Below are 128,242 nucleotides of genomic sequence, written 5' to 3' on the forward strand. Positions count from 1 at the left end.
CTTACTTTGTCAAAAAATAAATCATAGATCTTTGCTGCACAGAACAGAACAGAACAGTTTGTTTCTGCGGGAGTCGCAGTTCTAACCTAACCTAACCTACATTTCTGGCAACAGTTTGTTTCCGCAGGGGTCGCAGTTCTAACCTAACCTGACCTATTTTTCTGGCAACAGTTTTTTTCTGCGGTGGTCGCAGTTCTAACCTAACCTAACCTACTTTTCTGGCAGCAGTTCGTTTCCGCAGGGGTCGCAGTTCTAACCTAACCTAACCTACTTTTCTGGCAACAGTTTGTTTCCGCAGGGGTCGCAGTTCTAACCTAACCTAACCTACTTTTCTGGCAACACTTTTTTCTGCGGTGGTTGCAGTTCTAACCTAACCTAACCTACTTTTCTGGCAACAGTTTTTTTCTGCGGGGGTCGCAGTTCTAACCTAACCTACTTTTCAGGCAACAGTTTGTTTCTGCGGAGGTCGCAGTTCTAATATTACAATTCTTTGCATTGAGTTCCTTTTCAATAAATTTAAATGGAGTGCATAAGTTCTGGAATAATAATATTTGAAAAGAAAATACTCTAACTAAATATTATATTAAACAATTCCTATGAAACAACAATCTATGAAATCTGTGTCTACGAAACAAGAATACACGAAACATAATTCTACTGTTTGATACGTTTCTAAATTTAAAAAGTTTGATAGTAATATACATTCAACTGAATTTCTGTGAAATATGTTTCAACCAAGTAAATAGTCTATGAAACAATAATATTGGAACTGAAAGTATATGATCCAAATAATATATGAAATAATTTCTGAGAAACGACATTCTATGAAATTTCTGTCTGTGAAATAGGGTGACACCCTGTTTAAAAAGTAAGGTGCCCAAATTACTTATTCCACGCAGACGAAGTCGCGGGCAAAAGCTAGTAAATAAATAAATAAATATGCAAGAATTGCTCGTTTAAAGTTAAAGGTATTAGATTTCAAATTTTAAACATTATTGCACAAAATTATAAAATAATGTAGGTAAAGTAAATGCCTAAAGGCGTTCTCTACCAGCTAAAGTCAGCTAAACTAAACAGAGACGAATAAAAGCGATACAAGGAGAAAAGTAAAAATATAATTTATTAGGCTATTACCACCGTAGCGATCAAAAACTGCATAAATCACAAAACTCGCACTAGAATCCAAGCCTTTTTTAAATAAGCCCGTCATGAACGTATACTAAGTATATAAACTATGAGATGGATTTTTTCTCGTGTCTGTAGTTGGCGTGGAGTGCAGTACAGTACCAACATTGAAATAGTTGACTCACCAACTGTGATACTTATTACAACGAGGTAAGGTCTACTGGTCAGCTAAATGTGTTACTGTGAGAGTGCACGGTGGATGCACCGTCGCGCGCAGCCCGCGATGCGCCGCGTGGGAAACTTTCTCTGCTGCGCACGCGCACGCGCCCAAGGGCAACAGGTGCAGGAACACCGCAGACGGCGTGGCCTTTTATATCTGTGCTATAATATACGCTACGCTATATATATATATGTCGGAGCGAGACACCAGAAAGACGTATTGCAGCATTACAGTTCATAGTTAGACGCCTGTAAAAGTCGATTAGCAATGTTTGGCTATGTATTATTTGCTTGTAACGAAATAATGAAGCTGCGTAGTGAGTAACGCCACCATCTATTGGCGTATCGATGAACTAAAATGACAGGTAGAAGGCTTTGGAACGTCAAGAGGAGTATCTTGAGTGAACGTAGGCACGAGCAGGCATTTTTGTCGTTATGTTGGTAGACTGGTCAGGCAGGTTTACCAACTTGAATTGGAGGCGGGAGCGGTTGGCTCCGCCGCTGGGACTGGCTTCCTTCTTCTTGATCGGACCGCGCTAGAGATCGGACGTTAGCCAAGCTCGTGCCTAATTCGCTACGTTCCTGAAGGCTTACACCTGAAGGATTATTCTGAAAGCTTATAGATTCTTACGTTCTTTAACCGTTTAGCTAAGTGTTTTATTCCAAGTGTTATTTTGATTTCTCATGTGCCATTATAAGCTTACTTTTGTAAAATAAAGAAACTATGTGTTGTTTTGAAAAGATGTGTCCCGCCGAGTTTGTTGCCGGGTTAAATCTTCTCGAGTCAGAGGTGTAGGGTTGGAGCCGGTGTAGTTTCACTTGAATAAAGATTTGAACGGATTTATGCGATCTTTTTTTATTTTCAAATCACACCTTTTAAAACTAAATAGCAATTAGTTATTTTTATCGCTTAGTCCTAAAATATGGTAGGCACTAGTATGGTTAACAAGTCCGAATGTTTATTTCATGCGTTTGTAGCATACCTACTATTTTGGCTGTGAAGTAATACATCTAGGTACTCCCCCCACGCGCCCACCGCCATTAGGACCATCCGTCGCCGACATATATATGCTACGTATGAAATACACTAACGCCTTAGCCACGAAACGCCTGCTGCGACTGCAAGAATTGCCTCTATTTTCTAGACGTGAAAGTGTGCATGATTCGATATTTTTGAGCAATTTGGCGGCTCCGATATGTCTGTTTTGCCGGTTTTGCGACTGTACACTGCCGATGCTGCCATACATTTGTTTTATTCTGTGGCCCTCGGGTAAATCGAAGTTAAAAAATAAATTAGCTTAAGGTCAAAGTACCTACCTACCTAGCTAGATTAACCTCTAGCCGCCCATACGTCAAACCTTGCCAAGCAAAATGAAATTTTATTTTGTCAACACAAAGTTCAAATTAGAATGGAAGGAGACCTTTTTATAGGTCTCTGGGCGGCTAGAGGTTAATTTAACACAGTGATTTTGCCAAGCTTTTTTAACGGAGGGCTTTTTTCAGACTAGATTGTGACTTGTTTGACCTTTGGCTCTTCTGCTTCCTTCCTGAGGGCCAAAAATAAAAACCCGTAGTTTACTGAGTTACCTACTCCCGATTTAAGAACACATATTTCGTAGGTACTCGTAAAGCAAGAAATGGATTCTTTTTCAAATATCAAGGTCAAATACCTAATACTCATTGGGCTCATGTACCTACGCAAAGTACCTAGATAGGTTTTGTCTTAGTTATACGATCTCACAGTACAGGATAAACCTATAATATTTATTATCATGGGTATATTAATAGGTAGCATAATAATAGCTAGTTAATCATAATCCAACACGTCAGGAGCACCCGGTGCGATGATCCATGAACATGATCACTACACAGAGATGTGACTTATTTGAAATACTTGTATTTAAAATGCAAATACTAAATGCAAAATACCTATTTTGTATTTTGTATTTAAATACCTTTTGAAGAAAACTATTTTGTATTTTATTTGAAATAGTTTTTGGGACCTATTTTCTATTTTCAAAATACAAAATACTTTATAGTAGGTGATGTAGGTAGGAGTTACAATCTCTTCTGATGTTACAATCCTGGCAACTCTCTCATACTGTTGAATCTGTTTAGTAACGTCGCACATGACCACAAGCGTAGCGAGTGGTTAAAAAAGTGGAATCTTGAGTGTTGCGAGGGTTTCAAGGTACGAGAGGAGAACAAACTTTACTGCCCTGATGAAACTTTTCTGCACAAACGAGACGTTTTCATCACATTAACGAGAGGCATTATACTAGCTGTAAAACATTACAAATCTAAATTAATGCTTTTAAAAATTGTCCGTTATAAACCATCATCCATCCATCCCTCCGGTTAATATGAGCAACAACTAGAAATTTGCACTTTAGATAGAGGACTGATTGACACACTGTTTTCAAAGAATGAAGAGAGTCTTTTCAATTCGGATATTCTGAGTAATACTTTTTAATTCAGACTAGGTATTCACTATGCAGAGTACCTTTTATCGCAAAGTATTTGTATTTTTAAAAAGTATTTTGAAAATACCTATTTTGTATTTTGTATTTTAAATACAAATTCAAAAACTATTTTGTATTTTGCATTTGAAATAGTATATCAAGGAAGTATTTGTATTTTGTATTTAAATACTTTTTATAAAGTATTTTTCACATCTCTGTCACTACATTACTAACAGTTACCCAAGTGAATGCCGTTGCCGCCTCCAACAATAATCAGTTGCTAACAGTGAACGGTGGCCGCCCCTCGCTTGCCGGCGACGCGCGACGCCGCGGGCCACTAATATAGTAATCACTACTTTGATAAGTTAATAGTTGCTGCACTGTTTTGTAAGTTATGATAAGTTCTTTGTTTGAAACTTTAACGTCGTTTTTCTCGAAATGGCCATTTCAAAGATACGTGAGTTTGACTTGACACGGCAGTGCTCAGTCTATTAACACTTTTAACAAAGATACTGGAGAATATTTCGGTGTTGCGCTTGTAAATTCCAGAAAGGAAACCCATATGTAAAGTTTTCAGCCAGCCTATTATGGATAGCTTTATCCATCTTTATCCACGTGATAAAATAACTGTCACTGTTTAACACCGTGGGAAAGAAAGTGACGGACACCGTTTTATCACGCTGTCACGTAGACAAGAACGACCATCATATCCGTACAGGATTTCATTTCGGTTTTCAAAAATGACGCACATGTGAACAAGCGGAACGATGTGACAAATGTCACTTCTTTTTTTGATGATACAAAGAACCTAGCGTCTGTTACTTTATCATATAAATGCCTAGTATCTATTATGTCTTCTCTTCTGGCTGATGGGACATATTTAACACATACATAATTTTTTTTTTATAGATCCACCAATTTGCTGTTCTAAAGGGTAGGTAAAGCACCGCCAAATTGTCTTTAAAGACAGGTACTTTCTCTTCCCAATTGGCCAATATTCGTTGTCTCATTACAGATCATCACGTCCATTATATCCATTATGACCAATATGTATGAAACAACGAGTGTCATTACACACCTACGCCACGCCATAATCAATAACCATTCTCTAATCGCGACATGTCCGCCGGCGCCGACCATGTGATTAGCTGTCGCTGATGTACTTATTCACAAATCGCTTATTATTACTCGTCTGTTGGACTTGTCGGTGTCACTGTGTTCATTGTGCGTGTCAACAAATGCGTACGTTCGTGACTAAATAGGTAACTGTTAGCGCACGGTTGTTTTATGCGATAAACGCAGCGTTGAACGCATACGTTAACGGAATGTATGAAAAATGCCAACTCGCGCGGCTATAAACCTTTATAGACGACGGTGAGAGCTCCGTGCCGATCAGCTGTATCGGCGCTCACGACTCGTCATTTCTAATGGCATGTAAAGACGTCCCTATCGGAACATCTCTTCGCTTTCTAAGCTGCCAATCACTGCCGTAGCGAAAGAATTTTGATAATAACTAATTGAGTACCTATCGATCCAGAGGCCGTGAGTTCAAGTCTCACCCATGACAGTAATTTTTCCACTTTTAAATTTATTCTAAGCTTAATAGCATCGATCGCAGACGTTTCTGCAGTTTCTGCTAGTTAAAAAAATTAAAAAAAAAAAAAAAACTAATTATTTTCAATTGCTTCGGCCTCTACCTGTAGCGTGAGTGCGTCACGACAGTATCTCGCACAATAAAGGTCCGATCGCCCACACCACTGCTTAAAAACGGTGCGGAATCGCAGTGACGCGTCATAAATGGTACGATTTCATCGCATGCCCTCCTAGAAAAGCCAAGTTTACTACACGTCACTGCGATTCCGCACGTATTTTGAGCAGCGGTGTGACTGAACCTTTTAATTACTCGTATTAAACCCGTCTCTTCCAAATGAATCTACGAGGGGCGTTCAAAATATTCTCGGTATTGATATCTTACGACCTCTTCTAAAATTTCTTTCGTTACTGGCCGCTAAGGTTTATTCATTGACATTAAAAAAAAGTATAATTCGAACCGAGATGGTATTTTGTTTTTCTGCAATTGCTGAACAAACATGAACATCATGTGCGAATTGACAATGTTAACTAAATTAGAACATCGATGCGTGATAAAATTCTTGACAAAACAGGGTAAAAATCAAAAAACCATAAAAGAGGAAATGGATTGTGTTTACCGTGAGTCTGCTCCTTCTTTATCTACCATTCAAAAGTGGTCAAGCGAGTTTAAACGCGGAAGGGAGAGTATTGAAGATGACCCTAGACCTGGCCGGCCTGTAGTAGCTACTTCACAAGAAAATATTGATAAAGTGGAAAAACTTATATTGGAAGATGGTCGAGTGAAGGTAAAATCTATAGCACAAGTAACCAATCTCTCTATTGGTACCGTACATGATATTATACATGACCATCTTAATATGTCAAAAGTAAGTGCAAGATGGGTTCCGCGAATGCTGACTCGGCTTCAAAAAGACATGCGTGTAGCTTGTTGTTCCGATTTTATTGACCTGTGCGGTGAAAATCCTGATGAGGTGCTGCAAAGAATAGTTACTGGAGATGAAACCTGGGTTCATCATTATGACCCAGAGAGTAAACAAGAGTCCATGCAGTGGCACATTAAGGGTTCAGCTCATCCCAAGAAGTTCAAGGTCATCCCTTCAGCTGGCAAGGTCATGGCCACGATATTTTGGGATTGTGAAGGAGTATTACTAATCGATTATAAAGAAAAAGGTGTAAATATCACAGGACAGTACTACGCTAACATTCTACGTCAATTAAAGGATGTAATTAAGGAAAAGAGGCGAGGAAAGTTAACCAAAGGTATTCTGCTTCTGCATGACAACGCCCCCGTCCATACTGCTCATATTGCCAAGGCAGCTATTGTTGAATGTGGGTTTAAAACTGTTACTCACCCACCGTATAGTCCGGACTTAGCCCTCAGCGACTTCTTTTTGCTCCCCAATCTTAAAAAGGATCTGCGTGGAAATAAATTTTCTGACGATGAAGCATTGAAGGCGGCAGTGGAGGAGCATTTTTACACGAAAGATAAAAAATATTTTTACGAGGGATTAAAAAAAATAATTGATCGATCTTTTAAGTGTATGAACATAGGGGGGGAGTATATTGAAAAATAAAAATATCAAACTTTTCGTACTTGTTTGTTTTCATTCTCATACCGAGAATATTTTGAATACCCCTCGTATCTAATCAGAAAAACTAATATACTATGTTACGTGCGAGGTATTGTCGCGGCACACTCATGCTAGAGATGATGACGTCGTTTTTAGGGTTCCGTAGCCAAATGGCAAAAAACGGAACCCTTATAGATTCGTCATGTCTGTCTGTCCGTCTGTCTGTCCGTCTGTCTGTCCGTCCGTATGTCACAGCCACTTTTCTCCGAAACTATAAGAACTATACTGTTGAAACTTGGTAAGTAGATGTATTCTGTGAACCGCATTAAGATTTTCACACAAAAATAGAAAAAAAACAATAAATTTTTGGGGTTCCCCATACTTCGAACTGAAACTCAAAATTTTTTTTTTCATCAAACCCATACGTGTGGGGTATCTATGGATAGGTCTTCAAAAATGATATTGAGGTTCCTAATAACATTTTTTTCTAAACTGAATAGTTTGCGCGAGAGACACTTCCAAAGTGGTAAAATGTGTGTCCTCCCCCCCCCCTAACTTCTAAAATAAGAGAATGATAAAACTAAAAAAAATATATGATGTACATTACCATGTAAACTTCCACCGAAAATTGGTTTGAACGAGATCTAGCAAGTAGTTTTTTTTTAATACGTCATAAATCGCCTAATTACGGAACCCTTCATGGGCGAGTCCGACTCGCACTTGGCCGCTTTTGCTTAATAGTAATGATGACGTCTCCTTCATCGTTTACCGATGTTGTCCCTCGGCGCACTCTTCGCTTTCTGCAAACTGGGTATCTCAGCTACCCTCACTAATTATTATGTATTTCCTACTCCTAGTCCAGGACTCCGGGCACTGTGGTCGCGGCGGTCGCCACGCCGGATGTCGGTGTCCGTAACTCCCAGACCGCATCCTCTCGGAGAAACTTAATTTATTGGTTTAGTTGAATGTCGTAATGCTTCCGGTCTGAGACGACAGTCGACACACAGTAGGACACACCCGTTTAGTGTTAGCTTACAGCTCTAACAAGTTACGTTGTTCCGCCCACACGTTTACGTTCATTTTATGTAACGAAAAAGTAATCACAAGCGCTCAAAGGTGACATGACAAGATAGTAATTCCAATACCATCTGACAGAGAGAGTCAGGCGCGCAGACCCTAGACCCTTCCGGGAAGCCTTGTGTGTGGTCTCGGGGCGCCGATATTGATTGATAACCCCATTGTCTCAGCCGCCGCGCCGCGCAGACGGAGTTCATAAAAGGTTCACTTTCGCCCGCTGCACCAACGTGCATGCACTTTCGCTGCGCCTGCGCTGAGGGCATACGTGTTGCAATGGTGCGATTATACGCGTATAGCTTGCACATACTCAAATCATAAATTTAAGTGTATATATATCATGCAGAAAGAGATGATCAATGCAGTGTTTGCAGTGGCTTTGGATTGGAAGTCGTATTAAACATGGCACGGAGATAAATTTCCGATCGTGATTGAATTTTATTTTTAATAATTGAATGCAGTTTTTATTTTGTCTAAAAATCGCACTTAATGCTTACAAACATTTATTTTATTTATTTATTTATTTAATAAATCTTACAGCTATCTTAACAGTTTCCCAATGCGATAGTGTAGGCAGGCTATTAACATTAAGAGCTAATTACTTATAAACTAGGTATATACTATAAGTACTATAACTAAGAATAACACAACACAAACAATGTAACCTTTACAAATTCACTTTCAGAACAATAAAATACGTCAGTTCGATTGGCAACTTGGTTAAATGTGCGCAGGGCTCTCGTCCAAGGGGCCGTGCGCATCAATCCGGTATACATACGGTAACATATTATTACTAGCTGTGCTGCACATATCTTTTGGACTAAGTACATGTGGCTAATAATATAAACGTTTCTCGCTTGCCACGGCCGTTCTCCAACCGCGCCAAGACAAGATAGTTACCTATAGCTTATCATGATTTATTAGCTAGGAGCTCATCGGATGAGCCAATCTTAATTATCTCAAAATACATATATACCTAACAAACAATATTAATATATAATAAACAATATTTCCAAAAAAGAAACGTTGAAAGAAACTTTGATAGCACGCCTCGGTCTCTTCGCATCAATTAAAGTCATTAATAAGTAATCGTGTTGAGTCGTGAAACGTGCGCTCTCCGTTCCCACGGTGCACGGTGCGGCCATCTTGCCATGGATCGGGATAGTATTTGATGCCGTTGACAGGTATACTTATTAACTTTTTTGTTGATTGACCAGTATTATAATTATGGTAGATCTAGTGATAGACTCCCTATCTCAGACCGCCTCTGCAGTCTCTGCACAGGTTTTTTATTATTATTTACTTATTTATTTATTAATACACAGTACAGAGCTTAAAGCTAGACAAATCCCTGCAAAATTGTATTTACAGTTTGCCTGCAGGTAAGAGTCTCTACTTACACATATTTTTTTTAAGTAGGTACATATTATATATTATAATTACTATTTAATTTAACCTGTATATATACGTAGGTATTAATCCAGTTTTAAATTTGTCGAATTTTGTAACGTGGCTCTTCTGCGTCAAATCCGATAGTTCTGATTTTTTCCATACTTATTTATGATATTGGCGCAATTAATAATCCAAGTTTCAAGTCAAGTGACCTCGAGCGCCGAACGCAACTTTGTCAAAAATCGAAAAAACCGCGAAAATTTCGGTTTTCTTTTAGATTTGGGCGATTATAACCCTAAAAGACTAGTTTTTAGGGTTCCGTAGCCAAATGGCAAAAAACGGAACCCTTATAGATTCGTCATGTCTGTCTGTCCGTCTGTCTGTCCGTCTGTCTGTCCGTCCGTATGTCACAGCCACTTTTCTCCGAAACTATAAGAACTATACTGTTGAAACTTGGTAAGTAGATGTATTCTGTGAACCGCATTAAGATTTTCACACAAAAATAGAAAAAAAAACAATAAATTTTTGGGGTTCCCCATACTTCGACCTGAAACTCAAAATTTTTTTTTTCATCAAACCCATACGTGTGAGGTATCTATGGATAGGTCTTCAAAAATGATATTGAGGTTCCTAATAACATTTTTTTCTAAACTGAATAGTTTGCGCGAGAGACACTTCCAAAGTGGTAAAATGTGTGTCCCCCCCCCCCCCCTAACTTCTAAAATAAGAGAATGATAAAACTAAAAAAAATATATGATGTACATTACCATGTAAACTTCCACCGAAAATTGGTTTGAACGAGATCTAGCAAGTAGTTTTTTTTTAATACGTCATAAATCGCCTAATTACGGAACCCTTCATGGGCGAGTCCGACTCGCACTTGGCCGCTTTTGATAGTACCTTTTCAGAGCGTTTTTAAAGAAGACTAAATTTTCTACAATACGACACTAGAATTATCTCTGTAGATTGAATAATTTCCGAGATAAAGCCTTTCAAACACACGAAACACACGACAGGTGCGCCGGCGCAGAGGCAGCCAATAAAAGTTTTATTACTGACCCTGCGCGACGCAGTGAAAGTGCAGGCACAGGGCATAAGTGCTAGCGGGGGCAGGGGCGGGCGGAGCCCGTTGAGGCAAGGGATTCCAAGGAGGATTTGAATTTGAGAATTTAGAATGTTAAACGCCAGAAATAGTATGAAGGTCATAGAAGGTAGGATCCTATAGAAGTGGTATACGCGTGCCTCCGTGAGGGACAAAACATACGCAATGCGACACTATTATTGGTCGAATTTATTTATTGCCCACCATAATCCATACTATAATTTACGGTGTGAGACTGTGGCATTAAAAATGTGAGACTGTGGCAAGGACAAACAATAATAGCGCTGTCGCTGCTACTCCTGCTGAAAGATATATAAGATTATCCCGTTCAGTCATTTCCCCCCACCCATGCCCGATCCAGTTAAAATACGAAAGATTCATGATGAAAGTCGATAGTGTAACGCTCCGTAACACGCCTCGTTATAGATAGAATAGGTACTTACTTACTCTTCATTGCACACCTCAGTAGAAGATCCCGCTTTATTGAAATAATGGGATGTTGCTGAATTTGCTTCTATATATTACAATGATGATAATTCTACAACAGTCATGAACTCGTGTGTTATTAGAATTGCAGTAGGCATAGATAGAGCCCGCGCCCGCTTCCGCTTATGAACGGGGCCACCGCGGAACTGCGAGCGGCAATGGACCGCTCCATTTCAATCGAACATCGATTTTTAAACTTTACTATTTACACATGATAAATGATATCATATTTATTCGAAAGCGATTGTAATTATAACATAGCCATATGGATGTCTATCTGACAAGTAGGTACACATGTAGACGATGTGAGGAAGTAATATGTAGGTACATAACTCGATATTTAAAGTACCTATGCCAAATACAAACGGATAACAGCGTGAAGTACCTTCTCTGTCGAATGTAGCTCTAAAATAATAGCTTTTATTCATATAGGTACTATTTAAATATATTAAGGTTAAGGGTATTACTTTCATACTTTTATTTAGTTACTTCGGGGCTATTCATGAATTACGTCATTACAAATTACGACTCGATGCCCAGACTCCAGGTCCTAATTAGCTAATTTATTTATTTTTTAACGGCTAGTATCAACAGTCCCCATCAGATACAATATATCGGTTGGAGCGGCCAAGGATGCTTACAAATATCTGTACAATTTATATCTCAGATGGGCAAGGGCAAAAGGGGAAATAAAACACCGATTCTCTTATAATTAATTTATTAACTAGTTTAACAATAGCACCTGTTCCTTTTTGCACTGAATTATGCTGAAACAGACGACGAACTTATCTAATTATAATATATCAAGTTTATTGCGAAGGTTGTGTTTGTATGCTAGGTTTGGTTGGATGAGGGGCCGGCGCGGTACGGCGTGCGCGCTTAACACGCAGCGCCGCGCGCAGCGGGCCTTGCACCGCGGGCACCACCGGTACACGTTGGGTACACCACCGGCACACGTTGGGTACACCACCGGCACACGGTGGCTACACCATCTGTACACGCGGAGTACACACAAGCGATACACGACTCGCCGCGGGCCTGCGCACCGGCACCGTGACACCAACGAGATTTCAAGAATTTAATAAGTACATGGTTGGAAAACGGTTGTATGGCCGTACCTTCCTTAATACTATGAACCCAAAATAAGTTTAGCGTAGGTATTAAAATTTACTATATTTAACATAGACCGATGTTTGATGTGATAAATTATCTTTGTGTTGTTGTTGTCAATCCAGGTGAGTTGCAGTAGAACGCCGAGAACCGATTCGAGCGCAGCACGGCGGCGCGCGGCGCATCGCACCGTATGTAACGTCCACACTGCACTGTATCGTTCGAAACTTGGCACAGAACCCACACCTTTGCACGTGACTAGAGAGTAGAGCGCATGTCAAAACCAACATAACATACGAAATTAATTCAGTCACTTTGCGCAAGAGATGTGTTCTCGGCGTGCCCCGCTGGAGGCAGTTTACTCGGAGACGGTGATGGTGAGCTGCTTGCCGCGGCTGGACTCGAATCGGTCCATGGTGCGGATGTCTAGGATCAAACACACCGACCCGCCCAGCGCCAGCAGCATTATCGCCGTTACCATCAGCCCCGACCTGCGAATACAAGTCGCGGGTCAAACTTATCCAACTATAGAATAGCTGGATACCTTGGTAAGAAGCATTAAGAAGGTACCAATGCTGGTGCTACTTACCAGATGGGGGCGGTGGTGAAGCCTATGCAGTCGAAGGCGTCTGCAAACTCCTCCGTGCTGTCCATATAGGGCTGCATCTAAAACCATACCAAAGACCAAACTGTCAACTCAACCAAGATTTTTCAAATTTGATCAAAGAAGGCTTTTCAACCGTCAAACTTAGCCTCCTAACCTAACTCTCATATAGAGTTTTAGGTCATGTTGGATATAGAGAATACATTAGTTCAAACGGGAATGAGCAATTGAAAGTTGTTTTCGTACCAGTATGTCCGGGAAAGTGAGCGTAGCGCCGTCGTCGCCGCGGTAGACCAGCGGCAGACCGCAGCGGTACGCGTTGCCGAGCACGGCGGCGGGCGCGTCGGGCGCCGCGGGCGCCAGCAGGTGGAACTGCTTGTTCTGGCGCGTCACCTCGGCGCCCACCGCCGCCCACCAGCCCGCGGCTTGCTTGAACGTCAGCTCCAGCATTATCTGCGCAGACGTCACACATCCTGGCTCGTCATGGATCACGCGTGGACTGGAGGGGAAGCCCAGTCGACGCGATCCAAGGGCAAGCTGGGTCTTTTACTCCAAGGAGAACGCAAATTGGAGGTTAGAGTTTACTCTTTGACTTCTTCGACGGCGATATCACAAGCAATTTGATTGGCATTAAGTCATAGAATTAAATGATGGCAAATTACTTTCACTCGTAGCTACACCTAGTTTACTGAAGGATATTAAAAAAGTCGAAGAGCACTCCTACTTATAATTATTATTTATCATTCGCTGAGCAGATTTACAAAAATACTTCGCAGCTTAGGGGCTATCCATAAATTACATCATTTCAAATTAGGGGGCGGGGGGGGTCTGGACATCGGATAATGGTAGCATGACGTAGGAGGAAACGGGGTAATTCGAAGCATGATTTTTGGATGATTTTAGAGGGGCGGGGGGTCAAAAATCGTCAAAAATAGATGACGTAATTTATGGACAGCCCCTTATTGAGAAAAGTTTTTATATACAGACATTGTATTTACTTCTTTCTTGATATGTCGTATTATAAAAACTAAGGAAACTTCTCGCTAGTGAGTTGACAAATCGTCTGGTCTGTGGTCAGTTATACCTTGCGTAGTGGGTTGACGTCGTCGGCGAAGTTGACGACGAGCGAGGTGTAGAGCCGGGAGGTCTTCAGCGTCTGGTCACCCACCGGCGCGTCGAGCCGCACGAGCGTGCCGTCCGCCAAAGAGAGCTCCGGCCAGCCCGACGAGCGCACCAGCGCGCCCGCGCCTTTGCCTGCTTGTCCTGACAACGACAAAGACACTATTTGCTTCCTCTTTCCTTAATGCGCACTGCCAAGGAATGGAATTCCTTGCCGGCGTCTATATTTCCGAGCTCATATAACCCGGCAACCTTCAAATCAAGGGTGAACAGGCACCTTCTGGGCAGACTCGCTCCATCGTAAGCCACGTCTTCGCCTCGGCTAGTCTGTGGCCATGAGTATAAGCCCATTTAAAAAAAAAAAAAAAAAACTGATATCGTGAGACCAGAATTCTTCGGTGAGAAAGGTCTGAGAAGTTGGTAGAGTCAGCAACAAATCGATAAGCAATAGCTTGAGCAGGCCCCATGTTAGCGAAGATGTCAGTATACATGGAAGGAGACGATAGTTAAAAATTATTTATAGTGCTTCTGGGCATTTTCCGCAAATCGACAACCATTGTGCCTAATATTTTGCGTAAAACGAGGTAGCGCTACTCTAACCACCCCAGCTCCTCCATGAAGCCTAGCAAATGTTTTCAGGTTCCTAACTGTCTCTTTTAGAGGAGACGATAAGTCCAGCGTTAAAATACGTTATTCATGTAAGAAATGCAAGGGATATTTCTGTGTCACAAACCGGACGCATTGAACAGCGCTGCGGACAGCATAGCTCGCGGCGGACGCTCATCGTCGGGCGTCGGCGAAGAGCTGGGCTCTTCGGCCGCGCGCTTGGCTCGCCACTCCTCGCCGTAGTCGGACGGACCGCTCTGGGAGACAGAGTTGCCTGAAACAAATCACATCGTTACCGACATTAACTACATTAAGTCTAAGAAAATGAAAAATTCGATATTGGAACAGGGTTTTTCATCATAAACATAAGTACTTATGTATTAGTAATTTCCTCGTGTCGGAATATCGAGACAAAGCAATTAATTTCAAAACGGTTCACAAATGGCACGGTAAAATCTGGCATTTGTTCATAAATGCGATAACGGAAATTTAAGTAAAAAATATAAAACGTATTATATTTAAGCAATACTGTAAGCGTCCTGAATAAATTTATTTTCTTTATTTCTAAATCCAGTCCAGAGAAATAAAAAAAAAGAAAAAAAAGAAGAGAAATGAATTAAATAGGTACTCTCGAACCAGTGAAGAGTCAAAGAAAAATTGAAGCTTGGAGGTACACACCAAGGATTCCAAGAACTTGCCCATCTCCGTAGATATCCTGAAGACGGGCGAAGGTCTCCGTCATCTGCGCGTCACGCTCCGACCACGGTCCCTGGAGCGTAAGGACCTGCACACAAAATACAAGTCGCACAAAGCACAAACAAACAACACACAAAAAGCTATTGTCTTAGGACCAAGGACTGACCATGGCATGGCCAGACGAAGATCCAGAGTTGTTAAACGGATCATACTCGACTGACAGGGATGCGAGCTAGCGGATGCAATTTATATCCTAGATCCTCCTTCCCCCTACCCTAGGGCTGGAGTCAGGAGCTCCTAGGAATCGTGTGGGAGTGATATCGGCTGCATCGATCGGCGCATTCAACAGGTCGGCTGTGCAGTGAGAGGAGGGGTGGGGTGGGGGGGTTTCACCCACCGATGTATTCAACAAGTCGGCGTTGCAGTGGAAAAGGGAAAGGGGGAGGTTGCAATCGATCGGCGTCCAACAGGTCGGCGGTGCAGCGGGGGTGTGCAATCCTAAATATAGCTTCTGGGATTTCGGCTGGACTGACTGGGCTGGGGTAACTGAATGTTAGACCTCGGCGCGATGTCTTATCTGATTGGAATATCGAGCATCTGGCGGTTGCCATATTTAAAATTTGACGATTGGTTTTATGGTGTTTTACAAATATTTTTTCAACAAAATTATTTCGTCGTTTTTGCTGAACGTTTGATAAATTTTATACAAAATGGTTTTGCACAACCACTTCGTACGTTTTTTTCGTCTATCTATTTGCAATAATAGCTGGAATATGCAAGATTCAGTAATACAGCAGCAGACAACAAGATTTCGAATTTCGGTCTCAGGTGCTCAACCTGATTGTTTTGTTAAAATACAGAATGTTTAGATACCTATCTGAAATAATAGCTGTATTGCATACCATATTCTTTTTGTATATGTCGTGTCTGTTTGTGTGATTGTTTGTTGCTTGTATAAAGAACAGCGTTTTATTAGAGTTCCGTAGTCACCTAGGAACCCTTATAGTTTCGCCATGTCCGTCTGTTTGTCTGTTTGTCCGAGACTTTGCTCCCTGATCGTTAGTGCTAGAAAGCTAAAGTTTGGCATGGATATATAAATCAATCAATCTGACAGTGGTAATAATAGGTACATTTAAAAATAATATCCGCTTTATAACCGTATGGTGAGTGGTGATTTTGGACAGGTCTTTCAAAACGAATATCTTCAACATTTTGATAAATATATTCGGATTTCGGAAGTAATCGCTCCGAAAGAAAATAGTTATTTTCGATTCAAGTGCGAAAAAGAGGAAATTCGAAACGAGTGGCGATAAATTAAAACACGACCGAAGGGAGTGTTTTAAATTGACATGAGTTGCGAATTACCTATTCGCACGTGTATCGAACAACGTTTTACAGTACATATGGCACTTTAAAGTTTCGACATATGCACGAAAAGTGCTATTTTACGCACTAGTGCGGAAAAGTAGCCCCATATGTACTGTAAAATAATTGTTAGTTGCCTAAATAGCTATGAAACATCAACATTTATTCAGCAAATAGGCCACAAGGGCACTTTTACACGTCAATATGGAATTTTCATACAAAAAAAACCGGCCAAGTGCGAGTCGGACTCGCGCACGGAGGGTTCCGTACCATTACGCAGGCAACAGAAATACATCATCTGTGAAAATTTCAACTGCGGTTTACGATTTATGACGTATTAAAAAATACTACTTACTAGATCTCGTTCAAACCAATTTTCGGTGGAAGTTTGCATGGTAATGTACATCATATATTTATATATTTTTTTTTATATTTATCATTCTCTTATTTTAGAAGTTACAGGGGGGGGGACACATTTTACCAACACTTTGGTTTGGAAGTGTCTCTCGCGCAAACTATTCAGTTTAGAAAAAACCGGCCAAGTGCGAGTCGGACTCGCGCACGGAGGGTTCCGCACCATCAACAAAAAATAGAGCAAAACAAGCAAAAAAAACAAGCAAAAAAACGGTCACCCATCCAAGTACTGACCCGCCCGACGTTGCTTAACTTCGGTCAAAAATCACGTTTGTTGTATGGGAGCCCCACTTAAATCTTTATTTTATTCTGTTTTTAGTATTTGTTGTTATAGCGGTAACAGAAATACATCATCTGTGAAAGTTTCAACTGTCTAGCTATCACGGTTCGTGAGATACAGCCTGGTGACAGACGGACGGACGGACACCGGAGTCTTAGTAATAGGGTCCCGTTTTTACCCCTTGGGTACGGAACCCTAAAAAATGATATTAGAAACCTCAATATCATTTTTGAAGACCTATCCAAAGATACCCCACACGTATGGGTTTAATGAAAAAAAAAATGAGTTTCAGTTCTAAGTATGGGGAACCCCCAAAATTTATTGTTTTTTTTTGTCTATTTTTGTGTGAAAATGTTACTTAATGCGGTTCACAGAATACGTCTACTTACCAAGTTTCAACAGTATAGTTCTTATAGTTTCGGAAAAAAGTGGCTGTGACATACGGACGGACAGACAGACAGACATGACGAATCCATAAGGGTTCCGTCTTTTGCCATTTGGCTACGGAACCCTAAAAACACATCAATAATTATAAAATACATCTAACCGCAAATATCAATACAAAATAAAGTCTCACAATTACATAAAAGACATGTAAAAAAAACTATAGGTATAATAATAATATTAAAAAACCACAAACATACATAAACAAAAATCCAAAATTATTTAGAGGTGTAAATGTCTCTAAGTGTCAGAACTAAAAGATTTTAATGATATATAGTTAATCAAATTATTAAAATAATAGGGTCTCCAAGAATCAAAAACATGTATACCTAATATACATACCTACTTAAAACTCTCATTAAGACAAAAAAATAACACATGAGAACCGAATGAGGTGTCTCAATGTAATTACCTACACTCAAAAATAAAATTACTAAATATAATAGCTTCGTGTTAGCCTAAAGTTTAACACCAAATGAAATGCTTTTACTGCGCCTTTACCAAACGGCTATACAACCATCATACAAGTCATAAACCTACTTACAGCATGTATGTAATGTAGTCTCGCGTACTGCTGAGCCCATCCAAATAATGGCTCCAATTTTAACAACCACATGTTTGCGGAATATCTTATTACTATATGCTACAGTTAAAAGTATCTTATATAAAAAATGTTTCATCACATAATTTAGAAAGATTACCGAATTATCTAATTATCTTTCTATTAATGAAAGTTGCTCTAATTTTCCTATTAGAGTAAATGAATATGAGTAAGAGCTACTAAAAACATCGACTGTTATAGTGTTGAGTCGCTCACTCGTGAGGCACCTCATTTGTACCACTCATTTTTAGGGTTCCGTAGCCAAATGGCAAAAAACGGAACCCTTATAGATTCGTCATGTCTGTCTGTCTGTCTGTCTGTCTGTCTGTCCGTCTGTCCGTCCGTATGTCACAGTCACTTTTCTCCGAAACTATAAGAACTATACTGTTGAAACTTGGTAAGTAGATGTATTCTGTGAACCGCATTAAGATTTTCACACAAAAATAGAAAAAAAAAAACAAAAAATTTTTGGGGTTCCCCATACTTAGAACTGAAACTCAATTTTTTTTTTTTCATCAAACCCATACGTGTGGGGTATCTATGGATAGGTCTTCAAAAATGATATTGAGGTTTCTAATATCATTTTTTTCTAAACTGAATAGTTTGCGCGAGAGACACTTCCAAAGTGGTAAAATGTGTGTGTCCCCCCCCCCCCCCCCTGTAACTTCTAAAATAACAGAATGATAAAACAAAAAAAAAATATATGATGTACATTACCATGTAAACTTCCACCAAAAATTGGTTTGAACGAGATCTAGTAAATAGTTTTTTTTTAATACGTCATAAATCGCCTAAATACGGAACCCTTCATGGGCGAGTCCGACTCGCACTTGGCCGCTTTTTGTTAATTTGTCGCAGTACTTCGTACCGCAAAAATGTCTTACTTCACTCCTCTATTCATTTTACTTGATTCTAAAATTATCTTTCTCCTAAAAGTTCTATTCTTAACCTCCAGAATTGCACTCCAATTAAATGTTACTATTTATTTATTTATAAAGGAAGCGATGAATACAATAAATATGTATATATATTAAATATTTTTGTCGCCGTTGGAATTAATGGAATAGTCGACGCTGAAAATATGCTAGTACCTCACCTCATTTGAAGTAAGACATTGTAACACCTCATTTTAGAAAATGAGGTACCTACTCATACAAACTCATTTTAAATTGATGTCCTACCCATCACTAGACTGTTACGGTTAGAGTGTTAGAGTATACTGTGCGGAAAGAGAAGAGTCGTGGAATGTATGGAGCCCAATTAGGCTTGCCAACCGTACTATATTATATAGTATTGTACTATATTTTGGCTCTCTGTACTATATACTTTTGGAAAAATATATAGTACGCTAAAATACAATTTTTCCGATTAAACGTATATTACACTTATGTTTAGTATTTTATCCAAAAGTACTATATTTTTTTGAAATGTATTATATATTTGATGCCTTATTATGGAAAATACTGTATTCCACCAAAAAATAGTTGGCAACCGTAAGCCCAATACATTCCACGACTCTTCTCTTTCCGAACAGACTCTATGGTGTTTGTTTACAAACAACTTTATGACAGCGCTAAAGCGCTATATTAACTGTCAAACTGACAGCTAGAATATAGGCCGGTGTTACATAACAAGTTTAAGGTCACCGTCACACTGAGGAAGATCAATGAGGAACGACTAAAGCAAATTATTTACACTTATAGGTAGCAATGGAAGATAAAAGGAATATGCAACTTACATGTTGCGCGATAGGAAGCCTTAATATTGTAGGTATGACTGCTATCGTACTGTACCTGGGTTTCGTTGCTGACATAGTCGGGATGCACGTCAAGGAAGGCCTGCGGCAGCGCCAGCACGGGGCGGTGCCTCAGCGCAGTCCTCAGTCTCGGCAGCTCGGCCCTCGCGCCGCCGCCGTCCTGGCTGTTGAACACCACCACGCACGGCTGCTGGGCGTACAGGCGAGTCAACTCGTCTTGGGTGAGCGCTTCAAGCGCTGGCCGGCGGTACTGCTCTAAAGACTGTGGCCCGAAGAAAAGAAAAGGACCTTCGAGATTAGCCAGGCTGTGCCCGGCTAGGGATATCACGAGCGCTAAGCTCCACATCGCGTTCAAGTTCACTTGGCTGGGTACTCTCTGGGCGAGTCGCGCGCGATTAAGCGCGATCGATCGTCGCGCCTCCAACGCGCATGCGTCGCGCCGCTGCCATCTTGTGGGGTCACAATCACAACCATAGATAAGGAATTAAGAATGTTTTTAATCAGAAGTTATTTTAAAACTAATTACGACAATACAATATTAACTAGTGTACATTTTTAATCAACAGTAAGTAGTCCCGTGTCAATTAAACACAACAGTAGCAACAGGTGGCATGCCATGCGTGTCAGAGTAAGAGGGCCAATCGCATCACCGACGTTCGCAATTTGCGGGAATCTTTCTCTGTCACTCTAATTGGAGTAAAGGGAAAGATTGCCCGCATATTGCGAACTTCAGTATTCGCGGTACGGTAGGCCCCCTGCATTGTTTGTTTTGGTTTAATTGGTTTACGTAACCTTTTGAGTCCTTATAATGAATATCATCATCATCATCATCATCATATCAGCCTTTTATCGCCCACTGCTGAGCATAGGCCTCTCTTCGAGTACGCCACTTATCCCGGTCCTGAGCCAATCTCATCCAGAAGTGACCCGCAATCTTCCGAATATCGTCTACCCAACGACCCAACGGACGCCAGGCACTCCTTTTGTCTGTAAGCGGCCACCACTCCGTTAACATTTTGGCCCACCTGCCATCACTCTGCCTGGCAACATGTCCCGCCCAGCTCCATTTAAGTTTGGTAATGATGTATCCGACGTCTTGCACCTTGGTGCGTCGTCGGATCTCGACATTCCTCACTCGGTCTTGCAGTTTGATGCCGAGCATGGCGCGCTCCATGGCTCTCTGTGCCACTCGGATTTTATGCACAGCATCCTTAGTGAGCGTCCATGTCTCGGCACCGTAGGTCATGGTGGGCAGGACACATTGGTTAAAGAGGCGAGTTTTCAGGCATTGTGGAATGTTAACGGGTTTGAGGATGTCCGCTAGTTTATTGAATGCCGCCCAACCCAGCTGGATTCTCCTGGAGATCTCCTTCTTCTGATGTGTTTTGTCAAATGATAGAATATGTCCAAGATACAAGTACTGCTCAACCACCAATGCTCAATGAATATATAATAACTTAATTAAGTTAAATGAAATTTTCTTGGGAATTAATAAACAATCGCATTTTGTATTGCTTTATCGTTCATTATATATATCAGATAATAGATAGAGCCACACAATCAATAATGGAATATTCAGCGTATTCAGCGTATTGAAGTTTGGTAACTGAAGCTGTAAGTTGTTATTTGTTTGAATAAAAAATAGGTAACAATTATATAAAATTTTTAAATCAATTGTTTAATACGGTTTAAGCTTAAGTACATGTCACAAACATATATACAACAAAAAAAACACACACACACCTAAAACTAACTAATCCTAAACTACAACTGTGTAGTTTAGGATTAATTAGTGAATTAAAAGAAAAATGAAAAAACATTACACAATACATATTAATAACTGCAAAATAAATTCTTAAAATAATTATATAAGTAATTAATGTCCGTACAATTCATTAACACTATATAATACCTTATCAATTAAATATTTTTTCTGCTGCCAGTATCTTTGACACTAATATGCCAGGTATATCTAAAAGATATAGATTTTTAGTTTTTTAGGTATTAGAGTTTTAGTTTCGTAGGCAGTTCTAATCTTAGGGTTCTTTTTATTGTGTGTTGAATTAATAAAATTATTTACATGTCTCTCTCACGGTTTTTTTTTTGAGTTTATTGACAAACATCTCATAAGAAATTGCCATTTCTTTTTACACCAACTACCTACCCTGAAATCCCTCAATAAGTTGGATGATTTCGCTAATCGCGCAAATACCGCTTTTACATCTCTTATACCTACACTACACATTATACCTACTTACCTTCACAAGCTTAGTGACTTAGAAATCAGGGCTTAAAGGAGTAGGTATAGGTACTTTCTAAGTATACTCGTACCTACCTACTCTAATTTCTCTACAAGTACTACTTAGAGAACTACTTAAGTACTACTTAGAGAAATTCGAAGGTCGAGGGAAGGTAGCGCTATTCCGTAACTTGTAAGTACCTAACTACCCGGAACAGGGCTAGATGCAACCAATAAATCAATGCACATGCGTGATGTGTACATGTGCTCTGCAAGCCACCCCCTTGATCACCCTGCACCCCTTTCGCCGAGTTGCTCCGGTTGCTATTCCCCCGCCCCTGCGACCCTTGCCCCGCGGTCGCCTGCGCTGTTACTGGGCATCGAGATATATTTTAGGATACAGGAGCAGTCATGTCATAGTTTATACACATGGCAGTAAACTTTGGCCGCCTATATAAGTTTTTAGGGTTCCGTAGCCAAATGGCAAAAAACGGAACCCTTATAGATTCGTCATGTCTGTCTGTCTGTCTGTCCGTCTGTCTGTCCGTCCGTATGTCACAGCCACTTTTCTCCGAAACTATAAGAACTATACTGTTGAAACTTGGTAAGTAGATGTATTCTGTGAACCGCATTAAGATTTTCACACAAAAATAGAAAAAAAACAATAAATTTTTGGGGTTCCCCATACTTCGAGCTGAAACTCAAATTTTTTTTTTTCATCAAACCCATACGTGTGGGGTATCTATGGATAGGTCTTCAAAAATGATATTGAGGTTTCTAATATCATTTTTTTCTAAACTGAATAGTTTGCGCGAGAGACACTTCCAAAGTGGTAAAATGTGTGTCCCCCCCCCTGTAACTTCTAAAATAAGAGAATGATAAAACTAAAAAAAATATATGATGTACATTACCATGTAAACTTCCACCAAAAATTGGTTTGAACGAGATCTAGCAAGTAGTTTTTTTTTTAACACGTCATAAATCGCCTAAATACGGAACCCTTCATGGGCGAGTCCGACTCGCACTTGGCCGCTTTTTTAAACATAAGTAAGTGGTAATTATTATGATCTACATTTCTAAAAGGCTTTTGCTATGGATACGGCGCAAATTGTTACTTCATGGATCATGATACTCGTAGTTCACGCCGAACCGCGATACCTAGGCTAGGCTAGGGGAGACCGGGGACAAAAGTAACATCGGTTAGAAATCTAGGCTGCGACGCATGATGTTGTTTGAGAAACGCACTGTTATTTGCGTTTGTTGAATTCATAGCAATTTTTTTTTTAATTTTAACAAGCAGAAACGTCTGCGTTCGATGCTATTAAGCTTAGAATAAATTTAAAAGTGGAAAAAAAACTTATGCAGGCTTTTGTGGGCTTTTGCTGGCTATGGATGATGTCTTGGTGGCTCAGATGGCAAAGCGCTGGAGTATCGATCCAAAGACCGTGAGTTCAAGTCTCACCCAAGACAGTAATTTTTCCACTTTTAAATTTATTCTAAGCTTAATAGCATCGATCGCAGACGTTTCTGCTTGTTAAAAGGAACTTGGGATTGGGATTCGTTTTGCGGCAGTGTCACGGGTTTTCCAACATAAGAGCTATACGCGCACTGTACGAAGCCCTTGTCAGAAGCCACATGGAGAGCAGTTCTTGTGTATGGAGCCCAAATGAGGCGAAATACAAGTTTATGTTGGAACGAATCCAAAACAAGTTCATCAGGTTCTTGTACCTAAAGTTGTATGGAGTGTACCCCTTCTATCCTCGAATGTACCCAACCCTGTTTGTGCTCGGAATGGTGGGATATAACCAGCTAGAGGTTAGAAGGGAATTGGCACTAGCCTCTTATATATTTCAGTTAGTGCGAGGAAAGATCAGTAACCCAGAGTTACTAGAGACAATAGGTGTTTATGCGCCGCCACGGTACGTGTGGCGGAGGCGCAGACCGCCTCTGCTGGCCGAGCCGCACGCGCGCACCGGATTGATGCGCACGGCCCCTTGGACGAGAGCCCTGCGCACATTTAACCAAGTTGCCAATCGAACTGTCGTATTTTATTGTTCTGAAAGTGAATTTGTAAAGGTTACATTGTTTGTGTTGTGTTATTCTTAGTTATAGTACTTATAGTATTATATACCTAGTTTATAAGTAATTAGCTCTTAATATTAATAGCCTGCCTACACTATCGCATTGGGAAACTGTTAAGATAGCTGTAAGATTTATTACTTAAATAAAAAATAAATAAAATATTTAAAATAGTATGGGTAGCGCATCGTAACTGGTGAATTTCCAATATGACTTATTGGAACTCCGGTAGCCGTTCAAGAAGTGTAACGCTCTTACGGTAGATGTCGCTCGGGTCCCCTTGAACCATATGGTGGAAAAATTTGCTGGCTATGGATGAGGTCTTGGTGGCTCAGATGGCAGAGCGCTGGAGTATCGATCAAGAGGCTGTGAATTCAAGTCGCACCCAAGACAGTAATTTTTCCACTTTTAAATTTATTCTAAGCTTCATAGCAAAATTGACCAATTAACCTCTGCAGGTCACACGACAGGGTATTTATTGTGCAAGGTACGTACGATTAAACATTGATGGAATCACGATTGCATTAACAAAGCTTATGTTTGAGTTAAATCAGAGTAATAATAAGTACAGTGTATTCGTACTAGGGGCTATTCATAAATTACGTCATTTCAAATGGGGGGGGGGGGGTCTGGACATCGGATGATGGTAGCAAGACGTAGAGGAAACGGGGTCATTCGAAGCATGATTTCTGGATGATTTTAGGGGTGGGGTATTAAAATCGTCAAAAATAGATGACGTAATTTATGGACAGCCCCCTAGCAGCTAGTACAATGATAACAAATGTACGATAACTGGCAAGTTTAAACTGTGACGGCACCCTGCGGCAGTGATTCCCGGAATTCAAACTGCAGGGCGGGCGGCGCGAGGCGAAGGGCGGGCGGGAAGCTGGGGGTGTGTTGCGCACGGGGCCCGTGCCTCGGGGTGCACGCCACCCTGATCGAGGACCCGTCGTCCCACGCACGTACACCCACACCTGATAATATTTGTTGGCATAATATTTCAGTACGGCGCCCTGCGGCACTAATTCCCGGAATTTCTAAGAAACCTTTTTACATCTACATGTATCATCATTGTTTCGTGGTGTGGCATTATAGTTAATATAGGTAAGAGAGCATAAGAGGGGACAGTAGTGGTTGCAATGTTTTTGTATTTATTTATTAGAAATACCTAATAGTTAAGCATTTGACCACAATCTCACCTAATGGCAATTAAGTGCCGATGCAGTCTAGGATGGAACATAGATGTCTATTCTATCGATTTATAAAGATCCAAGTTAATAGTGGACTGGGAATAGATTTGCAGGAAGTGAATTCCACTCCTTAGCCGTTCGCTTAATAAAGCTGGATGCATAGCGTTTATAGTACGAATCAGTGGCAGAGTAACGACGTAAGGGTGAAACCCAAGTCCGCGTCTAGTCCCACGGTGGCAGAACGGAGATGGGGAGATGGTTTAATTCGTGTTCGTGCTAAGAAAAGAGGTGCGGTTACGGGTTAACGATAACGATGTTTACCCAAAGTCGCGGCCAGAGCTGGTCCAAAATAAAACAACTAATATTAGTGTATAAAAGTATAATTAAATAAATAAGTTAATCAACAACAGCACGGAGCAGACGGCGAGCGCGGGCGGTGACGTCACGTGCGCTCGCGACGGGCGCGGCGCGAACAGCGGCCTCTCTGGATCTGGAACAACCACCAAGTACTTGAATCTTACGACTTGTCATCAGGATGTAGCATTCGTTTAACTTTTGAAGATGTTAATATTGTGTGCACGATTCAAATAGCCATAACATGGCCAATTGGCCACGATCGATACAAGATACAAGATATTTATTCATAAACAATGTCAATTGTGTTTGAATTTAATTTCGACTGTAATCATCAGTGCACCGTTTTGTGAGCCGATATTAGACAGTAGGACAGAATGCTTGCACGTACGTTTGTCGCTAGGATCAGCGACGCCGCACTGTCTGTAAGACGTGGTCCGTTTCCTCTTGGAGTCCACGTGCCCCGGGATGAAGATGCTGGGCGAGTCCAGGCGACCCGTCGCTAGTAACCTGCACAATGCAAATAGTACTTATAACACTAAGACTTTTTACAATTAATCCCCCGAGCTTCAGTTAGATCCCTCTTGTGAAAAGAATTATACCTGGAAGATTAGGAGCTCATTATACATGTAGGTTAATTGTCCCTGAGACAAGCAATATGAGTTTATGTTATGGTAAACCAGAGTACCGGTAAACACTGAAAGTGGCTAATTGCCATATTACATTAAATTCAGGAGTACAATGTGATTCAGATAAAGCATGTTCTATCAGAAGTTATATAAGTACTTTGTAGTGCAATACAGATTTGTGCAACGTCATCACCATCTGCTTGGCGTTGAGCTTCGTATCGCACGTAACTCTTCAACATGTTAAGGCAGCGTTACCTGGCGAAGTCCTGCTCGAGGCGCGCTGCATTAGGCCCTGAGAAGTGCAGCAGCAGCTGGAGACAAGCTCCACTGTGCAGGGGCTTGGACCGACGCGCCTCCGCCCACAGCAGCCACGCGGGCACTCCCATCACGCGACGCACCTCCGCCAGGAACTGGCCTCTGAAAGACACAGGTTGGTGTAAGTATGGCATTGGTGATGTAAGTACATCATAAAAATCGTTGCGGGCATACGGTTCTAGATCTAGAATTATATATGCCGTTCTCGAAAAAGTTTTATAAGTTTTTTTATAGGTAACGAAGTAAACGGAGAGTATTCCCCATAATAACTACGTTCTCGAGAACGGCACAACTCTACTTTGAACTCACATGGCGAATCGCGGCGGTTTCAGGATGTTGACGTATTTGACGATGTCGTGGTCTTCCTCGATGTTGGCGCAGGCGAGCCGGTCGCTCCCGCCCCCCGCCGCGAACACCACCAGCGACCGACCCAGCGCCCGCGCTGTGCCCTCTAGCGGGAGATTTGCGTCTGTCACCACCTGCCGTCCTGCTCCCACACCTGCAATAAGTAGAGTGTTAGATAGAGTCAACACCACCAGCGAGGGGCCTAACGCCGTTAGTAGTCCTAGTGGAAGGTTGGCGTCCGTCACAGATGCCATCCTGCTCCGACGTCTCGTAAAGAATGTGAGGTTAAAGGAGTAAAGCGAACAGCCCACAGTACGCATATCCGCTTTGGTTTCTGCCTTGTTGTTTTAGCATCAATGAAAAAATTAGCGTTACAGATAATGCATGAATACTAACCATATTTAGTCTTTGTTTTATTACGAACGTGCAGCTTGGAACCTTTGCTTAGCGCTTTAAAGCCCATCACATCACAATTTGTCTTAGAAAGTATGGAATAGCTAACCTGATATAAAAATTTGAGGTACCGTAAAATGGGGTGAGTAGGGTCAAAACTGAAATTCAAACCTCGATAACATTTTATTTTTACATATGGAAACTGAATGGTGTATATAATAAGTGTTCCGGACGTTTGTATTTTAGTTTTTATTTTATTTTGGATAGTTCCATTTCATAACTTTGACGATAAAGAGGAAAACCCACCTCACCCCGTAGTGCCTCGTATTTGGGGTGAGAGGGGTTTTCATACAAAGGTGATTTTGGAAGATTGTTGGATCGATTTTTTTTAATTATGCGTATTACTATAGCTCCATTTTAAATTGGAATACATTATTTTTGTAGCAGTAGCCTTAAAATCCCTTCTCACCCCCCTCTCAAACCTTCTCACCCCATTCATAACCCACCTCTCCCCGTGAAACCTACTTACCCCGTTTTACGGTAGGTACTTTAGAGTCTGCGAAAAGAGAAAAGTCGTGGAACAATACATTCCACGACTCTTCTCTTTCCGAACAGACTCTAGTATAGCCTAAACTTGTCTTACTGATAGTGCCAAGACGCGAAGTAAGATCTCCCGCGTCGCAACGCAGCGGGTTGTCTGCGCCGCATTCTTCGTTGTACAACTCGTGCTGCAGAAACAAGCGTTATCATCAATTCTACAAAATATAATAGTTTGTTAAAATGCCGCGTGTCCCGGCAAGCTCAAGTGACTTCTCTACATCATTCAAAGTAGAAGTCTATCCTGCTAAAACAAACCTTTGTATGAGCTGGTACCTAATAGTTACCAGACGTCCCATAAAAAATCATGTTGCACCGAACGAAGGGCATGACACAAAACTACTATAAGTACATATATTTAATAACAACTTATGTACTTTTAAGATAAGATAGAGGATACTGGTAGTTAAAGGGATAACGGATCATCAGCAAACTACACGAAAGAGGGGTTTCGCCAAAAGCTACCCATCCTGACAACAATATTTCCTGACTTTTGGCAAGAGAAACTGATACTTACGTTAAGAGGGTCAGCCAGTTGAGTGAAGTAGGGGTTCCACCGATACCCTCCAGCCACGCAGCGCACTCCGGCCACCGCCACCGCAGCGTCCACGCCCACCGGGTTCACCCACACCTCCCAGCGGTGACCGTGTGTCTGCAATACAACAAGACACAATCTTGAAACTTGCATTGCATTATTATAGGTGTTACAGTAAGGTGGTTAATACCTTGATGATCTATCAGGTGCAACACGTATGAAGTGTAAAATAATGTAGTTAAAGAAGTGTAGTAGCGCCACAAGAAACAATTAACATATTCATTCTCATAGAAATTTGATGTTTATGATGCTTTGTCCATGCAAAGTCCGTGCAGAATTAGCTAGGTCCTACTATCTAAGGAAGTGTTTAAGAGTTGGGTCATTTGCCCGTAGCCTCACATATGCTATGCCACCAGGATGGTAGAAGGGTGATATTGCCCTCAGCAGTTCCGACGAACTGTAGCAGCGATGTTCTTCTTATAGCAGTTTTGAAAGTGTGTTCACCATACAACGGTCCTTGTCACCTGGGTACCGCAGTTTGAGCTTGAACACAATTTCACTCACTGCTTCCTTCATCGCTGATGACGAACTTGAAGGACCTTAGCAGCAAAGTACATCTCATAATCGTTTGGAAGGAAAGCGTGCTTAGTGCTTACCATGTTCCGGTCCTTGTCGCCCGGGTACCGCAGTTTGAGCTCGAGCACGGTGTCGCTGGTGCCTCCATCGCTGCTGACAAGTTGCGTCATCCGCACGTAGCCCCATGCGAAGCCGCCGGGATGGTGGAAGGAGGCTATGGCCCTCAGTTCCCGGGCTTCTGAAGGACTGTAACCACGCTGGAGAGTACCACATGCCCACCTGAAACAGTTTAGCTACAACTTAGCACGCCACGAAGCCTATTCTATTTCGAGCTGAATAGGAAGAAATCGAAATCGAATTCGAATTTGATAAACATATAAACAACCTTTAAAGACAATTGGAGGAATTTATATTGTGGGTTTTCCCGGCGTCGAAAAAAATGTGTTGGAGCAGGATAGACAATTTTTAACAGACTTTGGAAGATAAGTTGGGACTTGACTGCCTGCTATGCTTCTGGAACAGAACCAATAGATATTAGGGAATAAGAGTTCTTGAGCGTTAAAATCTTTAAGTGTCGACATACCTTCTCGTGCCCTTAGCGCGCGCGAGCAGCAGCGAGCGCCCCAGCACGCTCTGTTCGCCGAACAGCGACAACACCGTGTCGTTGTTGGCGCTGTGCGTGCGTCGCTGGCGCTCCAGCAGACCGAACTTGTCTCCTAACGCGCCGACGGCGTACTCATCCACCGTGCCTGTTACCAAGATAACCACTATGTTTTATTTTGACACGAAAAATAACAAAATAGCTGCTACTTGTAACAAGGTTCTAAAAATAGCTGTGGATTCTGCGGTGAACCTATGAAGTTTTTCTTTCTTATACCTAAATACATATACTTAGACAAGAACACTCCTGTTTGACTCGACCATTTTAAACGAATGCTAAAAAATATGCTAGAAGAATATTAGCGGCGCATCGTAAAACGGGCCACTCAAATACCTGACATACCTACTTATAGCCTGACCAGTAATATATGATAATTGTCAAGAGGGCGCTGTTATTCTCATGTATAGGGTGACAATTCAGTGTAGTATGAAAAAATTAGTTCCAGTGAAATTCCGCAACATGGCGCACCCTCAATAGATCCTGGTTCACCTATAATTGCCCCGATCCACGATCATTCTGTAAAAAGGTTACCGAGAGAGAGAAGAAGAAGATTCATTCATGATTCATAATGATGATCGATGAGTTGTGAGTGTGACACATATATTACCATTGAACATATATTACCTCACATTTTTAGACCCGTCTATAAATGTGAGTTAATTAATACTTACATTACGGCAGTTAAATAATTACCTTTTGTGGGCTGTGGGCTCGAGGACTTGCTGACGTTGTAGGGGTTGTAGACTTCGAGCAGCGTGCTGGTCTCGCAGGGGAATTCCAGCTCCTTCTCTACCGGGGCCTGCAACCACGACAAAACAAAATAACGCTAGGCAAAGATAAAGCCAGTAATTCTCTCTGTGTGTTTTTAAAAATTGTATTTGCATGTATTTCTATGTGTTTTTATGAAGATAATTGATTGAATATGAATATGAATGAAGTACCTAGGAATTGAGTAAATCTATAGATAGTACAGGTTCGTTTAATAAAATGCTCAAACCGTACGAATAGCTGGGCGAATAGTGACTTTAAAAATGATTTCCATTTCTATTTCTGGCTCGGTCTAACCCTCTTTTTAGGAGCCCAATTATCACTAGACCCTTTTCGCAAATAAGTACCTCTAATTCTTTGAGAAACGGGGAATTTTCATAGGTATTAAGCAGACTGCTGTGTGATTTCCAATTTTCCCTGCAGCCCCGCAACCCTGAACCTGGATGGTGTACCTCATGTATCTGGTAGTCCCGCACGTCCTCCAGATTATCTAGCTTGAGCTGTAGATTGGCGATGTCATAAGCAGACTGCTGGGTGATTTCCAATTTTCCCTGCAACCCCGCTCCCGCGCCCTCGCCGAACCAGTCGTGGACTACCGCCTTCCGTCGCGCTGATCCCACGATACTGCACACAATTATAAACAATTACTTAATAATTTATGTTGTACCCTTTGGTTGGGGCAAGACTCTGTCAGTAGAAACTACTTCAGTGACACCACTCTTTAGAAACTGCGACTAAAACAAATAAACATCGACCCCAACCAACAATTTATGACAAAATCGACACCACGATGTACAATGTGGTAAAAAATAAGACAGGTTGGATATAATTTGGTCATCAGATAACGGCAGTGGATTTAAGCGTTAGAGAGAGAGAGAATTATCATTAGAGATTTTAGAGAAAGACGAATAGTTACACGGAGCAGGCCATCCGCTCCCCGCGTGCGACGGGTCCATGGTCATCAAGTATGATGAGCGAGCGCTTTAGCGCAGAGTATCGACCAGACAGAGACAGCACCGGATCAGAGAACAGCCGCCGCGTCAGCTTTGTCGCTGCACGCTTTCGTCCCGCCACTGACACCATGCCGTGCCTGCAATCGAACATACAATAGTCACAAACCATACAGTTCGGAGCACAGGTTTTCTAGAATGTATAGAGAAAATGGTTATGGCTTCTTATACTTTCTTTCATCCTTTCCGATTAAAAAGTGAATGAGATGAAGACATTCCACATTACAGCGATCACTACTACCTTTCTAATTGGAATAGCTGTCTCACTTCAGCATTACCTGGTCGTGAGATCTCCGAGTCGGCAAAGCGGCGCATGTCCACAATAGAGGTCCGGTTGGCGTGGGTCGACCTGAAGTCCGCGGGGCTCCCACTCGTCCCCGGCGCTCTCGCAACGCCTCGACCAGTTGTACCAGTCGGCGCCCGGAGCGCGCTCGTGGAGCGCCCAGCGGTGACCAAACGTGTCGTTCACGTTAGCGCCGTCCGCGTGGATCTGATGACAGAGAAGGTGAATTGTTGGTAAAGTCAGTCAACAGGAAATATTCGCTAATTAACTGACCAGTTGCTGTGCAGCAGCAAATACTGTTTACTGACCAGGCTCTCGATGATGATGGTAGTGTCCTCCCAGGGCCGGTCTTGTGGCTGTCTGAATAGGACTCGGCCGACCAGCGGGTATCGGAACACAGCTTCAGCCGTTGTCATGGGCGTTTGGTACCCAGTGTCCGACTCGTAAGGGACTACTGAGCCACACACAGAAGGATAAGGAGCCCGTCTGGAACACGATGTAAAACGGGATTATTAAAACGCATTAAACTGCATCTCGCCAAAGAAGAAATGCTTATCCTCCCTTCCTAGATATGTGGCACAACAAAAAGAAACGGGCATCGCGGTCGATTTTGTCTAGAGCGTGCGTGCTGAAGAATGAGACCCTCTTGAGATGTTTCCCTTGCGCTTTTAGAATAGAATAGAATAGAATAGAATAGAAATCATTTATTCAGACAACACATCAATACAAACAAAACACATATTGCAGATACAAGGCAAAGATAAACAAATCAGCGGATATAGTATAGAGATGTGAAGCCGAAATGGTCTCCACTCAGCAATGCAGCTGGCACGACTAGCGTGGCCAACGGCGCTGGTTTTCTGTGGAGCCAGCGGAGTGTGCGGGACAGCATGCAGTGCAGGACACGTTGTGGACGACGGGAACAAATAATATTTAATACTATTATAAATAAATATATATCAAAATTATATTATATATAAATATACATAACCTAACTGGTGAGTAACTAAAGTACAATATAGGCAATAATCTGTATTTTTAAATATAGGGGTTCAGGCAGCAAAACTTTGTTGGTCCATTAGGTACGCTTTTAGTTTCGATTTAAAGGAACCAATGGTACTGCTCTGTCGAATTGGTGGCGGAATATTATTCCAGCACTTCGTGGCAGCATAACGAAAGCTGCCACGGAATGCAGCGGTTCTGTGTCTTGGGCAAAGTAGTCTGATAGTAGGTAGGTAGTAGGCTTTTGATGTTAATTATGACCATGCTCGACGATGATTGCAGCTTTTTATAATCAAGCGCGATAAACCAGTTATGCGTTGCCGACCTTTGAGAACCTAAATACTCGCTTCATCGAGAACCTAATATGTCTTAGCGCAAAAGAAACACGTCAGCTGTAGCTTGCACATCTTGCATGGCTGATCGTAAGGCGTGTGGCTTCGATGGCGTGTGGTAGAGGAGGTGAGCGCCCAACAGCTTCCCTAGTAGGTGGCGTCGCCCACCGGGTACAAAGTGTATTGTTACCTCTCAACAAGAAGCGCGCGGTGCCGCACGGACGCGGCGCCCCGTAGTGGCAGGAACACGTCCCAGTACATCCCGGCGAGCTCTGGTGCCAGCCCCGGCAGTAAGTAGGCGTGTGGCAGCCGAGGCGAGCGCCCTAATAGCTTCCCTAGGAGGTCGCCCACCGCGTACTGGTCCTGTGTGCCCATGCCTGTAAAGCACAATGGAAGCAGTGGAGCTAACTTAAACTGTGAACTTAAATTTCACTTGCACACAAATTACATATTGAAGTGAACTAAGTAGTCTAAGTACCTACTTGGGAATTTAGGACATTTCAAATTTCAAGTTTAATTCAAAATTGCATTTTACCCAAAGTATGTTTGCCAGTCGCAAAACTAGAATACCTAATAGGTACGAGTACACATTCACTACGTAGCCAAAACAAGTGTGTCCTGAATTCTCTAACATCAACAGATGTGCAGCAAACAATAGACAATGGCCTGCGGAGGCTGCGGCATTCCTCTCAGAAATGTTGACCACGCTGACAACTAAGCACGCGACCAAGTTGACATTTTAACTCACAACAAACCATTGTATTTCTCTTTGGCGGCTTTGTACAGAGATATGTAGTAGGTATGTATATGTGTAAACCATATAAGTACACGAACTAAATAAACTTTGTGCCAACATACCATCTTTACCAAATTATTATTATTTTATTACGTAACAAGTCCATCACGTATGAGATAGTAACTTTATGATTCTCATTCTCTTAAAAAAGTGGTCAGCTTACCTGCTGGAGGGACAGTCCCAAGGTCGACATTAGACGGATTGAACACTCCCCCCGTGGTGTTGCAGCGACGCTCCGGCGCCACGGCGGGATTAGGCGGCAGCTCCCGCACCGTGTACCGCACTACAGACCCGGCTAATCTCAAGCTGGCTTCATAGTCCCCTGCAGCAGGACTGAGCTCGAAGGTGGCCCACGTGGGAGACCAGGGCGCAGGCTGCAGGAGAGATATTGTGCCCTTCACGCCCGCCATGTTTATCAGTACCCTGTATGCAAGCACAGAGATTACTAAAATTCTACACGTATGTAGCGACACTATAGCGACACCCTATAGAGAGCGTGTGTGTTTGTGTGTGTGTGTGTGTATGTGTTAATATATATTAAGTTTCAGTTTTGTATTACTAAGGCCACAAGGTGAATCGAATTTTCAAAACGCACAGTCCCTTTCTGCTGATCGTCGTCGGTATGAGCCGTCGGCATCAGTCATGTACTGATCCATCCATCCATCTGGATATCAGGCGTCCTCTCATTGCACGAGAATGTTAGGCTACGGTCGTTTCGCTAGCCCGCACTATTGAAGATTTACATGTAATTTTTGTGTAAATTGACACTGTATGAGTAGGGCAAATTTATGTTGGTAAGTACAATTGTCACGAAAATGAGCAGGCTGAGCATGACGCAGGTCAAGAAGCTGTCCTTCTTCTGATGGTTATACATGACCTCGCGGAGGTTCCGCCTGGTCGCCGGTCGCATCCATGCATGTCATTTAGATACGTACCTAGCGGTCTGCGGCGGCATCAACCTCAGCTTGGCACACGCCAGGAAGCTATCTTCATGCTGGTGATCGTACACGACCACATAGAGGCTCCGTCGTGTCGCGTCCATGTCGGCGCGCAGCGCGCGCAGGACGTCGTGCTTGTATGTTGCACGCGCAGACACCCGTCCGTCGCGTGCGACGCGCGCCAAGCCCATGCGCGCGTCTAGGTCGCCCACGCTGACCCCATCGCCACCTGCAATCAGGGAGGAATTCGATACATATTGATAAATTTTTGATAGACGTCGTACGCTAAGTAACCTATAGGATCAGGTTTTATGGTAATGTTGCTGCCTTATACAAAATGTAAAGCTGAACGGCGTACATGATTAAAAGGTACATTAAGTGTAGGCAGCATATGGCCTGAAACAAAGACGAGCTTTACAATAAGTACAACTATCTAAAATCAGAAATACAAAATAAACTAGAAATTACCGTGGCAAAAGTCTATCGCACATTGACTTCCAAAAAGCTGATCCGATTCCGAGTATTCCGCATGCTTTTTATGTGTAGGTATTACCTAGTACCTACATGAAATAAGAAAGTAAGTTCCTTTAGAAATACCCAATTCCTGTGACGTGTGACGTGTGCTTCAAACAGGGTACATTCAGGTTTTCCGTCAATTCCTTATGAATTTTCATAAGAATTAAAAACGCACCCGTAGCCGGGTCGAACACGGCCTGGAGCACGTCGCAGCTGTCGTCGTGGCTCCTCGACGTATCGAAGATGTCGGTGACGAACAGCTTCCACTTGTGCTGCGTGTAGTCCTCGGAGCCGCGGACTGCCCGCATGTGATACAGGTCTGTTGTGACGTCCGCGTCTGGTTCGGAAGCGTCTCGTGGTATGAGCCACCTGGAAAAGAAAGCTTCGACATAAAGTTCAACTAGTCATCAACGACATGTCATTTAAAACCTCACGAAGCCAGAAGAGAAGCCCTTTTTAAAATGGAGAAAATTAACTTATCGAAGTCAATATCGAAGTATTCTTGCGGGCTGAACTTTGGATTCTGTCCTTGAATTAAAAGGACACTTATTCGGCTTCACTGTTAGACACTTCAACGGTCTAAAGGGGATAGTGCCACGGGAATCTGTTCCCGTGGCACTATCCCCTTTAGACCCTTTAGAGCTACAAGTTAAGACAAAGGGGCTACTAATAGGTCCTACATACCTAAAAGTGAACTGTTACTAGTGCGCTGAACCGCGCCCGCCTCCGCGTAGGAGTCAGCCTCCTCGTCCACGGCAAGGATGGATGTGCACATGACCCGCCCCTCAACGGACTCCAGGCGGAGACTTCGGCCCCACAGGCTATTAGAAGGCCGGTTAAAGGAACTTTAATTGGTCTCGAACTGGCGTTGCCGTTGTTACCTGAACGTGACAGTGCCAGCCACAGGTGAGCTGAACCGCGCTTCTGCGTAGGTCTCAGCCTCCTCGTCCACGGCGAGGATGGAGGCGCACATGACCCGCCCCTCGGCGGACTCCAGGCGGAGACTCCGGCCCCACAGACCGGTTGGGCCGGTTAGGGGAACTTTGGTCTCGAACTCTGCATTGTCCTATAATCAAAATAAACTTCTATAAAACACATTGACTGAATACAACCCTTATTATTCTGTTACATGCAAATGTGTCGTGTCTATTTTATTATTTTTTCTTAACTTATTACTTTACTCCCATCATAATCCGTCATCATCAGGTTTCAAAACCTGGTATAAGGGCATTTATTCGTGTGATGAACACACGGATATTTGTTCCTGAGTCATAGGTGTTTTCGATGTATTTAATATATTATATATATGTACCCGTATATCGTTGTCTAAGTACTCACAACGCAAACCTTATTAGCTAACCGTTACCGTCCGCCACGGTAACCGCCACGGTAAGCTAGCTAACCTAGCTTACCGTGGAATTTTGTTAATTTGTGTAATACCTATAATGTCTTATAACTTATAATATTTATTTTATATGTAAACGCAGGAGATGCTCAATGTCAGGTAGGTACTGTAAGAGTGATAGCTACTATTTCAGTACTACTAGCTCATCATTATGGTCTTGCAAAACGGTTCCGAACAGCGATTACCTTCACGATGGTTAATCGGGAATGTATGGACAGCCCTGCGTACTTGGCTTCAAGGCTAGAAATAGTCGGCCACTACAATTACACCTGCGTCTGTCACATCACAATGTCAACCGGGAATATACAAACCACCGCTCGCAGGGCTTATTCCTGGATTAGAGCAAGTGGCTATAAAAGAAGTTAATACCTTGCCAGGAACTAGAAGGTAGCCCAGCTCATCAGTTAGATCATGTAGCACGGCGCCCAATCTCGAGCACCTTGCGTCCGTCACATCACGATGGTCGACCGGGAAGGTATGTACGGCCCAGCGGAGGGCATGCTCAGGATGCTCCAGGGTCGGTGTGAGGGCTGTTCTGACGGCCACGACGCCCTCGGCCTTGCGGGAGAACTCCACCTCGCCGTGGAGACCATGTTGAGATATAAGCGCGCGCAGAACTAGGCCTGAACACGCATCTGTAAACACCAAGTTTCAAACCGTCGGTAGGTATTCATATTGTACATACTGCGGCTCTACCGAGAACATCGAAAATCAAAATTTTGTTATCTCTCTCTTTATCGCATTGAAAATTTAAAGACAAAGAGACGCATATATCGAAATTTAAATTTTCGATATAGGTACCTAGCAGTGTAAGGTCCACAGCCCCTCCGTTTCTGTTATTTTTAGTTAAATCTTTGATTGAAACTGCCAATGAGTTGGTCATGCATACAAACATGTCATGCATGCATACAAACAATATTCTAGTGAAATGCAGTTAACACTTAACCGATGATAATATATATCCCAGTGTTACCAGTGTAGTGCCAACAAAAAATACTGGCCTGACTGACACTATTTGTCTGTTTTGTTGTTAGTAGGTAGAGTAGAGTTAGAGATACTAAGAGATACCTATATTGTTCTAAGTTCTAACTCTGTAATTGACTTAAAAATGAATTAATTACCATCGGTAGTTATTTTTATTTGGTTATACCAATTTTACTAATTTCTTGGGTGTTTCGTGCTCGTCATAAAATATTCACTGTTTTAGAAAGCTAGAAAGAAAAATAATTTTGGCAACTACTTTCAGTTACTTCAACCAGCTTCGTTCTTCGTTCTTCAATCCAGTAGATTGACTGCACCATAGATTTCGATCAATATTAGGAATGTCATTAATTTTGTCTATAACTGATGCACTGAATTAGTATTTTAGTAATTAGGATTTTCCCAGTTCATGTAGAGGTCATAAAAATATATAGATACTTCCGTTTAGTATGATACAAAGAAATAACGGAAATAAAAAGTTTAAATTTCTAAACACTTAACGAGTACCTACAACAATAATTACCTACTTATCACAATAATTATGATTGCAATTAAATGACAAGACCTCGAAAGAAATCGAACAATATTGCTCAACAAACTCGACAAAAGTGAAAAACTCTCTAGGCAGTTTAGTTAGACCACTCACCTGAGAATAATAACACTAAGTAACCTAACAACACCTTTGGTACCGCATGACTAACTCCGTTCATCTTCAATCTCACTGTTTACATGTTATCACTAAATTAAAGTTTTAATACAGTAACTCGCGTACGCGCATGGTTCTCGTACGGTAGGTATGACTGGCCCCGCGAAGTGAAAGGCGCGACTGGACAGTCAAGTTCAACTTAGCTGAGACGGGGATAGTGGAAGATGAGATGGGTATAGATGTGACGTCATTGTGTTAATAGTTAAGACATGCGCGTGCGGAAATGCAGTAAACGTCATCGACCTAGCAGTAGCAGCGTGAGCGCTGGTCGATGGCTGGTAGCCTAGTGGTCCGGCTTCCAAACAGGCGGACGTGAGTTTGAAACCCTACTCGTATAGTCAGCTTCATATAAAATAAATAGATAATACCTAATAGTGACGGCCAAAGTGGCCAGATACATCGGTACACATTCTTATTTCTATGGTAAAACAAAGGTGTACTACATATCCCGCACTCAGCATACGTACAATAATAAAAATATATGAAAACGCATTTCCTTTAGGTATCTCAAGGAGCATAATCGAATGTATGAATTCCTAATGTTAGATATTACCTAGTTTCTACAAAGAGCGGTGACCGTCAATACCGACAGCCGCAGCAGTGTGTGTGCTGCAACTGCTGCATAATAAAACAAGCGCCTCGCACCTTCATAAAAGGAAACTGAAGAGGTAAACAACAGCCGTCTTATGGCTAAAAAGCGATATCTTGCATACAACATTTAGCCGCCTCTTTATAGTTATCGCGTCCAATTATGACAGAGATTTGGACACACAAATTTCAGTTTTTGACATTTTAGAAAGATTGTAGTAAATTGTAGCGCTCGTCACACTATATCATATCAATTTGGCGAGCCAAATAGAGCAGCCCTAGTAGCACGGTCGCGTTTTTATCATTTATCACCATGCCTGTCACGTTCTAACAAGTATGTAAGTGCGAAAGTGACGGGCTTAGTGATAGTGGATAAAAATGGATCCGTGCTGAGCCCGCTGGACCGCGAAAACTGGCGCATACTCCACCGACAAGAGCCACGCTCTTAAATTATGATGATGATGATGAAATAGAGCAGCTTTCCATGAATTACCGTAATTAAAACGATTGATGTGATAGTTGGGTGGCCAGTAATCGCTATCAATTTTTTATATGTTGATCGGTCCTTGTCCTTTTGCAAAAAGTTCTACTCGAACTTTTGCAAAAAATGTTTACTTAGATATTTTCATTTCTAGTGCATGAATCATCAACTTATAGGTACAACTCTATTGATCTAGAGTAGGTACAGCGAGCACAAAACGTCATCATCATGTCAATGACGTAGGTATCTGGACTACTGGAGTCGCAAGTCCAAGCAAATGTATATCTTCTATTTAGAAAGCAGTACGGATATGATGGTCGTTCTTGTCTACGTGACAGCGTGATAAAACGGTGTCCGTCACTTTCTTTCCCACGGTGTTAAACAGTGACAGTTATTTTATCACGTGGATAAAGATGGATAAAGCTATCCATAATAGGCTGGCAGGAAAGCATATTGTTGCTCCGTGTCGCCCCCGTACTCCCCGTGGCCTGTAGTTAGTATTAGTACCTATTTTCAATTTTGTTACAAATAGGTATATTTTGATTTATCTTTCAATCAAATCTATTTACCTATTCGATGTGTGTTTTTAATTCTCGTGGCCTTGATCATTGGATCAACGCATTGGCGTTTTACATATTAATTTTATGTTGTATTCATTGGTTATGTTTTAACTTTCAATGCAGAAGTCGCGGGTTCAAACCCCGACTCGTACCAATGTGTTTTTCGGAACTTTGTACGGAATATGAAGAAAGGAAAACATATTGAAAACATCGTGAGGAAACCGGACTAATCCCAATAAGGCATAGTTTCCCCTCTGGGTTGGAAGGCCAGATGGCAGTCGCTTTCGTAAAAACGAATGCCTACGTAGGTACGTAAATTTTTGGGATTAGTTGTCAAGCGGACTCCAGGTTCCCATGAGCCGAGGCAAAATGCCGGAATAACGCGAGGAAGAAGATGTATTTATTGGTTATGGGCCCAGAACATTTCCTTCCGCTGGACTTTTGTGTTTTATCACGAATATTTGTTTCTTAGTTATGGATGTCTTCTTTTTATAAGTATGTAAGTACCTATAAGTATATTTTTTTTATGTAACAAATATCGCTTACATACCCATAGTGCATGATTTGCTTATTTTGGGGTTGGGTGGGTCGTGTAAGATTGTCTCCAAAATATTTATTTATTACTAAACCCTAAGTCAATTCTTGAAGTTAGGTTGCCAATCGTACCCCAGGTTCCTTTCAGGGCACAACCAGGAAAACGCTAAGATAGTAATATATTGTAGTTAAACAAAAATGTTGTATTGTGTGGGCGCCGCCCATCTATTCCCAGCCGAGCGCCTGAGTCACACAATTGACCTACTCGATCCCTTCTGCCGCTTAGCGTTCTACTCAGTCCTCGGGGATCATTCTTACACTGGTCCGACAGATGTGAAGATTCGCCTGCGTTCAGTAAGCGATTGTAATATATTTAAGATGAGTCACGCGCATTGTAATCCACACCGCCCGCCCCTGTCACGGAATTTTCCAAGTTTACGTGTCATCTATATATGTGTTTAAAATACCATATGCAAACAAGCATTCTGCCCGCCTGACGCTAAGCGGTTACCGTAGCCGTAGCTTATGGGCGCTAATTACAACTCAAGGGGTGTACCCGTTACCGACCATTTAAAAACCTGATGTAAAGGCAAGCCTTATTTGTAGAACCCCATAGGTATTTACTTGTAAGTCGTACTGTTACTAGAGTAGACCAGGTAGGTACTCCTTTAAATGCGGATACGGTCAATCGGATAATTTAATTGACTTTATCCAGGAGAGACCCAATTGAAAATAACAATATTTCATATTTTCAAAAGATTTTATTTTAGAAACCTTTTGGTAAAAATATATATGTATGATTCCATGTACGTATGTAGGTAAAATACTCAATAGGGCCGGTCAGGCATAATCCGAGGTCAAAGATGTCGTGATGGTGACGTTTGACCTGCTGTATCAAATAACGAAGTACAAATCTTTAAATAAGGTATTATTCGTATATAGGTCGTACAAATGTGAAGCAAGAAACAACAGCCCCCAATATGTTAAAATTAAATAGTAATTAACCTCCAGATCTTAGAAGCAAACATATGAGGTAGATAATAAATCATAATCGAATCGTAAATTGGATTGACCCTGGAATGCTTCCAGCTGCATCAACATGCTGCTATTCTGGCTCACGAAGGTCGAGCAGAGTCCTTGCTCGTTCAATCACATCTCTAACTTCAACTTCAAAAGCTAGTCTATCAATCAAATAGTGAGAGGCATTGTCTATCTTTCCTTATTGACCTGAACTGAAAAGAACTTTAGTTTCGTGTTGGTTGATAAAAGGTCTAGCATGGCAGTGGGCAACCATTAAGTAGAAACATAGCAGACCCTTAAAGGTACTGATAGTAACGTGGATGTCAGCCTTAGGTCCCCTGCTTTATCGAGATTGTAAAACGTTCGGTGGCCGTGGACGTCCACCATAAAATAAGTACCTACTCATTAAAGTGGCCAATATCCTAAGGCAGTTAGTAATAAGATAGATAAATAATTTAAATAGCTAGCTTTTAATAAGCTAGCATCTCGAAATACATAGATATTCTGTGCAGTGCTGGTAGGTAGCAGAGGTAGTAAATTGTCCTAAGCAGAAATTGTATTTTCATCTCAATGAGTCGCGGCATTCCACAGAGTCCGGAATAACTCCCGATGACGAGCATCATCGATATCGGGCGATTGCGGCGCGCGGGCGGGGGGTTTGACAGCCTCAGGTGGGCTACTTCTGGTCTTTACAAAAATAAACAAAAGATATCGGCGGCCGAGCCCGCGAGCGGCCCGGACTGCTCTGAGCCCGCGCCGCTCCAGACCCGTCGAACTATAAATGGTAGCATGCCCGAGCGTGGGGGGCGCAGGAGAGGGGAGCAACCTCTGCTCCTCCGGGAAGCTCCGACAACTCGGAGTCAGGGCGGGACTGCCGAGCGGTACAGTCTCTCCTTCGTTACCTTCCACAACACAGCACAATGGTGAGTAACGTGGAGTGAAGTGCAATGTGTAGTGATCGTGATAATGTGACGCCACAAGCCAGTGCCGGAAGCATCAGCTGCTTGGTGCAGGGAACACGTGTTCGCAAACAAATATTGCGTTAACTTAGTGTCGGGAAACTTTAAACGTCTTCGGAACGGGAACCAACTCAAAGCGAACTTCAACAATTCAATGCACATCGGGGAGTGCTCAAGCGTTAATTTCTTCAATACCTAATTAGACGTGCTCTTGAACTGCTAAGACTTATAATTTTGTAGAAAACCTGAAATGGATCCGATAAATGATCTTAGATCTGTCTCAGATCAACTAGTCTGCATCATTAACAATGTCAAGACACAACATCGAGAGTCCTTCCAGCCTCTGCCAAGATGTTAGATTTTTGCATCCATTGTCAAACATATCTACTTGATTCAGTGACCAATTGCAGCTGGTATGCCTGAATATTATTTTCTTGAGAACCTTGCCCAATTTGAGCATGAATTATGAATGAGAGACTGTAAATAATGAATGTTGTGTATTTATTATTTCCGAAAAATACTTTTTTTAAATTTCGGGCCCAAGTTTAATTTAAAGTTCATGATATTCATGATCATCATGTTTAATTAATAAAAGTTAAGATAACAACTGACCAAACGAAATCTAAAATCCGAAATCTTAAGTTAAATAAGAATTAGAAGCGTTAGAAGTTATTTAAAAACTCCAAAGCATAGAAACGACTTACCAATCACCTTGGTGAAAATATTCCAATTAAAAATAAACAATACACGTACTGACTTGGCAACAAGTAAAAGCAACATGGACATGTGATAACATTCCAATAGAAAAGAAAGCTGGCACGGTGCCGATCTATTTCGGGAGTTTTACATAAGTGTGCAACAGTGGCGCTGTAAGCCGAGCTGCGCTAAATTTAGAGGCGGCGCTCGCGCAGCCCAAACGCGGAGCGCACCAGCGAGGCTATTCACGAGATGTAGGGAAACCAGCGGTACATAGATCCTAGAACACGCGTAGTTAGTATGAAGCTAGGGGTCTCTATTAAGTATACTATAGGAACTGATTTCGGGAATTCGAAGAAATAAGATTTATGAATATAGTCTTAGGCGGGATAATGACGCAGGGATTTTTGGCTAACTAATTAAAGACTAATTACCATCAATCGACAACTTTCGTTGACGTCACATATTTGGGGGGCAGACTCGACCTTAATAAATAATGCAGCCCGCGTTTCGATCTCGTTGGTGTTACAGTAGTCTCTACAAATATGTATCAAATTCGAGAAGTAGATAGATTAAAGCAGCATCTAAATGACAACAGACAATTTATGAGATGTATCTCTTCGGCTGAAGCTTGAATATGACAATAATGTAGGTATAACTATTAGGTGTCTATCTTAAGCAAGAATAATTTAAAGCAATTAGGTCCGTATACTATTTATGTTTAAACTTTGGAATCGAGCTGTTTAAAGCTGTTAAAAAATGTTTGATACTAACAAAGTAACAGAGTTAACTCACGCGTATTCTCATGAATCGGACTGTAATTTGTAATACATAAGTAAAAGAAGAGTAGAGTAGGGAAATAACCTCTTTCGATAAAGCGCTTTAAAAGTCCGAAGTTTGATTAGACATGGTTGACTCAATTACCTAGAACATGTTTCTCCCTTTCTAACAATATTCATCTCCTTCCAGGCGGATAAGGACAAGAAGGTAAAGAAGAAGAAGGCGAAGGAAGACGCGCCCGAAGAGGCTGCGCCCGCGGCGGCGGCGGCGCCCGCGCCGTCCAGCGGCAGCGACCGCCAGAGCTCGCGCGGCAGCCGCAAGGCCAAGCGCACCGGCTCCAATGTCTTCTCCATGTTCACGCAGAAGCAGGTCGCCGAGTTCAAGGAGGTCAGTCCAGAAGCCTTATAACCCAGCCACTATCATAGCAAACTGTATAATCCTCTCCAAAACCCTTTGGGCCCTGTCCTAAAAGAAACCACAACCATCACGGAAATGTGGTTCACAACGCCACAACCACACAAGTTGACTCTATTAGGATGCCATAATATCAAATATGTCTGTCACTTGTTCTAAGTAAGTAGTTGTAATGTTTGCCAAAGTCTTACAGCATCTGGCTGCCGCCGTTTACCAACTTGATAATTGTCACCTGGCTAACAAAAAGGGAACATGAGATAAGGAATTTGTAACTTTAGTTTATTGACATAAGATCTCAACTCTCATAAGATTGTGTCAAAATTGAAAATGGCTCCGAAAACGGATTGTTAAAAATAGTTGACAAAATGATCAAGTCGATGAAATTAAGACGTGACTGATGGTCTTGATATGTAATTTGAAGTTAACGTACATATGTACGCGTACGTATCCTACATCTTCCGAATTTAACAACCATTAGTAGGTCACAGTATTTCCATGAACTAAATGTAAGTAACGTCGGAGATGCAGCGCGTGCGCGTAGTGTTTATAAACACGATTCCAACCGCCATTGTTCCGAATACCGGACAGATAATCGTGCTGACGTCATCCCTCTGATGCATCACAACAATACTTCTTTACGTCCTTGATTTCACATCCCAAGGATTTCAAAGTTAAACATAATTGTTCTTTGTTATAGGCCTTCCAGCTGATGGACCACGACAAGGATGGCATCATCGGCAAGAACGACCTGCGCGCCACCTTCGACTCCCTCGGCAGGCTCGCCTCCGAGAAGGAGCTCGACGAGATGGTCAACGAGGCCCCCGGCCCCATCAACTTCACCCAGCTGTTGACCCTCTTCGGCACCCGCATGTCCGGCGGCTCCGATGAGGACGACGTCGTCATCAACGCCTTCAAGACCTTCGACGAGAACGGCGTCATCGACTCCGAGCGTCTGAGGCACGCGCTCATGACCTGGGGCGACAAGTTCTCCGCCGACGAGGTCGACGAGGCCTACGACCAGATGGACATCGACGACAAGGGCTTCATCAACACCACCGCGCTCATCACCATGCTCACAGCTAGCGGCGAGGAGGAGGGAGAAGGCGGCGAGGCTGCGTAATGCTGCCGACACGTCGCACCCGCCCGGCCGGTTCCACCGACACACTCGACCACATCTCGAAGTGAACCGAATACATCATTTTATTTCTTTATGTAATAATTTATTGTTTCCATTTTTTTATTTATAAATAATGAAAATATAGTATTACTATTACCAACTCGTGTAGTACTGTCCCCGTCGGCGGAACCTGATCGTTTTGTAAGAATACTATGTATTCAACTATTTTATTGTTGGAATAAAGATTTAAAGCAAGTCTGACTAAGTGAGATGGCCGAGACTCGGCCTTTTTGTAAACACGATGTTGTCATTCACACTCCTCTTACACCCACACGTCAGACACACCACAGCTACAGGGGCACGACGAGCCAGGTCATACCATGCCGCTAACAAAATTCCACGAGGATGACTTTCCATCCGCGTCTAATCATAATACTGATCTCTTTGAAAGTTAGTAGTACAGTCACATCTAAAAATATCGATACGGACAAAGTGTCAAAAATATGTATAGGTAGGTAGGTAGTAGGTACTTACACGACCTTTGTTCCTATCGTTATTTTTAGATTTGACCATACTTGACCCACTTGACTGTACCTACAAGCAGGTATAGAATATCGAAGAATCAAAATGATCTAAACTGAAAAGATAGAGGAGATAACATCAACAAATAAAACACAATGGCTAGGTTCCTAACACACATTTTTAGTCAACACGAGAAACCCTCTCAAGTTACAGTATTTTTATTTATAAACTGGGTCATTCAGTTAAAAGGACTCACCTGAAAATTACATTACATGATAATAGTCATAGCTTGAATCTGACAAGTAGGTTAGCTGACACTATTTTAGAAGTTAATTATAATTATAGTCCGTCAACCAAATCTTGTCAGTAGCAATGTAAAGCAAACTGAAGTAGGGCAACACTCAAAGAGCAGTATTGCGCTAAGAAAAGCAGCAATGTACATCGAACCAACAGTTTTTTTTCCGCTGAGCGCGCCCTGCGTACGTCAATTCAAATTGTCACTCGCGGTTTATTGAAAAAAATTAAAACATGGACGGACAATTTAAAAGCGATGTTAAAACAATGTTAATCAAAATGATGAACAAATTTGAAGATATCAAAAACAACTCTCTATCGTAGTGCTTATATTCTATTTGTTCCCTATCTATGTCTTCTAAGTTTACTAAAATAAAATCATATCAAAATGCAGATAATTAGATAGTGCATATATTTGTTATTTATAATATAATATGCCACTTGATAATGTAAATTAGTGTACTGTTCTGGATGAATATGACATACCTGTGTATTTTTTTTGATTGGTATATATTGTACAATATACATATTAAAAATAAAACAACTGATATTTGGGTGTTTATTTAATTTAAAGGTAAATAAGATAAGGGTCACTTTTCGACTTGGTTGCGTTGTACACGTACATAAACCGCCATAGGTAAGTATTGTCTGAAGAGATACTACCTACTACGAACGCCTTATATTGGGCAAGATTGAATCCTGCAACAAACATGTATGGATTAGGTAGATATTGCGAAAGAACGGCGATATAATCAAGGCTCTTAATACTGTTTAAAAGGTTTACCTTTGTAAATAGTCACAACCGATTGCTGAAAATATTAGACATGTGGGCCTATGGACGGTTTCCAGGACACAATTTATGGTCTTGTTGGATAGATTTAGGCATACGTTTCAATTTTATTTATGCCTTTTAACCCTAAAACAAAAAAACTGAACACAATCTTAAAAGTTCGAAAGAGTTCTTCCAGTACTTGTTTGTTTGTTTCAGTAATGTTTACCATCAACGAGCATGATTGTACATTGTAGGCCCCTTAGCTTTGCTTATTCTTATTGAATGTATTGGTATTTAATGGTGACAGCAGAAATATCTCTTGAAACAGAAACGATTCAGAATGAAAACCAAATGAAAACAAATAAGGTGACGGCTGTCATTCACGATCCACATTCCACAGATAAAACACAGATGACACGCGTTTTGGAATTATTTGAACACAGTGTTGCTAACCCGCGATTTTTCAAATTTGCCGCCTTTTACTACTGACAAGATTTGGTTGACGGACTTTACATAAGCTCTAACTGAAACCAGGCGTGGCTCACTCCGCGATTTCGTCGCTTTGCTACAGGTAGCTAAAAGTACATCCATTCCACACCAATTTTGGTGGCTAGCCATAAGCCGCGCGTGGTGCTGTCGCCACCTAGCGGCCATATCTGTCCTGATCGTAACAGACGCGTTTTGTTAGAGAGTGAGTCTTCTGTACCTACTTAGTACTAATTATTTATTCTGTGCTGAAACTAAGGAAACTAGGTATTGTTACATTTGCATGTATATAGCCCCCTCCAGACTTGACATTTTACAGATTTAGAATCGCGGTGCGAAGCCGCGAACGCGTGTGGAGTCGATTTCGCTGTTTGCGAAAATTGATTACACGCTCGCGTTCGCGGCTTCGCGCACCAGTGTGGAGGGGGCTTATAGGATGGTTATTTGTTAGTCATATTGGTCATATCAAATCACCAGGAAATTTAGTGCTGCTGGTAAACATCAATAATACGACAATTGTAAAAAACTAGCTTTTGATGATGATTAGATTAATAAAAAGGCAACAAAAAAAAATCTGAACGCATTCTTTCCGTCAATATAGTAATAGTTCTGAACGCGCCTGGGACTGTCAGTACTGTCACTGTCAGTCGTACGTCACTGTCAAACATCTGTCAAAGAAAGTTGATTTGTTGACGTTATTTATATTCATTTCTACCATCAAATTTTAATCAAAAACCATTCTTATATCTATATGAAAAAGCTCAAAATTGCGTACAAATTTTACTAAAACTAAGTATCAACTGTTTACTGCTCCGCCCCATTGACAGTACTCAAACAAAAATGACCGGAGAAGTGGTAGAGCCGACGACGAAAACCTTCAAGTTTTCGTACCCGACCTGCACGAACGAGGATGTGTTCTTCCACCTGGAGGTGCCGGTGCAGATCCCGGGCGCGCGCAGCGGCGGCCGTGAGCTGGTGCAGCGCGCCATGGCCATGTTCCACGTACCCGTTTATCTGGAGGACGGTTGGTGTATTTCTTGCTTTATCATTGGCTTTATCACAGTTCTAAGTTGGTTTTAGATGTGTAAGTATTGAGCTATAAATTGACTGAATTATAGGTGTAGCAACCTATAATTCCTATCGAAATGGACTATGGTCGACCCCTGTTTCGCCTATTGACGTTTACGCCCCTCCAATTATTAAATTAAATTGACGACAGTTTTTGAGCAAGTTACGCTGATCATTGGAAAACTGTCTTTGGCTTGAAGACATTATTCAAGCTGAAAATAGAGTGGTGAATAATGTTACTAAATTATTAAGTCCACCACAGCAGTATTAATTATAAATCTGATATAATTTTAATTGATTTATACATTTTCACATTTATAGACAATGTGTGAACTGCTGGCGAATGTAATTAATTAATAAAATAATTAACACATCAACTGCCAGCAACTCACTCCCCTAGTTCACTATTCGTAGTCGCTTTTCGCTACATACGGTTTTTCCCGTGTTATCGGCTACGCTCGTGGCGCGTAGCTCGCGCTGGCACTGTTAAGCGCTCATGTGCAGGAACGTATGAGGAAACTATTTGAACAAAATAATACATAAGTGGCACACAAGAGTTTAACCGTTCTTGTAGCACTTGCTACGGTTATTTATAATTAACTACTATCTGTTAATATAGGATCAAACTAGGGGATTATTCTGGTTTTATGGCATGTTCCCCAATAATTATAAGATTTTCTATACTTTAGTATATTAATTTTATTTTAATTTGTATCAATTTACCATGCATTCTCAGAGCTAAATGAGAAGCTAGCACAGTTCATAGCGGAGGAGAGCAAGAAGTTCCATGACGAGCGCGACGCGCGGCTCCTGGCCGCCCTTCGGGGGGGCGAGGGGGGGGGGCGCGCGGAGGGGGCCGTCAAGCGCTGGGAGAAGAGGTTCAAGGAACACGTGCGGGAGTACGCGGAGCAGAAGGACACCTCCGATGAAGAGGTAATGCCATGAATCTAGTCTGTTATTGTGAACTGATGAAATTTGTATGAGTAGTTGACTTCCACCTTCTGTATTCTGCGACAATTATGGTCTGGGTGTTTTTAAAGTTCAAAGCAAAAGTGATTAGGACTTTTACTTATCAGCTTCTTCTTCTTCTTCGAAAAGTGCCAAGTCTGCATCTAAATTATTAAAGATCAGAATCAGAGCAACTTTAAGTCTTGTAGTCAGTCACTTTTGTCACTTAGTTTCATGAAGTTATATTTTTTAAACTGGAGCGAGTTGTCACTTTTTTTGCCATACTAATTTGAACCTTATCACCGAGACAGAAAGTTGTTCGTACCAGACTAGAGAAAATGGTCCACTTGAGATAGAAAAACCCGAGCCCTGTGTCTCACTCGCACATGTTGCCAATGTTAAAAAGATACCATTGTGGTAGAAATTATATCAATAAACTACTGAATTTAATTACCTTCTTATACAATTTTAGTGCTATATTCAGACTACAGTTCTGATATCTTTTAAGTAATTTGTAAATAATTATGATGCCAATATTATTAACTGATTAAACTAAGCGCATACACAGCAAAAAAAAACTAAATGTTAGTATGGTAGAATTTGTAGTAACTTTAAATATTAATTGGTATCCCCAACTTGATGACATTTCTTCAAAACACGTGAATGCGAAATTTCTTAAAAATTGTGAAGAAATGTTGTGTTAAAGGTTGTTGGAGTGAAATAATTGCTAATTGTGGAATATTGTTTCACAAGAAATCCACAATTATTACATTTTACTATAAAAATACAAGACTACATTGTCAAACTCATTAGGGTGACTATGATGTCGGCACGTTTTGAATCGGTCACACAGAATTCTTATTATTAACGTAGGTAATGTAAAAGTAAGTTTAACATAATAGGTACCTTATGTCTTTATTTCGGCATGTTTAATTTAAGATTTGTTGTAGAATAATTGAAGGGATGTTTACAAAAACAACATAACTGCTTAGACCGGTTGACACTTTTTTAAGAACATTGTTAATCGTTTCAGGAGTCAACCAGTGTAGTCAGGTATGTTGTTTTTGTAAACATCCCTTCAATTGCCAAAATTTAAAACCAAAGTGCTTAACTCCTTAAACATTACAGACTCTCATTTATACATAATATTTTGTTAGGTGTGTCAAACTGATATGTATATGACATCGATTCTTTATAGGTAGGACACATTTCCGTCAATAGAAAAAAGGCACCAACTTTAAAAAAACGTCATATTTGCTAAACAGATCTTCAATGACGCTTACACTTAAAAAAAGCTGAAGTGGACAAAAGGGAAGCCTACCTTTATGAACATACCATGAGTGAGTGCGAAAGAGGCCGACTACAAATGAAAAAAAAAACCTGACCACTTAAAATTTCACTTTATTTAGAAAATGACACACCCTACTGATATATCCATGTTATCCTAATATCCCACATACAGATGTCTTATGGTCACCCTAATTAGAACGAGATGCAGGGCTCTAGTTTGACTTCTCATGTGGACACACTTTTTGGTCAATGTACTCGATCCAGTTTATTAACTCTAAATCCGTGCTTAGTTTACAATACGGACACACTCTTGGTTGGCTCGGTAGGTCTTGGTTGGTACAAAAAAAAAATGTTTGTGTCAGGTATTTGCGGCCATGTACCACAAGCTGGTGCACTCGCCCGCCCTGGAGGCGGTCCTGCGCGCGGAGGCGGGCTACGCGGCCGCCGTGCGCGCCGCCGCCGCCGCGAGGGACGCCGACGTCAAGCAGCTGACACAGAGGTTAAAAAAAAAAAAAAAAAAACGTTTATTCAGAGATCTTGCTTATAACTAATCTATATATATAAATGCACGTGTCCTGACTGATTGACTGACTGACTGACTGACTGACTCATCAACGCAGAGCCGAAACTACAAACGCTAGAAAGTTGAAATTTGGACACTAGGTTGCATTTATAAAATGTATAAGAGCTAAGAAGCGATTTTGAGAAATTCAACCCCTAAGGGGGTTAAAAAGGGGATGAAAGTTTGTATGGGGTTCAAGTTTTATTTTGAGCTAGGAAATTGAAACTTCGTAAAAAGATATATTATTAAAATACACGAAAACTAATTTCAGCGTTTTTGAAAATTCATCCCCTAAGGTGGTGAAAAAGGGGTTGAAAGTTTGTATGGATATCAAACATATTTTTGAGCGCGGGACTTTAATCTTTGTACAAAGCCATATTATTAGAAAATATGAAAAGTAATTTTAGCGTTTTTAAAAATTCATCCCCTAACAGGGTTAAAAAGGGGTTGAAAGATGGAATCCATTACAAATTCTTTAAAACTTCTTATAAAGGCATAACATAAGATAGCAAAATAACATTATTTGAACGTTATTAAAATTTCAACCCCTAAGGGGGTTAAAAAGGGGATGAAAGTTTGTCTTGGGGTGCACATTTTATTTTAAGCTAGGACCTTGAAACTTTGTGAAAAGGTATTAAATTATAAAACAAGAAAACTAATTTCATCATTTTTAAAAATTTGCCCCCTATGGTGGTGAAACCTTTTTCACCACCATAGTTTGTATGGAAATCAAATATTTTTGAGAGTGCGGGACTTGAGTCTTTGTACAAAGTCATATTATTAGAACACAAGAAAAGTAATTTCAGCGTTTATAAAGATTCATACCTTAAAACGGTTGAAGGTTTGTATAGGGTTCAAATTTTATTTAAAACTAGGAACTTGAAACTTCGTAAAAAGGTATTTTATAAAAAGAAAAGAAAACTAATTTCAGAATTTTTGATAATTCATCCCCCAAAGTGGTGAACAAGGGGTTGAAAATGTGTTTGGAGGTCAAACATTTATTTTAGTGCGGGACTTGAATCGTTGTATAAAGGCATATTATTAGAATACAAGAAAAGTGATTTTAGTGTTTTTAAAAAATCATCCCCTAAAAGGTTTAAAAAAGGGGTTGTAAGGTTGGTAGAGGTTTCAAATTTTATGTAAACCTAGGAATTTCTAGCTTCGTAAATAGGTAGCAGGGATGTTGCGGATGCAGATTTTTTGACATCCGCGGATGCGGATGCGGATGCGGATATTTAAAGGCTCACATCCGCAGATGCGGATGCGGATGCGGATGTCTAGATTAGGTACTTAGAAAACGACAAATATTAAATTTTTAGTATTTTTTTATTAAAAAAAATTCGAAACGTTTAGTATTTGAGCAAGAATATAGGTGCGTTATATTTAATAAACAGTAACTTGGCCGACTTTTCTGGATCTAGACGATTTCGTTATAGGTAATGACGAAATTACCTAGCACTTACGCCGCCGCTAAGACGTTCCTATACCGACTTGTTCGACATCCGCATCCGCATAAGCTCCGCATCGATTTTATGCGGATGCGGATGCAGATGCGGATGTTGAAAATAATGCGGAAGTTCCGCGGTTGCGGATGCGGATGCGGATATTCGCAACATCCCTGATAGGTAGTTACTTAGTAGGTTTTATTAAATAGTGGACTTGAAAATCTCCTGGGGGTTGTGAGGGATTATATCGAGAACAATTTTATTCATTACCTACATATATTCTTCTGCCAAACCACAGAGTGGTTTGTTGGCAGACGAGGCTCCTTTATGTATATGCAAGCTAGGTAGTTGATAGGTTTATAGTACACACATCTTGCTTCTATCTCAGGAGACGTCTTTCCTTTTGGTTTGGTCCAGCAGCAAACGGATAGGGACGGCCAAATAATGTATATCGGAACACATTCTACAAACTGGTATTCGACCACAACTATCTATTCGATGCTGGCCGTACTTATCTAAACGTGTAACTTGCTCGCAGACAAACAGAAGAGATGGAACAAGCGCTCCGCAACCTGAACGTGACCACGACCGAGGAGCAGATCAACGCCCTCGCGGTGCGGCAGTTCGAGGAGCAGGCGCTGGCGGCCGCGCGCTGGGGCTCGCAGCTGGACGCGCTCGCGCATGCGCAGCGCGCGCAGCACCGCGCGCACCTCGCGCACGCGCTCCACCAGCAGGCGTCACCCCCGTGAGTACACACACACACACACACACACACGACCAACATGACCAACATACGAGCGGATCAACTCACTAGCAGCAGTAGCTCAGTGTCTTTAGCTGCCGCCCGCAGGGGCTCGCAGCTGGACACGCCGGAGCAGCGAGTGCCGCCCCCGGGAGTAGTTATACACGGCTACTGAACAAAAGCGACTCATAATTATAATCGTTTATTGCAGCCACGGTATCTCATCCCTCAACCCCCGAGTAAACGGGTACAGGTGAGCGAATGAATAGAACACCGTCGTCTTTAGCTTTCGCCTCTGGGTCATGTATTTTGTTACCGAGTTAAATGAAATACAACTATACAAGTTTAAAACTATAGGTCACAGCCGGTCTTATCACTAAAATAGTATTTTATACAATCGTGATATAATGGAGAGCTTTTCAGTCGAGGACCGTGTTTAGGCAACGAAGCTTGCTGAGTTGCCTAAGTAAGGTACGAGATTGAAAAGCTTGATTATATCACTATTGTATACAATACTTTTTCTACGAGTCAACAAAAAAAATACTTAAAACTAGTAGAAGAATCATTTAGGAAAAAAACCAAAAGTATTCAGCTAAGATGCGCGAGCAGCCGCGATACCTTCATACTCGTACGCGACCCGGCCCCCGCGCCCCGCGCCCCCGGCCGGTTGGTCAACGACACCTCGTAACTCATGAGGCCCTGGTACTTGCTCCGCGCTTTGGATTGGTCAATTTCATTATCGTTGACTAATCGAAATGAATATTATAGTTGAGTTGGGGTCCCATAGTGAAAAAGTATGCACTTTGGTATACGAAGTCTTAATTCAAGCATTGCAGTCCACGAGTAGAAAAAGCGATCTTTTCCACACAAAATATTTGTTTCTTTTTTTTATGATATAGGAGGCAAACGAGCAGACGGATCACCTGATGGTAAGCGATTACCGCCGCCCATGGACACCCGCAACACCAGAAGGGTTGCAAGCGCGTTGCCGGCCTTTAAGATGAGAGTACGCTCTTTTCTTGAAGGTTTGAAGGTCGTATCGGTCCGGAAATACCGCAGGCGACAGTTCATTCAGTTTCTACTTTAATGTCGTCCTACCAGGTCATCCCCCCTGTCCCCGCTGGCCGGACGCGCCCCCTCGGCCGGGGGCGGGGGCGGGGCGGGCGGGGCGGGCGCCCACATGCAGGAGAGCTTCACCATCCACCTCGGCTCGCAGCTGAAGCAGACGCACAACATACGCATCGTGGCCATGGACGTCGAGGACCTGTTCGACACTTCCGGAGACAGGTAGATATCATTATTCCCCTTTTGTCAAACTCGGCTGGGATCTTTATCTCGACTCAAAGAATTAAGTCTCATATAACACATATTCCTAGGTTCGCCTAACAGTAAAGTATTGAGGAAAAACATATGAGTTACACAGGGTGGATTTTCTTTTTGGGTCAGTGAGGGCAGCTACCAGATCCCGTGCTGCTACGAGAAAACGGTCTAAGAAGACCTTCCCTCGATTTCAAATTAATGAAGATTGGCTTTTACAGATTTTGGAAAAAACATACAGGGTGCGAGAAAAAGGTCATTTTTGACAAACTTTTTTTTTGATGCCAATCGATCCCATTCCTATTAAGGATCAAAAGCTTGTATGGAACCAAAAAAAAAATTCCGGCTAGAAAAGCCACAAATCGAGGAAAACTTTTCCCATATAATTTGTATGAAAATGAAAACTTTTATTTTTCACATGCTATTTTTGTATGCCAATCGATTCCATTCCTATCCAGTATCAATAGTTTCTTTGGGGTCAACTTACGGTAATGTACTAAAAAGCCACAAATTAAAGAAAACTTTTTCCATACATTTACTATGGAGAACATGTGAAATTTAATTCACATTTTTCTATCTGGCCAATCAGTCCTGTTACATTTAAGGACCATAATACTGTATGAAGACATTGCTGTAGGACTGATGGGCGAGATAGAAAATTGAGAATAACATTATATTTGATCTCGAGTGACATGAGAATAGGGACTTCATTCTTTTGTCTGGGAATTTAAAAAAACTACGGATGTGTGTGTGGATGCGTGAAAAAAGTTTTCATTCTCCGCCATTTGACGTACAGTTTATCTTTTAGAGTCTGTGCGGAAAGAGAAGAGTCGTGGAATGTATGGAGCCCAATACAATCCACGACTCTTCTCTTTCCGCACAGACTCTAGTTAGTTTTAAGTATGTGTTTAGATAAAGTAGTGTATGTAACTGTACATAATTAGGCATCAAAACACTCGTGTGATCCTGTTAAGAAACTCACTGACGTTCGTTTCTTAAACCCACACTCGTATTTTAATGCCTCTCATTATGTAGCAGTCACATAAACTACTATTACTATTACCTAGTACTATTACTATTACCGTGTAAGCGAATTGGTAAACAACTGTAAGCTTATATGAGAGAAATAAATGGTATTGTATTGTATTACAGGACTAGCCGAAGTCATTACATTTCTTATACCTAAGTTTAATTATAAACGTGAGTCGCAGCCCTTGCCGTGTCGCAGCTCTTGGGACGGGCCGCGGCTGCAGACGGCGCTGGCGCTGTACTCGGGCGAGCTGGCGGGCGCCGTGCTGCTGTGCCAGGCGGGCGGGTGCGCGCCGCCCGCGCCGCCGGGAGCGCTGCTGGCGGCGGCCACCACCACCGACCACCACTTCCCCCCCCTCGACCAACAGCTGAGGACTGTCGCGGAACGATCGGCGGAGCCCGTGAGTTTTTAAAAAAAACCGTTTTTTATTTGGAGAAAACGGGGGGAGGGGGTTTTCTAGAGGTGGAGTCGATTTATAGGTTTTCGGGGTAGGCTGTAGTTAAATTTCTTTCTCGCTTTTAGCCCCGGTAACCTCGAGGGAATACTATAGGTCTTATAAGGATTCGGGCTCCTCGCGATGTTTACCTTCGTCGAAAAGCGACCGGGAAAGCTTTATTCCCATTCGTCCCCGCCGGGCACGGATGGGAATAGGTGCATTCGTACGACCCATTTCTGAATCCCACCCGTCCCCACCTCACGTTAGGGGGCGGCGGTCCCGAGAGTCGGAGACAAATGTGAATGCACCCTGGGAAGTTATACCTAATACTTTCGGTCGTTAGTTTCAATAAACTTGTTACCAGGTACGAACAATACGAGCAGTTTCTGTTAGTTTAAGATTTAAAAAGGATATGACGTTAAAATAATAGACCAATTACTCACTTTCTTCTTCCTCGCGTTGTCCCGGCATTTTGCCACGGCTCATGGGAGCCTGGGGTCCGCTTGGCAACTAATCCCTGTAATTGGCGTGGGCACTAGTTTTTTACGAAAGCGACTGCCATCTGACCTTCCGACCCGGATGGTAAACTTATTGGAATTAGTCCGGTTTCCTCACAATGTAAATACTTATCAAATTATATTTCGTACATAAGTTCCGAAAAACTCATCGGTACGAGCCGGGGTTCGAACCCGCGACCTCCGGATTGCAAGTCGCACGCTCTTACCGCTAGGCCACCAGCGCTTTTACCATTTACTCACTTTATTTATCCTTATTCCAATGAATCAAACACATCTCCAGATCGAGAAGCGCAACGCGGCGCGGCACTCGCGCAGCGTGGCGTCGGCCGCCGGCTCCGCCCCCTCGCCGGCCGGCCCCGCCCCCTCGCCGGCCGGCCCCGCCCCCTCGGCGCCGCGCCCCCGCCGCGGGCCCGCCACCGGCGACGTGTTCGTGACGCGCCACAGCAACCTGCCCGACGCGCACGTCGTGTTCCATCTGGTCATTAACGACGATACGAGGGAGAGCGGTGCGTTCTCTTATAATCACATGTTACTAATTAGACTGTCCGATTTATCCCTACTTGATCGTTCCGATTATCTACCGATTTTGTATAAAAATGACTGATCTCGAACACAATTTTATAAATGAATCGGTGTCGATGATTGTACGTTGTCGGCAATAGATGGTGACTGGCGAGTTCAATATTTGCAGGAGAGATGACATCCCGCCACCCGGCGATACTGGGCCTGCGTTCGGTGTTGCAGGGCGCCAGCAACAACGACGTCACGAGCCTGGCGCTGCCCCTGCTCCTGCGACACGAGCTCACGGAGGTAACAAACAAGAAACAACCGGCCAAGTGCGAGTCGGACTCGCGCACGGAGGGTTCCGCACCATCAACAAAAAATAGAGCAAAACAAGCAAAAAAAACGGTCGCCCATCCAAGTACTGACCCCGCCCGACGTTGCTTAACTTCGGTCAAAAATCACGTTTGTTGTATGGGAGCCCCACTTAAATCTTTATTTTATTCTGTTTTTAGTATTTGTTGTTATAGCGGCAACAGAAATACATCATCTGTGAAAATTTCAACTGTCTAGCTATCACGGTTCGTGAGATATAGCCTGGTGACAGACGGACGGACGGACAGCGGAGTCTTAGTAATAGGGTCCCGTTTTTACCCTTTAGGTACGGAACCCTAAAAACTGCAATTTGGAAGCTATTTCGAGCGACCATTGCCAAATTTTAACTGCATTATAAATTTTAATACTACAAGTATATTGTATACTAGTATAGATATTGTTCCCTGTAGGAGATGACAGCGGCATGGATCGTGCGGCGCGCGGAGCTGGTGCTGAAGTGCGTGAAGGGCTTCATGCTGGAGGCGGCGGGCGGCGGCGGCGCGCAGCTGCGCACGCTCACGCTGCACGCGCCGCGCGGCCTGGCGCCGCCCGTCTTCTCCGCGCTGCGCGCTCTGCTGCCCGCCGTCTTCAGGATCTCCACGCCGCTCAAGATCAAACCGCGCGAGTAGCTTACCTACTTGTACTGTACAGTTGGTGCCGTGACCAGGATATTCAAACAGATGTTACACGCTGAAGTGAGTTAACTTTATGCTAAACGCGAAAGCGCGCGTCTCAAACAATGATTTATAACTCAAGATAGGTTATAGGCGTTCCAAAATTGAAGCGCTTACCTTGTGACAAATTGGACAAGTTCCTTTAGTCGCGGCTGGACAAGCGAGAAATGTGCACGTGCTAACGAGCTCCCGCACACCGGAAGAGAAAGAGACGACCTTATGTTTAACAACGAGTGTGACAAAGATGGATGGAATGAGAAAATACATCAAAAATAACAGATTTCTTCGTAGGTACAGAAATAAATATGGAAGTATTTTTTGTGCTCCTCAAGTATGAGTATAACCTATCTAGGTTATATAATATCATTGGTCTCAAAAGGCCCTCGGCCCGATTCCAACAAAACTTATAAAGCGGTATGATACCGAAATTTGAGTTTTGACACCGACATATCGGTATCGTACCGCAGTAACTTGTTATTTGAAGCATTGTTCGAATCGGGCCGCCTATATTTGCCCGAAACTTAGCACCATGTTTTGTGCTTTGCTGCCTGCAGTTTTCAGGTTATTTACTCCACTGAAAATCAAGTCGTTCGGTGGATGTAAAGCTCTTTTATTAAATGACGCGGCAGACGGCCGCGATTCACTCTGTGCACTGGCCAGACCGTACAGGTCGATTCACTAAAGCTGGAACGAATGGATTAACTGAGTGAATGAAAATATGTGTACCTATATCACATTAACCAATAAAATGTCGGCTCTGATATACCGATACTGGAGGTGACACTCATGGAAATAAATGTTTCGTTCATTCCATTCGAGCTAGCTTTCGTGAATCGACCTGTAGAGCGAAATCGTAGGACAAGGGCGATACTAAGGGGTAGGAAATTGAATAGTGGGAAAAATGTAAATAAAATGCGCATACAAAATCTCTACATTTATTCTGTATTCAAAACTACAATATTCATATTTCAACATTCGATGAATAATTCCACAATATCAGTATATGTCTATCTAATAATTAAAATAGTAATATAAATATATACCTAATAAAATAAACGTGATTTGGTTAGACCGTAGCTTGTTCCCTTCTATATACCTACATACCGTATACATGGGCGAACCAGTTCCTACTGTGGCTTACTTGAGCCAAAGAGAACTTAGTCTTTTCAAATTCTCTTTGCTTGAGCTTAATGTCTGTTATGTTATATTTGTCTACTATTAAAACTAGGTTTTAAGTATCATACAGTCCAGCTCCAACTTTAGAGTAGTATTCTAATCACAGGGTCAAGTCGAGAGTCGAAGCGGTTGTTGCGTCGTTAAAATCTATAATATTTATATCTAAAATACCTCTTGGCAAAGAAATCGGCCAGTATCCATTTCCATACTAATTAAAACAATGTTAAGTTAGAAGCATCTTACTTGATTCCTCTGATCGCGCTTAGCGGTAAACAAATACGGCACCATTTTAATAAGCATGCAAGGAACGACGTGCAAAAAAATGTTAAAGATTGGGTTTATCCTGATGGGCATCCATAGGTATGTACTTTTCTGTGTTATTCAGAAAACTTTAAAAAAATTAAATAAAGACATCTATCGGAAATAAGCGTCTGAGGAATCAAGTTCTAAAACCTTGAAAAATCTAAATCAAATTGGCCTATTTCATTGCAAGAGATAGCAGAAGTTCTGCGGCACTATCACTACGTAGGAAGCGTAAAATCGAGAGCGTGCGCCACTTACAATAATATTGTACTCATTATTAAAATTAACAAACACAAATGCACCGTTACAGCATCCAACTTTTGTGCAGGTGTACTCAAAATTGGCCTGATACATTCCAAGAATACCATACTATTTCATGCGAGTGGTGTAAAAGATAAGTAGTCAATTTCGTTACACCTCACGACTTTGAGCGTTCCATTCCATCCCTGCTTATCATTGCAAGGCAAAAATATTAATCCAACTAATAAACTCAAAAATATTTTGACACAGCTTATTATAAAGTAATAATTGGAATGCGAGTCAAGACATTTGTGAGTGTTAGTAGTACAGATATTTTTGATATTGCAAAGTGTATCCAGTGGAGGCAATTACTGGCGCGACTATTACATAACTAAAAATAATCCATCGAAAACAGTTAACTAAATGAAGTTCATTTAAGTATGTCTTCGTATCCTTAAATAAATAAGATAAAACATTATTCAGCTAATCGGAACTATTCCAAAAGATCTTCTTAAAATATCGGCCATCTCTAGGATCCTGAAAGTAAAAGTTAAATTTTATTAGTTTTAAGTTACTATTTATATGTTTATAGGCAATATATGAAGTATAAAGATTATATTTTATGTTTAATGAAATTACAGATTTTTATTTATGCCTGTTAAGCTTTGGATTCCTCCGAAAACGGTGCCGTAATATAGCGGTGAATGACGTCACTAGAACGTTGTCTATGTAAACAAGATGGCGCGGTTTCCTAGACGGCGTTGATTGTCAACGTAACGTAATAAAGCGGTGCCGTCATTTGGATGACGGCCGCCATGACCTTGTCGATAGTTTCGTGAACGTTTTATTAGATAGCGGTGACGCCATTTTGAATAAATGACACCAGATTTGAATAAATGATTCCGTACTACGATTATTTTCCTCTTCTGATGATATTTCATCCTCCAAGTAAATTATAGATGGTCAAGCAAATCTTGTCAGTAGAAAAAGGCGCAAAATTCAAATTTTCTATGGGACTATATCCCTTCGCGCCTACATTTTTCAAATTTGCCGCTTTGACCTTGGTGGCTGACGGTGTGTTATGACGCCGTGGTACTTTCCACATGTCGTCACCGTAAAGACGGCCGTCTTTTGCTGCCGCTATATGACGGCCGTCATATAACGGCACCGTTTTCGGAGGAATCCAAAGCTTTACCATTTCCGATATCGACATTTTACAGTTTACAGAATCAACAGCAGATGTCGCTAAGCGCACGACTCGCACGAGGGTTTCCAAATAAAGTGTTTGTTGTTAAGAGACTGCTACTTCTGTTGTTCACTGTATACACGTTAGGCACTAAAGCTTTGGATTCCTCCGAAAGCGGTGCAGTCATATAGCGGCCGCTATATAGCGGTGAATGACGTCACTAGAACGTTGTCTATGTAAACAAGATGGCGCGGTTTCCTAGACGGCGTTGATTGTCAACGTAACGTAAAAAAGCGGTGCCGTCATTTGGATGACGGTGTCGATAGTTTCGTGAACGTTAAGCTTTGGATTCCTCCAAAAACGGTGCCGTCATATTACGGCCGCTATATAGCGTTGACTGACGTCACTAGAACGTTGTCTATGTAAACAAGATGGCGCGGTTTCCTAGACGGCGTTACGTTACGTTGATTGTCAACGTAACGTAAGATGACGGCCGTCATGACCTTGTCGATAGTTTCGTGAACGTTTTATTAGATAGCGGTGACGCCATTTTGAATAAATGACACGAGATTTGAATAAATGATTCCGTACTACGATTATTTTCCTCTTCTGATGATATTTCATCCTCCAAGTAAATTATAGAGGGTCAAGCAAATCTTGTCAGTAGAAAAAGGTGCGAAATTCATGTTTTCTATGGGACGATATCCCTTCGCGCCCATTTCGCGCCTACATTTTTAAAATTTGCCGCTTTGACCTCGGTGGCTGACGGTGTGTTATGACGCCGTGGTACTTTCCACATGTCGTCACCGTAAAGACGGCCGTCTTTTGCGGCCGCTATATGACGGCACCGCTTTCGGAGGAATCGAATCGGTCGGTGGAAAAAGTTTGTTTTACGAATTTCGGAAATCGTCGTAAAGTGCTCACGCTCGAAAACGATGGTGTTTTACATGATTCCAAGATGAAGTTTGCCACCATTATTATTGTCGAGTAAACGTCCTAAGTGTAGAGTATACGAACCTAAGTATAGTTTGTACTTTCGCGGTGTTGGTGTGTGCGCGCTACCGGCGGCGGCGGGTCGCGGCGGCGGCAGCAGCTGAAACAACACGCACTTATACAGGCCGAATATGATAAAAATGTACTTTATGCCGGAACCACACTTCGCTATGCGTTATTTGTTATGCGCGTTATTCGGCCGCATACGACGAAGTGTGGAGGGTTCATTCGTCTATATTTGCTATATTTGCCCGCATAACGCATAAGCGCGAATAGCAAATACGCCTATCCGTCCACCTGTCGGTTTTTTGACACACTTCAAAGGACACGAATAAGCCGAATATGCGTCTCGACTGCCCACACTTCGTTCACTCATTCACTCGCTTACGCTTTTCAAAGTCAAAACGCACCACATATGTTTGGCACACCGGCACCAAGTTTGGCACACCGGCACGAAGTGTGGATGCCGTGTTTGTTGTTCGCTCACATAACAAATATTTGAGCGAATACAGCGTAGTCGCATAACAAATAACGCATAGCGAAGTGTGGTTCCGGCATTAGAGTTGACAACACATGCATACAAATATAATAAACGCACACTGTTACGTGGACATTTTCACTGTAACTTGTACTTTAAAGCGCGACTTAAGTCTTGTTTCAGTAACGTCTACCCGTTACATTCCTGACAAGATGTATGGGATTTGACGTTGACCGTCAGTTTTGTAACGATTGCTAACCGGTCGTTAATGGTACACAGTTAAGTGGAAATGCCCACGTACGACATTTTCTGCTACATGACGTTTATCTTTGTCAACTCTGACACCTGCTGTGGTGGAACTAAGAGTCGTCTTAAAGCAACCAGCAAGCTATCTCAGTATTTCAAACGTCACTTTTAGTTTCAATGGCTAGCTGACTATACAGCTGAGATAGTTGCTAAGGAGGTAAGAATAATCTGAACAAAAATTTTGCTAACCCTTTGACACAGTATACTAAGAACAGTAGCGAATCTAAGGCCGCTCGGCAAGTTATTTACCTACTCTTGCGTTGGCGCTTAGGGTCGTCACTTTTATTTTTAGTTAAATATTATTTGCGTATTATGAGTAGCACTAGGTTTCTATTTATATAATATAATGAAATGTTCTATCAATTCATAAATGAGGTATAGATTAAGGCCGGTAAGAGCAGGCAAATGCGAGCGTACTCGAATGCGCGCGATCACAGTCGCGGTACGGCCCACACTGCCGCCACCGTATTCCCCCGTATATTATGCGAATGTGTGCGTGGCAGCGCGTGCGTACACGGCGCCCGGCGCGCACGCACACATTCAAGCCGGCAGCGGCACATTTATATGAAGATTCACTACTGTTCTTGTACTGTGCCTTTGACCGCCAAAGACGTCAACAGACGCGCGCAGCTGCAGCCCAATATCAACCTTCGTGCATTATGGCAAGGTTCAAGATGACGTTTGAAGGAGGTAAGAGCGCGGACAGATCATTTTGGCCACCACACCCACATAACTACTTCTGTAGCTGTATGATCATCATAAAACCATGGATGCAATAAATAAATAAATTAAAATGAAGTGTGAATGTAACGTTAACTCACGAGCAGTGGCGGCACGGGAGGCGCGCGGCTTTTTAGGCGAGGGCTCTTTTTTCTTGTCTGAAAACAAAATTATTCAGAATTAGCAAAGCGGAATTGTTGACACAGTTAATTCACCAATCTTGAACCTTATCACCTCGAGATAAAGACTATTAATATTTCAAAAATACCATCTCCTACAGTCCCGAGAATTTATAATCCTTATTGCGGAGGCATAAGTTCCACCGACAAACAGTTTAAGATGTAGCAGTTAGGTTTCATCGCCGTTTATTTGTTCATGCTAACTTGCGACCAACGTGTGGGTCGCGCGGCAACGAGTCGCAGCTAACTGGCTGCTAGACTGACCTGAACAAAATGCACATCAAAAGAGTTAATAAGTATACTGTATACGCACCTACTGACGAATCGTTCTTCCTCTTGCGGCCTCGCGGCGGACTCTCCACGGGCTCCACTATTGTCACCTGAAAACACGACATTTGAAATAAAAGGCTGCGTTGGGTAATTCGTACCTGAAAAAAAAGCGGCCAAGTGCGAGTCGGACTCGCCCATGAAGGGTTCCGTATTTAGGCGATTTAAGACGTATAAAAAAAAACTACTTACTAGATCTCGTTCAAACCAATTTTCGGTGGAAGTTTACATGGTAATGTACATCATATATTTTTTTTAGTTTTATCATTCTCTTATTTTAGAAGTTACAGGGGGGGGGGACACACATTTTACCACTTTGGAAGTGTCTCTCGCGCAAACTATTCAGTTTAGAAAAAAATGATATTAGAAACCTCAATATCATTTTTGAAGACCTATCCATAGATACCCCACACGTATGGGTTTGATGAAAAAAAAATTTTTTGAGTTTCAGTTCGAAGTATGGGGAACCCCAAAAATTTATTGTTTTTTTTTTCTATTTTTGTGTGAAAATCTTAATGCGGTTCACATAATACATCTACTTACCAAGTTTCAACAGTATAGTTCTTATAGTTTCGGAGACAGATAGACAGACAGACAGACAGACATGACGAATCTATAAGGGTTCCGTTTTTTGCCATTTGGCTACGGAACCCTAAAAATAAGAATTTATCAGGTACTAATTACCCAACACAATGAGTTATTCCAAAGTAAATTAAAAACAATACTTTTAACATACCTTCTTTCCTTTAGGTTTGGCAGTTTCCTTCGGGGCTGGTTCGGCCTTCCTGGCGGCTCTGCGCGGCGCGGGCGGACTCTTTACCGCTTCCACAACAGTTTTGCGTCCTCGTTTAGCCACAGCAGGCTTTTCTACTTGCTCTTTCGCGGCGGTTTTACGTCCCTTAGGTGCCGGACTCGCTACAGCTTTAGCGCCCTTTTTCTTAGGTTCAGGGGTCGCTTTCGGCCTCGCAGCCGCTTTACGACCTTTCTTAGGCCCCGGGGTTGCTTTGGCAGGCTTCGTCTTCGGTTCCGGGGTAGCCGGGGCTTTGCGTCCCTTTCTCCTAGGCTCTGGCGTGGCCGGAGCCTCAGGCTTTCCTTTGGGGGCTTTGGCAGCCTTTCCAGCTTTCTCATCTTTCGTTGTGGCGGCTGCTCTGCGACCCTTCTTTGGCTCTGGTGTGACTTTTGCTTTCTGTGGAGTCTTTTTTTTCGGCGACGCTTTACCTGCAATGATTTATAACTCAAGATAGGTTATATGCGTTCCAAAATTGAAGCGCTTACCTTGTGACAAATTGGACAAGTTGCCTTTAGTCGCGGCTGGACAAGGGAGAAATGTGCACGTGCTAACGAGCTCCCGCACACCGAAAGAGAAAGAGACGACCTTATGTTTAACAATTAGTGTGACGAAGACGGATGGAATGAGAAAATTAATCAAAAATAACAGATTTCTTCGTAGGCACAGAAATAAAAATAAGTATTTTTTGTGCTCCTCAAGTATGAGTATAACATATCTATGGTTATACAGGGCGTCCCACGGCGATGCCACATGGAGGGAAAGTACCTTAAATATCATAGATAGCATATTTTGCTGAAAGAAGACTTCATTTTATTTTTAAAACTTAGTAAAGTTGCATTCATACTTTTTTTTATAAATTTTATGGAAAAAAAATATCGCGTCATTGCAGGAAAAGTACCTTAATTGTTGTAAATGAACATCTTACTGAAAGAAGACATTATTTCAATTTAAAAAAATAAGTTGAATTGCATTTTAAATAATTTCATGTTTAAACCGGGAATCGAACCCGCTACACGAGAAAAAAAAAATACCCTGTAGCTTTGTCATATCGATCGAAAGGCTTCAATGTGAGAATTACTTTTTTGCTAAATAACGAAATAAAAATAAAGGCCATGCATTTTAATATTTTTAATACAAAATTAAATCAATTTATCAAATGCTCAAAATGTTTTCCATCCTGTTCAATACAAAGTCTCACTCTTTTCATTATTTCACTCCCTGACGATTTTTTAATTATGGTGTGGTGGATATTTAAAATAATACGCCTAAGTTCTGCTTGTAGCTCGTGGACATTTTCATACTGGTTCTGTAAACTACATTTTTTACATAACCCCATAAAAAAAATCTAACGGGGTAAAAAATAATGGTCTTCCTTTTGTTTCCAACACTATGTTATTTGGCAAAAAAATAATTCTCACATTGAAGCCTTTCGATCGGTATGACAAAGCTACAAGGTATTTTTTTTTCTCGTGTAGCGGGTTCGATTCCCGGTTTAACCATGAAATTATTTAAAATGCAATTCAACTTGTTTTTTTAAATCGAAATAATGTCTTCTTTCAGTAAGATGTTCATTTACAATAATTAAGGTACTTTTCCTCCAATGACGCGATAATTTTTTTTCCATACATTTTTTTTCAAAATAATTAAAAAAGTATGAATGCAACTTTACTAAGTTTTAAAAATAAAATGAAGTCTTCTTTCAGCAAAATATGCTATCTATGATATTTAAGGTACTTTCCCTCCATGTGGCATCGCCGTGGGACGCCCTGTATAATATCATTGTTTACCTGTACCTTTTTGAGGCGCCACGGCGGCCTTGCGGCCTCGAGCGGCGGGAGCATCGCCAGCGGCGGGGTTCCTGGCTCTCGTTGGCGCTTTCTTTGGCGATTCTTTAGGTTCTATCTTAGCTCTCTTAGCTCTAGCGGCGGGCTGAGGCTTTAAGACTGGAGACGGTTTAGGCAGGACCAGGCTGACTCGGGCGGCCTTCTTAGCCAGCGACGCCGCGGGTTGCTTGCGACCGCGTTTTTGCACGACTGGAGCGGGACTTTGCGCTTTCTTTGCCCGCGACTGTTTAGTCGCAGATTTGGGAAGCGGACTCTTTGTTGCGGACTTTTTAGCGCCTCTGGTCGGTTTCGGGCTCGCGGCGACGACTACGCGTGGTTTTTTAACGACTACAGTACGGTTCTCAGCAGTAGTTTTCTTAGGAGTGGCGTTTACGACCTTTTTGGATCTTGTTGCCCTCGGTGTGGGTGGTTTCTTAGGAGATGCGGCCTTCGGAGTGAGGACTTTTTTAGCTCTTGTCGCTTTTTTAGGTGTCGGTGACTTTTTAGAAGAAGCTTTTGCAGGCGTGAGAACCTTCCTAGCTCTTGTCGCTTTTTTAGGTGTCGGTGACTTTTTAGAAGAAGCTTTTGCAGGCGTGAGAACCTTCCTAGCTCTGGTCGCTTTTTTAGGTGTTGGCGCCTTTTCAGGTGAAGCTGTAGGTGTAGCGACCTTTTTACCTCTTGTAGCTTTTTTAGGTGTTATCTTTTTAGGTGTCAATACCTTTTTCGCTCTTGTTGCTTTCTTGGGTGTAACCTTGGTGGGTGTCAATACCTTTTTCGCTCTCGTTGCCTTTTTAGGCGTCGGTGACTTCTTTGGTGTTGCTGGCTCAGCTACAGGTTTAGGCGCCGTGACTTCCACAGTTACAGGCGCTTTCTTGGCCGCTACGGCTTTTTTAGGAGTAGGTGATCTGAAAAAAAAAATCGTAGCAGGTACTGAAATTACTCATGTATACTCATTTCAGTAATTTCAGTAATGATATGCCAAGATATTTTACCTATATTTTAATTTAGAAACACAGGTAGTTTGGTAGATTTAGCTAGGTACTCTAAACTGTCAAGGGTAGCGAAATAAATGACAACTGAACCAAAATTAAACTCGAACAAAAAGTAAGTACTTAACAAAGCTGGTGCTATATTTACCCTCGAGCAGATTCTTGAACACTGGTTAAGGCAGGCTGCACCGCGATGGGCGACATCCGCGCCAGCGTGGCGTCCGCGGCGCGCGAGGCGCGTCCCTTCACCGGCGTAGAATGAACCAACGCGCGCTTCTTTAACGGTAGCGACTTTTTCTTAGCCGAACGCGGTTCTGGAGCTTTCTCTAGCGAGCGTTTCTTGATGGGCAGCGTGTGCTCCGCGTAGGTCTCCGCCGCGGGGCGCCTCGGGGCGCCGCCGGGGCGAGAGCGAGAGGGGAGTATCGGCGTCCCGCCCGCGACCGTATCCGTAGCCAGTTTTTGTAGTTCGCGGTTGACAGGTTTGCCCAAACGCTTTTGTAACTCCTTCTCTAGCCATCCTTCGACGTCGTTCACGATTACGTCCACGCTTAGAGACGTAGTGCGGCGGCGTTTGGCCGGTTTTTGAGCCGAACGGGCTATGAAAGTCTTGGAATAGGTCGCCCGCACGGGCGGCTTGCCCAATAGTTGGTCGAACATGACCTCCGCCGGCGCCGGGTCATCTAGCAACCCGGCCACCCCGCTCACGTTCGGAGACGCCCGTGACTTCGACTGTCCGAAGAGCTTCTTAACACCGCGCACGTCTCGAAGATCATTCTTGGGACTCTTCAGCTGTAAAGCGTCCTTGACCCCGGACGCGTCGAGTTCGTTCCTCGGGCCGCGTCGGAACAGCTCGCGCACTCCCCGCACGTCAGACAGATCGTCGCGCGGTTTCGTGTCGAACAAGCTCTTAACGCCGGAAACTTGACGTAAATCGTCTTCGGGTGAAGCTCGGAAGGCCCGCTTGACGCCGCGGACGTCTCCGAAGCTGTCGCGAGGCGCGGCCGCGAACATAACCTTCACCCCGGCCACGTCGGTTAAGTCGTTCTTTATAGACCGTCGCGCGCGAGGCGTCCGCATCGGACGCCTCGCGCCGTTAAAGTCCCCGAGTTCGTTCCTGGGTGATTTCTTGGTGAATGATCGCTTGACGCCGCTAACGTCGGGGCCGGTATCCTCGTATTCTTCGAGGCGGCGTGAGTATTCGCTCATGCTCTGCGATAGTTTCCGTTTCACCGGACTGTTGAACAGATGTTTCACTAAACCGGAGTCGTCCAGGTTATCGATAATGGAACGGCGGGATCGGCTCTTCTTTGCCGATGAATGTTTGCTTTTGACCGCCTCCGGGGTCGGTTCGGCGACTCCCGTGGGCGTCACGTCGCCTGTGCCCCGAAATAAGATCAAAGATTTGGATCGAATGGAGCCACGAGCGTTTCTAGGCGCGTTCTGGGCGGCGAATGTTTTCCTCTTTTCGACCGTAGAAATTCTTCCTCGTTTGCGGGCAGGTTCGCCGGGAGAATCAGATACGGTCGCGTCCAAAAGGCTTCGAATGCTAAGTACGGGTGTGCCGGCATCTTCGGGGCTTCCCCGTTCTTCTGGAGTCGCTTCTCCGTCTGTCGCGGTCTCATTTCGAGGGCTAGTGATAGATACAGTGAGTGTTTTTCTCGAAGTTCTCGCTTTAGAAACTTTAGGCGATGACGCAGGCGATTTTGCGGGTGATTTTGGAGATTTACTCGGCGAAGCGACTTTGGGAGACGCCAGCGGTGTATTAGATGGGGATTTCGCAGATCTCCTCGACGAAGGCGAAGCGTTTCCTCTAGGGGACACGACGGGACTAGGGTCAACTTCACGAATGCTACGCTTCGAGGTAGAGATAGCACTGACGCGCGATTTCTTGGCATCTTTCGGCGACTCGATTGGCAGACTTCTTGTCCTACGACTTGATGTCGAAAGTGTTTCAACTCCAGACTTTCTTGATGTGTTTTTAGGAGATTCAGTCGGGGAGGATGATTTCCCTGCAGATTTCCTTGTGGAAAAATCTCTGGGACTGACAATCTCAACAAGTTGGCTTCTAGAGCTTCGTTTTGAAGTAGAAAGACTCTTTCCCAGAGATTTTCTACTAGAATTTGATAAAACGTCAAGTTGCGGAGATAGGACGCTATCGATAATTTTACTGCGAGAGTTACGAGTCGAAGTAGAGAGCGTCTTCCCTGCAGACTTTCTTATGGAGTTATTAGCTTTTGGAGATTTCCTTGAGTCTTTTGGAGATTCTAATGTGGCACTACTATCCAGTTGGCTTCGAGAACCACGTTTCCGTATTTTACCCAAAGATTTTCGTGTCGAATCGGCCAAAGCTTCAGTTTCTGGAGAGCTGAGGATAGTCTCGGCGAGTTGACTCCGAGAGCCACGTTTTGAAACAGACAGTGTCTTTCCTAATGATTTCCTTGTTGAATCCGACAAGTTATCAAGTTGTGGAGATAACACACTGTCAATAATTTTACTCCGAGAACCACGTTTTGACGCAGAAGAATTTTCTTTAGATTTCCTAGTTGAATCAGTCAAATCAGTCGGAGAACTGAGGACACTATCAACTTGGCTTCGTGAGCTGCGTTTTGAAGCAGAGAGTGTCTTTGGCGATGCAGTGTTATTGATTTGGCTACGAGAAGCTCGTTTTGAAGGAGAGGGAGATTTTCCTCCAGACTTTCTTGATGCATTTGAAACATTATCTTTTGGAGATCTCAAAGGAGTAATAGAGTCGAGTTGACTTCGAGAGCCGCGTTTCGTAGGAGAAGGTGATTTCCCTGCGGATTTTCTTGTAGAGTTAACTGAGACATTTTCTGGAGATGCCACGGGTGACTTGCCTGAAGACCTTCTTGAGGACTTGGCCGAAACAACTGAAGACTCGAGTGAGACATTGTCAATTTGGCTACGCGAGCCGCGTTTAGAGGCAGAAAGTGTATTTCCAAGGGATTTCCTTGTCGAGTTAGCCGAAACTGCCGGAGATTCAAGTACAGAACTATCGTCCAAACGACTGCGGGAGTGTGAAGCGGAAAGTTTCTTACCCAGCTTAGAAATACTGTCTTTCGGCGATCCCAGCGTGATAGTGGCATTGCCACGCTTCGTAGGTGATCGCGCTAGAGATCTTCTCGGCGAAATTCCTTTTGGAGATTCCTCTAACGCGTCGTCCCGAGTGCGAGGGCTCCGTTTAGAAGCGGAGAGCACCCCGCTCAGTGACTTTTTCATAGATTCAATGGAAATGTTGTTCGGAGACTCGAGAAGATCGCTAGCGTCGAGTCGACTGCGAGATCCACGTTTCGCCGTAGTCGAGAGATCACCCAGAGATTTGTGCGACGAATCGAGTGAGATGTAGGTCTGAGGAGATTCAGGGTGGCCGTCGTTAAGGCTACGGGAGCGCTTCGAAGCAGATTTCACAAGCTTCCTCGAAGATTTAGGGGAGTCGGCCTCCGTGGAGTCTATCGTTCTTGTGCTATCGTCGAGTCTCGAGCGGCTGCGTGCGCCGCGGGACTTTCTAGCGCTTCGTGAAGGCGCTCGCGGCGCATTCTCTGGAGTGGTCAGCGTCCCATCCGTAGGCGCGGTGCGCGTAACCAGCGGGGTACTCGCCCCGAATCCTGAACGTGAAGGGGATCCCGCCGAACCGTACACGGAACGCGACGCGTCGGAGTCTATAGATACTAGATCGACGACGGAGTAGGCTTCTAGATCGCGACGTCGGGGCGATCCCGTTTTGTCGCTGTACTCTGTGACGAACGTGTCCGAGCTATCCAGAGCTTTTTGGACGATTATAGAGCCTCGAGCCGATTTTAAAGAGCGGGGAGACGCGGGAGCGGACGTTCTAGTTCTAGCCGGCGACCTGAGCGGGGAACCTAGGCTTTCTAGCATTCGTCCGCTCCGGGAATGTATGGAGCGGCGCGGAGATGGCGACGGGGGCGAACTGGAGTACCGTAAGGTTACATCCTCGGTAGCATCCCTCGTAGTACTCGATACCATGAGTATATCGTCGTCTTCGGAGTGATTATCGAGATTGCTGAGGTCGAACTTGATAGATTCTGTCTTGCGCGAGCGACCCGACTTGAGAGCGGATTTTGGTGGGTGAGGCGGGGCGGGCGAACGGCGGGACGATGCTTCCGAGTCCGTGATTTCTAGGACCGATACCTAGTGCAAACGAAAATAATAACTAATAGGAAAGCAAATTAAATTTGGGTAGCGGAAATTAAATACAAGTGTCCAACAAACAAGAAAAGTGATTCTGTCTACTTCATTTATCATTTTTTATCATTTACGTGTAGATTGAAAATTGCTATATGGGGGTTTTTGGGGGCGAAAAATCGATCTAGCTAGGTCTTATCTCTGGGAAAACGCGCATTTTCGAGTTTTTGTGTTTTGCGAGCGAAGCTCGGTTACCCAGATATTTTATAATAAGACGGGCTACTTCATACATTAAAATTAGAAAATCTTTTTTTTTTTTTTCGTTTTTGCATTACTCAAGGACAAGGAGACACAATACACGATTTTCAAATTTCGATATTTGTAGCAGTCCCCAAGATAATAACCAATGGAATTCTAAAATACAAAGACTAGCAAGTCCACAAACAGCTTTACTTACCGACCGCTTCCCCGAGTTCCTCTTACTGCTCTTCCTGGTGGATGTCTCGGACAGCGAGGCCTGCGGCGTGGGCCTCGTGGACTTGCCGCCGGCGTTCAGGGAGCTGCGGCCTCGCGGCGTCCTGGAGGCCGGGCTCCGCTTCTTGGCCACGAAGGAAAAATACAAAGACTAGCAAGTACACAAACAACTTTACTTACCGACTGTTTACCCGAGTTCCTCTTACTGCTTTTCCTGGTGGATGTCTCGGACAGCGAGGCCTGCGGCGTGGGCCTCGTGGACTTGCTGCCGGCGTTCAGGGAGCTGCGGCCTCGCGGCGTCCTGGAGGCCGGGCTCCGCTTCTTGGCCACGAAGGAAAAATACAAAGCCTAGCAAGTACACAAACAGCTTTACTTACCGACTGTTTACCCGAGTTCCTCTTACTGCTCTTCCTGGTGGACGTCTCGGACAGCGAGGCCTGCGGCGTGGGCCTCGTGGACTTGCTGGCGGCGCTCAGGGTGCTGCGGCCTCGCGGCGTCCTGGCGGCCGGGCTCCGCTTCTTGGCCACGAAGGTCGGGGTCTTGGGGCTTGGCAGTTTGGACTTGGGCGTGTGGCCCGTCATCAGCAGGAGGGCCGCTCGTTTTGTGTGATCTGCTCAATAAAGTTTTGGTAAACGTCTGAACCGTATAAAATATATTGGTGTATCATTTTTAGGGTTCCGTACCCAAAGGGTAAAAACGGGACCCTATTACTAAGACTCCGCTGTCCGTCCGTCCGTCCGTCCGTCTGTCACCAGGCTGTATCTCACGAACCGTGATAGCTAGACAGTTGAAATTTTCACAGATGATGTATTTCTGTTGCCGCTATAACAGCAAATACTAAAAACAGAATAAAATAAAGATTTAAGTGGGGCTCCCATACAACAAACGTGATTTTTGACCGAAGTTAAGCAACGTCGGGCGGGGTCAGTACTTGGATGGGTGACCGTTTTCTTGCTTGATTTTTTTTTGCTAGTTTTTGCTCTATTTTTTGTTGATGGTGCGGAACCCTCCGTGCGCGAGTCCGACTCGCACTTGGCCGGTTTTTTTTACTCATGAATCGATGAGATTTTTTTAATGTAAAACTAAAGGCGTGACTAATGTGAGTATATCTCAGATCTAATGGCGCATTGCCTAAGAGCTTTAAATGAGTACAGCAAAAGACTTTAATAAAGGAATGATCGTAAATAGCCGGAACGGGACATTCATTCACTAGATTCCCACCGGCTCGGACGTGCCCGTTTCACGTCTAAAAAACACTCGAGTCCTTTCATAAAAGTACAGTAAAACCAGCTCCAGCTCGCCTACAAGTACCCACATGTAAGGAAAGAGAGACATGGAGCTTCGCCGATGTTGGATTACTTGCATAAATCATGGTATAATAATATACTCCGCCTGGTACTCTCTTCCGAGATTCGCGAATGACCTAACTGTCACTTGCCTACGTCATCATACTGTTTACAGGTTCTCAAACTTTAAAATGTGGGAGAATTTTAACCAACGGTGAAAATTATTTTAACGGCATTAATTTTAAGTTATTCATGTAGAAACATAGTAAAATAAAACAAATCTATACTGCCCTTTTCACTCCTACTCTTACAGTTCCGAATAGAACAGCCAACCATTTTCGTAACAAAACATTAATTACCAAGCTTACGACGTGAAAAGTTTGGAAAACACTGCGACTGCTGACACTGAGCGAGAAGGAAATAACAATCAACACGCGTTCGACAAGGATGACGGTCAGGGACAACATGGCGGATTGTCAAATGTGACAGCGCTATCCTGTGTTGCCAGTAGTGTAAACAGAATTACCCGAACGTCTGAAATTTCTTTCGTGAATCGGAAGATATTGCTAACGAATAATTAAAAATGACGTGTTATTGTAAAATTTAAGATAAATACATATAAATGAAAATTATAAAATTATAAAGAAATATTTTAACTTATTAACCATAGATATAATGTACCCATGTAACATGTTATGTTGAAATAAAGTGGCAATGTTATTGTGACGTAGGCAAGTGACACTCTGGGAAGAGAAGACCATGTTTTATTAGACCATGGCATAAATAAAGTAGGGAGGTGTAAACCATAGACTAGGAATCCTCTAGACTGGGCATAGTAACGCTACTCCCTCTGCCACTTATACGGTAGTTTTACTCCATCTTAGAGTCAATCCCGTGCCGTGATCGGTCCGTGTCTATGAACGGACCAATCACGGCACGGGATTCGCTCACCTCGTCCCCCGCACCCCCGTATTTTCGACAGCATCGGTTTCATGAAATAATTGTGTCATGATTTTTGTGTTTGCATTGAATTTAAGCTAACGCGTTTATGATTTCTTGTGAACGCAGTGTTATCATAAACATAATTAAAAAGCAACACCCAACAGATAGTCATCATACGTTTTGAACGCACCAATAATTGATATTATACTGGCAACACCGAACTTTTCCTGAATATGATCGGGTCAAACTTACCAATGGGAATGTTGCTAAACTCTGATTGGTCAGGTTTGACAGTTAGCATCAACCAATCAGCAATGGTTAATTGCCCGCCATTTTTAGACATGGCGGCTAGCAAGTTGGGTGTCGTTAGGACATTCGAGGTAGAACCATCGAGCTGTACAGTCAAGAGGAAGTCTAGTTCACAACATCTGCTCTAAACTCCGTCTAGAGGATTTCTAGTGTACGGTGTGAACTGACCAATCCGCAGCGGCGCCTGTATCTTGGTGACGCGAGCCTTGGTCGGCCTCGGGGCCGGCGTGAGCGCCTTCCGCAGCACCGCGAGCCGCAGCGGCGGCGCCGCGCGCAGCGACTGCGCGCGCGCGCGCCCGAGGCGGGACTCGATCCATAGCGTCGCCTGCACATATAGTATGGCTCTTCTCAGGTGAACTTTTCGCTTCGAACCTTAATCTTTCAAACAAAGGCCATTGTCTCTATTATCGCAAAGTCACTAGCTCGAGCGTTAGCACGTGCTAGTACAACATTCATATTGAAAAACAACCGGTATCGTCATAGTATTAAGGTTCAAATTTAATGTCACTGATATTCTAGATATTACGTTTTGGTAGTGTAGGACGATAGACCGCCCCGAAGCGATACGGCACTCATATTATTTTGATACTTAGTGTGGTGTGATGTTAAAAATGAAACGTGGTTATTTATGATAAAGCGTTGTATATTTGTTATACAGGGTGGTCCAAACCTTGACGTCCAAAAATTTTTTTTAGATTCCTCTAGTCGTGGGCTATCAGAATATACCCCATGTATATTAGCCGATTTTTTGTAGTTTTCGAGTTTTATGAATTTTTGAAGTTTTTTTTGGTGACAATTTTGGGGGTGAAGTAATTTACTCATAAAAAAAACTATTAGATTTTTTAAGATGTTTCTAGTTGTAACATACTCCTTAATAAATGACGTAATTATTTAAAAAAAAATCAGCGTCCTCACGTTGATACAAGTTGTAAAAAAACATGACAGAAATAATTTTTTTACACTCAGGCATGTCAAGCTTAGATTTTGCGCTTAAATAAAAAAAATACAAGCTGTTACAAGGACTTCTGCTGATTTTAAAAACTGATAGACCCTAAGTGTTTTACAAAAAGGTAAAAAAAAGTGACACTTAATAGTCGAAATTTGACAGAATCGGCACTCAAAGGAGCTGAGGTCGAAAGTTCCCAAATTAGTGAATCACAAAAAAATACGGTTTTATTATTCCTAACTTTAATAAAACACAGAAATGACCACGATGCATCAATGTTGTGACATGCGATAAGCGAATCATCATTTGGGTAAGCTTAATCATTATCTTAACTGGACCGGTGTCGCGGCGGGTTGTTATCTACAAAGGGGTCATTTTTACCTGCTCCCACCCCGCCGACTACACGCGCGCACACGCACACCCACCCACTCACACACGCACGCACACGCACACCCACCCACACGCACGCACACACACACACACACACGCACGCACGCACACACACGCACGCACGCACACACACTTTAATGCGTGTGCGGGTGTGTGTGTGGGGGGGGGGTGTGGGGGGTGTGCGTGTGCGCGTGTGGTGTGTGCGTGTGTGTGTGTGTGGGTTTTGTGTGTGGGTGGGTGGGTCGGTGGGTGTGTGTGTGGGTGTGTAAAGAGGTGAACTTATTAAACAATAGTGTGTATGGAGACAGTAGTCGGCGGGGTGGGAGCAGGTAAAAATGAACCCTTTGTAGATAACAACCCGCCACGACACCGGTCCAGTTAAGATAATGATTAAGCTTACCCAAATGATGATTCGCTTATCACATGTCACAACATTGATGCATCGTGGTCATTTCTGTGTTTTATTAAAGTTAGGAATAATAAAACCGTATTTTTTTGTGATTCACTAATTTGGGAACTTTCGACCTCAGCTCCTTTGAGTGCCGATTCTGTCAAATTTCGACTATTAAGTGTCACTTTTTTTTACCTTTTTGTAAAACACTTAGGGTCTATCAGTTTTTAAAATCAGCAGAAGTCCTTTTAACAGCTTGTATTTTTTTTTATTTAAGCGCAAAATCTAAGCTTGACATGCCTGAGTGTAAAAAAATTATTTCTGTCATGTTTTTTTACAACTTGTATCAACGTGAGGACGCTGATTTTTTTTTTAATAATTACGTCATTTATTAAGGAGTATGTTACAAGAAGAAACATCTTAAAAAATCTAATAGTTTTTTTTTATGAGTAAATTACTTCACCCCCAAAATTGTCACCAAAAAAAACTTCAAAAATTCATAACTCGAAAACTACAAAAAATCGGCTAATATACATGGGGTATATTCTGATAGCCCACGACTAGAGGAATCTAAAAAAAATTTTTGGACGTCAAGGTTTGGACCACCCTGTATAACAAAATCTAAGGTAACAATGTAAATTTAAGATTAATAAGTTTAACATAGGTATAATCAACATTTTTCCGTGTAGGTATATAAACAGTTATACGTACTTACTACTAGATAAAATCGTGTCATAAAAAATCAGATATAATAAATTTCTTGCAAACATAATCCAGGGTCACGTAAGCAGGTCGTCAAGTTTTTAACAATATCGGGCAGAATACTTATATAAATAACACGAAGCACACGGTTAGGATATTAGAAACCGACTGAAGCCTGATCTAGGGTCGCTAAATGATAAAATAATGTGCCCCACTACTCATGCACACAGATCTTGCACACCGCTCTTCTCATAAACCTATTGTATTTACCTATGCAAAACAATAGTGGTCAGGTCGCAAATCCTTATCAGTGTTTTATTGTCACTATGCGTCGGCATCACATCAGAGGTCAGAGGTGCTAATTTCACAGTAGGTATCGTTATTTTAAAGATAAGAAAAAATAACAATGCTTGCAGCTGCACCTTTGTAAATTATTACATTTACCACCGCAAGCTAATAATTTAAATAAAACAATATAATAAATATGTAACCACGTTTCATTTTTAACACCACACTAAGTATCAAAATAATATGAGTGCCGTATCGCTTCGGGGCGGTCTATCGCCCTACACTACCAAAACGTAATATTTAGAATATCAGTGACATTAAATTTGAACCTTAATACTATGACGATACCGGTTGTTTTTCAATATGAATGTTGTGCTGGCACGTGCTAACGCTCGAGCAAGCGGCTTTGCGATAATAGAGACAATGGCCTTTGTTTGAAAGATTAAGGTTCGAAGCGAAAAGTTCACCTGAGAAGAGCCATACTATACCATATACTAGTACTAGTAGTTGACTGAACAAAAAGACATATTAAAAATAACAAAAAAAATTGTGAGAAGTACAGAGGCGAACTTATCCCTTTCGGGGATCTCTTCCAGTTAAGAGCCAACAGGAGCTAAGATTTAAATATTTTAGGTAAATATACCCGTCTCGCTAACGGAAGCGGCTCCTAAAACTAGTGCGATAAGGACAAGGCGAAAAATCCTGCGTAAAAATCTCAAAAATCGAGGTTTCGTACTCGACTGTTTCCTCCTCCAAAACTTAACCGATCGTAACCAAATTTGGAAATCTAAATGATTATGACATTATCTGTGTCGGACCGTTTTGCTTTTTTGACTTATTGATGTCAGTTTCGCCTGTCATTGCGGCATAGTCAATTAGGCCATTTTGGCCATTTTTGAAGGGCTCTAGCGCCTTAAAAAACAAAAATATCAAAAAAAGCAAAACGGTCCGAAACAGATATTGACAATATTAATCTGTGTTGAAAAAATCATTGCTCTAGCTTCAAAACCCACGGAGGAAACAGTCGAGTACGTTTGTATGGAGAAATGACCACTCCTGTTGGCTCTTAACCTTTGAGTAGATGAGATCTAGAGCAAGGATACAATTTCCGAAACGACCGGTTAAACCTGGTAATCGCCCGGCGGATCGTCTGGTGAGACTGGTGACCATGTGCGTAATGTTGCACTCGAAACGTTAAAGAAAACGTATCCAATAACTCACGTTTTAGTTTTGTCTAAAAGTGTTCAAGCTCACTTAGTCACATTTATTGCGACAATTTCTCAATGTGTCGCACTATAAATTGTGTTGCACATCAGCATGATAACAATTAAAAATAAATGATACATGCCTAACTAATCATTTCTCTAATTTTTCCATTCATCTATTTATCATGTTTATAGGTCAAAGGTCTCATCGGGAAGTGGTACGCAACCTAAATTCTGACAATAACAAAATAGACTAAATAAACTTAAAACACAAAAATCTATTATTAAATTTAGGTTAATTCTTATTTTAACTTTGTTATTAATTATGTTTATGGTTTTAATAAATAAAAAATCTATTAATCTACTAATTAAATTTCACAAGAACCGGTTGAGAAATGACCAGTGATCGGGGATTTCTATGCCACACCGCGGGATATCAAGTCGAAATGGTAATATGGATACGCCACTTGGCCCGCGATAGGAACAAAACTGTTCGAAAAGTAAACGCTATTTCGGTGTTGGTAATTCGTTTATAAAATAAAGGACTGTAAAAAACATGGATCTCGACTCGGTCGTTGAAAGGCAATGCAAAACTGATAAGGTAATGCGAGCTTAGTGGTTTTATTGATATATTCAATTGATCTGTAATCAAATTTTCAATTATTAATATTAATAATATATGCAATGCATGATTAATTGATTAACAGTAACATGCCAAAACACTCTCCTATATCGCACACGAATCCCGGATTCCCGCGGCATATCCATACTAGCATAATGATTGAGGTCATTCACCCCAAGTGGCATAGAAATCCCCGATCACTGGAAATGACAATAAAACAGTAAAAAAATAGAAACCTTAGTGGGCGTGTGTAAGCTCGCGTTGTTGGACTTGCGCGGCGCCGGCGAGGGCCCCGGCCCGGGCGGAGACACCAGCCGCGGGCTCGGCGACTCTAAACAAGGACACAAACTTAAACAGCACTTGTAATTGTAATTAGCCTTTATTATTGAAGCTGGTACATAACATATATTAATTTGATTTATCAACTTTAGCTTCAACTCGTCCTTTGACGTAGGCCTCCTCCATAGCTTTCCATTTGTTTCTTTCTTTTGCCGTTTGCATCCATTTACCTCCTATTCTTGTTAAATCATTCGACCATCTAAACTTTTGTGGGCCACTCTTTCTTTTATTATATACAGCACTTAAATAAATAAATAAAAGACGTTTATTCAAAGAGTTTGAACATAGGTACATAATAAAAGTACACAATAATGCTTAATGCTTATGTACTTCTACCTATAACCTTTTTAGGGTGCCGTACCCAAAGGGTAAAAACGGGACCCTATTACTAAGACTCCGCTGTCCGTCCGTCCGTCCGTCACCAGGCTGTATCTCACGAACCGTGATAGACAGTTGAAATTTTCACAGATGATGTATTTCTGTTGCCGCTATAACAACAAATACTAAAAACGGAATAAAATAAAGATTTAAGTGGGGCTCCCATACAACAAACGTGATTTTTGACCGTTAAGCAAGCAGCAGCAGTTAAGCAACGTCGGGCGGGGTCAGTACTTGGATGGGTGACCGTTTTTTTTTTGCTTATTTTGCTCTATTTTTTGTTGATGGTGCGGAACCCTCCGTGCGCGAGTCCGACTCGCACTTGGCCGGTTTTTTTATAATAGCTTTCATTCCATCTAAAAAAATCGTTTTGCATAATTTTACAAGCATAAGCTATCAAAGCTGCCTAAACTAGATATAAACCAAACTTACCATTCTGGTTATCAGTATTTCTTCTTTGAGGTTGCACAATTGCCACTTGCTTTCCGCCCGCGCCCGAACTTGCTGTAGAATTTCCAATGTAAATCTTATTAAGTCAATAGTGGACAGAGATAGTCCCCATTTTCTTCCCTGGATATTGACATCATGGAATATATTTTTACACAATTCAAGGGATGTTTACAAAAACAACATAACTGACTACACTGGTCGACACCTGAAACGATTAACAATGTTCTTAAAAAAGTGTCAACCGCTCTAAGCAGTTATGTCGTTTTTGTAAACATCCCTTCAATTGATCGTATATTAACCATAGCTAACACAACTCACAAGTATAGAGAAATTGTAATATCATTATTTATGTTGATTTAATTGCGTAGTTTAAGATTTAGTTGTAAATGTAAAAATGTGTAAATATTAGTATTTTAATCTCATTATGTAAATATGTAGAAATCTTGACTTGTAAAACAACCAATTTTACCAATAAATAAATCAATCAATCAATAGGTAACAATTGACTGGCTGACTTGAACTGAAAGAGATTTTGCAGTTGTCTACATACCAGGCATGGAGGCGCGATGTCGCAGTTCAAGAGCCAACTGTAGGTCGCGGTCGGGCGCTCGCGCGGGCGCCGCCATCGTGCCGCGCCGGCTCGCGCGGGCGGGCGCCGGCGGCAGCGCCAACGCTACAATACACATTCACATGATGCTGTGTAAAGATGCACCGGATATCCGGTTACTATCCGGTATCCGGCCTATCCGGCCGCTATTTTAGTATCCGGCCGGATACCGGATAGTGAACTACTATCCGGCCGGATACCGGATAGTGACCTACTATCCGGCCGGATACCGGATAGTAAAATTAACACATTTTGGGGTAAAAAATGGAATCTAAAAAACAGTCACGGTCATAATCGAATTAGTATATTCTTTTAAAACAATATTAACTTAATATTTTCTTTAATAAAACAATTTTAATTAAGTTTGATGATCATTAAAAAAACGAGTTATTTGTCTTTAATATTGGAAATCCACCAAAGGCAAATTGTGATACGTAATGACATGATAAAACTCGTTACGATCCTAGAAATGTGTCCGCGCGAACGTTCACTACGAAACAGGTCGAAAGTGTCGAAACCTGCACGACGCACAACTGCAAAACTCAAAATCTAGGTATAGTACCGCCGGCCGAATATCCGGCGGCCGGATACCGGATATTCGGCCAGTGTGCAGGCCGGATATCCGGTATCCGGTATCCGTCCAAACTACTATCCGTTGCATCTCTAGTTCTGTGCCTTAACAAACACATCTTATACAAATATGTACTTACAGTGAAATATGACATGTCTCTTAAGCCCCGTCTCCATATCGCCAATGTTCGATAGTTTGCCGCGCGATATGGAGACGGAGCTTTAAATGAATCGGCTCGCACAGTTACTGCTTAATTTTTGCATATGAAAGTCATTCACTCTAAGATGTTATGCCGGCTGTACACTCTCGGCCCAGACCTCTCGCCGATAGTCTCGGGGGACAAGTCCTCGACGAGAGCACACCATGTACACTCTCGTTGCGTCATTTGAACAGCGGATATCGGCTATGATGGACCTAGAAACTGCTGCTGCCGTTGGTCTTTGTGCTGTTAACTATTACAATGATTTACGCATACAACTAAATGGCCGAGAATGTACATGCTTGGTCTCGTTTGCCTCACGAGAGCGAACGAGACCCTTTGACTCGGCCGCAAAAAACCGACACGGGACCGAGGCACCGAGGAGAGACCCGAGCGGGCAAGACAAGGCGAGAACATCATGTACACTCTCGGTCTCGGTCTGTCTCGGGGTGTCTCGCCGAGAGTGTACAGCCGGCATTATATGTGAGGAAGCCAATGCCATACTAGAAAGACAGTCAGGGTAAAATGAAGTATAAGGCCCAGCATTATACTTCATTTTACACATTATCTCATTACAGGGGTGACATAGTCACTGTGTGACAAAACCCCTTTAAAATTAAGATTTAAAAAAAAAAAAAAGGCCCAGCAGAAGCCTATGCAATGATGCTTGTTGCCCTTCCTTACAGATAGATGAAGACAATAAATAGAACCAGTAAACAACTATCTGGCGGTCTAGCATGAGTTGCGTTCTCGCGCGCGACTCCATACATCTTGCGCGACTTCAAGTATGGACTCGCGCGCGAGAACGCAACTCATGCTAGACCGCCTGCTAAGAATATGAACTAACTAAAGATAGTAGTTCACACAGGAACCACTTACCCGGCTGTGTCTTGTTCCGTCTCGGTGCTTGAGGCGTGTCATACTCCCAGCGCAGTTTACGGCCGCATATGTCCAGTTCATCTCCATGTTGTAGAGCGCACACACTCACTGCTGCGCCATTTACTTCTGTAATTCCCGATCCAACATTCCGCACCACAGTCTGTCATACAACAAATATTAATTTAATATTTAATTACAAGAGGGTAAATCAATAAATAACAGGAAAAGTGCAATATTGTATAATGACGAAAAATTTGTAAATATTATAAATAACCATTCAAATGCTATGTTTTACCCTAAAATGTATTATAATACTCTGGCCATACTCTGGCATTAGGACCACAAAAGAGATATCTTGTCAATGTCCGTAGGAAGGGATACTTTGTGCAGGCGTCTGGCAACTATATGCCATTACCTCTTATAATTCCTGATACAAAGAATGTTCCATTAGTTAGATTATCAAGTGGCGGTACGTACCTGATTAGCATGCACTGTTACGGTGGCATGGTGCGGGCTGACCTCGGGCAGCAGCACGCGCACGTCGCAGGCGGCGCTGCGGCCCAGCGTGCACATGCCCGAGCCCAGCGCGAAGCTCTTGCTCTTGGCGCGCCCCGCGCGGTCCAGCACCACCAGCCGTCCCGCCATGTCTGCGCCACAAAAACATAACTTTACTATTGTTGTCACAAGCGAGGTTATCGCTCGCTGTTTCTTTAAAATTGGCACGCCGTTTAAATGAATTACGTCAAGAGAGACGTAGCGCAACAAATTATATCTATCAAAATTTAAAGAAAACACTGTAATGTTATCGTAAACACACTTTTTTATTACCGCAAGCCGGTAGCATCATGTATAATTACTTACTCGTGTCAAGTTTTCTGAGCCGATTTACGCGATATACATAGCATAATCTTCAAGTAGAATCTAAACGGATAGTCTTAGTACACCACACGATAAAAAAATCAGTTTCCACAAAATTATAAATGAAGAATAATATTCGATTTTGGTCATTCTTTTTCAACTGACAAAAAATGATGCCAGTAATGGCGTCCCAATCAAATGAACAGTGTTGCCAGAGCGCTTCCAGCTTATGTACGGTCGTACGTCAAAAAAGGTACGATTAAACAACTGTACCGATATTCGGAACCTAAAGTAATATATTGAGAGTGGCAACACTGTAGTTAGTCGTATTGTCCTTTTCTAGCATATACGTCCATCTCTCTCCCACACCCCCACCACTTCAGGCAGTTGCGTTTGACAATTTTGACAGTTAGAAATAAACGCAAATTACCTCATTGGCTTGCTGTTTTTCCATCTGGAAGGTCGTGAAGCTAAACTGCTGGTGAGTTTTTGAATTTGTACCCCAGTTTAGCTGACTATATTGAAAAACAGTTTCTAACGGCTTTTGCCGTTCGAAATAAATATTTAAATTTAGTTGTCCGTTAAACTATCTAGCAAATAAAAATGATCCGGAATAGTGATGTGCAAGTGGTTTCAAAGGCTGCCTGCGCGCACCGTGGCTATGCCAATGAAAATACTAAAATCACATGGTAGAAAACACATCGAGCTGGTAAAGCGTGCACGTGTCACCATTATAATTTAATTTTATTAAGTCTCTTCCGAGTCTTGTTAGTTTAAATCTTTGTGTGTGTATAATAACGGTTGAAATTATATAATACTTAAATGGTGATGTGTGGAGGTATACCCTTTCAAGTGATTTGTGTTTTCGAATACGAATGGATCCGATAGTTAATACGTGTTACGTAGAACCTACGTATTAAGGTAGAAGCTTATAGACGTGTAGGGTTTTTATCTGTCCAAGTATCTATCAGCAATTTATCTTTTTATCCCGTTCCGGGTTAATATAATATTGCAAAATTAATTTTTTGGTAATAAACTTGCTGATAAATAACGTGTACCCGAATAGGAGTCGACGATATTTCCGCTCTAAGGGACACAAGGTAACGAACAAACCTACATCGCAAACATTGCATTTATTTTTGTGGAAAGTGAGTACTTCGGCAGTACATAAACTTAAATCTGACTAGACATAGAGAGAGATTAGCATGGCTCTGCGCAAGAATGACATGCGAATTCGTGAAGTATTTCACTCTGTATCTATCAACTTATATCTCTCCAACTAGATCTTTGATTTATGTAGGTAGGTACCTACTTAAATATATAACTTAGCAGGTACTTACAGCTTTAAAGGTTAAGGAAAAGAACTCTTGCATGTAGGTGCTATATGTGCTTGTGTTATTTTGAATTTGAATAACTTGATTATTAATTCTATACGTAACTACATACAAGAGGGTCAATTCTTAAGCTTACTTACCTACCTACATAAATAGCACACTTAAATTAAACGTTTCAAATAAAATCGGAAGCCTGTGACATGGAAGGGCATTAACGATACGGGAATCTTTAGATTGATTCATTGACGAAGACGCATGGTTTGGTTCATATTGTCAAATTATATTAGTTAACTGTAGAGTTAAAGTTTAGTTTTGGCAAATCTGCGCGTCACCGTGAATGACACTTTCTAAAAGTGCCTGTTAAAGCCTGCGTAAAGCCTTTCACCTTGTCGAGCAAGGAACCCGCAACTTAGGGAATATTACCCATAAACTCAGGGTATTTGATTTGAATGATACTTATTCTTAAACTTACGTTTGTTATGGTTCCACCTGCTAAGGTGCGCCTAAGAGAATCTTTTATTCGTTCACAAACTAACGTCAAGTTATTTGTGATGAAACCAATATATTATGTACCTATCTAAACCTGCGCAAGGCTGCCATGTTTACACCTGCGTAAGGTGTGCCAAAAGAATCTTTGATTCGTTCACAAACTAACGTCAAGTTATTTGTGATGAAACCAATATATTATGTACCTATCTAAACCTGCGCAAGGCTGCCATGTTTACACCTGCGTAAGGTGTGCCAAAAGAATCTTTGATTCGTTCACAAACTGACGTCAAGTTATTGATGATGATATTATAACCTATGTAAGCCTGCGCAAGGCACGTCAGACATATTCACAGAAATATAAATGATATGGTCATAACACAGGCGTGCGAGTAGACCACAATCACAAAAATATTACACAGATTAAGTTGTAAATATCTCTTTTTAGAGAAAGTAAAAATGGTTTAAAATAATGTTTTGGGTAAAAATCAGTCGAAATAGGCAAGGCTTCGTTATTAGAGTTTTCATTTTTGTTTACCAATCTATTTCAAGGGTCCCGAACACCCTATTGGCTAAACCCGAAATTGGGCTAATTAACTGTGGTAAAAGTGAAAACTGCTTTCCATTTACATAACATTTCTAAAATTATAATAGGTAAAATAAAAACCTAAGATTCCAGGCCTATCTCGACTCATTTTTATTTTAAAGATGAAAAAATCTTTGCACCCTAATATAAAATTGTGGTCTGGAGACGCTAAGCCTCATAACTTGGGTGGCATAGATAATACTAAGAGATTTAGTCACCTAATTTCGACTATAAGCCCAGGCAGAATATTGATAATTAGAATAAGGAGTGGTCAATTCTCCAAGGTCCATACAATCTGTGGACTCTAATTAAATCAGGCTCGGTAAGCTCACGACACGACAGAGCTTACGATTCCATTCTGAAATAAGCTATGTTTACAATATATATTACCCATGGTGTGAAACAAACAGCCTGCTCAAGGTGTACAAAGGGTCCGTTTAACGGCCCTATAAACATCTACAAACCTTTGAAGTCTAGGCCTGCTACAATATGACAGACTAGAAATAAATACATATGATCCCAATGTAAGAGCAGCTCACAGTTGCATAAATTACATTTGGCTGGAGAGCACTTGTCTTTCAGTTAACATGTTTACGAGTACCTACCTATGTACACGACATGACCAAGGTTACCTACCTTTTTACATAATTATTATATCCCTGACTGCCATGGTATATTAGGAAAATTATCATGTGCTGGCGGTGCTGCACAAGCATGTTTGAAATAAAATATACAAAACTGGCCTAACGGGCGTTTATGAATTATGTATTTTACACCCTTGTGTCTGTATTGTGACCCTGGAAGTTTTAAACCACCTGTATCGTAAGTGCTCCTATGCACGGATTAAGTTTATAATAAACTACCCATGCCCTAACCTCAAGGGCAAGTGCTTCTATGCACGGACCAGATACTGTTATCACTTATTTCACTTATCATGACTTGTCATAGTTTGATACTACACGTTTAATAAATTTAAGACCGTGGAATGTACCCACTACAAAAGGTTTTTAAAAATAGTGACTGAATGGTTTGCACGAACGGTTCTAGCACAGTTTCTGGGCGGTCACATCTAGGGCATGACCCTCTAGTTCTCAATTTATACAAAATTATAGCATTGTGATACTGTTCGCTTTGCACAATAAAATAGGGGAACAGGAGCACGCCTTGCGAAAAGGCGAAGCTATTTTGAAACGCAAACCTTTCAAAAATAGATTGAAATATATAAATAATTATGTTTTTGGTGTGGAACATGTAATTGTACACCCAAACAAATGCAATCATTTATTATATGTTAGCAAAACTCTGCCAAAGTGTTAGTCTGTCTCTACAGTGTAACCTGAAGGCATGAATGCACATGAATCTCTTGAAACATGGTGGATTAACTAATTTACACCCCGTCTGTGTCTTGCTCCTACCAAATCCACAAGTTGAGGACCTCAACCTATCTAGGCACCCTTCTTGCTCGAGACCTGAAAAAATAATCTCATGCAGTCAAGTGTCGGAAAACCAGGTCCACACTCTTAGCACTACCGTGAATATATCTAAGAAGTCTGTATACTGCCTTCCAGGAGGCGGGATGTTAATAGACTAGCCTATATAGTAGGCCAGAGATATAGTATACAAAAGCACACTGGCCCAAATCCAGTAATATTATATGCACTTCAGAATACAAAATAATTGACTATTCTGCGTATATTTGATATCAAAAAGTTACAATTACCTACCCTTAGGTCATAAGGAGGATAAATATACATAAATATCAAATATATTCGACAAAGTGTTGACCCTAGCATTGGATAAAATAGGTTCCTCTTAAACGGCATCTGCGCTGTTGGCTTTGGGCCCACGGGTGCCCGGCAAAAGGTCGGGGACCCCATGGTTCCGCACAGTTATTGCAAATAATGTAAAATCACAAAATAAACACAAATTTTCATTTTGGTTAAAAACACATATGCGATGAGCTAAGGTTTCGAATTAAGTACCTTATTCTTAATCTGGAAAGAAAAGACTGAATATTCAGAATTAAGCTATGTCTATGAATGGTTTACATAAATTAAGCCACTTTAGCGTTCAGAAACAATCAAGTTTATGTCTACTAGTAGGCACCAGATAAGGTAAACTACTCATACTGCATATATAGACAATAATGAGTACAATTAAGGTCACTTGATGATAGCTAAACATGAATATAAGCAGAATGAGCTGCACCTATACAAATATCATTGATAAAGCTCTGTGGCAATTCTACATTTACCATTTGAACGCCAAGAGCACCAAAAAGCGTCGTAACTAGTGCCCACATGAGGGTTATGATATGGCTTAAGCTCTCAAAGTAACCTTCACAATTTTAAGTAAGGTTTGTTTAGGTCCATTAGCTCGCGTTCGCGTTAGTAAAGCGTACAAACGATTAAATGCATTTTATAGCTATAACCAAATAAATAGCTCACACTGGCTCACAGTCATTAAAAGAATTCAGTAAAATCATTAAAAGTATTCCCTATGACATTTTATTAAGTACCTACCCAATATTAACTTTGTGGGTAGTGATAGTGATATAACGAATATTTAAAATATTCGTCTACTTAATCCTGAGGGATTCTGGAAATAAGAAAGGTCTTGTCCTTGTTATATCCTGCAACTGCTTACCTTACTAGATAATTATTATCAAATTTGTCAATAATTGGGAGTTATAAATAAAAACTACTCGAGTACTTTATGATTTTTATCTTTTCATATTTTAATTACATCACTCCATATCACAGATGTTGTATGCTCTCTGAAGAGTAGACTGACTTATCTTCTTTTACATAGTCTCACATACATATAATTAAGTACTATAGCACCCTTGTGGTGACTCACTTATTTTCGTTGAAAATTTATAAGTACCTACATTAAATACGTATATAAAATGGAAAGTTAGTATCATAATATAATGGTATATAAAATTGTATGCTTTACTAAATACCTCTCTCCTCACATGTATTAAAATAAAGGGTGTACTACATAATTAATTAATTAATTAAACACTCCTAATATAATAATATTACATATACATAATATGTAAGTACATGTATAATCACATTGGCTTGGCGTCTTCCCACCACCAGGCGATAACAAACACGTCTCAATATATTACTTTAGGTTCCGAATATCGGTACAGTTGTTTAATGACAGCGTTTTACACAAAAATAAAACGCTAATTAAATAACTTACCATATTCGGAACCTAAAGTTTTAATCCTGCCTGGTGTAAATATGTATAATTTTGAGACAATGAGGTAATTTGCGTTTATTTCTAACTGTCAAAATTGTCAAACGCAACTGCCTGAAGTGGTGGGGGTGTGGGAGAGAGATGGACGTATATGCTAGAAAAGGACAATACGACTAACTACAGTGTTGCCACTCTCAATATATTACTTTAGGTTCCGAATATGGTAAGTTATTTAATTAGCGTTTTATTTTTGTGTAAAACGCTGTCATTTTGATAGTGTCCGACCGAAGGTTCGGTTTCGGTTTCGGTTTCGGCCAGTTTCGGCCAAAAAATCATGTTTCGGCTGTAGTTTCGGTTTCGGCCAAAAAACGGCCGAACCTTTCGGCCGGGCCGAAACTTACGAAATGGTACTTCGGACAAAGACCAAAAGTTGGGGAATAAGTAGGACAACAATATTAATACCTACATATACTGATTCATGTATATTAGGTACAGACATTAATTGGTTTATTATAAAACACAATTCCACTAATGAGGGCGTCACTGGACGGTTGACGCAGTCTTAAGAAGCTGTCAATACCTATAAGTGAATGAGATAGCACTGTCGCATGTTACTGGGCCCTGGGCAAGATAATAATAAGAAAACTAGCCTCACTTTTTTTTTACCTCAATTTACCATTGGTTTGTGTTCCACATGTCCTCTACTTCAGCTTAGCCTTTGGCCTCGCTGCGCCATGCTCGGCCTGCGGTCTCGCTTTTGAATACAATGGACATTGGTTGGAGTCTGTGCTCAACTACTTATCCTTAAGCCTTAAGCACGGCTTTGACTTCGCATGAAAGTTCGCCTCAATGGGGCACTTCGGACTTTTCGGCCCAGGTGAAGATCGGTACCCGGCCTTGCGATATTGTTAACAAAAAATTTCGCGCTCGCTGCGCTCGCGTTTTTGGTTGACCCTGTGTCTTCATGTTAGCTTGACTGGTGAATGAATAGAGTTAGACCAACAAAATTCTGCAATGATTTTGATAGCATACGCAGTGCAACTAGTGCAAATGTTCTTTATACGTCATAATTTCATAGAAGTTTCGACGTTTAAAATAACACTTGCACTGCGTGTGTTATCAACTTATCAAAATCGTTGCAGAATTATCTTGGTCTAACTCTAGTAATTTTCATAAAAAACTGCTTAAGTAACATCAATTTCAAGGACATTGGCTGTTGACAGCCCCATAATATGTGTGTAAAAGCGGCTTTATGACATTTTTTCAACGATTTTAACAAGTCTACAAAAGTTTCGGTTTCGGTTTCGGTTTCGGCCGAAACTAGAGCCAAAGCCGAACATTCGGTTTCGGTTTCGGTTTCGGCAAAAAAACATGTTTCGGTCGGACACTAGATTTTGATAAAAAAAGTACGGTTTTTTTTATAAGTATAATTTTCTTACAGAAACAATATTTATATGTGGGTGTGTGGGTGGGGGGTATGGTGGGTGGATGAGACATGAGTATAGTTTTCCTGATTGTTACTGACTGACAAATTGATTTGACCAACTATAAGTGTAGTGTACACGTCATATACTTGGTCAACCAGATCTTGTCAGTAGAAAAAAGCGGCAAATTTGAAAAATTTAGGCGCGAAGGGATATCGTCCCATAGAAAATTTGAATTTCGCGCCTTTTTTTACTGACAAGATTTGGTTGACCAGCTATAGTTAACCAATTTTGTTTGCATTGATATAGATAGGTACATGAAAAAAAAAATTTTTCAAGCCATTTCCGTCAGTTGAAAAAAGCGGCAAATTTAAAAAAAAAATGGTGCGAAGGGTTATGGTCCAATAGGAAACTTAAATTTCGCGCCATTTTATACTGACTAAGTTGTTTGACGGGCTACAAATGGCCGGCTGAATTTTGACTATCTGGATAATAATGCCAAATAAAACGAAATACACTCAGATGACTAAGTAACTTTCTACTGGATATGCAAATGTACATAAATTAAAAAGAAATGCATGTGAATAAGATTGGTAAGATAAACAAGTAGGATTTATGGACATGACATGACTTAGGTACCTGACAGCCCGAGAACAAATTCTTTATAATTTTTTTAACTTCTTTTAGCGTTTTTATTATTCTTCGAGCAACTGCACTGCATTAGAAGCAATATTAATAATATTACACATAAATTATTTAATGTAGTTTTATGGATAATTGCCAATACCCTACCAGGGTGCCATGTCATCTATTTCCATTGTAACATCTATTCTATTGTACCATGCTTAACATGGTTTGCAATAAACGATATTACTATTACTATTAGCAAAGCACAGGTAAGAAAGACACAACTGCCGACTGCAACTAAAGAAACGTGTATTTTCTATAGTACATGGTACTTTTTTATGGTGGCTATTGTTGTCAGATTAGATATTTTGCCCTGAACAAACCATCCTGAACCAATACAACGAAAAAAAAAGTTGATAAACAATCGTACATCAAAAGGTACGGTTTTAGTACGATGTACGCTGCTTACAAAAAAGGTACGCAAGGGTCCAAAATAGTACGGAAAACCGTACTAAAAGGTACGATCTGGCAACACTGCAAATGAACCAAACTTCGTGTCCGACCGAAAGCGCGGGGAACGTAAACTACCACAGAGAGTAAAAAAAACATAAATTGGAATAGCCATTTAGACTCTCGCGCGAGCCACGAGACGAGCCGCGAGCCCAAAGAGTAGTATAATATATATAGTCCGTCAACCAAATCTTGTCAGTAGCAATGTAAAGCAAACTAAAGTAGGGCAACACTCAAAGAGCAGTATTGCGCTAAGAAAAGCAGCAATGTACATCGAACCAACAGATTTTTTTTTTCCGCTGAGCGCGCCCTGTGTACGTCAATTCAAATTGTCACTCGCGGTTTATTGAAAAAAATTGAAACATGGACGGACAATTTAAAATAGGCGGGTCAGCACAGTTCATAATGTATGAGAGCTCTACATGAATTCTCACACTAGAGATTTTTTGAGATGTGATAACCTATGTTGCAAATACTATATTTAAAAAAAAATCTCCACAAAATATGTCACATGGTTTTAATAAATCCAAACTATTATTAAAATAGAAAAAATATATCAAAACATGAATCCGACACTCGAGATTTTTTAATATGCAGTTCTCAAACATATACTCATTATGTATTTATATTTTCTCCCAGCTTGACACCAAAACCAGCTCCCAATAATTTTCTTTATTAAAAATATTTTTTTATATAAAAATAACAACTATGTGTACATAACAATTACATGTTAATTAAGCTCTGTATATTTACTATATCCTACAAAAAAATCTCTCACGTAAATTAATCCATTTAATTACTATTAACCATTTTTGTTTTGAAAATGTTTTCGTTGCTTCGAGAAAATGGACAGTGGGTTTGTTTTTCACTTTCTCAAATCTCTTTCTCATGTTAGTGTAACAACAAAAAATCTCCCACGTATATGTAATATTGTATGGAATAAAACCATTATTAAATCATCCAAGCTATTTAAATTACCCTAAATGGCGGGTACTGATTCACTGTAGATAACGTTTTATCGACTTCCATATCTCCGTCTCACTTCAATGTTCGCGGCAGACGATTGTTCCGCTTCAACAGCCGAGAGTTCGCGATCCGGTCGACCGTTAATTCTCCCATGACTATCTTACCCAGTTTCATCGGTATGCGTTGCGCGCTTACTTAACACACCTCAGGCCAAGCTCCTATAAAACGCGCAATGCATGCATGCATTGCGGTATCTCCTACGTCACATATGTCAGCTATGAGGCTATGACATGGCTATGACAGACTGTGGCAGTTAGTTCCAAACAAGTATACAGACTTGTCTACCCACCATAAAGTTTAGCGTAAAGAGAATATATCACTCCTTAGTGAAAAACCATACGGTTTGTGCGAAGTTGAGCGTTATGTCAATGCTAATAAAGATGATGGTTTGACTTACGGAAATGAATAATATAATATCATTTTATTTTATATTTCCAATTCCCGTTTCATTTACACCCAATATTAAATCTTTTTCCGTAATAAAATGCGTATATAATTACTGTCATCATCTGTATTTATTTTATTTCTTTAACCCCCGTTATTCATAAACGCGCTACAAACCTCAATTAGCTAATAATAGTAATAATCGTTTGTCCTTATCTGTCACTTTAACTTATGTATTTGTAAGTAAGGGATAAACATAATTGAACTAAATCAGGCCCGTAAAGTTTATGAATAAAGTGGTTAATCTTTATTGCACAAAAGAAAAACCTTATAGTACAAGAGGCGGACTTAATGCCATAAGGCATTCTCTACCAGTTAACGATGGCTTGTCCTCCGGCCCATTTGATCGATGACCTCCTTTGATTATTTATTTTTAATGGACGCCAAAATCCAGACAGGAACTTCGATTTTGACATTTACCATAGTAATGCAGTCGGTAGCAATGTCGCGCTTCAAAATTGCTGCAGTCGACTGCATTGCTGTAGAAAACGTGAAAAAGGTCATTCAAAGGGTAATAGGGTTATATACACCGCGGGATTTAATAACCCGAAAGATTTAAACCAACGATTTTAGAGCCTAATTAGAGTATATAAAGTTATATAACACATAGTCCAAAAACCCTTAATTTAAGAGATATTAATTATTTAAAACAAATCACAAGTAAAAAAATCTCAATTCTAACACACCCTTATGCGTGACGTAGCCACCAACTAATTTTACACGCAGACGCACTAACTACATGGTTATTAGCCAGTTTCACTTTTAATTAAGTTTGATATCCTACAAAAAGGTTTCACTACCGAAATTTTGTTCTGTTCTCAATCACGAGAGTACAAACTATTTACCTTTACGATAACTGGCTGATAGTTTGACGAAAATGACGAAATTGATGTCAATAAAATGACATATTTCATATGTCACACAAGATATGCGCAAGATAACATCTTTAAATTTGATTGACTGTAATAAATAAAATTCATTTAGCGGATATTCACTTTGTGTACGGATTTGGAAACCCGAAGAACTATGTGCTTCCGGCACGACGGACCCACTTCAGCCTAGAAGTTCGTAAATTGGCTAGACGAACAATACCCTGAGAGGTGGATTGGCCGTGGAAGCAACGTCCTAACCTGGCCCGCCCGGTCACCCGACTTAACGCCATTGGTTTTTTTCTATGGGGAACTCTGAAAGATAAGGAAGGAATACTCAACACCAGTGAACTCTGGAGAAGAATTATTAATAAAAATTCGAACGGCTTCCGAAGAAATAAAGAACACTTTTGTAAACCTAAATAATGAAATCCGTTTAAAATTAAATCTTTGTGCTGAAAACGGTGGTACACACTTCGAAAACCTAATTCATTAAATTAATAAAAAAGCGTAATTGTTTAACATAGTTGTTTATTTTACTTTACTCAGTATAAATCAACACATCGAGAATTTAAAATACGTACTGATAAGCATGATCGATATTTTAACAAAAGGTCATTCAAGTAATCATCCCTTTCCAGCTGTAGTATGAGTTAAAACAATAAGAGGCATGATTTCTTTCGGATATAATCATGGTTAATGGCTTTGGTTACCTCACTCAAAGGAAAAGATTTTATCGCAAAGTTTCAACAATAATAACTGCACTGTACCTACTGTTGTAGTAATTAATAAAGTTTTGATACAATTTGTGGTATTTTGAGGTGCCAATCAATTGAAATAATTTCAACGTAAACATGATCCTAGACATAACTTGACACTTCTTGTCATGGAACACATGTCACTGCATTCGCCGTGCATCGTATGATATCGGAGTGATTCATGAAATGTCATGCTCGCTCTCTGTTTCTCTACTTGAGATTAATTAAACTCGCTCACTCTCTGAATAAAGGTTTGTTCACAAAGAAGCGGTAAATTAATATGATTTAATTTGTACTGAAATAGTAGTTTAATTAAAATATATAATTGGACCCATGTTGATATAACATTATTTACTCGTACTGTCGTCAAAAATACGTGATTTAAATCTTTCGGGTTATTAAATCCCGCGGTGTATAAAATGAAATGATGCATTAATAAAACTTTAGTTAATTAACAATATTATATTAAATCATTAACAACTTTGACAGCACGATCTCTTCGCAGGTAGGTGCTCTACAAGGAGTTTATATTACAACATTATTTCCAAGAAATAATCTCTCATTGTTACGAAAATGTTGGTAGGGTGGCTTTAGGTTACTTTTCGTTCATATCGTCTTGGATATGGGTGAACATGGTGTTAATACACTCAGTATCAATCAACCTGTAAAGATATTGTAGCCTGGCCTTTTCTCGAAAAGTCTTCTAGAAAAAATTACGCTCATGTCGTCTCGGATATGAGTATATTTGGTATCAGTGCATTCAGTATAATATCCTGAACACAAATATATGAGATGACAAGCGCGAAAGTGGTGAGGGTAGTTGCTATGACGCAAAGTTTTTACCATTTTTCTTTTAAACATACCATGTGGGGTACCAAATGAAAGGGCCTTGTAAGTAGATCACAAATATATAACACACTGTAACACTTTTACTACTTAATCCAACAAATTATTTGAAAACGTTCAAAAATTTCACAATGGGTTGAATTCCAACTGCTCTAAATTGACTAAGATAACTTGATCCCAAGTTTCCTTGCAATTATACGTAATCGAGGGCCAGGCTCATACTAGTTCTCATGTCGCGATGCGCTAACGCTAACAAAAACTAAGCGTTACGAATTGCTGACATTTGCTTCTTTTAGTTTCACTCTACTCAAGCATCGGATGACAGGATCGTTGAAAAGGGACAAACATATCCTTTGACGTTACGTTACTCTTCTCGTGAATTGTCAAATTTTAAAATTCGAAATTAGCTTTGGAATTTGTCCGGGTGGCTATTCGAAGTATAACTTGGTGGACGGTACTTACTAACCAAATAAGCTTGAGATCCAGTATCATAGATAGTTGTAAGACTTCAAGGGTCTATTTATATCTGACTGTGCATCCTGTATTCTAAACGTTTTGTGAATAGATATAAAAATTGACACCTATCATTTTTCACATAAACACAGACACTTTATGCATTGAATTATTAAACCTTAACGCAATGCCATAAGTCATAAGGTATATTTTCCTAATATACCTTGATGCTAATTCGAACTTTGTTATAAAAGATGTCATTTTATATCATTCGCGCGTGCATTTCACTCGTACTAGATGAAATATGTATTGGTGCGAGCGAGACGGTTGGGCGAATGATAACAAAATGATATCTTTTTGACATCTTAAACAAAGTTTGACTTGGCCTCTGTGGAAGCCTGGAAATACAGCATACTTCATTGACTTTTTATGCTGGAAATTGATTTAATAATTGCGAGAAAAATAAGTATGTTATTCTTCAATAACTTGTACACTTACTGTCAGAAAACTAGAAGTGTCCATTAATTGTGTAGAACATTATTTGCTGTTTGTTTCCAATATCATGCTGCTATTCTGCGAATATAGCAGTTCCTCAGGCAGATAAATTAAACATGATCGAAACAAACACTATTAACCACAATAGTAAACTTTTCTCTCAGTGTGGGATATTCTCGGTCATGAAAAACTTACAAAGTTATTGTTTTTTTCATTAAATCTATAATTAATATTATTGCCGGGAGAAATTCTGACCGTGTAGTCGTGTAAGCTTCATAGCCCATTCTTCAAAAAATCTCTAGTGTGAAATTACTGTTTAGGTAGTATAAAATATAAAATAAAAAAAATGTTATTTCTCAAAAACGGGAACAGATATCAAGTTGTTAATTCGCAGCCGGGTATTCAATATGATATATAATTCACCCGTGTAGAAACATTTGACTGTGCAATTAATGTAACTTTAACTTTATATTGACTCCACTAAAAGCGATGTTAAAACAATGTTAATCAAAATGATGAACAAATTTGAAGATATCAAAAACAACTGCTTATATTCTCTTTGTTCCCTATCTATGTCTTCTAAGTGTACTAAAATAAAATCATATCAAAATGCAGATATTTAGATAGTGCATATATTTGTTATTTACAATATAATATGCCACTTGTTAATGTAAATTAGTGTACTGTTCTGGATGAATATGACATACCTGTGTAATTTTTTTGATTGGTATATATTGTACAATATACATATTAAAAATAAAACAACTGATATTTGGGTGTTTATTTAATTTAAAGGTAAATAAGATAAGGGTCACTTTTCGACTTCGTTGCGTTGTACACGTACATAAACCGCCATAGGTAAGTATTGTCTGAAAAGATACTACCTACTACGAACGCCTTATATTGGGCAAGATTTAATCCTGCAACAAACATGTATGGATTAGGTAGATATTGCGAAAGAACGGCGATATAATCAAGGCTCTTAATACTGTTTAAAAGGTTTACCTTTGTAAATAGTCACAACTGATTGCTGAGAATATTAGACATGTGGGCCTATGGACGGTTTCCAGGACACAATTTATGGTCTTGTTGGATAGATTTAGGCATACGTTTTAATTTTATTTATGCCTTTTAACCCTAAAACAAAAAAACTGAACATAATCTTAAAAGTTCGAAAGAGTTCTTCCAGTGTGTACTTGTCATAACCTCAATTTTTAGTAATGTTTACCATCAACGAGCATGATTGTACATTGTAGGCCCCTTAGCTTTGCTTATTCTTATTTAATGTATTGGTATTTAATGGTGACAGCAGAAATATCTCTTGAAATAGAAACGATTCAGAATGAAAACCAAATGAAAACAAATAAGGTGACGGCTGTCGTTCAGGATCCACATTCCACAGATAAAACACAGATGACACGCATTTTGGAATTATTCGAAACCATAGAAGGTAGCATCCTATAGAAGTGGTCTACGCGTGCCTCCGTGAAGGACAAAACATATAAATTCGACCAATCATAGCGTCGAGTAGCGTCGCATTGCGCCGCTATGATTGATCGAATTTATTTGTTATGGTGGGCAACAAATGAATTCGACCAATCACGGTGGTCAATTTACGGTGGGGAATAAAACAAGATGTGAGACTGTGACAAGGACAAACAATAATAGCGCTTTCGCTGCTACTCCTACTGAAAGATACATAAGACTATCCCGTTCTGTCAGTTATCCCCACCACTCATGCCCAATCCAGTTATACTAGATTCATGTTCGAAACAGTGTTGCTAACCCGCGATTTTTCAAATTTGCCGCCTTTTACTACTGACAAGATTTGGTTGACGGACTTTATATGAGAAAGAGAGCCCTCTCGTGGAACTTTTTTGTATCCATTATGAAGCGCCATCTGTAAATCTGAACACACAATATTAACGTCAATATTCATACCTACAGGGCCTGTTTACACATTGATTAATGTTTAATATGAGTTCATACATTTGCTACAAATGTATAAACTCACACTAAACATTAATCAATGTGTAAACAGGGTCATATATAATTTGTTATATCAAGAGTTTTGCTCTTCTTACCCATTAATCAACAACTTTATTATAATATTTGCTTGCTATAGGTATATATTGGCAAGCAGATATTTTAAAGTCCAACAGGTAACGTAAGTACAATACAATGATATCCAAGAATGATTTTAACAAGAAAATTATAATAAAGTAGCTTATTAAATACCGGATAAAATAAAATAACAAGGTAAGTATAAATGGGAAAGAAAAGATAGTTGAAATTTCATAATTTAAAATTCAAAAGTTTATTACACAAGTCACATTTACCTATACAGAAGTTTATCTACTACACATAGTGATATAACATTTACATGATGATAACATGGCAACAGATACAAATACTTACAGGAGCCAATACCTGGGTAAACATAACGTTATTGTATGCTGTAATAAACTATATTATACAAACGTAAAAGAAAACTTCGCAACTGATACATGTACAGGAGCCAATACCTGGGTAAACAACGTTATTGTATGCTGTAATAAACTATATTATACAAACGTAAAAGAAAACTTCGCAACTGATACATGTACAGGAGCCAATACCTGGGTAAACATAACGTTATTGTATGCTGTAATAAACTATATTATACAAACGTAAAAGAAAACATCGCAACAGATACAAGTACAGGAGCCAATACCTGGGTAAACATAACGTTATTGTATGCTATAAAGTCCTGACTGACTAATATCAAAGCTCAGCCCAAACCGTTTGACCTAGAAAACTGAATTATTGGCAATCGGTTGTTTAAAATTAACGCATTCACTGTCAGCAACCCGCCAGGTGGGTGCACTATCCGTAGTCGATTTTCGCTACATACAGTTTTTACCATGTTATCGGCTACGCTCGTAGCGCGTAGCAAGCGCTTGCACCGAAAGTGTTAAGGGCTCATTTAGACGGTGCGAGAACTCGCATGCGAGTTTCCTTACATTGCGTTATTTGATCGGCCGGCTGAATTGATGTTACATTAATGGTCCGCAATGTAACTAAAATCTCATACGAGTTCACACATGAGCCCTTAGTTTGGAGACGTGAAAGGTACTGCCTCATCATCTTCCGCGCGTAATCCGGGCTTTTTGCCACGGCTCAATGGGAGCCTGTGATCCGCTTGTTAAGTAATCCCATGAATCGGCGTAGGCATTCGTTTTTAAGAAAGTGACTGCAATCTGACCTTCCAACCCAAAGGGTAAACTATATCGGTAGGTACCTTCACCGAAAAACGACTGACAAATATCAAATGCTATTTCGCAAATAAGTTTCGAAAATCTCATTGATACCAGCTGAATTGAAAAACTCATCAGAATTTGAGGCGTAATAGACATTTCATCAAATATTAGGCTACACAGTCTGTCAGCAGGTTCTTTTGAAGCCATTGTTTTTTTTAAATAAACCTTATGCCGTGCCGTTAGTGTTTAAATTATATTAGCTCGACGAGCTTGCGAGCCACGAGACGAGCCGCGAGCCCACCGCTTACACTCGCGTCTCGTGGCGCGGCTAAGGGGGTAAGCGGTGGGCTCGCGGCTCGTCTCGTGGCTCGCAAGCTCGTCGAGCTAATACAATTTAAACACTAACGGCACGGCATAAGGTATATAACTGAATGGCAAGCCGAACGCGAGTGTAAGCGGTGGACTCGCGTCTCGTGGCGCGGCTCGCGCGAGAGTCTAATCCGCGTATTCGGTTATAAACCTTATGCCGTGCTGTTAGTGTTTAAAATATATTAGCTCGACGAGCTTACGAGCCACAAGCCGAGCCACGAGGCTAGAGTGTAATCATTAGCTCGACGGGCTTACGCGCTCGAGGCGAGCCACGAAACGCGCCGCGAGCCGAGCCGCGAGTCTAAACGGCTATTACTTCCTACGTCTTTTTTTTAAATTTAGGGTTGGCCGGGCACCACCGTTATGAATCGGTAGTCGTCTAAGTAAATCGATATAAATTTTTCATTTTAGGTCGCAACAAAGCATTATTATAGTATTTTATGCAACCGTTGTTTAAGAGGGGTCAAAAAAGGCGAGTGGCGTGAGTAACAATTTGAGGCGAAGCCGAAAATTGTTAATAAAGACGCCACGAGTATTTTTTTACTCAGTTAAACAACGTTGCATACAATACTTTTTCTACGACCAAACACTTAGTTTGAAATAAAATTGTAAATATAACAAATATTTTTCATGTCATCTAGTGGACTTCTACCTACGGTATCTACCTGTTTTTAGTGATTCTTGTGCTATTACTGATATTTCTTCAGGCGTAGACACTAAGTTTTTGTCTTCATCCATTTTAACTTAAAAGACACACTGTTTTTTAACACAAAAGTTAAGTTTTCATTCGACAGGTACAATAGTAGTCATATTCAAGATTCACAATATTCAAGAAGTAGCAAAGAATGGAGGGTACGAGCGGGAAAAGAATGAATGAAATTAAAAAAAACATGTCTATGGATTAACTCTAAATCCGTGGTCTATGGTTCATTTGTCAGATATGACATTCACACCCATAAGCGAGAGCGAGAAAGATATATTTCTTTCTCGCTCTCACTTATGGGTGCGACGAACCCATGAAGTTATATTTTTTAAACTGGAGCGAGTTGTCACTTTTTTTGCCATACTAATTTGGACCTTATCACCGAGACAGAAAGTTGTTCGTACCAGACTAGAGAAAACGGTCCACTTGAGATAGAAAAACCCGAGCCCTGTGTCTCACTCGCACATGTTGCCAATGTTAAAAAGATACCATTGTGGTAGAAATTATATCAATAAACTACTGAATTTAATTACCTTCTTATACAATTTTAGTGCTTTATTCAGATTAGAGTTCTGATATCTTTTAAGTAATTTGTAAATAATTATGATGCCAATATTATTAACTGATTAAACCAAGCGCATACTCAGCAAAAAAAACCTAAATTTTAGTATGGTAGAATTTGTAGTAACTTTAAATATTAATTGGTATCCCCAACTTGATGACATTTCTTCAAAACACGTGAATGCGAAATTTCTTAAAAATTGTGAAGAAATGTTGTGTTAAAGGTTGTTGGAGTGAAATAATTGCTAATTGTGGAATATTTTTTCACAAGAAAGCCACAATTATTACACTTTACTATAAAAATACAAGACAACATTGTCAAACTCATTAGGGTGACTATGATGTCGGCACGTTGTGAATCGGTCTCACAGAATTCTTATTATTAACGTAGGTAATGTAAAAGTAAGTTTAACTTAATAGGTATTATGTCTTTATTTCGGCATGTTTAATTTAAGATTTGTTATAAAATAAATTGCCAAAATTTAAAACCAAAGTGCTTAACTCCTTAAACATTACAGACTGTCACCTCACTATGTTACCGACGCCCGGTAACACGATACATACGTTTAGCGGAGGTATTCTATTTATTTATTATATATTATTATCATTCTCAAATAATATCACACTTTATCATTGACATGTTTATTTACATACTGCCATGACAACGTCAAATTATTTAAACATAGGTAAAGAGTCTTGAAAAGGAGTCCGCAACACAAATGTCAAATAACATTGAGTTTTTCTTTATTGATTTAAATGCCATTTAAATTATGAGTGGCCACCTTACGGGGCTTACGGTCACGTGATCGCCTTACGCTGTCTCGAGTTTATCATTTTTTCCTCACTTCAAAAAGTGCCCAGTGCCGCTAAAGAAATTTTCACTTCAAAAAGCTGAAGTGGACAAAAGGGAAGCCTACCTTTATGAACATACCATGAGTGAGTGCGAAAGAGGCCGACTACAAATGAAAAAAAAAACCTGACTACTTAAAATTTCACTTTATTTAGAAAATGACAGACCCTACTGATATATTCCATGTTATGTTATCCTAATATCCCACATACAGATGTCTTATGGTCACCCTAATTAGAACGAGATGCAGAGCTCTAGTTTGACTTCTCATGTGGACACACTTTTTGGTCAATGTACTCGATCCAGTTTATTAACTCTAAATCCGTGGACGAACCAAGGTCGCGTTGCGGTGCGACAGTGTGTTATGACTATGAGGTTGGCAACAATGTATTTTTTAAGTGGCCATTACACGAAGTATCGTAAAAGAGCCAAAAAGATACTGCGTGTATGCACAAATACTTTTTTAGGGAATAGACTAAAGACTTGTCTTGACAACTATAAGATAGGGTTTTAAAGGTGTGTGCACGACCCTTTAAATCACAAATAAAAGTACGGGAGTAGAAAAAAAATATTATATTTTCTTATTATTATTTATTAACCATATAATTCTAGCTTTATTTAAATCTCAAATAAAAATTCACACGTCACAATTCGATACCTCAGTCTAGGTGCCATCCAATCCATGGTCTAATAAAACATGGTCTTCTCTTCCCAGAGTGTCACTTGCCTACGTCACAATAACATTGCCACTTTATTTCAACATAACATGTTACATGGGTACATTATATCTATGGTTAATAAGTTAATTTATTTCTTTATAATTTAATAATTTTCATTTATATGTATTTTATCTTAAATTTTACAATAACACGTCATTTTTAATTATTCGTTAGCAATATCTTCCGATTCACGAAAGAAATTTCAGACGTTCGGGTAATTCTGTTTACACTACTGGCAACACAGGATAGCGCTGTCACATTTGACAATCCGCCATTTTGTCCCTGACCGACCGTCCTTGTCGAACGCGTGTTAATTGTTATTTCCTTCTCGCTCAGTGTCAGCAGTCGCAGTGTTTTCCAAACTTTTCACGTCGTAAGCTTCGTAATTAATGTTTTGTTACGAAAATGGTTGGCTGCTCTATTCGGAACTGTAAGAGTAGGAGTGAAAAGTGCAGTATAGATTTGTTTTATTTTACTATGTTTCTACATGAATAACTTAAAAGTAATGCCGTTAAAATAATTTTCACTGTTGGTTAAAATTCTCCCACATTTTAAAGTTTGAGAACCTGTAAACAGCATGATGACGTAGGCAAGTGCCAGTTAGGTCATTCGCGAATCTCGGAAGAGAGTACCAGGCGGAGTATATTATTATACCATGATCCAATCGTAATCGCTTGCTGTGACAATCGATTTGGATTAGTTACATCTCTATAAACGTCAGTCATAATACTCATAATATGTCAAATAATGCAAATAGGAATGCACAATTGCCACAATTGCACACAGTCTGGCGAAAGTCTCCTTATAAAAATCGTTGTATGAAGTTTAAGCTAGCTGGTATGGCGGATATATATATCTTGCTCTAACAGCGGCATCCCTTTCTCACTTACCTTCACATCCGCCATTGTCCGCCATGATTTATGTTTACTGTTCGCCGGGCTTTTTGAATCGTGCATTTTTGTGTTTAAAATCTGTTGATATATACTGATTTGACGTAACAGTTACGACCATAACTTGGTTTGAGCCCGTGAATGTGTGATCTGAAGCAAATATGCACTATAAAACGTGTGAGATTTGCGGTATAAGGGCCGGTCGTGTTGGTGGTCAAAAACGAACATTTATGGCTAAATTTCCATTGGATGAAGATAGGTAAGGTCAAAAATCTATTTGTTTTTCTACATAAAACACATACTTAACGCATGTTTCTTTAGAATTTAAAAGAAATTCTGGAATAAAATAATATTATTGTAAAAGTTAGTGCGGTACCCAGATAATATCGATATTTTTTCTGACCAGTTCTTAGGTCCATGTTATTGAAAAATGTTTTGGTTTTCCTTGCCATGGGTATATATAAATAGAAAAAGACGAACAAAAACACTACTTGACTAAAATAACCCGCGTATAGTAGTAGCTTTCTATTAATATTGAAATAAATTGCTCCTTACCAGGTGTAAAAGATGGGTTCAAGTCACCGGTAACGAAGATTTGGCCTATGTGCCTATTGAAAAGCTGCACGAATTAAAATATATTTGTGGGAAACATTTTCGACTCCGAGACTTTAAGAAAAAAATGACTCGATTAAAAAGAAATGCTGTTCCATCTGTGTTAATAACTGCAAAACCATTGCCAGATGAAATTTTGATGGGATTCCCACTACATATTTTTGGTAAGACGATTATTTTAACCAAGGTCAAACTAACACTAATTTTAATAAAATTTAAAATATTTACTATATTATAATTATATGACCTGATATTACACTTCACTTTCTCGTTTATAGTACTGGATTAATAATTTAATGGTTCCATACCTTTTAGATTAATACATTATGTCGGTGGTCTAACAACAATACTTTCGTGTATTACAGAGCCTTCAAAGTCGACTGCGGTAACAGCAACTGTGGGCATGGGCACTAGCAAATCTATGAGAAATATATCGTGTAGCTCAACCACTATTTTGCAGTGCTCTTACCAGGATTGATATTTTATATTACTAGTATACAAATGTATTTTTTTAATCCACGTTAGTGCAATTAAATGAATATTATACATTTTACAGGATTGACGGTAGAGCCTTTAATATATAATCTAGAGATGGAGCATGACTATTGCCGACCTTACGTTGTGACACCTGGTAAGATTTCCATACCACTTTTAAACAAAAAGGTATAATTTTAAGCAATTTGTAGTGTGATGTAATTGTAATGCTAAGTTTGATGTGACTTTTAAAATTGGTTCGTCATTTCCGCAGCTCGGCCTTCGGCCTCGCCCAAAATTACTGGGGGTGGGCCGCGCTTGGACACTCGGAGTGAAGCTCCGGGCCTGATGGCCCTCCGCGGGGTCGGCCTTCGGCCTCCGGCCTGAAGCTCGCCCATCGAGCTCGCTTAACCTACTTGTAAATTTGTCTTTTGCCCCTGTCCGCGCCGTTTTGGACTTTTTCCAAAAAAATTTTTTACATAGTAATCTTGGGCCCCCAGGCTCGCCGCATGCCAAATCTCAGCGCGCTCGGACCAACTTGAAAAAAAACCGGCCATTTTGAAAAAAAATGGCGGCGTCATAAACTGCCAAGATCTCTCTATAACATTTGGTCGAGCACTTCCACCTAGGTCTGACCGTTTGGCCGGGCCGTCAAACATTTTTCTGACCGGATCCGGTAGACCAAATGTCAGATTTTTCTGGAGGTCACCAAATCGCCCTCTACACGACCGTATCATATTCAAATACCCCCCGAACCTCCTTCCGGGAGATCAATTGGTCATCAGTCAGTCGTGTTGCAGTTTTATATATGTATAGCTGGTCAACCAAATCTTGTCAGTAAAAAAAGGCGCGAAATTCAAATTTTCTATGGGACGATATCCCTTCGCGCATACATTTTTCAAATTTGCCAAGTATATATATCAAATTTTCGATTATTGAATTTTGGTCTCATCTCAAGGGACCGGGACCGGACCTTTGGTTGCAATTATTGAGGTTTTGTATTTAGCTAGGTGCCAATTAACCAGGTTTCACTGTAAATATTATGTACATATTTTAAAAGATCAAATAAAATTAATTAATTAAAACGAAAACTGTTGTTATCATTTATTACAATCATACTTTTCGTAACTTCTAATTTAAAAAATAGTAGTTGTAAAGTATTGCGAAAGTTTAATAATTAGTCGAAAAGCAACGCATTTTTTTTTTCAAATTATCGATATCGATAAAAATGTCTAACAGTGTGTGCAGCACATCCCTTTTTATTGCTCATGTTGGCAGCAGTGCCGTCCACATCTGCTGTCATCAAGCTGTCATAATTTCTGTCCTATTGGTACAGGATTCTAGACTGTTTCATACTACTCAGAATTTCAAGTCAATATATGGAAGTCCCGTCTCTTAAAACGTAGTGATTATATTCTCTTTGATTGCACATACTATAACTATCCAATGAAAAAAGAATCATATGGAAGCGACATACCTACAAAAAAAGTGTGGCCGACGCCATATTGCCGAGAACTGAACATGGCGGTCTGTAGTGCTGGGAAGACAAGTTGATATTTGACAAGGATATCGATAAACTAAGTTGTCATCATTTTAAACACATAAACCTATTAGATCCACTTAAAGACAAGAAAAACATAGTGTACAAAAGGCGGAGTTTATACGTCTTATGATATTCTCTACCAGTCCACCTTAACGCAAAGCAGAAAAAATGTTGATGTTGGCCTGTAACTTAAGATAACATATAATTGAGAGAACGCTATTTGTTGGCTTATGAGTCTTTATGACGGCCGTTTGCATTATCGATACCTACTCTAGTTCATAATCGTACTAATTACGATTAATTAAGACGATAGTGCAGATATCACAAAGTTGCAATTTAATTATTAATATAAATGCATAGATGGTCAGGCAAGTCTTGTCGGTAGAAAAAGGCGCAAAATTCAAATTTTCTATGGGACGATATCCCTTCGCGCCTACATTTTTGAAATTTGCCGCCTTTTTTTACTGACAAGATCTGCTTGACCATTTATAATTAGCGGTATTGTGAACTAGGGTACCGTTATTAGTTAAATATATATAACATAAGAAGATTATTCTTCCTATGTAGAATAAAACAACATTCATACACAAAAATATTCTTTATTCATTTCTGATTCGGAATAATACAACTTTGTTCAGGTAGTTCCAGAAAGATTCTTTTTCCGTTTGTTTTTTCTATAATATTGGAAACGTACATGAAGGTAAGTTTGAATTACTTACACTTTTCATCAGCAAGAGTTTGTGTTTTGCCTTATATTTTCTGTTCCAATGGTTTCTAACCATTTTTTTCTCGTACATTCAGTTCAGATTTCGGTAACCTGAAAAAACAAAAATATTATATAATATATGATTATTTACTTTCCCTCAGTACAACCGCTTTCAGGATACAGGTTTTAAGTATATACATACATATATACTTGGTCAACCAGATCTTTTCAGTAGAAAAAGGCGGCAAATTTGAAAAATGTAGGCGCGAAGGGATATCGTCCGTCGTAAAATGAGATTGGTCCAATTTTTGCTAATTAATTGAAAATATAAATGTACATACAAAATCTTTCAAATACATGTTAAGATTCTTCCCCAAACTTTTCTTAAATTCTATATAAAAGCACATCACTAGCTGTCAAATGTACTAATTTCTATAGTACGAAAATATCGAAAATAAATCCTTAATTTATTCCAGTATATCGCAAATAGTATTTATTGGCTAGTTATTAACTAAATACACACCATAAGAAGGCAGTCATCTATGAAATAACAAATATTTCAGTTAAAATGTAAACATACCGGTGCAACGACAAACTTTTCCGGTTTTCCTTTTTTCTTGAGCCACATCCAACAAAACTGCACTTAGGCATTATGTCCTTTCTTGTCCTTAACCACTACACCACATTATTAAACAGAAATATTCGCAAAATTTCCAAATATCCAATATTTTATTTTAATAACAGAACACTTTGACGCTTCATGTACCATGGAAAACGTGAACTGAATATGGCGGACCGGCCACAGTAGGCATGTCACGTGACCATCAAATGAAAAATGTTGCCATAGCAGAACGCACTGAAGTATTGTTATCCTTTTCCACATAAGAGAAAATATATTGGTTAGAAAGTGACAACATAATGTTTACTTATTCTGCATCGAAATGCTTGGTATTTGTATAACTGATTGCATGTATAGAACAATATGCCGAGTCCACTCTTTTATACGTCATTGTAACTATCTTTGATCTTTTGATTAGATTAAGATTGTTAGAATATGTTATAAACAATCTCAACAAAGATCATTATAAACAATCTCTTCAATATCTTGCTCGTATTCATATTCATTTAAATAGAAACACATTTTATTTTACATATTAATTTACAAATACATTTTTAGATTAAGTTGACAATTGTATAGTGTTTGCTGAGGTTTTTATTCTTATTTTGGTTTAGTATTTTCGATAGAAAATGGATGTAAATGCACAAAACCAAAATCAAAGCTACTGGTTATTATTCAGAGAGGACCAGAGCAACGTTATATTTAGTAGCAACAACTTTACTATCCAAAACCCTACACAGAGTAAGTACATATTACTAGTTCAAACATTTCCTTTTTTTATGGGACTTCAAGTGTCTTGATTTTTGATGTCTGATTTTAGTAACTGCACAAGAGGCAAGGTACATAGTGAGCACAGGTGATAACAACAGACAATACATACAAATTAATGAAGTGCCTACAGTACCAGGTCCACAAGAGTTGACCGAGCCCTGTGAAGAGCCTGAAACTAACAAACAAAAGGTGGAAGACAACTTCTGGGATAGGAACAAGATCATGCTTCTGCTCACACTGTGTCTAGAGAACAAACTAAGTAGCACCAGCGGCACCAAGGAGCGTGCGCTGTGGGAGAACATTGCTGCTACCATCGGCACCACTGCCCAAGAGTGCTACAAGAAGTATAGGAACCTAAGGAGAACTTACATAAGGCTACTGAAAGAGAAAAAAATGGGCAGGCACATTAAATGGGTCCATTTCAACCTCTGCGACGAGATTTACAAGGAATACAAAAGCCCTACATTATTAGAACCCTGGGAGGACTTAAAGATAAGGAGGCTGCTGAGTCTATACATAGAGAATCTACACAGGTTTCGGAACCCAGACATCCTTCAGAAAGACATCTGGAAAGAAATAGCCCTCCAAATAGGTTCCACAGAGTATAGCTGCTATCATAAATTTAAAAACTTAAAAAGGACCTACTTGACTTGGCTAGAACGGAGCAGAGAAAAAATCGGAAAATTTGTCAAGAAGTGGCCTTACCAGCACTTCTTCGAAAGAATCTTTTACAATTACAATCCTATTCTCAAGCCCTGGGATAGATTTAAAACAAAACAGCTATTGGATGCCTATGCTCAATATAGTCACAAGTTTCAAAATCCAAAATTTCAAAAAAAGGAACTGTGGAAAGAGATATCCACAATGGTTGGGGAGAGTCCAATAGATTGTGACAGGAAATTTAGAAACTTAAAGCAGACATATGTAAAATTGAAAAGCAAAATGGAAACCAATAGACACACAACAAAATGGCGCTATTTCAAAGATTTTGAGGCATTATTCAGTAGCTTCAACTCCGAACCCCACAGGTCCACAGACACAGACCAAGATGACTATATCTCACAGCTCCTCCAGTTCTACATAGACCATAAAGTTAAATTTAGAGATCCACTTACGAAGAAAAAGAATCTTTGGAAGTTAATTAGTCCCAAGTTAGGTATGTCTCCTGAGGAGTGTGACAGAAAGTTCCGTAACATGAAGCAAACCTATATCCGTCTAGCTGAGCGGAAGGAGCCAGGGCAGCAAATCAAATGGCCTTACTTTTCATACTTTGAGCAGATATATGGAAATCCTAGCATCCCTCGGTTTGAGAGTAGAGCAGAGGATGCCATGGAGATCTCGAGGGCAGCCAAAGATGTTCAAGAAAGGAAGGAGAATGACAGAAAGTTTGAAAGACTACTCGCACTAGTAGAGGAGTCAAATTGTATACAGAGGGAGAGAAACAGAATTCTTCAAGCTCTTATCAGTCAAAAATGAAATTTCTTTTAGCTTTTAACCTTTTGGACGCCAATGACCGATATATCGGCACCTAGACCAAACACCAAAGACTAATTAATCGGTCACAGACCACAGAGCAATATCGACCTACGTGCACAATTGCACATATATACATAAAGTTCAATTTCAGTTTTGACACTTGGCGTGGCGTCTGAGTGACGGCTTTTGTTTGACACGGCGTCGAAAAGGTTAAATAATTTCAGTCTAGGTACTTATTTTAGGTACTAACATAGTAATTTAAGTCTATTTGTAAGTTTGTAACTAAAACTATATGGATTCAATCGTCCGAAATAAATGTTTTTATTTTATTTTTTGTAACTTCCCAACGCCACGCCTATCGTTTGCAGCGCGTCCTCGTGAACCTTGTCGGAATGCACGAAGGTTGATACTAGGCTGGAGCCGTGCGCGTCAGGACATCTCTGGCGGGTAAAGGCTTAAAATAATACCTAATGCAATGTATTATGATTTTATTCACTAGGTACTGGCCTACTGGCAGTACTGGCACTATTCCGCTTCAATTAGATTAGGTACTTATTCTCCACAATGTCCAAATCCTTGTAAAAGCAATTTCCTTAACCTTTCGTATGCTCTTTCTTTATATATCAATCATAATAAATACATAGTTGAATAGATATGGGAGCATCTCACAGATCTGCTTCCACACGCACCAAAGGTTATAAAGGAGAAATGTTCAATGAGAACACTTAGAGGTCACATTATTCGGACGTTTACCTTACCGACTAGCCATTCTCTTTGTCCCTGATATTCAGCTGCCGATGCAGTCTGAATGGTTGGAGGCATTGTTGCCCCATACAAAGGTTCACAACGACCAGGTGCACGTAGCATATGCCCCGACCCCGCACGTGCATGCATCACAGAAAACCGCCTGGGGTTGGTCTGTGGCATGCATACATAGAAATCTTTTGCACGTCAAGTAAAGCGCTTATAAAGCAGGGGTCACCAATTAGTTTCTTCAGGGTCCGGCTTTTAAAAGAATACTACCGTCCGCGGTCTACTTGAGTTTATTAACCTTTTGGACGCCAATGACCGATATATTCGCACCGTAGGTTCAACGCCAAAGACCGATTAATCGGTCACATATCACAGAGCCACATAGACCTACGTGCATATGCATAAAGTTCAATTTCAGTTTTGACTCTTCCTTCGGTGACGTGGCGTCAGCGTGACAGCTTTTGTTTGACACAGCGTCCAAAAGGTTAAATATGAAAAAATAAAGGTCGGCGGTCCGGATCAGGACCGCGGTCCGCCATTTGGTGACCCCTGTTATAGAGAGGTATGTATGCATTTTTACTGCCAAGTTTGTGCAAAGTTGGCGTGGTCGATCGTGATAGGGACACTTCATGGGTAAATATTTAAAATGAAAAGCAGAGAAAGTTTAGAAATGTTTTCGTTTTATTGTTACCGTTCTTATGCTTTTATATGTACAAACAAACTATAATAGATTATCAGTTTTCATTCTGAAATGAGAAATCGTTAGCAAAAAAATAATTAAATGTCGACCCGGCGGCTATCGATACTTATGTAATGGATCAATGTTTATAGAGTACACTGATTACGCTTACGTCTTAACTTAAAAATACATCCGCGTGAATTTAATTAGGACTTAACATTAAATTCGACATCCATAACGCTACAACAATAAGGAATGGAAATCTTGAAAAAATAAAAATTAGTGAAGAATCACACCGGGTTCGGTCCGCGTCCGGCCGTCCGGGTCCGGCTGCGGTCCGGCGCCGGCTCGCGCTCGCTCACTCACTCTCGCAGGCACGCTGATGCACGCTGATACACGCTAACCTAGGCAGAATTATCGTACCACACTATCGTAAACGTAAACTAGGCGACCGCCGCCCGAGCCCCCTCCATTTTTCCAAACTCTGCTATCTCTATCGCGCTCGTTAGAATCGAGTGACAGATGGAGATAGAAGAATGTCGAAAAAAAGATTGGTCAGTTTCGCCCCGGTCGGGCGTCAGTCTTGTGGAGTGTTCGTGGACTCCGGGCGTCGGCGGCGGCGCTGGGGGGGGGGGGGGGGGCGCTCACTTCTTGGCGTTTTTCTTCGGAGACGGGGCTTTGCCTTTAGCGTTGTTCGACATTTTCGCTTTCTTGCCCTTGGGTTCACCCTCCTCATCGTCGTCATCCTGAAACACACGTTTCGAGTCACAAAAGTGTCTTGGACACGAGAGATTCTAGTGTACTTCTACGACAACACGACTATTATTACAATCTTTAGGTGGCAGCATAGAGAAAAAAATACATAGAGTACTCACTCCATACATCAGTTTTAGTACCAAAAAGACTATTAGCATCTAGCATCGAGTAGCGGAACTATCAGTACTGCTACTTGACAATAGATGTAGCACCGACCGGAAAGTCTTATGCTCTTGAGATAAGACTTTCCGGTCGGTGCTACATCTATTGTCAAGTAGCAGTACTGATAGTTCCGCTACTCGATGCTAGATGTAGACACTGCAATTAATAGTCTGAACTGATGTATGGAGTGAGCACTCTTGTCTTGCTATATTTCTCTATGGTGGCAGTCAAATAGAAAATGCCAGTTTTAAGTTCTCAGACAAATGCCTCGAAAGCAATCACGAGCGGGCAGCGTAGCACCAAAACGGTCCCACGCACCCGTCATAAACTATGGTTGGTTTTATCATCATCGAACTAAAACAAATAATGCGGCATCTACGTCATAGCAGGTTTCTAAAAACGTGTTTGAGCTATCAGAAGGTAAAGGGAATGAATGAGTATACAGAAAACCAACAGCCAATGTAATGTAACAACGTAAGTTGCAATTAAATTTTGTGACAGCACATTTTCTATGCTGCGAGCGCCCAGTTTTACTATTTAATAACAGTCGATGATTCAGCAGGAAATAAATGCACTAAAATAGATGTTTAAAGATAAGACATTGGCACGTGACTGTTATTTTTAAACCCATTCGAGGCCCAGCACTACTGTGTAAGGCATATAAAATTGCCTATAGTTGTGACATGTATAAATGTCATGGGCCTCAAATGGGTTAGCAGAATTGGGCGGAATCCTTTTCCCTCTGTGAGCACTCCGCCTAGTTATTTAAGTTATTAGTTGAAGGTTTTCAGTACCTCATTCGTCTTGCGCTTGCCTGCAGATGATTTCCTTTTATTCTCATCTTCCTGTAAATTTAGCAAGCTACTGAATCAGTGATCACACAAGTGTAAGTTACAAGTCATTAGAATTTCCCTCACGTCTGTCATTTTGATCATTTGTCAAAAATGTGAAAGGAAAACTGAAATGTTAGACAGGTGGAAATCGGCCTGTTTCGAGAAAAGTCGTCGACATCTCTTCTAAATACCTAAAACTGGTATGGATGTGTTCCTCGTGATCTCTAGAATACGAAATGACCGGTTTTAGTTTATGGAGTGGGGGACGGGTTGAAAAAAAGGGGGGCAAAGATGGCGGCCGACCATTATTGATATTTGTTCACATCTTGAGTCCTATGGGACCGATCGGTTCGTGTGAGGTGTCGTTTGAAAGAGTATTAAACGTGCTATTATTGTTTCATAATAACCGTAGTCATAACTGTAGTCGTTTACAAAATATTTTAAAATATTTGATTTTATACCGTGCATGGATGGCATAAGTACTGATTAAATATGCGCCTAACTCAATAAATTACAACAATACCGCAATTATTTTATTACAAAATATACGAGACATTTCATTAGCTTACCAAAAACATAAGTTTTATTGGCGTATGATATTATATAACCAATTAATAACGAATTTTGTTCAGCATGGGTCACTACGCACCGTCACGTAAATGGCGGGCGACCGACGTAAACTTTTCATTATTTCTCGGGTTCTATTTTATTGATCAATTGCTGATAGGTACCATTTGAAAGGTTATTAAACGTACAATAAATGGTTTCTAATAGCCGTAGTCATAACTTTAGTAATTTACAAAATATTTTAAAATATTTGATTTTTTTACCGTGCATGGATGGCATAAGTACTGATAAAATATGCGTCTAACTCAATAAATTATAACTTTACTCCAATAATATTCTTACAAAATGTACGTGAAATTTCATTAGCTTTCCAAAAATATAAGTTTTATTGGTGTATGATATTATATAACCAAGTAATTACGAATTTTGTTCAACATGGGTCACTAAGCGCCGTCACGTAAATGGCAGGAGATCGGTGTCAACTTTTCATTATTTCTCGGGTTTTATTTTATTGATCAGTTCGTGATAGATACCATTTGAAAGAATATTAAACGTACTATAATTGGTTTTCAATAACTGTAGTCATAACTTTAGTCATTTTCAAAATAATTGAAAACATGATTTTTTACCGTGCATGCACATAAGTACTGCTAAAACATGGTTCTAACTTAATAAATTATAACTTTATCGCAATTAATGTATTTACAAAATATACGAGACATTTCATTATCTTTCCAAAAACATAAGATTTATTGGTGTAAGATATTATATAACCAAGTAATAATGAATTTTGTTCAGCATGGGTCACTGCGCACCGTCATATAAATCCCAACAAACAATTAGGCGACACTTAGCACCTTATTTTCTTACCTAAAGACAGCCTGGCTCTAGAATAGCTACATCTATAGTCTTAGTTTACAGTTTACAGGCTCTGGTGAGATAAAAGTGTTTAAAAGGTTCATCTAAAGATTTAAGATCTACAGTAGCTGTTTTGGGCGCTATATTGCATGTTAAGCTGCTAGTATTATAGCTTATAGCTCAAAGTGAATTGAACAACCTTAACATCTATATGAGTAATAATCTGCAATTTGCACTTAAGGTTCTAAACGCGTGATAAAGCCTTCTACTTATAGCTTTTTATATCGCAATCGCTACTTAACTCTCTTGTATGACTTACAGTCGAACAGAGAAGTTATGAGTCGCTATTATAGATCTAAGATCATGTAGTTACAGACGAGCGTTATTTAAATACCGTAGTACATCTTATAACTGTCAATAGAGTCATACTTACAAGCTAAAACTACAATGCCAAACGCCAATGAATCAATAGGTAAGCAAAAACTATAAATTAGACCGTAAAATAAAATAGTAAATAAATATAATATAGATAGTTTACTCAATATTGACATCTTACTATTACTATACTTAAAACCGGACTTCACGGATAGTTATTATGTGGACATACGCTGCTACTCAAATAGTAGTCACTTATTTTGCATCCTGGAGCGTGCGGCGACAAATATCTCTTTAACGCCACAAGCCTCAGATCTCACTAAAAAGGTGATTTTAAATTATTAACTACGGAGTGGGTTTGAAAACGTTTTACGTGTAGACGCGTGAGTCAAATAACAACACAGGTATTAAGTACTTCATATGCAGTGGTTTTGCAATCATGAAAGCTACGAACTTAACGATGTTATGAACCTAGAACTGGGCTTTTGTCAAAAGAGTCAAACTATACTTAAGTTTCCTGTGATAAAAAAAGAAAACAAACAAACCATCATTTATATCGATATTTTATCATTTTGGATACCTACATTACTTATAAAATTTACTGTCAAACAATAATAGAATGCTGCTGGTCTACCAGGCGCTCGCCGCGCCGTGTGTTTGCTTGCTTGGCGAAATTGGTCCTGGCATACCTACATATATGTTTATAGTTGTACGGTAACTAAACAATATTTTTGGAAAGTTAATAAATAGTTTGCTCATTTTACTCTAAAAATTTCACGCTATATTTACTACATTATCTCTTTCTCAAATTATTTCAGTCACTAAGCAAACCTCTAAGGTAAAAATTAAACATTTTCTTTAATATTTTTAAAATGGTTATTTTGGGCCTCAGATTTCAAACAATCGAGTATTCACAGAAAATTTAATATGCTTGCAAATGGTATCCACCATGTATCAGAAAAATAGAACCTGAAATATAATGAAAACTCAACGATGGCCGGGCTCCATTTACGTGACGGTGCACAGTACCCATGCTGAACAAAATTCATGATTACTTAGTTATACAACATTATAAAGCAATAAAACTTATATTTTTGGATAGCTCATAAAATTTCCCGTATATTTTGAAAATATTTATTGCGGTAATGTTATAATCTATTGAGTTAGAAGCATGTTTTACCAGTACTTATGTCCATGCACGGTAAAAATCATATATTTTCAATTATTTTGTAAATGACTACAGTTATGACTACGGTTATTAGAAACCAATTATTGTACATTTAACATTCTTTCTAATGGTATCCATCTCCAATTGATCAGTAAAATAGAACCCGAGAAACAATGAACAGTTGTGGTCGGTCGCCCGCCATTTACGTGACGGTGCGTAGTGACCCATGCTGAACAAAATTCATCATTACATGGTTATATAATACCATACACCAATAAACCTTATGTTTTTAGAAAGCTAATGAAATTTCTCGTATATTTTGTAATAACATTAATTGCGGTAAAGTTATAATTTATTGAGTTAGACGCATGTTTTGTCAGTACTTATGCCATCCATGCACGGTAAAAAATCATATATTTTAAAATATTTTCTAAACGACTACAGTTATGACTACAGTTATTATGAAGCAATAATAGCACGTTTAATACTCTTTCAAACGACACCTGAAACGAACCGATCGGTCCCATAGGACTCAAGATGTGAACAAATATCAATGCTGGTCGGCCGCCCACATTCCCCCCCTTTTTATCGACACGTCCCCCTCTCCATAAACTAAAACCGGTCAATTCGTATTCTAGAGACCACGAGGAACACATCCATACCAGTTTTAGGTATTTAGAAGAGATGTCTACGAAAATCGTGAAGGAGACGACTTGTGTTTAATTTAACGCCAGACTATGTCAGGTTTTGATAATTTATCATAGATTTCTATTTACAAAACATTAATTAGGATCAAGACATCTTTTACTTCTTGTAGTTTCTGAGGTACTGTCTTTTTAATATGTCAATTTCTAATGTATACAGGTTGCAGGCGAAGCAATAATGCTGTCATCTTAAATAACAAAGATCAGGGTTTAATAAGGACTGGTCATCCAGTTTTAGTTTAAAGCGAGGATCAGCAGACAACCAACTGACCTTGAACTGCGAGTCGTCTCCCTCCTCTTCATCCAACATCTCCTCCTCCATCTCCTCCATATCTTCAAACTCCTCCACGAGCGCCCCGAGCAGGTGCTGACCGATGAGATGTACTGGGCCGGAACCCTGAACACACAAACTGGAGTTAACACATATGACACATTTGAGGTTTTATTATTATGTTTTGGGCAAGTTTTCAGACAAATGCCTCGAATGCAATCACAAGCAGGCAGCGCAGCGCCAGAACGGCGCCGCGCGCCCGTCAAATAACACGTGGTTAGTTTTATCATCATTAAAAAAAAGTGTTCGGCCTATTACTGTCTAGCTAGACTCATAACTTGATGAGTAAGCTTTTGTTGGTTAAATTAAATGATCTACCATAAACTTTGAATGTTTAGATTACATTTCACATATATTATTTTTTATAATACTAAATGTACCTTTCCACATCAAAAAGTACATTCTAAAACGGTACTGTCATGTTTGACAAATAAATAATCTTTATATTACTTTTGCCACAGAAAATGCATCCTCAAGCTTAGCTTCAGAGAATCAGCTTGAGGATGCATAAAGATATTTATTCTGAGGAAGCACGCCAACTTATTCTATAGGCTCTGAAGAAAAGGCTAGTAAAATAAGCATTAACATTTACACTTTGTTTTTGTCTGCAATAGACAATAAAGCCAATGATGATGATTTTTCTTGCTGTGAAACAGCCCCTTGAAGCTTACTTTGCAATGTAAAATAAAATTATAAAATACTTTATTATAAAATTTGTAGTATCGCATGCAGACATATCTGCTTGATAAAAAAGTGGTTTATAAATACTTGTAAAGTGTCATTCAATAGAACTTGCTAACAATGTAAACAAAAGTTACTAGTAAACTGACATTCAGTGTCAATTTTAGTATGGCGGTTTGTTTACATAGTTAGCAAGTTCTATTGAATGACACTTTAGTAAGAAGAACAATACAATTTATGACAACATCTTGTAAACTAATGATGTGCCAACATGATTTCTGAGAGCACATTGGACTCAATTATTATTTAGACCTACCAACTTCTAGATAAATAACAAAAGTACCTGGATGAGTGTGAATGTGACGGGAGCATCAGGGAACTCCAGGTCTAGCCGCGCCTGCCGCGTCTCTCCCACCTTCAGGATGGCCACGGGGATCTTGATAGAGTCTTGTAGTGACATTGTTTCTACCTGAAAATAGTTGCAAGCTTTTGTTAAGTATTACCTTCAAACAAATATGTTAAACACTATAAAACAACAACCTCGTGTCTTAAAGTGAGGCTAAAACTTTTGTTTAAGGTGGCTTCATTGGTACTCGGGTCTAAAATGAAAATACTAGTAGCCTTATATTAACTTTATGTTTACACATGGATCCATAGTAACACCTTTCATTGATAAATTAGGTTATGATGTCACAAAACATTGCGTGTTCCTCTGCTCTGTCTACATCAAACATATTGCAGCATAAGCTATTATAGCAAATTTTGATCTAAAAGATGAACAGAGGACATTTTAGAAAGTAAAGTTACCACCAGAAATAGCAGCCAAGTGCCTAGAAACATCTAGAGATACCTCAATGTACACACTTTTTATTCTCAGACACACACACAGGTACAAATACTGGTGTATTTGCAAAAACAGCCAAATGAGTCATAACACCATTTGATAGTAACGCGGTGTTTAGACGGTTGTGACCTTGTACATAGATCAGAGATAGTCATAGGTATTATCACTACTCCTTGATAGTGACATAGCTTGTTGTAAATACAGTTTGTTATTGTCTCACCTGCACCACGTTGAACTCGTCGGGCTTGGCGTCGGGCCCGAGCAGCGCCAGGCGGATGAGCAGCTTGTTGCTGCGCGGGTACTCCACCTTCGCCTCGGGGTCCCACGTCTCCGACTGGTGCGTCGAGGACAGGGTCACACCTGCAACACCGGCCACTCACGTCACTCCATAACCTCAAACCTCGCACACGCCCTTCAACCCCGCACTTCCGAGAAACGAGATGCGACCGCTCGACGCTTGGACGCCACTTTTAAATTACGCGCCTACCGAGTGTCAAACATATTTGCGAACATATCGCGGGGCCGAAAATCGATACCGCGTAAATATGAGCTTGGGGCGAAGATTATAACCACGTTGCCGAAGAATTCACCGCCGTCCATGACTGTGGCCCCCGGTCAAATTAGCCATTTCACATTTCGCAAACCTTGATCGAAAATGGCGGCAATATCGTTGCGAATTCGCAAATTTATCAATCACCATAGAACATAACTACGCGTAAACACAAGTAAGAGTATATAAAGCACGATTTATTAAGCAACTTAGGAAAATCACTGAAATAATATTAAAATGGCGAGTTAGCCGGGTGTCAAAACGGACGCTAACAATAAGTAGGTATTTCTCATAGAAGTACGAAAGTTACTTCATAAATAATTACACGATCTAAAGCGTAATATATCAAAGGTCACCGCTTACCATAGAAATATTCGTCCGACATGGTGATTTCACTAATTTTATGAGATTTTCGCGACACGTTCACGTGCGAAGCCGGCGCACACAAAAATCTGAAGACTTGAAGACTGGTGTTGTCAGCCTAACTTCATAAATTCCCTTGTATGTAAAAAAACTCCCCACTACCAAGAGTCAGACCAAGATAACTCTGCAGCGATTTTTATAGCACAGACATACAAGCGCCAAAAGTTAAGTCTCTAGCCTTATTCGTGGCATTATAGGCCGCAATACACTTCTCTGTGATATTTGCGCAAATATGGCAACGTCTAATTCGTTTGCGATATTAAAGGAAAGAGATAATAGATGACACGCATGTGCTTGTATTTCTTAATTATTTATAGAGCTGATGGAGGCGATGAGGCGGAGCATTTTTATTTAGGGATTTATTTTGTGATTTATTACCATTTTGTATAGCATAATACTCGTATATGTCAAACCAAAGCGACGCAAACTTTTTACGTATAATTATAATTGGTATAATAAGCTTTGGAAGCGGTGGTGGCCGAGTGGATATGACACCCGACTTTAAATCCGTAGGTCCTGGGTTCAAACCAGGATCTATACTCATCCTTTTCTGTTGGGTGCTAGTACTAGTGTAAGACAAAGACAGTATGATTCTCTCTGTCTATGTTTGAAATGATACAGTCCTTAGTAGACAAACTATAATTAAAAATTGCTTTATCTCATTAAGACACGACTCAAATATAGCAAGTTGCATTGGTACTTAACTTGATTTGATTACTAAGTAATTATATTGAAAGTAAAAAAAAGCGGCCAAGTGCGAGTCGGACTCGCCCATGATGGGTTCCGTATTTCGGGGATTTATGACATATTAAAAAAGAACTACTTACTAGATCTCGTTCAAACCCATTTTCGGTAGAAGTTTGCTTGGTAATGTACATCATATATTTTTTTAGTTTTATCATTCTCTTATTTTAGAAGTTACAGAGGGGGGGGGGGGGGGGGGGACACACACATTTTACCACTTTGGAAGTGTCTCTCGCGCAAACTATTCAGTTTAGAAAAAAATGATATTAGAAACCTCAATATGATTTTTGAAGACCTATCCATAGATACCCCACACGTATGGGTTTGATGAAAAAAAAATTTTTGACTTTCAGTTCTAAGTATGGGGAACCCCCAAATTTTATTGTTTTTTTTTTCTATTTTTGTGTGAAAATCTTAATGCGGTTCACAGAATACATCTACTTACCAAGTTTCAACAGCATAGTTCTTATAGTTTCGGAAAAAAGTGGCTGTGACATACGGACGGACAGACAGATAGACAGACATGACGAATCCATAAGGGTTTCGTTTTTTGCCATTTGGCTACGGAACCCTAAAGAAGGATACGAGGGGTTCGCTACTATTTATCATTATTAATTTTAGTATTAATTAATATAACCGTTTTTCCCCCGAAAGGGATAAAAACGAATATTTCGAGTCCAGCCGAAGCTTGACCCACCTTGAGATTACGATCGGCTTTTCCCCAAGTAAATTGTCCTACAAACTCCCTATAACCTACTTGCAGCCACCTTAAGTGGCAACACTGGCGTGACGTCACTACCGGAACAGGCACCAACGCAAGCCGGCTAGCTGCTTGTTCAGTACCTTTATATGCCGGCAAGGCATTTAAACTTGGGTGGGTCAAGCTTCGGCTGGACTCGAAATATTCGTTTTTATCCCTTTCGGGGGAAAAACGGTTATATTTAGAGGTCCGAGCCTCCGCTTGACCCACCTTGAGATGTGTTTGGTTTCTGCCGGCATTTTTCGATTGGTGTACTGTGAATGGTATCGTGATGATTTCAATAATAATTCATATTAAGATATTGTTAGAAATCACTTTATTTCTACTTATTACAAGTAATTAAAGGGTAAACTCAAATCGATACCTCTTAGAATATATTAGACCGCATTGAAATGATTGGAAGGTCTGTCCGTATTAATCATGCATGGTCGGCTGATTTGCCTATAGTAATGTCTGAAGAATGTTTTTTGCGATCTCCAATTTCCTTTAGACAAGACATCTTCTATGTCTAAACCGCTCAGAGAGTAGTTGTCACTTGCCACTGCAGCACGGGTGGACCCAGGCGGAGCATTTATGTGAAGTTCCTTGAAGTAGTTTTTTATCCAGCCGGCTATCACGCATCTACTGGCTTCTCGTACCTTCCCTCTAGTTGTGATAAACAGACTGTTCAAAGATTGCCTAGCGTTACGCCGAGGCAACGATACCTCTAATAATTTTTTAATCCAGTATACTGAATTAAGATTCTTGATATGATTGGCCTTGAGAGCCCACCCGGTTTGACGAAATTTTGTGCAGTCTGTTTTCGATCCAAACCTCGGTTGAAGGATGACAGAGTCAGCGTTAATATGGCAATTGCTAGGTGATATATCTAATAACGTCAAGTCGTGAATACGTCTACCTGAATGCAGTAGCAGTAGTAGAGCCGTATGTCTGGATACTTGATATAAGCTATCCTCATCTACTATACTTTTATTCAGGCCAACTAAAATGTCATCCAAATTCCATATAGGTTTCTTAACCTTAGGCTTAGATATTGATATGCCCTTAAGTATGTTTCTCACTAGCGGATGACTGGAGATTAATTCTGATCTCGATGGATTGGCAAAGGTACAAATCACTGATTTATGTACTAATATTGTTGCAGCGGCTAGATGTTCTCTATGATGAAGAAAACATAGATATTCTGCTACTTTTTCTGGAGACGGGTCATTAATAGAACAGGAATTTTCAGCTGCCCATTTTTTCCATCTGATCCATGCTGAATGGTAAGTTCGTAAAGAGCTTTTTCGCCAGGAATTTTCGAGGAGGTCTTTGTACTCTTGTGGCCAGGTGTTTATTTCGGAGGCCCACCCCGTACCCTCCAGACTTCCAATTCTAGGTCTCTCACTTCTGGAGGTGGCTGGTTGGTTCTGCGATCCATTAAATTGAACTGTAAATCTCGAATCGTGAAGGGGGCTGCTATTGCGCGAGATTTGAGATCGGCTCTCCAATGTACTTTGTGCCACCTGGGGCAGGCAATTAGGTAGATTCCTCGAGCTTTGTTCAGGTGGCAAAGTACTCTCGGCATTAGGCATGGTGGGGGGAATATCCACGCCAGGTTCCAGTTCCAATGTCTGGAGAAAGCATCTACGAATAATGCATTTCGATCCCGTATGTCCTCGGTCACGTACACTGGTACCACCTTCGACTGAGCTGACGCAAAGAGATCGATCTGCGGTGTTCCCCATTTGCTGAATATCATGTCCATGACTGAATTCGACAGGGACCACTCTGGAAGTTCTTGTTGGCGAGAGAGGCTGTCCGCCGTAGCGTTGTATCGACCCGGGATGTGTCTCGCTGTAAGCGTTATATTTAGTTGATTGATGAGCTGGAATATCATTCTCGTCAGCTTCAGCAGGACCAAAGATTTGGTGCCCCCTTGTTTCTGCAGATAAGCTACAACAGTTTGGTTGTCTGATTGTAGAAGGCACGTTTGTCCTCGTACTATTTCCCTGTTCTTCTTTAGGACTATGAACACTGTCCACAATTCCTTCCTGTTGCTGTGCCATGTTTTTTGCTTGCTGTTCCACGGTCCTTTTTGGTGTCTGCCATTTATGGATGCGCCCCATCCCCAGTCCGATGCGTCTGTCGATATAAAAATTGTCGTTGGTTTTGGAAAGATGGCAGAGTTGTCGGACAGGTGTTCTAGCCACCACGTGCAATCGGATAGAGTCTCTGGGGACAGAGCATATTTTTTGCTTGTCGGGAACCTTCTCATTCTGTTGTTGTCTCTCTGGAGGTGCCGACAGTGCAGTCGCCCGTAAGGCACGACAAAGGACGCGAAAGTTAGACGTCCTAGCAGACGTTTTGCTTCTAGCCAGGTGCATTTTTGTTCCGTCAGTATTTTCGATAGTTGTTTCCTCGTAAGCAAGTTTTTCTTGTGGTCTATACTCTTTACGTCCGCTTGCGTGTCCCAAATAATCCCGAGGTATTCTTGTTTTTGACATGGAGTTTGGCTGGTCTTTCCGGAGTTCAGTTGCCATCCGAGGTACTTTAGTATTTGACAGGCACGAATTCCTTGTTTTGTTAGTTGTGACGGATTCTGCCCCGCTATAAGGAAATCGTCGAGGTACACGACCACGCGGATTCCTTCGCTTCTTAGGATACTTGCTACCCAGTTCGTCAGTTTGGCAAAGACTTGAGGTGCAGTTGCTAGGCCAAAGGGCAGACACGTCATTTGGAAGAGGCTTTCTCCCACCTTTAGCATCAGGAATCTCCTGTGCTGCTCTATTATTGGCACATGAAAATATGCCTTTGAAATATCTATTTTCAGTAGGTAATCCTGTGGTTGTAAGAAGTTCTGAACTTTTTGGGAGTTTATAAGTCTGAACTTTCTTGGTTTTAAAAATTGGTTTAGGTTTTTCAAATTGAAAATCTGCCGAAAAGTGCCGTCCGGTTTCTTTTTCAGGAATAAAGGGGACAGGAACCCCGTTGGAGCCGATGCCGGCTCTATCGCCCCAATTGTTTGTAGGCCCCGGATTTCCGAGTCCATGGTAAGGCTGGGCGTCGTTTCCAGCGATTTGATGTCTTTCTTGGAGAGGCACATTAACGGGGGTTTTTTGATAAAGGGGATCCTGTATCCTTTTATTATGTCTAGTAGAGTTTGATTTGCTCCTAATTTTCTCCACTGATTTACCCTTAGACGTAGTACCCCGGCTCGAAACTGACTGTCAATATTTTTTATTATGCGCAGCTCGCGTGGGGCGCTTTCTGGAGTCCTTCTTCGAGCTTTGAGCGTCCTTGGCGCGATTCTTTTGATGGCTAGACGATTTGGCTGGCCCTTGGGCTCGTCGAGGTTGTCTTGTCCTATTGAAGTTGGGTGCGTTGGGAGTTTTGTTTTGCATTTTGTTTTTGAACTCAGGTTTCTTCGGGGGAAAAAACTTTTCATATCCTCCATATTGCTTGAAAGCTTCTGAAAGCATTGCTTCGTCAAACAAGTGTGTCTTAGAAGGCGGGATGTTCTGCATGACGGTGTCACACGCCATATCCGAGGACGAGTAGAACGCTCTTCTGGCCGATATTATTTCGGAGCGCCGGCCACAGACGTATTGTAGCGCCTGGTCGGAGATACGCCTGTAGCCGGACTCTTTTGAGAGCACATTCTGGTGTATTGATTTGATAATCAGAGGGTCATTTACCTCTCTTGCTATTTGTTGAAGGCCATCCTCTAAGGCTCGTCTCTCCAACAGAAAAGAATGTGTGAGCACTCCTAGGGTTTTGTCAATTTTTAGGAGTATATCTGGGTTACACCATCTCGGCGTGATCTTGCTTAGCTGAGGGTTGATTTTTAGTGCAGTAAAAACCGGAGTTCCATGTAGCGTTTTTTCTGCTTCTTTGTAACGCAGATTATTCCATGTGTCAGAGCCAAGACGTTGGCATTTAGCTCCTTTTGCTACCATGTGTGCATCTGCCGCTGGGACAGGAGGTTCAGCTTCTGTAGTGATCGTGTCAAAACAAAGACCCGCTATGGCTTCTGTCTTGTCATCCCATGTTGGTACTGGCGTTGGTGGGCTTGTTTGCTCCTCTTGGCGCTCCTCGCTCTCATTGTCTGACCCTATGTCTATGTCTGAGTAAGACGTGTCCGCTTCAGCGATAGTGTGATCAGCCATTTGAACGTCTTTAACTGAGTTTACCGCTTGTACTATGCGCTCGGCAGTGTTGTTGGAGGCAGCCAACATTTGTTGCATCAGGGCGCTGAACATTTCCGTTTGCTTTTCGAGTGCAGCGGCAATAGGGTCCGGCCTGGCGCTCTGTGTCTTCTCTGTGTTCCCAGGGGTCCTCAATCGCTTCGTTCTGGTTGGGGATCGAGCTGGAGTGCTTGGAGCTCGTTTTGAGGCTCGTGACAGAGAGCGCCCTCTTAAGAAATTATCGGTTTCTTCTCTGCTACAAAGATGTGATTTCATCATTCTAACTGCATTCAGAACATTTTCCACGTTATTACCGTGTATTTTGGCCGCCAATGAGTAAGGGGCATAAATTAGAGCTCTGGTAAAAGGCCATTCAAGCATCTTCAATTTTAAATTTTTATATGTTTTCTCCGATAGTTCCTTAAGATTAAAAGCTGCTGCTATGTCCGCTGTCGGGATCGCATAGCGCAATTTGTTGGTTATCTTAGGATCGGGTGGATCACCAATTAGCTCCCGAATATTGACCTCTTCTACTTGCCAGTCCTTCCAGTCTAACGGCATAAACGGTAGAACGGCGTCATGCAGCTTGTCGATCGGGTCCTTTGAGGAGGAGGCTGTGGTGCCCGTGAGCAGAAGGACCTCTCGGATTGTTGGCATATTCCTGAAAAGGAATACTATTTGAGTATAGCTGTAACTGATGATCCGTCGGATCAATTAGGCTTAGAGAGGACGGCCGCGCGAAGCTTCGGGCCGTTGGTCCGACGGGCGGAGCCGATAAGTATGTACAGTGATCCGTCGGATCAGCTGGACCGCCCGTCGGACGGGTCTAGTGTGGAACTGATAGGAGCCGACGGCTCAATTGAGACGACGGGTCAGGTATAGGGATATATGATCCCTTTCGTTCCTGGTTTTTGCTTTTGTAGTGCGTATAAAGCACGTTTACTTAAAAAGCAGGAGCAGGTGATGTGATACACGCTGCTCGCATACGTCTAATAACGTAATGTGATTTGATGGCTCTCGGAGGCGGTAAGCCGTCCGGGGCATCAATAAAATTAACTCGTAGGTTGCTAAAAGAAAGGGAAATAGACTTACCTTAGTCTTTCACTTGTAGAACTAAACGTAGATTGTTCACTTTTTATATTCGCTTTGCGAACGAACACACGTCGTTACTTGGGGAAAAGTCAAAGCGTACTGAACAAGCAGCTAGCCGGCTTGCGTTGGTGCCTGTTCCGGTAGTGACGTCACGCCAGTGTTGCCACTTAAGGTGGCTGCAAGTAGGTTATAGGGAGTTTGTAGGACAATTTACTTGGGGAAAAGCCGATCGTAATCTCAAGGTGGGTCAAGCGGAGGCTCGGACCTCTAAATAGTGAGTTTAATTTATTAATAGTGAGTTTAATTTACCCTAATATATCGGAGAACGAGAAGTGTTTTTTGTGGCAACATTATTATACCATAGAGTAAAATAATAATACGTTGGTTTTCTTGAAGTATGGAGATGAGCGTGGAGGGGACTTTAGAGATCGTCCGGGCTGATGTTATAGCTGTAACACACTACCGCACTGTTCAAGGAAGAGGTATGTTTCTCGCTCTCACTTATGGCGCCCAAGGTCGCGGTGCGGTGCGGTAGTGTGTTACGGCTATAGGCAGAATCCACACACGTGCGCGAAGCCGCGATTCACGCACATAGTGGAGGGGGCTCCAGAGTTAAATCGGAGACCTTCGCTAAAGGTAAGCGACGTAAGCGTCCACTTGTCGGTATCGTACGCAACAGACGTATCGCACGCTTATCGCACGTAACGGATTTTAGTATGCCTTGTATAGAAACTCATACAACAGCGTCCACTGATCCGCACCGTACGGATCACTCATCGTCAATGCCGACACCGATGTAGCTAGCTAGGGCCTACCGCGAACCACGTTCGACGTGTTGCCTCCCTGTCACACTTACGTACGAATTTATAAGTGCGACAGAGAGACAACACG

At 40.9% G+C, this 128,242-nt stretch overlaps 7 protein-coding genes and 1 non-coding gene across 9 annotated transcripts; 4 read left to right on the plus strand and 4 right to left on the minus strand.

Annotated features, from left to right (window-relative positions):
- Window positions 1-12,178: 12,178 nt before the first annotated feature.
- On the minus strand, window positions 12,179-38,784 carry LOC134657531 (uncharacterized). The gene is made up of 26 exons (XM_063513107.1): window positions 38,610-38,784; window positions 37,352-37,617; window positions 36,459-36,643; window positions 35,753-35,946; window positions 35,059-35,290; window positions 34,287-34,546; window positions 33,518-33,704; window positions 32,302-32,479; window positions 31,989-32,200; window positions 31,617-31,790; window positions 31,153-31,324; window positions 30,626-30,731; window positions 29,855-30,020; window positions 29,352-29,550; window positions 28,678-28,812; window positions 28,207-28,291; window positions 27,135-27,324; window positions 26,766-26,927; window positions 26,269-26,391; window positions 20,057-20,324; window positions 15,142-15,247; window positions 14,591-14,737; window positions 13,823-14,001; window positions 12,985-13,191; window positions 12,724-12,800; window positions 12,179-12,625 (listed from the first exon to the last, which is right to left on the minus strand). The coding sequence occupies exons 1-26, from the start codon at window positions 38,671-38,673 to the stop codon at window positions 12,493-12,495; spliced, it is 4,407 nt and encodes a 1,468-aa protein (XP_063369177.1). The 5' UTR covers window positions 38,674-38,784; the 3' UTR covers window positions 12,179-12,492.
- Window positions 38,785-42,446: 3,662 nt separating this feature from the next.
- On the plus strand, window positions 42,447-46,073 carry LOC134657415 (myosin regulatory light chain 2). Its single transcript, XM_063512960.1, is given in 4 exon segments — window positions 42,447-42,753; window positions 42,756-42,775; window positions 44,477-44,674; window positions 45,399-46,073. Coding segments are annotated over 4 exon segments (933 nt in total). The 5' UTR covers window positions 42,447-42,461; the 3' UTR covers window positions 45,822-46,073.
- Window positions 46,074-48,650: 2,577 nt separating this feature from the next.
- On the plus strand, window positions 48,651-58,753 carry LOC134657683 (protein C12orf4 homolog). Its single transcript, XM_063513246.1, has 9 exons — window positions 48,651-48,916; window positions 49,697-49,893; window positions 51,561-51,697; window positions 53,744-53,950; window positions 55,049-55,234; window positions 56,493-56,694; window positions 57,529-57,754; window positions 57,940-58,058; window positions 58,535-58,753. Exons 1-9 carry the CDS (start codon window positions 48,733-48,735, stop codon window positions 58,751-58,753), a joined length of 1,677 nt encoding a protein of 558 aa, XP_063369316.1. The 5' UTR covers window positions 48,651-48,732.
- Window positions 58,754-67,479: 8,726 nt separating this feature from the next.
- On the minus strand, window positions 67,480-68,273 carry LOC134657684 (nucleolar protein dao-5-like; the record flags this gene model as incomplete). The annotated part of the gene is made up of 2 exons (XM_063513247.1): window positions 68,260-68,273; window positions 67,480-68,224 (listed from the first exon to the last, which is right to left on the minus strand). Coding segments are annotated over exons 1-2 (759 nt in total), but the record flags the coding sequence as incomplete, so codon positions are not given.
- A 179-nt stretch (window positions 68,274-68,452) lies between these two features.
- LOC134657685 (serine/arginine repetitive matrix protein 2-like) lies at window positions 68,453-84,492 on the minus strand. The gene is made up of 10 exons (XM_063513248.1): window positions 84,309-84,492; window positions 83,925-84,094; window positions 83,448-83,607; window positions 81,742-81,864; window positions 81,174-81,245; window positions 80,261-80,355; window positions 75,649-75,805; window positions 73,321-73,553; window positions 72,927-73,094; window positions 68,453-72,475 (listed from the first exon to the last, which is right to left on the minus strand). Exons 2-10 carry the CDS (start codon window positions 84,090-84,092, stop codon window positions 68,453-68,455), a joined length of 5,199 nt encoding a protein of 1,732 aa, XP_063369318.1. The 5' UTR covers window positions 84,093-84,094; window positions 84,309-84,492.
- Window positions 84,493-85,457: 965 nt separating this feature from the next.
- On the plus strand, window positions 85,458-85,561 carry LOC134657772 (U6 spliceosomal RNA). The gene has a single exon (XR_010097646.1). It is a non-coding gene; the product is annotated as a U6 spliceosomal RNA (small nuclear RNA).
- A 23,641-nt stretch (window positions 85,562-109,202) lies between these two features.
- Window positions 109,203-110,924, plus strand: LOC134657639 (uncharacterized). The gene is made up of 2 exons (XM_063513202.1): window positions 109,203-109,399; window positions 109,479-110,924. The coding sequence occupies exons 1-2, from the start codon at window positions 109,288-109,290 to the stop codon at window positions 110,903-110,905; spliced, it is 1,539 nt and encodes a 512-aa protein (XP_063369272.1). The 5' UTR covers window positions 109,203-109,287; the 3' UTR covers window positions 110,906-110,924.
- Window positions 110,925-112,318: 1,394 nt separating this feature from the next.
- Window positions 112,319-120,684, minus strand: LOC134657611 (nucleoplasmin-like protein). 2 transcript variants are annotated; one of them, XM_063513175.1, is made up of 6 exons: window positions 120,530-120,684; window positions 119,837-119,976; window positions 119,116-119,241; window positions 118,032-118,157; window positions 114,050-114,100; window positions 112,319-113,083 (listed from the first exon to the last, which is right to left on the minus strand). In XM_063513175.1, exons 1-6 carry the CDS (start codon window positions 120,549-120,551, stop codon window positions 112,982-112,984), a joined length of 567 nt encoding a protein of 188 aa, XP_063369245.1. In that variant the 5' UTR covers window positions 120,552-120,684; the 3' UTR covers window positions 112,319-112,981. The 2 variants fall into 2 exon arrangements, with proteins under 2 accessions (XP_063369245.1, XP_063369246.1); XM_063513176.1 differs by lacking the exon at window positions 114,050-114,100.
- Between the last annotated feature and the right edge of the window lie 7,558 nt (window positions 120,685-128,242).

The sequence above is a fragment of the Cydia amplana genome, chromosome 20, assembly GCF_948474715.1.
Source record: "Cydia amplana chromosome 20, ilCydAmpl1.1, whole genome shotgun sequence".
Lineage (NCBI taxonomy): Eukaryota > Metazoa > Arthropoda > Insecta > Lepidoptera > Tortricidae > Cydia > Cydia amplana.

What these genes read in the sequence shown, in the direction of transcription:
- LOC134657639 (XM_063513202.1), top strand. Translation starts at nt 109,288, where the DNA reads ATGGATGTAAATGCACAAAACCAAAATCAAAGCTACTGGTTATTATTC. An exon ending in TATCCAAAACCCTACACAGA is followed by an intron (nt 109,400 to 109,478) that starts GTAAGTACATAT and finishes GTCTGATTTTAG; the next exon opens with TAACTGCACAAGAGGCAAGG.
- LOC134657611 (XM_063513175.1), bottom strand. Translation starts at nt 120,551, where the DNA reads ATGTCGGACGAATATTTCTATG. An exon ending in GAGACGACTCGCAGTTCAAG is followed by an intron (nt 114,101 to 118,031) that starts GTCAGTTGGTTG and finishes CTAAATTTACAG; the next exon opens with GAAGATGAGAATAAAAGGAA. An exon ending in GCAAGCGCAAGACGAATGAG is followed by an intron (nt 113,084 to 114,049) that starts GTACTGAAAACC and finishes CGTGTGTTTCAG; the next exon opens with GATGACGACGATGAGGAGGG.
- LOC134657683 (XM_063513246.1), top strand. Translation starts at nt 48,733, where the DNA reads ATGACCGGAGAAGTGGTAGAGCCGACGACGAAAACCTTCAAGTTTTCG. An exon ending in GTCAAGCAGCTGACACAGAG is followed by an intron (nt 51,698 to 53,743) that starts GTTAAAAAAAAA and finishes ACTTGCTCGCAG; the next exon opens with ACAAACAGAAGAGATGGAAC. An exon ending in TTCGACACTTCCGGAGACAG is followed by an intron (nt 55,235 to 56,492) that starts GTAGATATCATT and finishes GCCGTGTCGCAG; the next exon opens with CTCTTGGGACGGGCCGCGGC.
- LOC134657685 (XM_063513248.1), bottom strand. Translation starts at nt 84,092, where the DNA reads ATGGCGGGACGGCTGGTGGTGCTGGACCGCGCGGGGCGCGCCAAGAGC. An exon ending in AAATACTGATAACCAGAATG is followed by an intron (nt 80,356 to 81,173) that starts GTAAGTTTGGTT and finishes GTCCTTGTTTAG; the next exon opens with AGTCGCCGAGCCCGCGGCTG. An exon ending in GGAACTCGGGGAAGCGGTCG is followed by an intron (nt 72,476 to 72,926) that starts GTAAGTAAAGCT and finishes CGTTTGCACTAG; the next exon opens with GTATCGGTCCTAGAAATCAC.
- LOC134657531 (XM_063513107.1), bottom strand. Translation starts at nt 38,673, where the DNA reads ATGAACGGAGTTAGTCATGCGGTACCAAAGGTGTTGTTAGGTTACTTA. An exon ending in GCGACAAGGACCGGAACATG is followed by an intron (nt 28,813 to 29,351) that starts GTAAGCACTAAG and finishes GTTGTATTGCAG; the next exon opens with ACACACGGTCACCGCTGGGA. An exon ending in TTCACCACCGCCCCCATCTG is followed by an intron (nt 12,626 to 12,723) that starts GTAAGTAGCACC and finishes TTGTATTCGCAG; the next exon opens with GTCGGGGCTGATGGTAACGG.